The 143408-nt window shown below is 41.7% G+C and overlaps 9 protein-coding genes across 11 annotated transcripts; 5 read left to right on the top strand and 4 right to left on the bottom strand.

Annotated features, from left to right (window-relative positions):
- Positions 1-3609: 3609 nt before the first annotated feature.
- On the bottom strand, positions 3610-7191 carry dclre1b (DNA cross-link repair 1B). Of its 2 annotated transcripts, none has more exons than XM_085928145.1 (4): positions 6525-7191; positions 6084-6249; positions 5516-5698; positions 3610-5001 (listed from the first exon to the last, which is right to left on the bottom strand). In XM_085928145.1, the coding sequence occupies exons 1-4, from the start codon at positions 6717-6719 to the stop codon at positions 3863-3865; spliced, it is 1683 nt and encodes a 560-aa protein (XP_085784271.1). In that variant the 5' UTR covers positions 6720-7191; the 3' UTR covers positions 3610-3862. The 2 variants fall into 2 exon arrangements, with proteins under 2 accessions (XP_085784271.1, XP_085784277.1); XM_085928151.1 differs by having other exon boundaries at positions 6434-6567.
- Positions 7192-30081: 22890 nt separating this feature from the next.
- Positions 30082-33486, top strand: adora1b (adenosine A1 receptor b). The gene is made up of 2 exons (XM_085916920.1): positions 30082-30413; positions 32709-33486. The coding sequence occupies exons 1-2, from the start codon at positions 30082-30084 to the stop codon at positions 33484-33486; spliced, it is 1110 nt and encodes a 369-aa protein (XP_085773046.1).
- Positions 33487-48998: 15512 nt separating this feature from the next.
- Positions 48999-54257, top strand: mmp9 (matrix metallopeptidase 9). The gene is made up of 13 exons (XM_085915755.1): positions 48999-49213; positions 50443-50681; positions 50833-50981; positions 51187-51315; positions 51395-51568; positions 51668-51841; positions 51953-52126; positions 52286-52441; positions 52530-52710; positions 52779-52921; positions 53026-53176; positions 53250-53353; positions 53474-54257. The coding sequence occupies exons 1-13, from the start codon at positions 49073-49075 to the stop codon at positions 53581-53583; spliced, it is 2025 nt and encodes a 674-aa protein (XP_085771881.1). The 5' UTR covers positions 48999-49072; the 3' UTR covers positions 53584-54257.
- Positions 54258-56621: 2364 nt separating this feature from the next.
- On the top strand, positions 56622-66438 carry kcnc4 (potassium voltage-gated channel, Shaw-related subfamily, member 4). 2 transcript variants are annotated; one of them, XR_015067473.1, is made up of 5 exons: positions 56622-57619; positions 60788-61712; positions 61819-61995; positions 64182-64362; positions 66004-66438. XR_015067473.1 is itself a non-coding variant. In XM_085922905.1 (4 exons), exons 1-4 carry the CDS (start codon positions 56987-56989, stop codon positions 64247-64249), a joined length of 1803 nt encoding a protein of 600 aa, XP_085779031.1. In that variant the 5' UTR covers positions 56622-56986; the 3' UTR covers positions 64250-66438. The 2 variants fall into 2 exon arrangements, 1 of the variants encoding a protein (XP_085779031.1); XM_085922905.1 differs by having other exon boundaries at positions 64182-66438.
- Positions 66439-74413: 7975 nt separating this feature from the next.
- Positions 74414-87098, bottom strand: slc6a17 (solute carrier family 6 member 17). Its single transcript, XM_085905917.1, has 12 exons — positions 86997-87098; positions 82487-82867; positions 82181-82338; positions 80984-81110; positions 80722-80903; positions 80007-80117; positions 78723-78964; positions 78415-78607; positions 78120-78312; positions 77886-78045; positions 77389-77551; positions 74414-77139 (listed from the first exon to the last, which is right to left on the bottom strand). The coding sequence occupies exons 2-12, from the start codon at positions 82785-82787 to the stop codon at positions 76777-76779; spliced, it is 2193 nt and encodes a 730-aa protein (XP_085762043.1). The 5' UTR covers positions 82788-82867; positions 86997-87098; the 3' UTR covers positions 74414-76776.
- A 10675-nt stretch (positions 87099-97773) lies between these two features.
- Positions 97774-103263, top strand: alx3 (ALX homeobox 3). Its single transcript, XM_085919634.1, has 4 exons — positions 97774-98145; positions 101049-101326; positions 102312-102437; positions 102816-103263. Exons 1-4 carry the CDS (start codon positions 97827-97829, stop codon positions 103155-103157), a joined length of 1065 nt encoding a protein of 354 aa, XP_085775760.1. The 5' UTR covers positions 97774-97826; the 3' UTR covers positions 103158-103263.
- A 7329-nt stretch (positions 103264-110592) lies between these two features.
- rbm15 (RNA binding motif protein 15) lies at positions 110593-115351 on the top strand. The gene has a single exon (XM_085917475.1). It carries the CDS (start codon positions 110618-110620, stop codon positions 113366-113368), a length of 2751 nt encoding a protein of 916 aa, XP_085773601.1. The 5' UTR covers positions 110593-110617; the 3' UTR covers positions 113369-115351.
- A 3072-nt stretch (positions 115352-118423) lies between these two features.
- slc16a4 (solute carrier family 16 member 4) lies at positions 118424-139732 on the bottom strand. Its single transcript, XM_085917488.1, has 10 exons — positions 139682-139732; positions 138409-138494; positions 130557-130680; positions 130338-130470; positions 128338-128481; positions 127678-127839; positions 126536-127159; positions 121682-121893; positions 121468-121561; positions 118424-120754 (listed from the first exon to the last, which is right to left on the bottom strand). The coding sequence occupies exons 2-10, from the start codon at positions 138447-138449 to the stop codon at positions 120543-120545; spliced, it is 1746 nt and encodes a 581-aa protein (XP_085773614.1). The 5' UTR covers positions 138450-138494; positions 139682-139732; the 3' UTR covers positions 118424-120542.
- Positions 139733-140788: 1056 nt separating this feature from the next.
- Positions 140789-143039, bottom strand: lamtor5 (late endosomal/lysosomal adaptor, MAPK and MTOR activator 5). Its single transcript, XM_085917501.1, has 4 exons — positions 142901-143039; positions 142746-142807; positions 141837-141954; positions 140789-141012 (listed from the first exon to the last, which is right to left on the bottom strand). The coding sequence occupies exons 1-4, from the start codon at positions 142933-142935 to the stop codon at positions 140952-140954; spliced, it is 276 nt and encodes a 91-aa protein (XP_085773627.1). The 5' UTR covers positions 142936-143039; the 3' UTR covers positions 140789-140951.
- Positions 143040-143408: the final 369 nt, after the last annotated feature.

Raw genomic sequence — 143408 nt, 5'->3', positions numbered from 1 at the left:
GTCAAGGGGAGGGAAGTTGATATGAGCTTATAGAACCGCTGGGGCATGGTCATATAAAAAATCATAGCAAGACATTACTGGGGGATCACCATTTGTTCCAGGTCTGACAAAAACAGAGCAAAAACTTCCCACTGAGATCAATTACTGGGGAATAATTCCATATTTGCCAGCTTGTCAAGTCAACAGCTAGTGGGAGAAGCTAACTCAATCCAGTTTAATGGTATTAAGAGTTTGTTTCTAAGGAGAAACTACAAGATGTTAAACTGGGTTAAAAATGAAGTGCATGTTTCTTACTCCTGTTTTATTGCACAAAAGGGATCATCACCAAGGCTAAGGAGAAGGTGAGGTGGTTGTCAAGGCTTTGGCAGAGTGTCTTTTTGACAGAGCGTTTTCACAGGATTTCAATCTGTCAGGAAGACTGAAGGGATAACACATACGACACACGCACACACAATCCATTCAATCCAAGCAGGCTGTGAGGAAAAAGACACCTCGTGGAATGGAAATGGAAATCATTTTAAACAAGTCACTTTATGTTATGATTTACTCGCTCTGGTGGCTTCACAAGCCAAATCAATTCATGTCAAGCATGCAAAGCAATGACAGAATAACCACGTAATAAAACACAAAGTCAATCGATCAATGAATACAACCACTGCCAGGGATCCAAATATTAGATGTAAGCACACAGCAGGCTCCCTGTACCGTTCCTATGAACATTATTCCAAAGTGTGTGCTTATTTTGCAAGCTTCTACTTTCACCTTCGGGCCACAATAGCCGAGTCTCACTCACACTGTGGCTATGAATCATCATTAGGCGGCTGATAAAGTATGCGATTAAAAGAACCAGGGTGTTTTGCAGAGCTCTGTGGGCTGCAGTGGGAGGTTTCGCATTAAAGCGTACACGAGATAGCATGTCGGACGGGATAAGCGGCCACTCTGGAAATATAATAGTGATGAATGATCTTAATTGCTGTGTGTCACTCTCACTCGGAAGAAGCACAAACGGGTCGTCGCTTTGTTTATAGCTACCTGCTTGTGTTTACATTCTAATAAGAGCAAGAAGTGAATGGCAAATTTAGTGACATTCACCAAATGGCAAGCCATAATGGAGAAGTATCATGCTACCGAGTGGGCCCAATTTACTGTTGTTAGCTGCACGCTGGAATGGCTGGTGCCCTGTTAAATGCATTCTCATTAGAGACAAAAACAACCTTGAAATGGAAAATGTCAGGGATATTTTAGTGATTTTATTTTATTCTACTTGCCACGTGAGGGAGAAGATAATAAACCTTGCCTGAGGCGAATACACGGAATACAAAAGCAGTAATGAGCTGTAATTGTGTTACTTTTGTAAAATGGACTGTTTGCCATCCCCTCAACTCTTACATAATGTACGTTTTTTTTGGGGGGGGGGGAATGGATGGATGGATGGATGGATGGATGGATGGATGGATGAGTGGATCTTCAAAGAACCTGATGTTACTGTCATTTGCTTTTCTCTTTAAACGATGTAGAAAATGGATTAAAACCTACAACAACAGTTTCTCTTTTTTGAATGAAAAGTATCGGGAATTTTATTCGAAGGCCACGCCACCCAGTTGTAGCTGCTACCCCGGAGGAGTGTAACGCCGGTGACTAACGACGGGCGAGCGCATGAAAAGGGAGGAAGAGCTGCCAGGAGCACAGAGGAAAGGTTGCTTCTGCTTAGAGGCTAGAATGAATACGATTAGAGGCTGCAAGAGAGCCTGTGAAAGAGAGCATGAAGAGTACATTGTGAGAGAGGAGGGGAAGGTGGAGACCCCCGAAGGGAAGCACTCAAGTGTGTGTCATCAACCAGCAGCTGGAGCTTACCAAGTGAGCCACAGACCATAATAGCAACACAGAGAAAACGATCAATGACACCTCTTGGGCTGTTTCTTCCTTTTTTTTTTTTTTTTTTACAGTTGCACATAGGGCCGATGTTTCCTCTAACTTTCCATATATCTGAGCATTCACACCTTCAGGGACCCTTCAGGGCCAATCAGCTTTTTCTCAGTGATTCCGGCTGAAAACATGACTTTGGTACCTCTCGGTTGATGTTGAAGCTTTGTAGGGACGTGGTGGTCATGCAGTGACCATCCTTCTTCACCATCGAGGGTTGCATGGCACTCATCAGTGAACAATCCCTCTGCATCTTTCATGGACTGGGACTCATCCTCTGATCTCAAGGTTCATAACCTTTGGAGCATCCACAAGTAAAAATCTTGTTCATATCCAAACAAGGATATTAAGGTATCCTGCAAAAATTCAAGCAGAGAATACATATAAAAAAATAAAGTCCAAACGTTGTTATCAAATGAGATGTTTCTTTTATGATGTTTTAGGTTAAGATATCTTTTGATTTCAGCAAACACAAACTACTAATGTTGCAAAGTCAATAAGATGATTATTTTCAGTTTTTACAACCCGTCAAATGTGTATATTCATTTGGAACAATGCATTCTAACAAAAACTACATTTTTTATTTCTATAATACCATTTGAGAATACTCAAATTATTCTCGAACAGTTCATGACTTGAAAATTATGCTGAGCACTATTTGCATAAACTATTTATAAAATCAAATAAAAAACATCATTTGCATAATAACTGGGAATGCGGAAACCTGCATCCCACCACACTTCTTTTTGTAACTTAAATGACGATCACATCACATTTTTATGAATAATTCATGCAGCAAAAAATTCCAACACATTCTCCTACTCTGGCTTCATCTCCATATGCTTCCTTATCGCCCCCCTTCAACCTTGTTCTTCCATGCATGAAACATCCATGTCTACAAGTCTGTCACCTCAAACCTCCACAAACACAGTCAGAGGCCAACAAAAAAACAGCTGAGCTCTGTGAGCAGACGCGATAACAGCCAGTGCCGCCGTGTGGGTGCAGCAAAGCACTTGTCGGCACCGAAAGACAAGACCTCTGCTATCAGCTGGAGTGAGCCTTCAGTTGGTTCTCATCGCCCACGCACCTCTGTTGACAATGTCACACGTTGGCTTGGAAATGAAAGGAGCGGCGATGCACTTTCTCTGAGCTTTGACTTCAAAAGAAAATCTGTCGCCCTTCGCCTCTCGTTTAAACTCTTATTCGGCTGACGGGAGAGCGGAGGGTTGAGGACACACTCACAAAGCTGTCCATTTTATTCTCAAGGCTCGACAACTAAAAAGAACGGTGCTCTGGAAGCTGTCTGTGGTGCTGAATGGGAGCTGTCGGTGGTCCTGAAAGCCTTCGAAATCCTCATTTGGAGTTTTGAAACGGACTTAAGTATTTACTGCCTTAAAAGTTATAGTTTGCAACACTGACTGTGCTTCAGTAAAGTAATTCTCTCTGCAAGCCGTGATGATGTTTTGGGGAGCAGTCAACGTCGGCGATTACGTGCTATGAACAACCGAAATCACTCACGCACGCACACATGCTGCTTGGAATAGTTTCACAATACTGCCATCTGCAGGCAATATGGCCACATTGCAACCAGAACTGGTCAGTTTCTTTAACAGAACGTCAGAGAGCGTGTGGTTTCTTCAACCAAGTAAATATTAAGTTAAGGATAATATCACTAATTTCCATCGTTTTTATTTCAAATTAATTCTTTTGGTGGAACATAAAATTCAAACAAAGTCTGATTTTCATCAGTCAATATTCAGTACATTTATTATTCCATATTAGCTTTGTCAGTGTCAAGATATTTGCGTGATCATCATATAACATTTCTGCTTGATCGGGTACCATGTGAGATTTTTAACATTTAAAAGGACCTAGCTCAGTCAAGACGGAAAAAAGGTGCACTTATAAAGTTAAAAAGGTTAAAAAGCACAAACAACACTTATGGCACATTTTTCTTGTGTATGGGACAGAGGGAACGCATGCGACTGACACTCCTCAAAGGGCAGAAGAGCTTCAAGTCCTCCGGTGGAAAAACCACATGCTTCAAGATGTCGTTTTCAAGCTGTTCAGCGTGAGCATCGGAATACTGCAATGAACACGACAAAGCTACGAAATCATTAGGACTGGAGAGGGGCACAAAGTCACTGTCAGACACGTTCGTGTCGTCGTCATCGTCCGACCTCGGACGAGCGCCAGTCCGGTTAGAAGCGCTTGACGTCACCTCTTTGATGGCGCGTCGCCGCGGCGTTAGTAGCGCGCCGGTGTCCTGCAGCATTTTCAAGGAATCAAAGTTACTTTGGCTGAATTGACTGAAGGGCACGCGCTGCGCCATCAACATCTCTTCCGGGATGGTGCAAACCAAGTTGGGCTTTAACGTGTACCAGAGGTCTTGGCGCTTTTTAAAGGTGGGAATCGTCTCACTGGATTCTCTCAGGTTGCAATCAACACTGTCAGTATCCATCTCCTCCTCCTCCTTCTCCTCCTCCTCAGAAGAAGAATTCTGACCCAGACACTCCCAGGACCTTTTGCTTGAACTTTCAGGAGAGTCAAACACCACTCCTTTAGGCACAAGTGGTCGGGCATATTGGCGTCGAACGCTGGCTGATGATTTGTTCCAGTTTTCCGGCAGCCTTCTCATGTAGTGTTGCACCGACTCTGGAACCAGGATTTCGTGCTTTTTGCTGGGTAATAAGGTAGCGAGACTTCCCGGGATGGCGTTGCCAACAATGGGCAACAGGGAGGAAGGTTTGAGTCCACTGACAAAGTCCACCAGCTCTTGATAGGACGAGTGGTCCGAGTAGGGCACCACGTGGAGTTTGGGGTGGAAGAGGGTGAGGGGCCGGCTGGTAGGATAGATGGCCAGGGTGGGTTGTTCGCTGTTCCACTGGCACATCGCGGCAAAGGTGATCTCTCTCTGCTCCACAACGCGGATGCGGCCGGCGCCCGGTTCAGTGGTGAAGACGTCGGGCAACTCGAGTATCCTGAGGATCGCCATCCTGTCCAAACTCACCTCGATCCAGGTTTGAAACTCTCTGGCCAGGTCCACTAAAAGAGTCTCCTTACCGAGGGAGTAGAGACCTACGAGGCGGCAGAAGACGGCGACAAACTCTGTCAAGCTGTTTAGATCGTCAAGATTTGTTGGTGTTTAGAGCTGGAGCTTTTCAATATTTATCACTGAGTAGTAGTTAGAAAATTTGGAATGTTCCACAAGCTTCTAGAAAATTTACTGGACCTTTTTCACCAACCCATTGCAATCAAACTCAAGATAATTTGTTTTAGCGGCTTCCGTATTTCAAAAGACATTAACAACCTAACCATTTGGTCACAATATACGTACGTTCAACCACTCTTGCAACAATTTTTCAAAAAAGCAACTAACAACTTGCCTAAGAAAGAGAAAACAGGAGTGGAATCCTAGTGCTCTAAAAAGAAATTTAAAATAGTGTTTGTTTGGTATTTAGAGAAATAAGCCAAATGATAGAAGGGGGGGAAACAAAACTCAAAACCTGTTTTAGTTTAGTATCATTTGCTTTTCCTCAGAGAATTAAAATATATCAAATACAAAATTTCAACAAGCAGGGGGAAAAGTTACCTAAGACAACGTTGTGGTCTGGGTGGCTGCGGATGATTTCCTTGATTTGCTGTGTGGCTTGTTTTCTTGAGGGGATGCTACGGTTGGGGTCACAGTTGGTGTTATCCAAGTACAGCACATCGATTGTGGCTTTGGTCGCCAGGCACAACTCACGCAGCATCGACGGGGAATATCTAAAGTCGCCTGAAATTTAGAAGGCGCTAGCATTAAAACATTTACCACAAACTTTTGTGTGTCATTGTGTTGTACGGATGAACCTGTGAAATTTTCATGGCGCGATTATCACGACAGAAAACGAGCACGATTATCAGTATGACATTGTATCGACGACAACTACGCATTCCACACTGCTGTCGCACATGGAATGCGTGTTCCTCCTTTGTGGACCGAGGCTGGTGCTGAACTTTCTCACAGTCAGTCTGTCAGGGTGAGGACAAGTACATACGCAAATAAATAAAGGTTAGTAAATATCCGTTTCAGGTGGACCACCAGTTTTAACAAATACAACAATAAGGGTGAATAAGTTCAAAAAGTCACACTGCAAATTTGAACAGCAACAAGCACTCACCGGTGTATAAAATGGTGCCAAAGTAGCCCTCAAAGAGGAACATGACTGCGCCCGGACAGTGGTTGGCATCTATCAGTGTGACCGTCATGCTTTCTTTGCCAATGTCGTCCAGGGGCAGGAGGTACGAGTCACCCACCTCCAACGGGTGGATCCACTTCTCCTTCACCTGTACAAGAAAAAAAGCAGGATTAAGAACAGCAGTAATAATCATGAATATGCAGCAGTTATATGACTGGTTTCTGTGATTCCAAAAATTGAGACCAAGATACATAATTTCCACACTTTAACCATTATTGAGATTCATAATTTTAAAATAAGATCTGATGATGTGATTGCACAAGTGTACACACCCTCTTTTAGCTGCAAGGGTGAGGATGTAATTCCATTCAAACTCATGGAGGGGGGTGCATTAAATATATTATGGAAAACAACCCATCTCACCCGCAGCTTAACTTTGACCAGCGAAGCAGTAACAGGGGAACAGTAGATGGGTCGGTTAGCCCATGTGGACGTCAGGCCGACCGTGTGGTCGCTGTGCATGTGCGACAGGAAGAAGAGTCTGCTCTCTGGACATCTGCGAACATGCCAGAAGTCGACAGCCACAGGAGTGTTGGTGATGATCTTGCCATTGGACATCGTTCCATCCGACTTTGCAGACGCACCAGTCGATAAACGACTAAGGAACCTTTGTGATCTCTAGCTAACTCAACTCGTCTCGGGTCGTGCAATGGGTCGTTTGAGGCCTGATTGGCTGGATGATTCTAACTTCGCAGCGCCATGTTAAAGCGTTTTAAAAATGTTCCACTAAAGACCCATTAAGAAATATAAACGATAGATTTTGCACCCTTTTCCCGCGCTATTTATATTTTCAATATATCTTCCGTCATGGCACGCCCCTGCCCTACCACAACATTGTCGCCTATTGTTTACGTCACAACTACGTTTCACAGGCGACTGATCGAAGCTGCTTCCAAGTCTTGCTTACAGTAACAAATATCTGTACAAATGTCCAACAAAACGGCTAAAAAGGATGAATTCGCCCTTTTATTTCCTTTCCAACGAACCATAACACCGGCGCCTGTGAAATACGTATGTCTACGTCACAGGTTTGCCATTTTTAATGGTGCGTTTGAAAATAATCGTAACGCCCGTGCACGGTTCAGAGAATGTTTGTTCGGAGAGGCACTCATTTCTGAAAATAGTCAGCAATGGTGCAGCGTGTCTCAAGTCGGAGCGCCTTGTGCTGTTTTGCTGCTCTGTGAAGAACACAGTTTGAGGGAAACAATGCGCTCCGAGTGTTTTTCCTGAACGCGCCCTTATCCGCCGCTCACAGATGCAACACTGCCCTCTGCTGTCCACATTGTGTAAATGAATCAGAGAGCTTCTATTGCCTTCGTTTCAAGATTTATGGTTGCAGAAGGTCTGGCATTAAAAAAAAAAAAACGTTATTCAGTATGTCCCTTAATCACAATTCTTTTCCCTCAATATTACTGCCAGATTTATCCTGGCTGGAGATGCTGCATGGCTGTTTCTTTATTATTATTATTTTTAGATGTATGTCTCTAATATAAGACCCCGCTTTGGCAAAAAAAAATATTTCCTTAAAAGTCTACTGTTGGGTACGAGTTATCAAATAAAATGAATATGCAGGGAATCATTTTTATTTATTTATTTTTTTGCTATTTTTTCCTCACGATGGGCGGGGAGAAAGAAATATATGTAGGTCAATTGCATTTTTTATTTATGAATGTATTTATGTATTTATTTGTTCGTTTATTTATTTATTTGTATCGACAAAGTGTTCACGTAGCTGCTTTTGCTATTCAAGATCTTAGGCCTATTTTAATGTCGTTTTTTCCTTAGCACGGAGCCATGCGAAATAAACGTTGATCTTACTGATTTCATTTAATTGTCTGCTTCATGCATAAATGTGCAGAACGTATCCATTATTTTACACTCTAAAAAGAGTACGAGGAAAGGTAGTCCAATATATTTTGCAATTCGGTTCGTTGGGGGCAGGTTACAATCAAATGGGGGCGTTACTATGGTGACGGCACCCGACAGTAGTCCCCCCCCCCCCCCTCCCGTGCTTCCTTTTATAGTTACTTCCATAGTACCTCTCACTGAGGATTACACCTTCCAGTTTCTCTCTTACTGCAGTGTGTGTCCTTTGCGCTTGCCCCCGAAGCGCATGCATCACAGTCAGCTTTACTGCTAATGATTTGACTCACACAAGAGGAGAGAAGGGTGGGGGTAGAAGTTTGGGGGGAGTAGGAAGCTTGTTACCGCTCACATCTTACATTTGCTCAGAAGCCATACCAGTACAGGCGGCCGGCCGGTGCCATTTATATTAGTAGCACACTCTACGTGGGGCCTTCCACTGGAGTCAGCGAAGTGATGATGAACTAGATAATAGGCAGAGCAATGATGCGTAACAGCGCTCACTGTATTCTTCAATTGGTTGCGCATCATTTTCAACCATATGCCCCCTTATCAAAAAAAATAAATGAAGCAAATGATTGCAGGTAATTTTTCTATACATTGTTGTTGTGTTTGAGGGAGGTATAACATGATTGTTAGAAACTGTTATGCTTTATTAATGCAAAAAAAAGTTTGGTGCCTTAATTGAACAAAAGTTTGCCATTGATGCCCACATTGTTGTACATTCATGTGTTGGTCTGCCTTGTCAATGACATCAGGAGGTGAAAGAAACCATATACGTATAGTATATATACATTACAAGAAGGAAAAATCAGCATTTCGTTTGACCTATTGACTTAATCCATGGTGAGAGCACTGAGCACGTGCAGTCACTGCTTGTAAATGGTAAGATGCTGAGGTCAGCCTTGTCTCCTTGCTCTTGCATTTGCATGCAGAGCAGAAGATGCAGAAGCACTGTCCGACAGCAGCGATCACAGCAGAGCAGATGGCTCCCGCCACTATTCTTCATGCTGTCCTCTGCCGTCATCTTTTGTGTTAAAATTTCCTTTGACCCTTTTGTCAACATTTCTCTTTGAAGGAGAGACAAGCAATGGGGACCGCTGATTTGTCTGACTCTATTTTCCACGACATGTTCCTTTCAATTGAAGTTAGTTGATGAATTCATCATATTGATTAACTCGTAAAAAAAACCCGTCTGTAAAAAAAAGCCTTACAAAGATTTTTTTTTTTTTTAATTCACACACAATATGAATTAATTTGTAGACCACAGAACCGAGCTCTACTTTCAGTTGCTTGCTCTTAAATCATGGATCTCGGATGAATGACAAGCAGATTATACGTGCTAGCGCCATTCATCGGAGCCAACGCATTGACATGCTCAGAGGTGATGGCAGCTTTATTTCCCTTCAAGGATAATGCAGCGGCGCAGTCTGCACGCTCCTTGCCGAGATATTTATGGCCATGTGTGAGAAGCCCAAGATGTCCCTCGGGGGGTGAACAGCTCGTTGCTGGGTAGAACGAGCTGGTGCTAAATGCATTTTTCACTCATCTCTCTGTCATTCACTTATTTGAACCTTCAGCATCCTTCTGCTGACCGAACTCAATTCAAGCGGACCGCAAAATACTCAGCTCCACGTTTGATTCGATTAGACCCATTCCTTAGCCTGTGAGGGGTGAACTAAGTGGAAGGGGGTGCGTGATACATCACAGCGGCAAGGATGATTAAGTGATAACAGAGAGATGGATAATTGAGTAAGAAGGAACCGAGCTTGGCTTCTGCTTACCTTGAAGCCAACAATGTAACATTGCAGTTCCATACAAGATAGCCACAGACTGTAAAGAAAGTCACGTTTACATCATATGTCCGTTCCTGTAGCGTGTGTAAATAATTAGTTACAATCACGGCAAGGAGCGAAATTTCAATCCATCTTGGATATGGGCTGGAATGTTGAAGATTAATTTGAGGGATGTCATTGACAGAAGTGTACGTTGGTGCCAGTGGGTGCTCCGTACACTTAAATGAAATAAAATACAGGATGCATAATTGATCAGAAAGGCACTACAAAGTATTCTCCTGAAGGCCGCGATATGCTTCAGCATTTCCATGTGCATGACAAATGATTTGCATTATGTATGTATGGAACCGGAAAGGAAACGGCAGCATTTAGAGCACGGGAGCTAACAGCAGTGCTGGGCGCCCTTTTTGAGTGTCACGCTGGTCCTGAAATATTGCCCGCTCGGGATGCTTCTGGGTTAAGGTGTTGCTGCAGGGGTGGGGGAGGAGGTTCATTGCCTGGAAGCAACCTCCAAATGTGGTTTATGCTTTTACAGAAAACTTGAGGGCATGCATACATGCACTCAAGCACAACAGGCCCAGTCCAGATTCAATTAATCTTCCCGATATGTTTGTGTGTGTGTGTTTTTTTTATGGTGGATCTCAAATGTGTACATCATTGGGCAAATGCCGGGTGTTTATAAATAAATAAATAAATAAATAAATAAGATATGATATAATATATAATATAATAATTTTCCCTTTTTGGGGGGGTATGAGGACCATAAAGAAGGCAATGGCATATAAAAAGTAATGAAATACGAAATGTGGAATAGAAAGGATGCAGCACTCACTTAGACAGCAAATAGAATGAGCTACCACTCGTCTGTCGGTCGATTTGCAAATAAAGGAGGCGAGGGAGTGTGTTAGAGATTGAATGTTACGACAGTATGTGAGCGATAAATCGTGTCCTGTTGACACTGTATTGTTGCAGCTCTGTTTATGGCGAGATAGCTGGAAGCCATTTTAAATGAGTGATGACCCAAATAAAACAAATAAACTCAGATTGGACTTTTTTTTTCTTCACTAACCAACTTCTTGAGGCCGTATGTCATGAACACAAATGCGGATTCCCACCATGCAGTGATTGAAGCTTCTCCGTACTGCTCCAATTGGGCTGACATAAAAGACACTTCTGAGTCTTTGTTTCTCTCGGATGCTGCTACCCCCCAACTCTTCTGTTGTCATTTCCAAACCCTTTATTATCCGCCTTTGTGCATTTGCTGGCTTTAAAAGCACTAGATACTGTGAGCTGTCTGTGGGCTGAAAGCCTTGGTGGAATTTTTGTAAATGTTTTACAAGGTTTTCATCTTCCAATACTGAGACACTTCAAAGTCTGGCCTCACTGTGAAATGTCCTATTGTCCAGGGTGAGGCTTTCTAAAATGCTAGTGTTCTCCTTGACCACATCTGTTTCAGTCCATAAGGTGGTGAAATTGACAAACCTCAACACCTGACCGTCAGGATCTTCCTCACTGTGAAAGCCGGGCCGGTGACCATCGCTAATTGAGATGAGAGTGGGTTCGGCTGGAGGGCGGAGATCACAGGATGTCATGTGGAACGAGGGGTTAAGCCCCAATATGACCACAGTGGGCTTACTTTTTCAGTCTCAAAAGGTCCAATAAAGCAGGGGGTCTTACATGAGCCAATTTGAAGGAAAAGGTCACAGGATGAGAGCTAAACTCATTGCCCAGGGCGATATGAGGAGCAACGGAGGTCCGGCACAGAATCATTCTAGTCAGAGCAGCGAATTGTTTGAGGGAACGTCCTTGAAATCATCCCTGTCTGTAGATACAAAAATCAGGCGCACATAAAGATTCCAATTATTATTTACATTATTATTATTATCATCATTATCATCAAAGTCAGACCCTAAAGTTTGACGGTCCGTCCATCTACCTCATCCCAGTATTTTTTGTGTATCAGAACACATTAATGATAATAACTTGGATTTCTTTCTTTTAAAAGAACCCGAGGGCACTTAACGCCTAACACTGCAGCTCTGCTTACCTTTTGGTTTTGACATGACCGGACTTCTATGTTGTGTGAAAGTGGTGGATGGTCTCCCAGTCTGTCATGGGTGGAAAAACCGGGGAAGTGTCCATCCATCCATCCATCCATCCATCCATCCATCCATGCATCCATCCATGCATCCATCCATGCATCCATCCATGCATCCATCCATGCATCCATCCATGCATCCATCCATGCATCCATCCATCCATCCATCCATCCATCCATCCATCCATCCATCCGACAACAAAAGATTAACTTGGTGATTTAATTTCCCAATTGAAGGAGCAGCCACTCCCAAAACACAACTGTTTGTATCCAAGACTTTCAAAAGTCACTTACTGTATATTCTTTTTACCTTGTTAATTTCTCCTTCAGTGTCAAATTTAGTTCAATTAACACATAAGGCCAATCAAGATTTCTGTAGATGAGCCTTCAGAAACTGGACTTATATTAAGTTTCACGGCACTTGTGTTTCCATCCGTGGGAGTGGTGCCAAGGAAAAAGGCTCTTTATCTCCTCTCTCGGCCACTTTTCTGCACCCTAACGACATGCCAGCATGTAATACTAATGGACGCTCCGGGAGGGATCAATTTCCGTGTGTGGGAAGTGAGGGAGAAGAGGCGCTTGTGTGAAGACGCCACCGAGGCATCTCATCCTATACTTTTAAAGGTCGTATGCAGACAAAGGGAAGATGCGGAATCTGAGTCAGGACAAATGTAACATACTTAACCTCAGGATCTCAAATTTCACTATGGGACACACGCAACACCAGCGCTGGGAAAATTGTGGTACCATTTGATTTTGAAAAGGCACAGATGGGTGGGCCAACTCATTTGTAAATAAAGTGATGGGTAAAAAAATTGAAATATGTATGTATTGTATCATGTCGGGAAAAACTCCAAGTCATTTCAATTGATTCCACAGAGCAATGGTCTGAAACAGCTCAACCACAAAGCAAAGTGCTGCTTAGCGGCACACTGCCATGAGTGCTGCCGCTTTCTCCGAGCGCTAAACGCACACATCAGTGATTTCCGATAATGAGGATAACCAATAGGCCTTTGGCGTGGTGATTACTTGTCTGCTTTCACAGACGGCTGCCTTAGTTTGCCGCCTAGCCCAAGTCAAAAAGTTTTTAATATCAGAACAGAGAAAATCGAGATCATTCCAAATCCACACTTACAAAAATAACACGGTGTGTATACTACAATAGGTTCAAGAAAGTCTATTGAAATGACACTCCGATTTTGAGTTTTCTCAAGAATCATTCCTCGCACAGAAGAGCTCACTAAATGCATACATTTAAGAACGGTGAGCTGTTTGGAAAGGGTTAGTGTCTCCCAAGCCTTGACGTTCATCAATATGCTAAGACACACTGTTGAAAAATGGAGACTGTTGCTATTCTCCCTTGGAGTGTTTGTCTTGTAAAGATGACTAACAAGCGCAGCAGCGAACGCCTAATGAGGTGGAGAAGAATCCTAATGTCAGCTAAATACTTTTCCCACCCCAAACTGTGACTTTTCTGCCGTGTGTTTGGTAAAAACATGGAATATTCATGTTTGCATGAAAAATGTATCGTCTATTGTCGTGACTTCAATTAGGAGCTAAATCTAGGTCACGCCACAAATGTATTTACTGTTCTTTGAGACGTTATAGTGCTTTCATCATCTGAGTGAACAGCAGGCTCTTTGCTTTGCACAGGTGGCACGTATTTTCCCGTCTGCGTCGTCCGGGAATGAGATGATTGGTGTTGTTTACATTTATCCGTCCTCCAGCTGTTGTTTCTATCTAGTACTATTTTTGCTTTTGTGAATCTTGCACAAGGCTTAACGGAGAACCAAAAGAGGGTGTTTGTCAGATGTTCTTGGTAAGATAAAAATTGTGTGTTTTATCATTTTTGTTCCTTGAGTATTTTTGACAAAAGCCAAAGAAACCTGGGAACTGTCAAGGTCAATCGTGAAGCAAAAAAGCGCAAGGTCTCCTTTGATAATGTCAAGTCATTCACTGACGGATTATTGGTTTTTGTTGCCATGGCGGGTGAGGTGGAGGAGGGGCCACTGAAGCATACCTCACTTCATTTGAGGCACATTTAAGGGGGAGACCATCAAAGCAAGAGCCCTGGAATTTGCGGCTTCAAACCAACGCCGGTTGCAATTTCTAACATTTGTTATGATCGACATATTCGCCGTGCTCTGAATAAATTGGTGAAACTGCGTTTTTTTCCTCCCCGATTTCTAGAAAAGCCTGGAATGGCTAATCCAACACCTACGTCATGTTCTACCAACATTTCATAATGTTGAAAATTTGGCATCCGCCATCTGTCTAGAATGTATAGTAAAGCCTCGACATTAATAGAGAATTCAGATATTTTTGAATATTAGCGGAAACCCCTGCTTACTTATATTCACCTGCTTATTAAGTATCTTCCTTTCCATGACACTTGTAAAGTAGTGTCAATTATTTATTTATTTTTCTCGATTTATGGTTTCACTAGGTGTCTGACCTTCATGAATAGCAGGATTTTACTAGAACTGCATACAGATGCCACAAGATGGTGGAAAAGCACTTAAAATGGCTCGTAGAGCATCAACAACATACATGTAGCATTAAGACAATCGTGAACCCATGTTACATGAATGACGAGTTAATTTATTCAACGCAAAAAAAATCGCCTTCACTTATTAATGAGGCTATATGACCAAAGGTGAGTGTGGGAGTAAATTTTGTCTCCTCATTCGCCACTCACCGTCCATCACTGTGTCTTTATTTCAAACTGACCCATTCCGTCATTTGTCACTTTGTCATTCCATCATCATTATTTTAACCGCACTTCCGTCAACGCTCCGTCACTTCGTCATCTTATTTGGACGATGCTACCACAATATGGGACAAGGCCATTGCGGTGTGCTTGATTATCTTTCTGGAACAAAGCTAACGATCCAATGTGCAGCCTTCCAATTCAGAGGCCAATACGCAACCACATGAGCCGAGCGGGCTGTTCCCTGCTGATGCATTCTGGATACTACAAAAAAAATGGAACAATGTTCAGTCTTCCGTGCCTGAGCCAAGCTGTGTTCAAACAGCGCTTGTGCGTCCAAATTATTTATCCTGGGCCAACATTTACAGATTTCCACGGGTAATTAAAATCCCTGTTCCACTGCATGGACCTATTTGGCTCGCCACAGCTGCACTTAGCTCTGCTCGCCTCAGTAGTCAAAAGAAATGGCTCTGACGTCATTTACACATCAGCACGTCTGCCTCGATATTCAAATGCCCCAAATGTTGCATGATTTAGAAAACAAAGTTGACAAATTGAAATAATCATAAAACTGACACAATGCTCAATATTCATTCAAAGGCGTAGGCAAAAAAAAAAAAAAAATCCTGGCAATTTAGCATTGCCCATCTGTCTAGTGTACTTGCTTCAGATTGGGACTCATTTGGCTAATTCCCCAGTAGAAGTTGAAAGTATGATCAAAGTATGATTCCTGGAGTTCACCCAAGATGGCTGCTATAAAACAAAATGAAGGACTTGGTGTGCAATTTCAAGCAAGGGCCCCAGAGACTTTTGGGCATCCTGTTAAGATGGACACGTCCACCCAATTTCATGTTGATGGGTCAAACAATAGTCGAGAACCGAATTTCTTTATTTTTGAAAATGTCTGGAAATCTGCCCAAAATGGCTACTTCAAGCCCAAATTGCCAACTTCCTGTTTAGTTTCCGACATGGGTCTTCAAGACTTCCACTTAACATATTTCACAAGTGGAAGAAGATTTATTCTCTTAGTCTTTGACGTCAGGTCAAATTTAGTTAATCAATTTGATTACAAGAGAGTAGTTAAGGTGAACAAGGAAGCTAAAATCAAATGAACAGCACTTGGCAGGCTGCCGTCTTGAGGCCAACCAAGTAAGCGCCTCCACGGGATAAACCTGGTAAATAATGGATGGCCTGGACTGCTGGCTACAAAGAGGAAGTTGGCTTAATGGAGAAAAAAAATTGAACACAAAACCCAATAAAAGAGCGGGGAAAGAAAAACTAAATGAATCTCGGAGAAGAGAGCTTGGTTTTGAATTAATATTTTATTCCTCTCAATCCACTTTGCTGCTTTTCGCATCTGTCTTTTCCTAAACATATTTTTCTTTGCCAAGGTCTTCTGTTCCGGATAACTGATGTTTGCATTAAATCATATGTAGTGGCTGCCCCTATTTCTATTCATCTGTATTTTGAATTTACTCAATACCGATTTTCAGTTCTGATTCCTGTCCTTGCGATGAAGGACACTTGTGTTTTTCTGTTTTAATTTCAGGAAGCTCTCTCTCTTTTGCCCCGTTTGTTGCTGCTTCCAGTGCTGGAGATAAAAATACTGCGTAGCAGGGAAGTAAATAAGTAAACTGGATCAAAAGATGGAGGGATCAACAGAAAGTTTCCTTGCAAGGGGGAAACACAAAAAACAAAGCAGCTTACAAGCAGAGATAATCACATGGACAAGCGAGGCACCTAACACTTTTTTTTTTTTTTACTTTCAATCAATACTGTGTAGAGTTGTGAATTTTTCTTAATAGTGTATGGATTTTTGTCACTTTTCCTGTCATTTCTGTTTCTTACGGAAACATTTTTCCAAGGGTCAAGACAGGTCAGATAAAGTGGAAAAAAAGTCAGACTGTTCTGTAATATGTATATTAATAATAATGTAAATAATGTAATTATCCTATTTTCTTTACATGAACAATCTTTTAAAAAAAATATATATTTTTTTTTTACCAGAACATAAAAAAAATGTGGGGACAAAACCTTTCTAAAAAAAAAGTTTCTCAAATTAAAATAAGCCTCTTTTTCTCAAGATTTCTTCCTGTAATATCATGCCTTAAAAATTAAATATATATAATCATCCAGGGATGTCAATTTTATAGTGGATATAGGAAGTCTCCACCCCCCCCCCCCTTTCAAGTGCCAGGTTTTAATGATATAAAAAATGACAGCAAGATAAATCCTTTCCCCACCATTAATGTGTAGCAGCTCCTCGGGGAGCTTTTCTGACCTCAGCTCGGAAAGTACACCTGACTGACAAAATGGATGTGTGTGCATAACAGCAATGATGACCTAACATCACTCTCACTCTCACTTTTCCCCCGTGGGGCTCATCTTGATTCCAGCCACTGTGACCCCACTCCATTGTGTTTTGGATTTAATACAGACGTGAGCAAACATTTGTGCAAACGGGCCACATTTGATTGTTAAAGCAGACAGATGGGTCAGCTCAGTCATATTGAGTTCATTTGCTATGGAAATCACTAAAACATTGATGCATTGCTTTCGGTGTTCGAGCAGGAGCATTTGTTTTGAACACCTGTCCACCAGGCTTTCAAAGAGGTCCATATTTCAAATCAATGTCATGATACAGATGATGCAATTTTGGTCTTTTTCCCCCCCACAGAGAATAAATAATATATGCCTGTGAGTATTGTCTGTCAACACGTGTTGCTCCACTGTTTGTATTCAAATCGCCATTATTTTAAAGGATATGATGCTGGCACTCTCGATGCTAATCCTAAACCCGTCAATAGCGTTTTACGTGTGAATTCCGACCCACCAAGTACATTTAAATTACCCACAAAACATTTTCATTAATGGAACAAATCATGAGGACTGTTGATGGTGGTACGAACTAAAGAACTAATAGGGCTCCCATCAATCCATCAATTTCCTATCTTGCTTATCCTGTTAGACCAGATCAGGACACATCAAACTACACCTTGGGATGGTCATCGGTCGGTCACAGGCCACACATATAGTGACGGACAACCATCCCATTCACATAATCAATGACCCAAGTTTGCCCACCCCCGATCTAATACCTCAGTGGGATGATTGTTATTTGATTGTTATTTCTGGAAGCATGCATGCAAATGCAAGATCTCAGTGGAATGCACTTGGTGACATGAATGATTAATAAGCGCTCACGCTGTTCTCAAAATAGTCTGCTGTCGACATGGCGGCCGTGATATTGGCGATTGGATTGCATCTCATGTTGCTCAAATCAATACCTGAGAGATTATCATCCTTTAATGCAGGAAGCAGACACACCTAAATGAAATAATAATCAAATAAAGGTTACAGAGCAGGCAAATGTTGCATCTGAACTTTGCCAGGTGCAACAACAAGCATACAGATACAATGTAAAAGTGAATTGTTAATGTCTCACGTACAAATACATGTGTGCCTTGAGTGCTCGTCCACCAATCGAGTGTCTAAGTCTAACAACCGATTGAATATTTTGTTCCAGTTTAGGACTATTTTTAAAAATGTCTGAACTGTTCTCACGTTTGTCAAGTTGCTTTACATAATACCGCTCCAAGCTCTTTGAACCGTTTACAGATTGTGCAGATTTGGCTGCCAACATGTGGACTGTCCATCCATCTATCAATTTTCCTGGACCGCTTTGTCCTCACGAATGTCGCGAGCATGCATGAGCACATCCCAGCAATCTTCAGGCGGTGGATACCCTGAATTATTCACCAGCCAATCGCAGGGCACACAGAGACAAACAACCATCCACATTCGCACTTACAGGCAATTTCGAGCGCTCAATCGGCCTACCATGTATGTTTTTGAAAGGTGGGAGGAAAGCGGAGTACCCGGTAGAAACCTACGCAGGCACGGGGAGAACATGCAAACTCCACACAGGAAGGCCAGAGCCGGAATTAAACCCTGAACTGCCTACAGAAGCACATCAGGGAAAATTCAGATTCCAAATGTCAGCAGTTCTTCCTTGCAGGCTTGAATTTTCATGACCCAAATTGCATAAGCACTTTGCAGGCATTCAAATGGTTGGAGGCGTGAGGTGATTTGCTCCTCGCTTTATAGGAAGCAGCACTGAAAAAATGTGGCTGCCTAATTGTCTCAACAGGACAAAGTGAAGATGACATCCTGTGTACTCATAAACGGTCAAAGTGACTTTGTCTCTCTGCGGTGCTTTGAAATTCAACTTTGTGAACAGCTGAAAGAAAATCGAGCTGGAAACTGTCATTGGTGCTGCAGGAAAGGTCCTGAGACACGATTACGCTGAGATAAAAGGACAAAAAAATTGATCTGGGGCAAATTATTGAATCTTTTCCCCCACTCCTCCAGAGTTCCAAATGTATATCCAACTGGGCTTTGCTTTTAAAGATGCCAGTTGTCTGCTGACAACATGATCCATGCAGCAGAACCAACCCGGATGCCGAGCTTGCTCATTATGGGCCTGATTTAATAAGATCCCACATAGCGGGTGCTAAATTGCGTTTTGACTCACAAATGTGCGTGTTGATGGCAAAGCGTGTAAAAGTGGTGGAGCTCGTGTTATTTGAGAGGGTTTCGCAATCTGATGGAAAATGGAGAAGGAGCAAACAATTACTCAGATAATTTAGTGGAGGCTAGAAATGTTTTGGTTCATATTGCTTTGCGTTGTGTGGGCTTTCTTATGATTAGATTGAGTTTTGTTTCATGTTTGGTTTTTGTTTGCACCAGCTAGCCCAATCCCTCAAGGCACTTATTGTCTCAGTTCATTTTAATTTGACTTGTTTTGGGAGGATTTTGTTATTTTACTATTTTGAACTTTTCCAAAGTGACTTGTTTTCTGTCCCTCCCCTCCATCTGTTGGAAAAACAGCTTTGAGAAAGGCCAGCACCCGTTTTGGCAGCACTCTGAAATGAAATTTTGTCATCTGTGTTATGGTGGAACTCCTTCCTGTGATTTTAACTCAGACCTGAGAACATCCGTAAATTTCAAAATTCTTTCAATAATTTCAATTTTTTGGGGGTTTCTGGCATTTGAGAAACAGAAAAGATCCGCTAATATATATATTTATATGAATATTTATTTTGTGTCGTATCCAAAGCCACGGGGTTAAAACCTGCGTCCGCTGTGTTTTGTCCCAGCGGTATTGTTTGCAAAGGTTATCTACAGTTAGTCATCAGTATGCGTAGAAGCAAGATCATGACGTCTTGCCCTTGGTTAATAGCCAGGATGCTCCTGAGGCTCCTTTAAAGCAAATTGATAGAGAACCTTGACCTCGGCTTGCATTATTCATGAGTGTTTCAGGAACACAGGAACACTTTTCAACACACCAAAGGATTCGTGGAATAACATACAAAAGGGACAATGATCGTGTAATTGTGATCGGAAAAAGAAACAAACATGAAGATGGATCGAAGCCATTAATGGATTCAAATGCTTGCTTATTGTTTATAAGTGTATGAAGTGCTGACTTGATGAGTGAAAATGCTTGCAGTGTTTTCACGGGCACTCACATGCTGGAGTGTGCTCCCACTCATTATGGCAACAAAAGCAATACTCGCTATTAGTCCAGCGGGAAAGTGACCGTGGTGACCATTCGCTCATTTTCACGACTCACGGGAGGCTTAGAAAAAAAAAAAGTGCTGTAAGCCACAGAGATGTTATTAAGACTCCTGGAAAGTCTTTCATCGTGAACAGTTCCATTTGCTTCAAAGTTGCATTGCTATGCCGTGTTGCATCTCTTCTATGCTTTGTCATAGTTAAAATGGAACTTCACAACAATTTCTCTCTTCAAAAGTGAATGATTTGCTTTTTATGCTGTGTATTTATTTTCCTTTTTGGTAAGAAAACCTGATTTGCACTCCTGCCCCGACTATGCAGACAGCCACAGCATTTGTCAAAACGTGCACATTATAATACCGTGCAATTCAAATTTTTACTTTTCATAACTGAGAGCGCCATGTGAATGTAAATGGCGATATTAAATATTCATCTCAAAACGTCATTGTATGGGAAATGCTCACTCTTGTAGAACACGCTGCACTGAATCACTAGCACTGTATCAAAAGGCTCCCTTGGGATTACATTTGCCAACATTTGTTACCTGACCTGGTAGGGAAAGTGACTCTAGAGCTGATGTTTCATTCGTGCGACGTGGAAATTGTGTTCTCAACGCCGATTGGCTCTCGCCGACGAGGGACAGACTGGGCCCACGTGAGTCAGGGACCGATGATGTCCACCAATGATTTCCATTGAAATATATCTCAAGCGAAACAGTCTGTGGCACAACAAAAAAGGTTGGCGACTGCTGTAGGCTAGTAGTCTGCTGAAAATAAATCCAATAACCTCATCGATTAACTGACTTTGACCCTACTTTTATCACATTGTAGTCGATAACAAAAAATCTTTAGTCGTTATCGTGAAGTTCACACTGCAGGTCTTGATGCTCAAAGCCGATTTTTGTGGGTGAAATGCAATCGTTTTAGTGTAATCATTGCTTTTTAAATGGGGGCAGTTTCAATGATTTGAGTAGTGAGTGTGAAAAGGCAAAACCCGAAACGAAAGTTTTTTTAAAGACAACTTCCGATATTGCGCTTTTGTATTTTACTTTTTTTTTTGCCAGCGTCTGGGTGACAGTTTGCGATATCTAAAATGTCTTTCAGCCTTTCCTAAGTCTCTCCATGCTGCCTGGAACTAAATTGTTTGGAGGCAATTTCAACATTGCCATTCTTATTTGACCAGTCCCAATTATTTTCTAAGATTTAATGAAATATCTATATACTGTAAGTGTATGTGTAAAATTGACTTAATGGGTTGTATCCCACTATTTGTGTCAGGGCTGCTTGCCCACGTGTGAAGTTACTTAACTAAGTCAATATTTAGTTAGCTGCTTAATTCTATTTGGGTGCCTGTGAAATAATTCATGTACATAATTGTTACAGGAACAGTATGAGTATTCTGCCTTACACGGCTGCTTGACTTCTTCTCTAACTACCGCACTGACACACTTTGGAAGAAAAATTTCCTGGAGTCATTTTCTGTTTGTAAAGCTGATGTGAAATGATTTATGACTTGGTAGCAAAAAGTCAGGTGCAACCGCTCCGTTGTGTCGGACGTTATCATTTCCTCCGCACAAATATGCAAATGGAGCTGAAAGCCGCCACTGGCTGTTTCTTATAGTACCACGTCAGCTTTAAGAACATCGCGCCTGTCACTGTCAGCAACGTTGACAATGATTGGCACTGAGGCCAAGCGTGGCCTGCCTGGGTGTCTTGTACGCCGTGGCCCATCTTTTACTGGGAGGGAGACTGACAAGGCCCTGAATGGGAAATGAGGGATGAATAACACGACCACTGAAAAACTGAAAATGAAGCTTATGTTGTCCTTTACAAAATTATTTCTGAACCTCTCATTCGTCATTGGCTCGATTCAGTCAGAGTGCTTCGTTCTGATTTAGTCACAATAGTGTTACCCTCTTTAAAACAATTTATATATTTTAAAGTGCTCAATGTGATGTCACCACGTTTACATGCAGCCTAAAATTGGGACAACTTGGAGGTAAAAAATAAATTTGCGTCATTGCGTAAATATACAAATTCATTCATTCTCATTCTCTATAATATACAATTCTAAATTCTAGAAAATAAACAAATGTATCTCTTGAAAATGTACAATTTTAGAAACAAGTACATGAATCGTAAACATCACAATTCAGCACTCGGTGTGAATTGAGCACAGCTGATGAAATTGTTTACGTGCTCATGTTTTCACCACCGGGAAAAACATTTGGAGCATATTAGTTCCCACATTGATGTCAGTTGCCATAGAAACATATATTCCCACATGTCATCTGGTGGATGATGAAGATGGAGAAATACATAGGAAAACATTTCTTCAAGACTTCCAACCAAGCTGACACTGAGGCTCAGGGTACAATCTGAATACATTGCTCATAAACATGCAAAGCCATGAAGCAATCTGCATAGTAAATCAGCATGTACCTAATATTGTGGGGAGTGCATACTACATGTGTCCACATTTTGTCAATTTGAATTTTAATGACGTGCTGTCATGCCAGATTGGGGGTGGCTTGGCGTTTCCTGTTGTAGAGTTCATTTAAAATGCTTTCTATTCTGGCGCCGAAAAGCAACATCAAAGTCTCTGTCAGTCAGGATGGGACGCAGAGATTCTCTTCTTCTTTTTCGACCCACTTTACCTTAATGACGGCAATACTTTGACGTGTGCTACAAATGATGCTGTCGAATAATTTGTACTGATGATTGTCACTGATTAGCAATAGTCACTGAAATTGCTAATCAGTGAATCGTTACAGTCTCTCTCTCTTTCCTGTCTCTTTTTCTCTCCCTTGTTCTCTCACTCTCTCAATCGCTGGCTCTTTCTCCCTCCCTCTTTTTGTCCCTGTCGCCCCTTCCTCTATTGTCCTTCTCTTCTCTCCTCTCCTCTCTCCTCCCCTCTTCTTCCTCCTTTTCCTTTTTTGCCTTTTTTTATTGCTCTCTTTCACGTTCTTCCACTTGCTCTCGTCTCTACTGCCCCTCATCTTTGTCTCTCCATCTCTGTCTGTCTCTCTCACTCTATTAGCTCCTAATTTCTTTGCTGCCCTGTCTTTCTCTCTCCACCTACACGCTCTCACTTGTGGCCGACGGCATCCCCACTCTCAGAGGTTTCTTCCTCGGAGGGTTTTTCTGTTTGGGTTCAGTTGGTCTCTTCAAGTATGAGGAAAGTGTTTCTCGACCGTCTCCTTGAAACAACCTTTGTTGAAAATGAACACGATATAAATCAAAGTGAATCACATGACCTTTACTCACCTGCTTAATAAAGTAAAACATCAGCAAACATGTCATATTTAGTGTACTCGTGGTATAAAACGGCCCAAGACACGGCCTCTTTCATAAGATTTATTCCACAACTCTTCCTGTATTCTCTTTCATGAGTGTTGTTTGAGCCTTCTTAACAAAGAGCCATATTTCATAGGAATGTGCTGACTATGGAAATTTAGAAGCTCTCTGGATGCTTTAATTATCCTACCTTCTTCACTGAAAACAGTCTAAGGCATGTTCATGCAATAATAAGCAGAGAATATTGTCATATGCAGTCCCAGCACATTTGCAGTTACTGTCACTTTCAGCAGTAGGCAAGTTGGGCAAGTGTTGGGCAAGTTACACTTGGGTATCATTTGAATTTGGACAATTCGGGGTCCGGTTCCTCATTTTTATTATAGTTCCCAAGGATTCTGGATTCCAATTTTAATAAAACTAAATAATAAAATGAAAGGAGCCTCAGTTGAAATAAGGAAAAAAAGTCTGTTTTAAATTCAGCCAAATTTGATGAGAAATCATTTTGTTCGGATCATTAAAATTATTTCCGTCCATGTTCAAATGACAAAATATCACCAGTGTTTATTTATTTATTCATTTATTTATTTATTTCATGGTCATTTGAAAGCCAGGCCCCTCTGTGAACTTTATTGGCAGAGGATATCCGGGCCAGACGGCAGCCACATTTATTAGATCTGACACAGACTTCCCTCTCCTTTAGAGAAACAGTTTAGCCATCTTGAACAAGAGCGGTCACTGTCGAGAAGAAGAATTGCGCCGTTATCGCCAGGGACACTTGGCAAACAGAGACAACATGAGATGAATAGCTTCATCGCTTATCGCGCGGTGGACAGAGATGTCCTATAGGCCACAGAAGTCGTTTACTGGGTGACGAGTGTGGACATTTGAAAAAAAAATGGTGGGCATTGTGGTATTTGGCCATGGAAGAAGAGGCGTTGAGATGACCAGTCTTCCCAGTATATTTTGTTGCAAACAAATGAAGACGCAAAATTGGAGTACCACAGTGATGAAGTGGTTAGCACATCTGTCTCATGGTCAATTTGAATCTCAGCTTGGTGATTGCGTCAATATAATAATATAATGAGGTGATTATTCTTTTGTGTGATTTTCACAGTCATATTGGTCGTCTGAGGGGAAACCATAACTACGTCGTGAGCCGCAATGAAAATTTATTTGACACTCCTGACTTAGCACATGACTGAAAGTCAAAGTTAAGCAGGATGTTCATATGCTGACTTGAATGCTTGGCCAAAGTCATGGATTGTTTAGTTCAAAATGGCAACACATAGAGTTGTGGTTTGCATTGCCAGATGCTACAAGACTTGCCTGATTGTGACGCACACACACACACACACACACACACACACACACACACACACACACCTACACACAGTCAGCCATGTAGCACATCCATCTTCTCAGCAAAGGGTTCTCCCAAAAGCACTTCTTATAATAACAAATGCAACCGCAGCTGATAAGCTTTCTTATTAAAGACCCTGTGAAGTGAATTCAGTGATTTGTTTTTCAGTTGGTTATTTATGTTTGAAGATAGATTTACACAGAGAGCCTGGTTGTCGTCTAGCCTCGACGCCTCGCGCGAGTTTGAAGAAATGGGGCATTCCTCGTTTAAGTACAGAAAATCAAAACACAGTTTTTGTTTCCTAAAGAACAATGAATGACATAGAAATGGCAGCTGCTTTATTCTTGTTATCCCTTCCTTGTGAATTTTGCAGCCCTCTCGATATGAATGACTGCTATTTAAATACAGCACGACTGGGGTATTGAGCTTGGCATTTTTGCAGGTTATTTTGTAGACTGTTTAGCTCTCTGTGCTAACAATGCACAAGGTCCCTTTTAAAATAACAAGGGCGGAGGAAAAAGGACAAAGTGACAATGACAGAAGGGTGCCCAGGTGGTGGACGAAGGACGAATGTCGGACCAGCGCACTTAAGAAAATTGCCCACCTCTGTAATTTTTACCAGGTCATAAAAGTGATATTTGATTGTCAGTTTAGCATGGTGTGGTTTCAGCGCATTCAATGTCCCAAGTTTACAAGACACATACAAATCAGCGCAGTGAATAAATGTGTAAAATAATCTTACTATTTTAAAATATTATTTACAATAAAGCAAATGACCAATGAATGAAATAGATACACAAATAAAAAATACAATTTTAAATTCGGCCAGGTTCTTAAACCTTTGGGTTTCAATTGTAGATAAAGTATGTATGAATGCAAACAAGAAATGGAGCCAAGTGACAATGTAGGCAATTTTTGAAGGGTGTTTTTTTTAAGAGGTGATTCCCCACAGTGGCTTTTGGCGTCGTCTACAGTGGGATAGTCAAACCGCAGACTCCGTCATGCAACAACTCCCACGTCATCTCATACCAGCACCGAATGAGATGACTTTGCAGAAAACGCAGAGCCTCTAAAATGTTCCCCCAACAAAGCATCCATAAAAATACAAATAAAAATGACAGCAGTACGAGTGCTAATCACGTATGTAATTCACGCGACCCACCGAGGAGGAAACAGCCTGCACACATCTGCGATTAGGCCCACATGCGGAAAATATGTCACTAAACACGTGAAATCCACACACCAAAGGTGGGTGGGGATTGGGCTATTTTTGACTACCTCTGATGCTAAATGTGTGCCAACCATACAGGAAAGATTTACATTGTAGATGAGTGGCGAGCACATCTGCCTCACAGTTCCGAGGTTCATTTTTCGACTCTCAGCTCTGGCTTTTGTATCTCCGAGTTCTAGAATGGGTTTGGCTTTTTTAAAATGGTTGATTAATTGAGTTCTTGAGGGGTACTCACCCCTGAATCAACTTTTTTTTCCCTCCAAACAACAAACTACACGTCCTGGTCATGATTGTGCCATTTTAGTGCATGTTTGTTGAAATCTTGGAGTTGGGGCAAAAAAAAAATGGCACAATCTTGAGATTAAACACTGCAGTGTTTGTGTATTATATGTGTTCCTATTATGAATAAGATGATTCATATTTTTAAGGCATTGGATTAATAACTGTATTTTGAAAGATTAGCTTGATTTAGGCCTATGTATTCAAATCATATTCATTCATGTCATATAGTATAGCCATCCATAAACACAAGGACTTCTAAACGCTGCTTTTTACTTCGGTTTGTTCCTGCTTGTATTTTGAATGTGTTTTACATTTGATATCATGAAACATGACTTTGGATGACCTGAAAAACAATGACTTGTCAGCCATGTTATGTATGTCTTGACTATGATGTGAAAGGAATAAAGAGACATTCTTGAGAATACAAAGGACCAAGCGAAATGACAAACAAGAAAAATAAATTCAATGAGCTACTTTTAAGAGTGACAAATGACAAATTCTGCTTGATTAAAGAGTGACTTCCTCTTCATGTCTCTTTTTCCTTATATTTCATTTTGTTATTGGCCTCAGTAACTGGAATAATATGACCAAAATATAATCATAGTTAAACATGATACAACTCCATTACCACTAAATACGTTACTTTTGTCACGCCCAATATTAACATTTGCTTTAAAGTGGTTTCTTAGGCAAGTGAACTGGTGTCAAGGCACTGGTGTGAGGACCATATGGCTGCTTCTTTCCTTCAGTAGAGCACATTGACTTGAACTCCAGGGCTCATGCGGAGCACTCGCGTGTCCACCCAGATGGGGCGTGTCTTCAGACTGCATACTGTACTGTCACAGCAATATGTCTATAATTCCTGAGCGGAAGGTTTAAGGCAATTTAGTCAATCGATTGCTGTATGCTGACCATTTTGCTGTTGTTGTTTTTCCCCCTTCCAGCAAAATTTTGTCGTGCCTTGTATCGATCCAAAGTGGCAAAAGTGCTCCAGGTTCTTGTGTTAAAGAAAAGCTCAGGTAAAATGAGACTTTTTTTTTTGCTTAAGTCAAACAGTACAGATTGTACAAAAGTCCAAATGATATGTAGTAACATATCAACGTCAGTACAAGTACAAACGTCAATTACATACAATTTGCGTTTTGATAACTTTACACATTGGCACTGAGGCAAAATTCAATCTGTGTTACTGTCCCTCAGCTAAATAGATGGACTGGTGAGATGTTGTCAGGGGGATGCTTTAATTTATTCACATCTTGGCTCGGCACCATCAGACACAGAATGCAGTCATTTAACCGGCGATGTGGGACTCGCCATATTGATGTGGCAGGCCCCCTTTTAACTAATGCACGTCAACTTGATTCTAACACAAAACGCTTTAGAATAAAATTGACATGCAAAAAGAACATTTACATCCGTAACCAGAGTATGAAATTAATGTATGCAAACTCACGTCTTGGTTTTATTTCTATTTTATGATTTATTTGATTTATTTACATGATTTATTTTATTTTCCACATTTTATGAATAAAGTTCAGTCATATCAACATATTTTTTTGTCATTCTAATATATGTTGTGACTGAGCAAAAGTTTATGACTTAAGACTTGCTTGAACTTGAAGGTTATGACTTGAGACATTCTGGTTGCTTGTACATATTGTATGTGACAAGTCCAAATGAACACAATTAGGTCTGAGATGAGTCAAATACAATGACACATACATGCAAATTTCTTTTTATAAGTGCAAAGAAAAGTCCGTCCATTCCCGACACTGTTTCTTCTGTTCAGCGCCGCTAGGAGTACCAGAGCCTGACATCGGGCGAAAGGCAGACGACACCGCCAACTGTGTATGAAAATAGATTTACATCAAACCTATCAACATCAAATTGTACCTTTGGTTCTATTATTAAATCCACAAACCACTGATATTGTGCCTCAACCGTTTAGGCACAATATCAAACCTTTATAGTCGTGATTGTGTTCTTAGTTCTGGGACTGAGATCAAATATTTCTTAGTGTTTGGCCGAAAGTTGACAAGGCGCTTTTGCTTTCACTTTCACTCATGTGGAATGCAGCCTCCCTGCACGTCACTGCTCCATAATACATAAGTGAGGGCCACTCGGGACTCCCTCGAACATACTCGGCGGTCACGCCTGCCTTGAAGAAGTAATGGCAACCCTGTCACGGTTGCAGCTGCCGCCCTCGGGTACAATTGAACTTTGAACCTTACCATATCAACGTCAATGCCACGCGTGTGTGTACCTGAGACAAAGGTTCAGTGTGTTCGTCTAGATATGACACAATGGATTAGGTGAGAGTGAGTGTCATTGTGTTTCCTGATGGTCAAAGTTAGAAGCATAAAAAAAACGTCTCCTCCATAATTCGCAATACTTTTTGTTTTATTTCAGTACATGTGTTGTTGAGACTTTTTTGTGTGCCTTATGATAGACATTTCCACCCAATTTTCTTTGGGGGTGTTACTGGCTTTCAGGTGATAGTGTTGGGGACCCCTAAACTACAAAAACATTCATCAGCATTGTATTCATCAGCATACTTGAAGGAAAGATATTGCATTTATGATACAGCTTGTATGTTGGATATCATTAGGTTATGCAAGTGTGACTATCTGTCATTTTTTGTCCTCCCCTTTTATCAACACCGTTGGCAACAGTTCGAAGTTCAAATTTCCACGCACACTTCTGTTTAAGGCGGTCCCGTCTCAAGAAGAACGCCACTTGGCACGGACCACACTGGCAAATAATGTAACCGTGACTTTCTACCTTTTGTTCACCAGAAATACAATGACTTGCATTTGGGGTAAGCACATTCAAATCTATATCTATATCTATATCTATTTATTTATTTATTTATTTATTTTTATTTTGTTTTTTTTACTGAAATGGTACCTTGACACAGTTTAATTCGTTCCATGATGAACCACAGAACTTGTACAGAGAGTATTACAGATCAATTTATATATTGAATATAAGTATAGGGATATATCCCTACTCTCTATTTTGTCTGAAGAAATATCAAATATTTTTTATCCGTTCATTAATGCCAGACAGTTTCGTGTTAACGTCTTTAGGTAAAAAAATAAGTATATAGACAATTGTTTTCCTTGGCTCGGGCCAACATTGAAGACGTGTGATTTGAAAGTGAACCGTGAGTAGGAGAAGGGAGAAACTCAAACAGTTTACCATCTGTGAAATGTGCGAGACGACCTACATCTTTAGTTCAAGGGAATTCCTAGGACTCACTGTGTACCCAGAAAAATATAAGATACTTGTTATGATACTATATGGAAGCAACGGCACGAAGACTGAGGGGCTCAAAGGAAAAGGAGAAGGGGGGTGTCCTGCGTGTTGGCGCACATGCACGCGCGTAATTGGACGGGTTCTCGATATTGCTTCAAGCTCTTTTGTTCGGTCGTGGAGACCCCCCCACCCCCCACCCATCACCCACCTCCTCTTGCCCCGCGCGCATGCACGGAGAAAAGGAGCATCCTTTCCATTTCTGCTCTTTCCTCCTCCTGTAGGCGATGCAGCCAAGTGGAAGTAGCGCGCATCGGCGCCGCGGACGCACGAACCTCCGCACCTGCCCTTGGACACACTAAACCCAAATTACGCGTGTGTCAAACTCAAGAGGGGGTTTTTCGTCTTCTTTCTGTGCTTGTTTCCTCCCCCGACGTGATCCTTCGTCAAGGATGCCCGGAGCACTGCTGTCCCTCTACATCGGCATGGAGGTGGCGATCGCGGTGGCGTCCGTGGTGGGCAACGTGATGGTGGTGTGGGCGGTGAGGATTAACAAATCCCTGCGGGACACCACCTTCTGTTTTATCGTGTCGCTGGCGCTGGCTGACATCGCAGTCGGGGCGCTGGTCATCCCACTGGCCATCACTATCAGCATCGGGCTGCAGACGCACTTCTACAGTTGCCTGCTGGTCGCCTGCATGGTTCTGGTTCTCACGCAAAGTTCCATCCTGGCGCTGCTCGCCATCGCCATTGACCGTTACCTGAGGGTCAAGATCCCTACCAGGTAACATCACATGATCAGTATTTACCCCGAGCTTACTGATTAATAAAGTGGTGCGTTATTATCATGGCAAAATATACATATATGTTAAATCAGCGATGCAGCGCAAACTTTGGTGGTCAAGCCAGGTCAGGTTATTCTGAAATTGAAATTTTATGTTTTCAAGAAACACAGGTGCTAAACCACAATTGCAATTTGATTCATTTAGGAATGACCCCATTATCTTAATGCCAACAAAAAAGAGAAAATTCAAATATCGGGCTAACAAAACTAGCATCAATGTGCTCTGAAGTGTTTGAACACCAATGGTGGTGCAACACATATAGACAGATAATGCCACAACACTCACTGTATATTCTATACTCATGACCAATATTGTTACCGTTTACTGAGTCATTGAGATGAGAATTGTGGTGACTCATCATTTGTGTCTGTATGACTGTATTGCACAGCACCAGAAGAAGCAGCACATTGAATTGTATTGAACAAACTATTTCATTTTTAACATGGTATTTAATACTGATATTGCTTTTTATTTTTGAAGTGCAATATTATGGAGTGCTATTTTTCTTAAACACATAAGAAACACAAAATGCTAAAAACATATCAGGCAAGACATGCTTTGTTAGGTATTCGGGACCTAAATAATTTCGGGATTTACATACTGGTAGCAGAAATTTGAAAGTCTGTTTACAGCCAGTGTTAAAGTATTAAGGACTGGAGTAAGGTTTTCAGATCTCTGTGTGTTTTTTTCAGAACCCAAGCTGCAGGGTTTTGAATCTACTGCAGCTGTTTTGGGCTCTTTTGGGGTAATCTCGTCAGATGACCATTACAATAATCAAGTCTACTCGAGATAAAAGCATGGGAAAGCTTCTCCTTTTCTCCTTGTAGGATGCAACCCTTTTGAATGGTTATTATTATGATTATTATTAGTAGTAGTAGTAGTAGTAGTCGTCGTATTATTATTATTATAATATATTTTTTAAAGCAGGTAACATCACATGATCACAGATGATGATGGGGATTATAATCCATTCAATTGATGATTTTGGATTGTCACATGGTGGTGTTGTATTTATGATTGAAATAATCCAATATGACATCATCCAGCACTCCCGGCGGAGCGCCAATTTGTCTGTCTGTGCCTTGGTTAAGTTCAAGTTGACCTGCTTTTTTTTTGGTCTGGAATTTAATTTCTTGTTTTCTGAAAATTTGCGGAGGGAGGGAAGAACGGACGGACACATTGATGGGCGGTGTACAGGTGGGTGCTAATGTTGGTGGTTGGAGGGGCCACAAGCGCGCACTGGCAGCCCCAGGGCAGCTGTGGCTACCGATGTAGTTTACCACCACCGGAGTATAAATGTGTGAGTCCATGAATAATGTATGCACTGGAAAGCGTCTTTGAGTGTCCAGAAAATTGCTATATAAATCTGATGCATTTTTATTATTACTATTAAGAGGGGGGGTCATTTTAGGGGGTGCTCAAGAGATATTAGGTGTGCAAAATCATTTTTAGCAATCATGTTAACTACAGCTACATTTATACATTTTGTCTCAGGACAATTATTTACACATCACATGCATGGATGATTTAAACTCCTCCAGCGCAGAACCCAAATGGATTGATGGCTCACCTCATACAAGATGAAGCATATAAAACACTGAAAATGTGCATGTAAAATATGTCAACATTTTATCATAGTAATAAAATAATCCCTTCAATTTTTATACATGTTTTTATAAGAACTAATTAACCATTTCTAAAATAAAAGGCAAAGCGTGTGAATTACTGACATTTTGCTTGATTTAGAGATGTGGCTGTCCCAACACATACATTCTTGATCAATACTAATCCAACGCATAAAAGCTGAGCCTAATTGGAGCATTTCCTTTTGCTTCAGGCGAGATGTGCACAAATGTCAGAGGGCTGGATTTACACCATAGTGGCTTAGTGCGTGCTTCTCATTTAATGCCCTGATAGTATTTTTTGTGACTAGCTTTTACATGTTCATATAGAGCGATACATATCCCATATGATTGTGGTCTCATTCACATGAAACATTCAGCACGTGAAACAAGCGACATCTGGGTCAATATTACAAAACCTTTGGTGATCTCATCAGGTTCATCATGAAAATGTAGCAGATTAGAGAAACTCTGAGGTCTTATTAAACAAACATTTGCACACATGTACAAAGTACTTCTCTATTTTACTTCGATCATATTTAATGTTACACTATACACTAACATTATGCTATCAGTGCTAAATTGACACTTCCCCGCTATTGCCCCCTTCAGGTACAAGCAGGTGGTGACGCCCCGGCGAGCGGGCGCGGCCGTGGTGGTATGCTGGACGGTGGCTTTTGTGGTGGGCCTAACCCCCATGCTGGGCTGGAACAACCTCAAGCGTCTGCAGCAAAACGGCTCCATCGACTCCGACCTGGTGGTCACCTGCCAGTTTGAGAACGTCATCAGCATGGACTACATGGTCTACTTCAACTTTTTCGGTTGGGTGCTGCCGCCGCTCCTGCTCATGCTGCTGATCTACGCTGAGATCTTCTACATGATCCACAAGCAGCTTAACAGCAAGAAGCTGACCGGCAGCCACACCGACCCAAACAAGTACTACGATAAGGAGCTCAACTTGGCCAAATCCTTGGCGCTAGTCCTCTTTCTCTTTGCAGTCAGTTGGCTCCCCTTACACATCATCAACTGCATGACGCTCTTCTGCCCCGAGTGCCAGACACCCATCCTCCTCCTCTACATCGCCATCCTGCTCACCCACGGCAACTCTGCCGTCAACCCCATCATCTACGCCTTCCGCATCAACAAGTTCCGCACGGCCTTCCGTAAGATCTGGCATCAGTATTTCTGCTGCAAGGACACACCCACTCTGGAGATGCAGCCCAGTGACAGGAGGTGGCAAAGCGTCAATCCCGACCCAGGTCGAATGTCGCCCCCGAGGCCCCCGCATGATGGCGGCCGTGCGCCCGACGCCCTGCAGCCTCAGAACCAGAGCAGTGAACCTCTCCAATTGAAAGAACACCCACCCCTATTGGAGCAGAATGCCATTTAGCGCAAGGAATGCCGCTTTTTGAGGATTAACCTTCAAAGATCAAGAATATTCTGGCATGTGTTCATGAGGTGACTGAGACAATCCTTGCAAACCACGGCAACAGGATTGCTCTTTACTCAGGAGGAGCGTGCTGACATGGACCTTTTTGACCATGACGTATTTCTATGTGGCTAAAGCTCAAGTCATCACTTGTAAACAAACGCGTCACTTGACTAAAGCAGAGCGATTGAGGAAACAGGGTCATTGGCTTAAATCATGATTTTAGCCTTCCTTTTCTTAACCAGTGTAGCTTAAATGTGAGTCATGAAGATGATGTTACGTGAGATGAATTGCTTTAAAGGCAGACGCAGTGGTGAAAGGACTTTACTATTAAATGGGAAGTTGTTTCAAAAAAAGACATGGTGGAAACTTCAACACTGTGGTGATGATCCTCAAAGGACTGGCTAATCAATTGACTTGTGCTGCTCAGATTCTTGGCACAAGCGTGCTCTTTAGACAGGGAAATGGATCACACTGTAGCGCTGACGTGAGTTAGGAAGCTAGCCATGATGTTTTGCTAGATTAAGCAAGGACAACCCAATCAAACATTTGCAGTCCACAAACTCGATGACGAGGTTTGATTCCTAGTCCATCCCTTTAGACATGGCAACAAATACACCATGAAGAATTAAGAATTAAGATGTAAATTTGATTTATCCTACTCACAATTTGTTTTGAAGAACTCTGAAAATATTTCTTTTTAGGGTTTTTCAAAATCGGGATCACCTTTATTGTCATTGTATATAATGCAATGAAATTTGCAAACAAAACACAATAGTTAGTACCCCGGCGTCTATGTTTACAAACATTATAAGAAGGTCTATAAATTTGCAATAATTTCCTAACACTATGAGAGTGACCTGACGTCAGTCGTCGTGTGTCAAGGCATGGGGTCCTCAATTTTTTGGGGTCTAGTTGGATCCTTACAGAGGATTCATCATAATCCTCGCTTTAACTAAACATAAGTTTTAGCAATAAAAAGAAATGCTTATTTACACCGCAGGGGGAAGTCTTGATGGCACTATAAATTAATATTGATGATATTTCACAAGTATATTAGATCTTTTAATTAGCCCAAAGCTAAGGTAATGAGAAGTTATTGGATTTTTATTTTATTTTTTTTGGCATGTCACCCACCGCATTTGAATGATATAACATGATAATTTATTGCAAATTATTTTTCAGACTCCCTTGTGGACCCCAGTTTGCGAACAACTGTCGCCCTTAGAGAAATTAAGCTTGAAGTTGTTTACTTCATTTTTCTGCATTGTTTAGTGCAGAATGTGGAAATCGATGTGAATGACAAAATACAAAATCAAGAGGGAAAGTTCTTCTCTGTCAGACTGGGTATATACTGCGTCAATTATATGGAACAATTCAGCTTTGCATCAAGGTAGAAAAAAAAATGAAAATCTCCTCAGGGTTGAAGAGACATTTACATGCACTTAATACCCAAAACAGGAGCATAGCACCCATGGGGCACGCTGGCGTTTCAGCACTCACACACGTGAGGAATGTGAGTGTTGCTGTGAGTCAGACCAGGTGTAATTATTTTTGAGGTCGTTGCTAATTTGGAGACCCTTTAACGTGAACTGAGAGATTTTCTTTCTGAATACATGCCTGATGATAATTGCTGAAAACGTGCAAAGACTCAGAATTAGATCAATTGTGTCGCGTTAAATTGTCACCAATTCAGATCTCCTGATTTTTGAGTCTCCCCTCCCGCATAATATGAAAACCTTCCTGCCCATTATCATGCATTACCAGGCACAATAGGTAGCACATACCCGAAAAGACACCTTTTTTTTTTCTTTTTAAGTCCAACTTGGCAATCAGCATGTGGCCCGAGGCTTCAGGATAGCCTGATTGCTTTTGAGAGCCTCTTCGTTGCAACATAAAAGGAAGTCACATAACAATCCATTGGGATAAACTTTAGTCCAGCCACCAGAGGCTTCAAGGGATAAACAATATTTTTATGCCATCAACATTTGATGTTCGTTTGGAGGATTGGGAAAAGGAGGGGTGTTTCTCTTGCAGCTTTTATTGTTCACTTCCATGCCTCATATTGAGTTGTGAAAAGTTTTGTTATTTTATGTTCATGACTTGAAACCGCACTGCAGTGTAAATCCAGCCTGTTTGATACACGTATGAATGTAATATTAATGTAAATACCATACGAGCGCAGCTTGGCTCGCGACGTCTTCAGGGTCTTCATGGCACAACATCGCATAGTAAGGATGATATTTTGCACAAAGGAGTGTATGTGCGAATGCAACTTGTCATCCCCTGTCAGTACTTCCCACACCTGATAAAAGAAAACCACCCATACAAACTATAATGGCATTATATAGTTTAGTGTGTCCCCGTCTTCAGTCTTCTTTGGAATTCAAACATAAAACGAAGGCCCATGTGAAGATACGTCGTGTGATGTCGTAGAAAAAGACTGGCAGTTGTCATTCATTTGTTGTTTTTTGAAGGAGTATTTATTCAGAACACGGTGTTTCGACTAGTGGGAGAGAAGAGAACGTACGTACTATAAAGAAAATGTTGGGGTTGACTTCCCCTTTAAAGCCAGAGTCCTTTTGGAAGCGGTGGACGTTTCTAACAGATAACATAGCTTAGTGTATAGTGGTCGCTCGAGATCTTAATTCCCTTTCTTCTTAATACAAGTAGTCAAGTAGTCGTTTAGTACAATTTTTGCCTTGAATTGAGAAAAAGAATGTGAGCAGTTTTCCAAATTAAAGTTTACAATCATCCTAATCATAAAGAGTATCACATAACGTTTTTAAGAAAAATGCAGCTTTGTCTGAAATCTGCTGAACTTAATGTTAACAAGCACACCAAAATGTCATTCATAGACGAGGCTTGGGGAGGGAGCGAGGGGTTCACTGTATTATATTGAAAAGCCAAAACACCCAATGACACCTTAACATACATATGATGTGACTCACTGGTGGCACCTGGTGGTCATTTTATGTTCCATCCCCACCCAAGAAAATACCTCGAATCCAGTCAAGTTGTGATGGAAAATACCTCCAGTCAGTTTGTGGTGCTCTTTTGATCAGATTGCAGCACACCTCTATGGACCCACTGAGGACAGCAAACATCTTTCTCCCCCAATAAGACTGAATTATACATTCATCCGAAAGGACATGCAGAAATATTAAGTCAACTCGTAAGTTAATGGAGGAGGTGAAGCTCAATGTCTTTTGTCTTCATCGTGTCACCAGATGATTGTGTGAGTGTCTTTACTATGCTGTAATATTAATATGTGGCATCATGATGCATTAAATTATGTTCAGTACCACTGGCAAAAAAAAATAAAAAATCACCACTGTCATTTATCTGGATGGGCCTTGGGGGCCATTTTTGGGGGGGGCTCTGAACACTTAATTAGCTATTCACCATAAATGAGACTTTGGATGAGCAGTCTTGCCTTGTGGTTAGTTTAATATGGTTCAATATATGCATAAACACCCTGTTGTCATGGTAACAAAAGCATAACTTGTATCGGAGAGAACCAGTGTTCCGAGAGGGTGTTAAGTAGACTGTAATTTTTCATCCTTTGTAGATTTTGATCAGTGAATGTCAGAGTTTTTTATTTAGACCTGCAGAGATAAAAAAAAAAATCTCCTTTAATGTTTCTGAGTAAACAGCATACAGTTTGGCTGTTTCTCTTGTTTACCGCAAGGAGGACCATTAAAGTCCATCCATGTATTTCTTTTAAAGCGATTTTGTTGCTTTTCTGGGATTTGTTTGCACAGCACGTCCTTGCTTGCTGAGGTATGATTACCTTTTCAACTTTTCCTAGGAAATTCCTGCACTGCTGTCACACTTATCATTAGCAGCTTTGGAGGCCCAGTTTCGCTTCCTATTATTTTATGAATGCTAAACATTCATGTTTGAAGCAATTCCAAGCACACAAAAAATACATTGGAGGAATAATAATACAAAAACTATCCAGCTCATTTTCTTACCTACAAAATTGCTGTTTTGTGAGTGAATTATCAAATTAATGGCTAACTGTTAAACAAATGTATCATTTAAATCAAGGTTTATAAAAAGAAAAGAAACTGCAAACTGTATTCCAGTCTCAACATTACTATATAGATAAATTTCAATAAATCGGAATAAAATAATGAGTGTTCCTATTTTCAATATGTTTACTCGTGCATCATATTTCAAGCAGTGGCGTTATTTTTATTATCCCGCACAGACGCAGAGGCTAGACATTAAATTCACATACAAAAGTAAATAATTTAAAGGAGGAACTTTGTGTTTTTAACCTTACCCTGCAGCAGTCCATTGTTCTTTGGGCTCATGTGGGTGTGGCCAAGTAACATCATGTATGTAAAGTATGTAAAAACCTGTAATTTGGGGCACTTGTAAAGCAAGGTAGCACATAAATATAGATCCATATTTGTTTCCCCGTGACTTACCGTCAAGCGTCCTTGAGTCCCTGGAAAGGCACGATATAAATTGATCCATCCATGGTTCAGAACACAATGGCGGTCTTTTAGTTGTTTAGCTTAATACAACCACACTGACATGATGAAATGCTCTTTTTATATTGCCAAGGTGAATCTATATTTCCTTTGCGTTTAGCCAATACTGCGACATTTCACACAAAGTGGCTTCCCACATTGACAAATGGACGAGCTGTTTGATCCACCAGGAGCCGCTTATCAGGTGTGATGAATATGTAAGAGTGTTGTGTTCGGGCTCCACTACGTAGCGGAACTTCTACATCGCTCTAATGGATGTCATGGCAGAAAAGCCTGGGTGATGATTCCTGTTTACAAATTTCTATCATCTATAATCCTCACTAATCCATTTCAGTGTCCAAAAAGTGGGCAAGCGATTCAGTGGGGTGAGTGAGTGAGTGAGTGAGTGAGTGAGTGAGTGAGTGAGTGAGTGAGTGAGTGAGTGAGTGAGTGAGTGAGTGAGTGAGTGAGTGAGTGAGTGAGTGAGTGAGTCAGTCAGTCAGTCAGTCAGTCAGTCTGTCAGTCAGTCAGTCTGTCAGTCAGTCAGTCAGTCAGTCAGTCAGTCAGTCAGTCAGTCAGTGAATCAGTGAGTGAGTGGGCGGACAGAACAATGATATGGCAATGCCAGTATTTTGAGGATAATAAATTGCAAAAAAGGAACTACTTAATTTTTAGAATGATGAATTTAGTTCAAAATTTTGAATCATGAATTGACCTGGTTCATTCTCAAATTTGTGAAAAGTTTTATGTTTGAAAACCTAACGAGCTGTTTGAAACCGTACTACAACACTTAACCCTTATCCTAACATAACCCCTAACCCTTTTCTTGAATCCTTACCCTAACCCCTGACCCCTACCCCTTACCCTCGGTAAGGTTGAAAAGCTGACTTTAGTTTGAAATCTTTAACCCCTCAGCCCTAACCCCAAAACCTTCCAACCCTAATCCCTCACCGATAGACCCTATCCCAAGGTTGAAAAATTGACTTTAGTTTTCTAACCGTACTAAGACACCAAACCTATAAACCGAACCCTAATCCCTTTGTTCTATGATCATGTTCATACCTCAAATCATGTCTTCTCATTGAAATTTAATGGAAATGAAATCGGTCTGTTCCAGCCTCAGCAAAATTTCCTGTTTCAATGGCTTTTTTTTTTTCATTAAACAAATTGCACTTAATCGTTTTTATTGTATAAATATCGCTTATTTGCCATCTTTTATGGTGGATTATTATTCCAAAAAAGCTCTCTATAGGAAATGTCTGTAAAGCAGTCCGGTGTCAGCGTTGAGGCAGTTAATCCCGGACTGGCATACTTTTTGCATGTCATCCCACTGAGAAGCAATCAATGATTAAAAAAAAAATGAGGCCACCGAGGCTGACAGCCCCTTTGTTGCAGCTCGTTTTATTTGGAATGTGAAAAACTGGGATTGACACTAATGATTCCACTTTATTAGCATAAAAACAAGTGAGTCACATTTGCATGAGCTAGTAAATGTTGACACGGTGGAGTTGACTTACAAAGATCGAATGTTACGTATCATAATTGCATTTAATGAACACTTGAACTCACTGGAATTTTTTTTTGTTTTTTTAAATCGCTGGAAATGTTCTGCATCCAGGTAGCTTTCTCTGGCTTCCTCCAAAAGCATTTTGGAGTTCTTCTTTGAGGCCTCAATTTGAAATAATGTTCTGTTTTTTAAATAAAGGGATGGAAATTAAAAAAAAGTTTTTTTTCCATCAATTAATCGGCAAAAGAAGCAACAAACTAATTGAGCATTAAAATAATTGTTCGTTGCAGGCTGCAGCCTGAGATAATTGTATATCTCATCTTATTTATTTTTCCAACACAATTATAATGGCCATCAATTATAATTGCTATTCGCAAGCCGTCCACCATGAATAGCAAAGGTCCACCGGACATTAAATGACGACCAATCCAGTGGTGACCATTGTTTTTTTGAAGTGTGCTCTTCATTGATTGCCGACCACTCTACTCTATGACCTGACATTAACTAGCAAACAATCCAGTGGCATTTATCAAAAATACGCTCCAAAATGCGTAATCAGTTGAAACGAGATCAACCAAATTAAAGATGTTCTTCGAACATCGGGTTAGAAAATGACCTGCTATTTTCAATCTGAGTGGTTCACCCATGAGGAAATCTTATTAAAATTCATATTTGCACACCATTTGGTAATTTAACGAGGAGCCTCCTGAATAAGTAAGCCATTAAGATCTCTCTAAACGGCAGGGGAACACTCTTTATGCTAAATATTGTGTCAAATCATTGCTGATGAAATTTTATCAGTCATTTTTACCAGATTAAAAAAAACAACTTTTCTTGCACTGTACATTTCTTTTGTAATTTTCATAACCTATCTTTTATTTCCTCATTTCGTTTAAAAAAAAAAAAAAAATTTTGCTTTTAAATGCTTTAAATGTCTTAATGTGCCCTGCCATTGATTGATGACCAGTCCTGTATGTACTCCACTTGTCATGCACGGTCAGCTGGAATGGTTAAAATTGATAAATGGGAGCTATACAAAATGCACAATACTTATTTGAAAAAAAAAAAAAAAAGATGTACACAATAGCGTGTGTCAGTCTTTACCTGTCTTTACCTGGTTTGGCTCTTCTATTTGCACAGGTGGTTGGGAGGCGGTGCCACCTACTGGTCAAGTACATCAAACAAAAAACAACATTGCATGGTTTATTGGAGACGCTTGATATACGTATTTCAATGTTGAAGACTATCAAGTATCAAAGAAAAAAATTGCCTTTTTTCTTATAGATATTATAAATCAAACGTAAATCTAAATAATCTGATCATGAATAAACAGTACATTATTCATACACTTTTGCATTCAAGCCTTTTTAACAATAACTATAAAAACATTGTAAAGTCAAATAATTGTTATCATCATACACTACAGTAAATATTGTTTATATTTTACATCTTTGCAAGTTGAGTTAAGTTGTGAGGTACACCATGCTTCTTGTTTTATTTTAAGACTCTGACATGCCTTGGGGCAATGTGACCCGAAACATTATTGCAGTTAAAATATGTTAATATGTATCATAGTAGGGAGTTGATCAAAGCACTCAAATCGCAATAAAAAAGTAGATAGTATTTAGTAATATATCCAAAAATTATATAGATATGTACATTTTATAAAATAATATTTTATGATTTAATTTAAGCACCCACAGGCATTAACATGCCTCCAACAAGAAGCACAGTGGCTTTTTATTTTTACTTGTAACATTTTTGACTGTACACCGGCAAGTTTGAAAGATACCTTCCGTGCTAAATGGAGGTCGAAACATTCAAAAAACACTTTTACATCAATGTCCCTTTGAGAGTTCAGCAAATAGACAGTCGCCTTGCTTCTGCAACGTACGCATCACTTTTCAGTGACAAGCAGAAGGAGTCATGACGGATGCATGACCGCAAAAACACTAATGTCAGGGTTCAAGCAAGAAAATGACTCCCTGTGTGTACACAGCTACTTCTTTGCCCGCCAGCGAAACATTGCATTTATCTTGGATTCGAAACCCCCAGCAAGGCCTGCATATTTCCAACTGAGTGGTCAAACAGACACAAGCGGGAGGCATACAGTAAGTGCCTGCCTCAACAAGTGCTGCTACTGACTCACTTCCCCTCTGCTATCAGCTGGTTGCCCTTGATCAACACGGGGGAAATTCCCAAGCCTTATTCCTATTTTGTGAAGGCGTCGGTAAAAGCCTGCTGAATTGACTCATTACGTTCAAGGTCACTAGCTGTTCCTCTCTGCTCAATGTAGGCGAGATGCTTTCAGATGGGTGATTCACATTGATTTGTCCCATCACACACTTTTTGCATTCAATAAATAGCATGAAAACTGTCTACAAATAAATACAATAGCTGTTCCGAGACTGTAATTTCAGAGAACTGGATTTTTATATACACAAAGAACAATTCCCTTAGACGCAAAGAAAATGAACCAGTTTGGCTGAGAAACTTGAAATTTAGTGGTCATGTTCATCATAACACCAAAAGGCTTCAAAGACCCATGCTCATAATTGAACCGGAAGTTTCACAAAATTAGCCTCTGAGACCAGTTTCACAGATCAACATAAAATTTGGTGGACAAGTCTATCATGAGATGACGCACCAAAATGTCTCAGGACCCATAATCAAAATCGGTGGAAGAAAACTCAGCTATGTGGATTTATTACGGCCAGATTTAGCCAATTCTGACAGGAGTGCCTCTGAAAAGTTTCACAGACAGATATAAAATTGTCTATCACTAAGAACCCATGAAAACATCTCAAGGACCCAGGCCAAACATTTAAATAGGAAGTTGCTTATTTTAGTTTGAACTCTGAGTGAATTCTGAGGCGTGTACTTTGACAAACACATGCTAGGAAATATGTCCAAACAGGCCCGATTGAAAAGAGATTTATTATACAGATGAGTGGCACCACTAATGTGAAGCACTCACATGTTGTCAAATTTTGAACGTTATTGTGGGGGTTGACCGTGACAAAGCTTATAATAGAAGATGTTTGGGTTGACTTGGAAATGTCCTTCTTTATTCCAATGAATATACAGCATACACAGTACATTGTTAAAAGAGTTAAAAACAACACTTAACAAAAAAAATACAGACATGAAGACTATTGCCTGTATACAACAGTGCTTTTATGGAAAACTGGAAATTGTTTGGGCGACCCCAAACTTTTATGAATTTGTGAATGTTATTCCTTTGGCTCATTGTGGTGGAGAGAAAATTGGCAAATAAAAACAGGCAGAAGAGTTGTTCTTTTTCAAACACAATAAAATGATTGAGTGCAAGGAACGTCGCCTTAGTGGACCAGTCACTGCTTGCGGTTGTCCTTTGGATGTGTGTGTGTGTGTGGGGGGGGGTGACGCACCCGTAAAGGCTACCCCTCATGACTCGTAGTAATTGGCTCCTAAGCGTGGCCGTCAAACAACTGGCCATCCGGAAAGTCAACACGCCTGCCTGCACTTGATGTGAACGGCGGCCCTCACCACAGCAGACGTACTTGGCGCGTGTGGCTCTGCTACCCACTGCTATTTATAGCTGCATGTACATTTTGTAAACAGAGTCAAATACTGCATAAATGAGGACTTAACAACCTGCTGACTAGGCAGTAGAGCCTCAGTGGATGTTTTCAAGCTAAAGTCAATCCTGTTCAGTTTTTGGTATCTTATTATTATTTGTATGTTAACATGTCAGCATGTTAGACTAAGTAAAGACTCTAAATTTATGTGAGTATGATTTATTGTGTGTCTAGGGTCTGTTGCTTGTCTACATGTGTCCTGACAATAATTTCTGTTGTTTGTCAACAGCATACGTGCCCACCATTGACTGGCGAATAAGTCCAGTTTCTTGTTTGGCTCTATGTGCCCTGCCATTGGCTGACGACCAGTGCATTGTTTGTCTGTGTTTGTGTACTGTATAGGTGGCTTCTAATTGGCAGCCGACTGGTCCCAGGTTTGATTTAAAGTGGCCGATCGCATCACACCAATGAAGCACACTTTGCAATTCCTGGGCTCAATCCAGGCATAGCAAAGCAAGCCAAGCCTCCGGGGTTTGGCACGCTGCGTTGAGTAAATGCACACCCATGCGCTAACCTTTCAGTCGAGTTCCAACGACTGCGTATGTAATGTTGCCCATGATGTTTTGCCTGTGTGTGTGTGAAATGAGGAATTTCCCCAACTTTCTTGAAATATAGTCTTAACTCAAAATAGGGCCACACTCTCTTCCATGATCACACTCGTAGTAAATCTGGTCCACTTTCAAAACTAAATTTCTTAATGAGATTGTATTTGAAAGAATTCATTCCTTACTCCAAACTTTCACCATCACAAAAGCAAAACATACTGTACAGGTACATTATTAGTTGTCTACATAAAGGGTGATTGAAAAGTAGCTCTCTATTAAAGAATACTTGTAGAAATACTTCTCCATAAATATTCAATCATCGTAATTTTTCTTCTAGATTTGGTGTTTTTATATATTTTTGTCCAATGTTTGTCAATTGTCCAATGAGAGGGAATGCGTTTAATATCAAGTTTCATTTAAAATTCGATACAGCCACTAGAATTCGCTTCCATCTGCTCAAGATGCGCAGGAATCCTGTAACTCTTGGGATTGATGACGTTTCATTTCCCAATCCCAGTAAAGTACTTTGGCAGGAGCTGAGCAAGTCCCCATGTTTAATATGGGCATGAAAAATAAGGCCTGATGCAAAATCACAAGTCTCATATTCATAGCATCATTTGATTGGAAAGCAATATTGCGCGTTTCAGTTTTGATCACCCGTATTTTACAAACATGAGTCACGATTATGCTGCCCCAATGACAACTGCCTCCCTCCCGAATTTATTCTTGTCACACTAGAGGATTTATGACTCATGACACAACGTCGGCCGTACTAGCGATACTAAAAAGCAGGGTGCGGTTTTTGCCTAATTTACGGACGCTTACCCTCGGCCAAAAAAATGTCCTGTTTTCTTTGCGGTTTGTCTGTGAGTGGGATTATACATGGAATACCTTACCAGAGTAAACAACAACAACAAAAAACGTCATGTTTTGATTCGGATCGGGACAAGTTATGGACTGTGGTAATGCTTTACGTGGATTTTGGCCGTGTGTGTTTCAGGTCTATGTAAACAGTGACATTGCCCTCTAGAAAATCCATACACTTTTAAAGGCAGGCAGTGTTCACTTCAATTCAAAGCCTTTTTATTTCTGGAGTGCCATTTCACAAAAAATTAAAAGATCCTTTACAAAAATGCACACGTTGACTAACAGGTTAAAAGTGTTGGGTTAAAAATTGGATTAACCCAGAAAATTGGGTCAATTTAATCCGATTTATTGGGTTGTTTTGTGAGTTGGTCCAATTTTTAATACAAACTGGTTTGTTGTTAACCCAGCATTTTTAAGGACAAACAAAACAAAATCATCACAGCAGACAAAGACAGTGTAGCGGGAAATGTTTTCCAGAACATAAAGTCAGCATGTAAAATACCGAATTGGCTAATATTGGCTCCACATCAAACACAGTCATCCTGGTATACATGAGTGTGTGTTTGTCCCCATGTCCATCAGCATTGCTGAGGAAGGATGTTAGCGGACAGGAAGTGACTTTGGCCTTTTTCAGTGCCCAATGGAAAGAGAGCAGGACAATTTTCTACCAATGGAGCAAATCACACTTACTTAACAGCTAAGTGTAAACACAGTGGTTCAGACAAATAAAATTAGCATTAGAATATTGGCATATTAGCATTTGTATATTTGCGTGGTGAAAATGGTGAAAGTAAATAATTTGGTGCAGTGGTCTCTGTGTTCTTTATTGGCCACCTTTGTTGTTTCACAGTTGTGCTGGGTAATTAATCTCAGTCAATGTTGACAATTTAACAATTTCTGCCTCCTCTAGAGAACTGAACTAGAAAGCATATAAAGTTTTTAATTCCCACTTTGAAACAGACAACATGAGCAGAATCCTTGACTTAACCAAGTTCTGGAGTTTGGTTCATTTTATTTGATTAAATTGGTCAACATTCAAAATAACAATTTACAAGTACATGTTTTGAATGATAGCTTTGTTGTTTTGTGTAAATGAACAACAAATATATGTTTTATTTTAAGACTATCATATCAGCCCTATTTCACTATGTAATTTAATGGCATGGATTGTGCAAACAAGCGTTTTGAGGAACTGACTCCTCCACTATGACACTCTCCAGCTCTGTTATGACGTCGCCGGCCGCCTACTGCTATGTGCATGCGATTGTTATGACTGAGGCCAATTTTAGAAAGAATTCCCCAGGAGAAAAAAAAAATGTCTTTTTTAAACTTGTGTTCCAGACTTATTTTGGGGAGCTAAAAAGCCAAAATCCAGATGACTTTGTTTTAAAGGAGTCGTATTCATTAGGACTTGGACGCCGCGTCAAATTAGAGGCAGATGGGGTTTTTTTGTTTTGTTTTTTGTTTTACCAGGGCCAGGGCGGAGCCACATATAAGCTCAAATTGTGCCTGCGAAATCAGAACAAGTATGATGAATTAGAAAGAGCTCATGCAGGAACCAAAAAGTGTCAAAGAATAAAATTCTTTACATACACGTCAGGCTGTTATGATTCAAGCCTTGATGCAATTTGAATTCAAGTAAAATATTTTATTACTGGAAGTGACCCAAGACCATGCTCTCCCTCCCTTTCAACACACCCAGTTTTAATATGTTCTCACATTCCAAAAACAATTTTAAGGCCCTATTGCTCAGTCTCAACAGGGGTGCCACTAGGGGGTATGTACTGGCCACCCAACAGCCACAGGCCAGAATCAAATGTATTAACATCAACTAATGTATTAGTGTCAGAAATGTTTCCTGTTTTGGGGTATATTTGACTTTATATGGTGAGAACTGCAACGTCCTGTGGTTGGATGAGTGTGCTATCCTTCCTTATATTTCAATTTCCTGATGTGGGTGATGCATCACTTATTTTGACACGTTGGGTGTCATTGAGCCGGTGCTAAAAGATTGTTTGCACATCTGAGAAATGTCATCATCTTCACTTGTTCAGTACTTCTCCACCTTGATTTTGCATGACTGGAAATGTCACAAGTATCCAAGCTATAACTTGATGGGTATTTTCTTTGTTTTTTTTCTTTAGTTTGAAAATGATTTGGATGTGACAAATTTGAGAAAACTCCAGAATATATTATAGCACACCAATTTACAAGGGACATTCTTAATAGGTTTGCAAGTGAACTGGAGTCTATCCCAGTTGAATTTGAGTGTGAAGCAGGGTATACGCTAAACTGGTTCCAGGTAGCCTTGATCCGAAACATAGCATTGCAGACAGCGGACGCCTCAAGCCGACATAATCAAAAAAACAAATCAAAAACCAGTAGAATACTATTAGAAAAACATAAGAAAATAATATACTTTGGTTTGTTTTATTTCATGTTATTAATGATATCATTGCACAAACTACAGTCCATCAGACACACAGCAAATAAAAGCATCAAATAAAATACTGGCCCAGGAAGGAATCAGCTCTGCAGTGAACTGTACACTAAATGCAAGCGAATCTCAACAAAAGATTTCATTATCAATGTTGTTTTTCTTGTGCAAAATTAAGGTGGAGAAGTATTGAACAAGTGAAGATGATGACATTTCTCAGGTGTGCCAACAAGCATTTAACACAGGCTCAATGACATGTGTGTCAAAATAAATAATGCATCACCTACATCAGGAAATTGAAATATAAGGAAGGATAGCACACTCATCCAACCACAGAACATTGCAGGTGCATCTGTCCTTACCATATAAGGTCAAATATGACCCAAAGTACCTGAACACAAGGAAGGGTGAAACAACGTGCCATCGCACTTTCTGAAATTAGATTCCTATTTTACTATATGTTAGCATACCACCCATTAGCTTTTTAATGTTTTTCATTTGAACTAGGACTTGAATACAGGCTAAGATGTAAAATCATTATCAATTGGCAGGAGTGCCTTTGTTGCTTGGATTGTTATTGTGTGATATGTTCATTTGCTAGCATTTTAGATTTTTTGAAATTTCCTCTGGTTTACATAATGATGTAAAATCATTATCTATTGGCCGGAGTAATTTTGTTGCTTTGGATGCTACCGTTCATGGTATATTTCACCATATAAACAATCTTCAAGTTAATATTTTGCAGCAGCACCGCTGAACGACGGCTCAATGGAGAGATCAAAGATGTCAGCATGGAGAATTTCATCTGCACATTTGGTGAGTCATACTTTTGTACACACACTAAAACATGAAGACAACACCAATTTGACTGTTGTGCATGGACCAGCCGCCAGTCAATGCCAGGGCAACGCTAAACAACTGACTGGCCTGACATTTCTTTGAGTCCCAGTTTGAACACAGAATCTCTTAACTGCGATGCAGACGCGCTAACTGGGAGCTCACCATTCTCATTGTGCAGAAAGAGTGTAGAAATATTCCGAAAAATCTTCTCAATCTTTTTGACCAAATGAGGTAAGTGTATTGTGTCATTTTGGTGATGAAGTCAGGGGACATGTTGCATAAAAATAATGATGAAGCTCATCATTACAGATGTATTACAGTAAAACAGGAAGGAATATTACATGACATATTCTTGAAACTTAAGAAAAGCAGAACATTAGCTCATGTAAACAAACCAACCAAAGATGTTGTTTTGGAATATTTGCCAATGCATTTTTATTCATCTTCATTTTAGCATTCTTCTTCTCCAAATCCTATTTTAGTTGACCAGGAAATAGATTTCTATTTATGGAAAAAAATGAAGTAGAAAAAAAAAAAAATTAAAGACTCTACACATGTGGCATGATGTAAGCCTTAAAACAAACACACGCACACACACACCATATTGTCAAAATTGCTTCACTCATTGTAAATATGATATTTGTTAAAAGTATGAATTAATTGTCTCAAGATAATGCCAGTCTACGTTACTACTGTCAAGTCAGCAAGCGACACATTCATGATATAATGTAACACGAACCTTACCAAGGTGTTTTTTTTGGGGGGGGGGGGGGGGGCGCAGAGTAGCCACGGACAAATTTGAAGGGGCACGATGATGTCCCCTGAGAACGCTACTGGAGAGGAGCTGAAAATTGTCAGATTAACACATTTTGGTTATGTGCAACTAGAATGGATGTTCAAATGAAGTGAATTCAAATAAGCTATTTTCAGTGTAGTTTTCCACAAGGGTGCATTTACTACTCAAAACATTGCCCATCCTTTTGTTGTTGTTGCAAAGTCAAATGTGAATTATTTTGGAAATTCCCTCTGGAGTCAATTAAACCGATAGCATGTGTTGAGCATCAGAGTGGGAGGGTTGAGGTTGCTAGAGGGTGGAGAATGAGGTGAAGTGACTAAGAAGCAAAGTTGCATAAAAAGACCTGCAAATCTAAACAAGGACACAAGAGCGGCGAGACGCCAAGAGGAAGACACTCGACGGATTGTGCATTTCATTTTGACTTTTTTTATCCACACAGTGGGGCTCCGCCATGAGATCCTGCGCTTTGCTTGTGTGCCTGCTCTGGGGCTTCAGCACCGTGAGGGAAGGATGGAGCCTTCCCCTCAAGTCTATCCATGTCACGTTTCCAGGAGACATCATCAAAAACATGACAGATATGGAGTTGGCACAAGTGAGTAACAGATGGTGCATGTTGTCTTGATAAGAGAGCTTTCACAAAGCACTCAAGCTGTGCAGAGACCTGGAATGCAAACAAATTCTTGGCGCTAAGACTTTTACAAAAATCTGATTTACAATTTTCAACAGTTACACCTTACAGAAAAACTAGATGACAAAGGCGTTATACAAAACCATTTTTGCTCTTGCTTTTTTTTCCCCACAAAAACACAAAAATTTATATTTTAGACTCGCAATATATATTTTTTTAAATGAGCCATCAAACTGCTTGGCTCGGTTGGACCTCGTGTAAACGTAAGGACGCAGCTGTCTCGTACCTTTTTCTAATGGAGGTTGTACAGGTGAAGTAAAATAAAATATTTGCTGCTGAGGGCAGGGCAAGTTCATTTGTATAGTGCCAAGGTAAATTTAGGATGTTTTAAAGAGGCAAATAAATAAATAACCATCAAAAACAAAACACACACATGGAAATAACCACATAACTTTGCCTTAAAGTTCATTATCATGATGCGAATCCATACCAAGAAACGCTATTGACAGGCTAACGAATAGCATTGATATTCACAATTCTATAACCCTTTATGCAACGGAGATTTTAATTCAATGTTGGACAACCCATGTAAAAAAAACATGTAAACGGATAATGCAAAAATACTCACAGTTATACGACTGTATGTTCTTTATCCTCTGCAAAGAACAACTAAATAACACTGTGGGTTACTGAGGAGCGTCTATTGCCGCATGTTTGTGTTATGCTGCCCCCAGATGGCCAAGGATATGGAGCTGGCACACCAGGAACAAAAGCATTGAGTTGAGGAAAAATACAAATCAGGCAAAACATTGAGTTTTTGGTTTTCATAAAGTACTATATACTGAACTGAATACAATTTTTTCTTTTCTTGACAAAATAAAAACTATTTACTTTGGGAAGAAACAGATTGACATGTCTGTTCATTTCAGTAGTGCAAGAATGACAGAATTAAATAGAATAAAATGACAAAAATTGAACTTTTTGATATAACAGTCCAAAAAAACTGTAAAATACTAATGTATACTTTACTTTTTTGTATAAGTTGTTTGATTGGTACAAGGAAGTTGTCCTAACAAAGAATCTAGAATTGAATTGCTAAAATGGATGAATGATGCAACCCAGCCCATCCTTAGTCAAAAGTTGCCTTATCAGCTGCACTGTGTGTTTTCTCACCACTTGGACTCATTCCACAGAGTTACCTGACCAGGTTTGGCTACATGGAGCAGCTGCAACGCAGCGGCTTCCAGTCCATGGTATCCACCACGAATGCCCTGAAGAAGATGCAGCAGCATCTGGGTCTAGAAGAAACGGGTCAGCTGGACTCAGCCACCGTGGAGGCCATGAAGCAGCCGCGCTGTGGCCTTCCCGACGTGGCCAACTACAAAACCTTTGAGGGAGATCTTAAATGGGACCACAATGACGTCACATACAGGTGAGTTGAGGGACTGCGCTTGATCAACAAAAGACTTCCATGCTGTTTTTTTTTTGTTTATGTTGGTCATGATGATACCACTATTAATCAATATTTGTTGAAAAAAGATTGAGAGAAATGGAGACATTTAGTGCCGTATCCTCCCCGACAGGATCTTGAACTACTCTCCAGACTTGGACAGCGAACTGACTGACGACGCATTTGCCAGAGCTTTCAAGGTGTGGAGTGACGTCACACCGTTGACGTTCACTCGCCTCTATGACGGAACAGCGGACATCATGGTGTCCTTTGGAAAAGGCGGTACGTGAATCAGCCATGCCACTGGCTTCATCTTTGGGAGCATGACTAATAAAATGTTGGTTAGATCTTACAGTGGTGTGCAAACTCTGACCAGCGGGCTACTTTCGGCCAACTGCGTTCTTTACTCGGCCCACTGAGCATTCTCATTATCAAGAGGCCGAGAATACATCCAGTAAAAATACTGTTTTGTATTGGCATCTTCCAGACCATGGAGACCCTTATCCCTTTGATGGCAAGGATGGCCTTCTGGCACACGCGTACCCCCCCGGCAAGGGGGTCCAAGGAGACGCCCACTTCGATGACGATGAAAACTGGACGCTGGGAAAAGGACCAGGTAGTTGACACCTTTTTTTTTATTGGCCTGACTCCTTGGCTCTCTCTTATAAATCGCACTTTCTCTTGACCCCCAAAAGTGGTGAAGACTCGCTATGGGAACGCCGAGGGTGCATTGTGCCAATTCCCCTTCACTTTTGAGGGCAAATCCTACACGACGTGTACCACCGACGGCCGTGCGGACAACCTCCCGTGGTGCTCCACGACTGCTGATTTTGGCCGAGACAAAAAATACGGCTTCTGCCCCAGTGAACGTGAGTCTGACAATCTGATGAATGGAGAATCAAAACCAATAGTCAATGGATTTCAAGATGACGTAACACACATGCACATTGTTCCTCCCATACCGACAGTTTTGTATACTATTGGAGGGAATGCGGACGCCGCCCCCTGCGTCTTCCCATTCACCTTCGAAGGGAAGGAGTACAACGGATGCACCACAGAAGGACGCAGCGACGGCTACCGCTGGTGTGCCACCACAGCCGATTTTGACCAGGACAAGAAATATGGATTCTGTCCCAGTAGAGGTGTGTGTGGGGGGTTTTAGCCATATTGCTTAGCATTGGAAATGGAATTTTCTTCAGAGTCACCAAAGCTTACATCACCTTTTACTGATGTTTGTGTCTCTACATGAACAGACACCGCCGTGTCCGGTGGGAACTCCGAAGGAGAGCCGTGCCACTTCCCGTTCACCTTCCTGGGCCAGAGTTACGACGCATGCACCAGCGAGGGCCGCGGTGACGGAAAGCTGTGGTGCGCCACCACCGCCAGCTATGATGACGACAAGAAATGGGGCTTCTGTCGTGATAAAGGTGAGGAATTTAAAAAAATTGTTGGTTTTTTTTCACAAATCGAGTCATTTGATTGAGTCAGTTCAGAAACGCAAACCCCTGTAAAAACCAGATAAAATCATCACTTGGATGTATCATAACTCTTTGTACACAACACATGACAAAGTCTCTTTTATGCAGGTTATAGCCTGTTCCTGGTGGCCGCCCACGAGTTTGGACATGCGCTTGGTCTGGATCACTCCAACATTCGACAGGCCCTCATGTACCCCATGTACACCTACGTTGAGGATTTCTCCCTGCACAGAGACGACATCGCCGGCATTCAGTATCTCTACGGTACGACAAGCGGCACCACGACTGAAGAATGTTTATCATTCAAAATGTTGTATTGTGCCTTAATTGAAATACGTGTGATTGTTTTCAGGCCGCAGGGAAGGCCCAGTTCCCACACCACCTCGGCCTACCACCACTACCACCCCATTTGTCCCAATGACAACCACCACCACCCCAAAAACCGTGGACCCAAAAACCAAAGACGTTTGCAAAGTCGACAAATTTAACACCATCACCGTCATTAAAAAAGATTTATATTTCTTCAGTGATGGGTAAGAAAAACAACCTGGTGTCACATTTGAGTCCCCCGACAGTCGAACATGCATTTTTTGTTCATTAGATATTACTGGAAGAAATCCGGTAGAGGAAATAATGGTGAGCTCAAAGGTCCATTTCGAGTTTCTGAGCGTTGGCAAGCACTTCCGACAGTCATCGATGCTGCCTTTGAGGACCTTCTCACCGGGAATCTATACTTCTTCTCTGGTATGTGAGCTTCATGCATTGCACATGGCCAAAAGACAAGTACTACTTTCCCAATCAGAACACTTGCATTTTATGTGTATGTGTCCCCTTTGTGATCTTTTTAGGAAGCCAGTTCTGGGTGTACACAGGACAGAGCTATGTGGGCCCACGTAACATCGAGAAGCTCGGCCTCCCTGCCAGCGTGAAGATGGTAGAGGGAGCACTGCAGAGGGGAAAATCCAAAGTTCTTCTTTTCAGTGGGGAGGAATACTGGAGGTGAGTTCCAATTTATCAAAACACACATCAAATTGATCAAATTTAATATGATGTTGATGATGTGTCAATACAGGATGGATGTAAAGACGAATAAGGTTGAGAAGGGCTACCCACGATACACACAGAATACCTTTGGCGGCGTGCCCAGTCAGCCTCACGATGCCTTCCAGTTCAACGGTAAGTGACGGGGAGGCAGCATATTAGAATTGTTTCTGTATTCTGGCTCGAATATATTTCTGCATCTGATTTTCTTCCCGTTTAATGGTAAATGTATGTCCCACAACATGTCTGCTTTAGGTTACACCTACTTCTACTGGGACCGCTTCTACTGGCGCATTACTTCAACCAAGCTGGTGGACCGCGTGGGCTACGTCAAATATGACCTGTTGCCTTGCTCCGAATCTTGAAGCGCTCGCTTGGGATGGGATGGGAACACGTTTGGAATCAGGGAGCGCGTAAATGAGCGTTTACGTGCAGGGCCTGATGACTTTGTGAGTTATTTGTAGGCCGGTCGATGCTGGTGTGCCACAACATTGCATTGGGCCTTAAACGCATGTAAACAAGGATAGCCCTTGAAGTGATCATTTGTGAAATTACACCATAGTAATGGCCATTATTGGCGGCCAATCATTCAAGATGAGACCAATTTCAGGTTGTTGGAATAATTTATACAGCAAGTGTCTGACTGGTGCAGACTTTGAACAGTATTTGATCGTATTGCCATTTGTAGTATTACCATATTATGTATGTGTTTGTAAGAGTTGTCTTTCTTAACGGCTTTGACGCCAGAACTTGCACTGAATTACAATGCATGGCTCTTTCACTTTAAATTATTTTTGTGTTTTCTTAACTTTCAATGCCATAAACATTCATTTTTTTTTTTTTTACTGCATTTCCAAAATAAAAAGCCTCATCAATTTATCAAAATGTCTAGAATGCATGTTTTTAAAATGATTCAATAACTTTTTGTCATTTTGAACATTAGCAAATAATATCCTCAAAGTGCTTTACAAGATTCACTTGAATTTGATGCCATAACTAATACACTGGTCTTAGTCTACTATCTTGACATACTTTCAAAGTAGTTTTAATGTAGCCTAATTTTAAACTAGTTTTGAGCTACTTTGAACAGCTCTTTGTTTTGAATCTAAAAAGAAATAAACGTTTCATTTGACCAAATAGGATTCAATAACGTCTTTTATTTATTTATTCATTCATTTAAATTTTAGCTCTTGTGTTCATTGCCCTCTTGTGGCATTAACTCCTCCTGCAGTTCAACTCCAATCTATTTTCACAAAACATCTAATACAGCAATAAATGCTTTGGTTCGATATTTGACCTGCTTAGAGTAAACAAAAACATTTGTATTCACTGTAGAAGACAAACAGAAAGCGCTCACACACCCTTTTTGACATACTGTCGAAAAGGGAAACAGGTTGAAGCAATTCTGCTTATCTAGTCCCGTCCCAATTTCAACCAAGGATTTACATTACCAAGACACACTGATTACATTTCCAGGGTGTTACTTATAATATCTCCGCACCCAAGAAGAGGAAGAAAGAAAGAAAGAAAAACAGAGGTATAACATTAGACTGTCCATTTCAATTCATTCTATGCATTTCCCATTTTTTTATAATGCTTTGAAAGAGAGAATCAGCATTGGCCAAGGTGGAGATCATTTTCCATCAATCATCTATTTATGGCGAGATTCGAAGAGCGCCGTGGACACTAGAGTGCGCCAAATATTGGATGAAAAATTCCCTTGCTGTATGTTTCTAAATGTATTGTGGTGGTAGTTCCACTTCAAATGGTATATGAAAATAAAACGATTCAATGATTGAGGGACATTTTTCAATCTTTGTTTTGATTTCATTTAATTTGATTACGCCTAAAACACGTTACCAAAACGCCCGCTGAGTGGCAGTATAGTATCGGAGTGTGGATGCGTTGGTAAATACCATCTGAGGGCGCGCTGGTTCTTTTCCAACCATTCGGAAACTCAGATCGTTGTTTCAATTTATTCAGCGTCTCAGCCGGGGACAAAATGCGTCCAGTACATAAGACAGTCCAGATGGAAACAGTTCAAGCATGGGAAGGGAATATGCGCTCTCTCCGAATACGCATACACATGCGCTTTGCGTATGAGTAATTTCCGAATGCACGCTGTCGCTATGTGAAGTCTTTTTTAAGCGCACTTAAACGCCTCACAAGTTGTTGCGCCCCGTAGTTAAAGTTCCCGGAAATGGCAATAAAATACATCCTGCGTCTATCGCCATATCAATAAGTCACACTTCATATTATTTCGCACCTCTTATAGAAGATAAGAGCAAATGACGGGTGAGTACACTTTGGGTGCACGTGTACATGTGTGCGCGCGTTCGTGTGCGCGTGTAGTTTTCAGTAGTACACGGATGCATTTAAATTGAGTGGCATAGAAGGCAAGTGGACACTGGGTTTCTCCCGCACATATTTTTTTCTTTCTTATTTCTTTTTTTTTTATCGCATCCACCGCTAGTGGTTTGAAAGACAAAACAAAATGAAACATATTTTGGGGAACCCAACCTATTATTTTCAGGGAATAAAAAACGATTTCCTGTTTTCTTGCTCAGACCAAACCAGCAAAATGATTGACACTTTGTCACGGATCGGAATGGAGCAAGGCGACCAAATGCAGTTTGGACCAGTTTTTTTTTTTTTTTTTTTTTTTTAAGGGAAAAGGTAGTTGAAAGGGAGGATAAGGGGAACAAGTCAACAGAACCGGTAAACTAACATAACTTAACGGCCTAACAAATATGAACGGCACTGACCGACAGGGCTGGCAAACAAACACAGAACCGACAGAGACCCGAGACAAGAAACAATCCGAAAAGGGTGTGACGCGCAAACAGGATTTAAATACGCGACAGGTAACGAGAGGCAGATGACTGTGATTAGTATATTGATTGTGAGTAGACACAGGAAGGGAGGGGCGAGTACACAGACACGGACAGAAATAATGACAACCTACACATAATAAAACAATTGTGTCCGAGTTTGCTTTCAAACTATCCTGAAGTGAATTGAGGCTTGTTATTTAGATCAAATGAGTGATTTCCCACCATTTTGGTTTCAATGTTGCAATGAGTTGAGGAGTTTTGTTCCCACTAAAGAATGGCGCTTTGCTGCCATGTTTCAGCCTCTGTTGGCATTCTGGAACATTTGATATATATCCCATTAAATAGCAAGTAAATACTGTCAAAAAAAAATGTAACAATAACATTTAACATTGAACATTTATAGCCGAGTGCTGAAACGGAATTGGGTCTAATTTTAAAGCTTGTTGCATGCATGAAAATGTACGTTGATTTTCAAATGTTATTAATATACATATTCATATTATTTCGTCCATTATGACATGTGACATTATGGGGAGGGAGTGGTTGCGTGACGAGCCAGCAGTGAAAGCGTTAAAGTGGAGCTTGTTGACGAGCTGCGCGGTGTCGCGTCGCTGGGAGCGGCAGAGACGCATCGCATCAACAGAGAATCCCCGCTGGGAAACTGGCGCACATCTGATCCAACTGTTGAATGTCTTCCTTGGATTGGTCGGGTGCGGGGAAAGTTGCGCAATCCGAAGAAAAAAAAAGCGCACGACGTGAGAGGTTTTGCAAGGAGCGCCGAAACAGCTGCGATCCGCGCGCCGGACTATAAAGTGAGCTACATCCGCGCTTGGTTGGCAAACAGGTGGTTTTGCTGAGCTTCGGAGCTGCGATGAGGGCGCGCTTGATGTTTTGACACAAGGAGCTAATCATCATCCAGCGCGCCGATTTGACAATGATCAGCTCCGTGTGCGTTTCGTCTTACCGAGGACGCAAATCCGGCAACAAACCTCCGTCCAAATCATGCTTGAAGGAGGACATGTCCAGAGGTGAAGACTCGGATAAGATCATCATCAACGTGGGCGGAACCCGCCACGAGACCTACAAAAGCACCCTGCGCACCTTGCCGGGCACCCGCCTGGCGTGGTTGGCCCACCCAGAGCCGCAGGTGGGCTCCGATGAGTCGTGCAACTCGCCGCCGCCCAGCAGCAGCGCCGGTGGGGAGTTGTTCTTCGACCGCCACCCGGGCATCTTTGCCTACGTGCTCAACTACTACCGTACCGGGAAGCTGCACTGCCCGGCCGACGTGTGCGGGCCGCTCTTCGAGGAGGAGTTGGCCTTCTGGGGCATCGATGAAACGGACGTGGAGCCGTGCTGCTGGATGAATTACCGGCAGCACCGCGATGCCGAGGAAGCACTGGAGACTTTCGAGCCGCCCGAGCCGGATGACAACGCCGATGACGACGGCGATACGCCGCGCCGCTTTGGCATTGAGGAGTGTCCGGGCAGGTCAAGGGGATGTTGCGAAGTTTGGCAGCCCAAGATCTGGGCCCTGTTTGACGACCCCTACTCGTCCAAAGCGGCCAGGGTGAGTTTGGGGGAGGGACACGTGTTGCTGAACAACAGGTAGTATTTGTTTCTCAAAATCAGCAATAAGCTCCCAGGGTCGATTTTGACCATCATTTTGTCACTATTGGCACGAGGAAAACACTTTTCAAGAGTTTCCTGCTTTTTTCAAAATACCTGTCTCCACCACCACCACTTTTAATTGGTTGCTTTGATTTTGAGAAGTAAATGCAACCATGTAGTTTAATTAGAATTGTAATTATTGTTACGACCTCTTCTTTGGGGGAAAGTACCTGTTGCTCAAACAACAGCTTTAGTTTCGGAGAAGCAACAATGTCTCATGGTCAATTTGACCCAAGGGATGTACAATTATCCAAAAGTTACAAACACCACAAAGTAAAATCCTGATAACATAGCTCATTATTAATCCAACTACAAGATGTTCAATGCCAGAAAATCACTTTTAAGATCATGATTGGCTTTGCTTCACTTTTATATTTGAGATTAAATGTGTTAGTCACTGTGCACAGGTGCATGGGAGATATGCACACTTACATCCACTGGCGAGTCCATTGTTAGCATATATGCTTCTCGCCATTGACTGGTAACTAGTTCAGAGTGGACCCCACTTCTCACCAAAAATCCGCAGTTCAACCATGACCCTAATGATAATAACCACGCACTGTAGAAAATGGATGGATGGGAAAAATAAAACGACTATTATTCTTGATCCTTGTGGTAGTGATGTAAAACATTTTTCATAGACACATTAGAACCTTTTTAATGCACAATATGTCTCCTTTACCGGCATCTGCTTGAGCTGAGCTTCAGATGTCATCATTTTATTAGTAGGATCAGCAAAAAGGAAACAGCGTTTTTTGTGGAGAGAAAAGGCTTCTTGTTCTTGTAGCACTTTTATGGTGGATACACTCATCTGAAAGTAGCATTTAATGTACACGCTAATGGCAGAAGAGCTGAGCGAGCTTTTAGTGGACTTCTTCTTTGTCAGCAACCTTGAACTTGATCACATTTCAGACATCACCTTTTGGCTCAATGATACATTTGAATACAGTTACACAAAAGATGTCAGGTGAAATGAAAAACTTGACTTTTTAAACACAAGTGATGTCAGCTAGGGAGAAGCAAATTTACCATTCTACATGTTCTAAGTATTTCACATTGTGACTGGTGTGTACTTTTGATGTTTGACAAGGACAAGCATTGAGAACACACGCAGACTGCTAAATTAGCTTCTCAGGCTAGCTGCCAAATATTTGTCACTTGTGCTGAAAAGGTGCAGTGTTGTGATTACGGTGCATTAGAGGTGCATGGACCATTCAATACAATGTAAACATGTTAAGTTGGAGGGTACACAAACTATTAAATATGATGTAAACATGCTCGGGTGTACAGTGTCTGACCATTACATATTATTATCATTCTTTTGGATGGCTTGACTGTGTGTGCATGCATGCGCGTGCTTGTGCGAGTGCCACATGGTTATCCTGATAAATCTCTTCAACTTGTTTAAAGTTTCCACTGGCCAAGTGTGATCACTGGCTCTCTTTCCTCAGCACTCAGATTCACCTTCATGCCTTCATGAAAAGAGATCAGACAACATAATGAAGAATTCTACCCGTCCAAAAGACTTTTTAACTTACTCATTTGTTGAATAGCAGGAGTTTCAAATATTGTAGCACTACTATAAAATTGTTTCAAACATGAACATAGTATTCCAGCACAGACCTACAATTTAATTCTGTGTCGCTTTTTAAATCATTAAGAAATTGCAGTTCTTAACTGTCTCTAAATCGCTGGCAATTGGCCAAATGTGGACAAAACACACCCTTCCTAACTTGACCCGAAAGCAGTGGTTGAGTTTCATCCTAAATGGGAGATGAGTAGCTTCGCAATGTATAAACACATTCATGGAATACACACACACACACACACACATATATACACACGCACACACACACACACACACACACAGCGATAGCAGAATTATTTATCCAGCTGCGGGATTATTTATTTAGCGAGGGCGATACAATTTGTTCAGGCTTTTAGTAAACCATCAACGCGTTCATTAAATCTTCTGACGGCGTGCCATATTGTTCATTGATAAAGGGACGGTATGACTCTTTGTTTCTCATTATTTGCACCATGTTATACATGAATCATTAATCAATATGATGACTGTATGACCACAACGCACATTGTGTACGGTTCAAATGTGCAGCTCTAACATAACATGTTGACTTTATATTTAATGGTCCATCCTACTCAAATGTACCTAGATAGACCTTTTCACCGTGTTCCATCCGTGCATTGTCCAAACCACTTTCTTCTCACTCGGGTTGCAAGTCACACGTATTTCACCAGCAGTAAACAAACCCTTCTGTCACTAAGCCAAGGCAGAGTGGTTGAGAAAACAGGCTAAATGGCTCGAGTGATGATTTTTAGCCTTCTTCTCCACCGCTGTAGTTGGAATGTCTGTAGCATCAGTTCAAAATACCATTTGTAATTTACAGTTTAACAACTAAGGTGATATGAAAAGAGAAATGGTGGGAATTCAGATATAGCATGATCATTCAGGGACTGGCTAATAATAGTCTTTTCTGTCACGTGGATTAATGGCGTCCATTTTTCTGAGGCTGAAATGTATGGCTGATGTTAGCAAGCAGGCTAGCCAGTGCGTTTTGCCAAGTAATCTTCCCACAAGATTCTCAGTCCTTTGGACTTCAACTGTACAAACTTTAGTCTGGAATCAGGACTTGTGCTCAACTATAATTTGGGTTTCCAATTAAAAGACAATCTTAAACTGAAAAATAAACACTTTTCATGTCTTTTCCTTGCCCCTCTGGGTGGTATCTCCTTCAAGTATCTCTTGCTTAAGGGCTTTGCGCAGCATCATGAAAAAAAATGAAATAAAGCTGTTGTTTTTATCCCAAATTGAGCCTTTGCAATTGTAAAATTGGGTTGTACTACATTGCAATGTCAATTTGAATTGGATTAATTGCTCAGCCCTACTTTGCAGTGTCCAAAGGAATTCCCATTTTTCTAATTATTTATTTAGTTTAAATGTACTGCAATTGTACCTCAACAAATACAGGTCAAGAATCTCTGCCTATTGTTCACGAACATTCTGAGAAGGTTTACGATGAAATATCGTCTGGTGTTTTTTCACCAGGGAGTGGCACTGGCGTCCCTTTTCTTCATCCTGGTGTCCATCACCACCTTCTGCCTGGAGACCCACGAAGCCTTCAACGAGCTGCAGAACCGTACGGAGCTGGTGCTGGTGGGCAACGAGACGCGAACGGAGGAGCGCTTGGAGATGGTGACCAAGCCCGTCCTCACCTTAGTGGAGGGGGTGTGCGTGCTGTGGTTCACTTTTGAGTTCCTGGTGCGGATTGCGTGCTGCCCGGACAAGGTGCTCTTTATCAAGAACTCGCTGAACATCATCGACTTTGTGGCCATCCTGCCCTTCTATTTGGAGATGGGTCTGAGCGGCCTGTCATCCAAGGCGGCCAACGATGTCCTGGGTTTCCTCCGGGTGGTCCGCTTTGTGCGCATCCTTCGAATCTTCAAGCTTACCCGACACTTTGTGGGTCTGCGTGTGCTCGGGCACACGCTAAGGGCGAGCGTCAACGAATTCCTGCTGCTCATCATCTTCTTGGCGTTGGGAGTACTCATCTTCGCCACCATGATTTACTACGCCGAGCGAATCGGAGCTAGCCCGCATGATCCCACGGGCGCTAACCACACACACTTCAAGAACATCCCCATCAGCTTCTGGTGGGCCGTGGTCACCATGACCACGCTAGGCTACGGAGACATGTACCCGCAGACGTGGCTGGGCATGATGGTGGGGGCCTTGTGCGCTCTGGCCGGGGTGCTGACCATCGCCATGCCTGTGCCGGTCATAGTCAACAACTTTGGAATGTACTACTCGCTGGCCATGGCCAAGCAGAAGCTGCCCAAGAAAAAGAATAAGCACAACCCCAATCCCGAGGCTCAGACCAACTCGGTATCCTTCGAGAAGTCGGAAACCAACTCGTGCAGGGAAAGCACTCAGAGCGACACGTGTCCGCTGGCGGCCGACGACAGCCGAACAGGTCAGACAGCCGCTGACCTCAAAGTAGAAGTGCACGGCGTAGACATAATACGGGGGCAGTGGCTGCAAGCGTTGGCATTCATCTGACTTTTTTTTTTTTTTTCCAGACTCCAAACAGAACGGCGACGCAAATGTGACCATTTCTGAGGAGGAAGGCTGCAGCCTGACCCAGCCACTGTCCCCCAGTGAAAAATGGTCACTGCGCTGCCCCCGGGGAAGAGATCGGACCAAGAAAGAAGCTACCTGCTTCCTGCTCACCCCTGGAGAGCCCAGCGTCCACTATGGTGACTTAATACACAAAACAGTACATATCCTACAAATTGATACAAGAATCACCTTCATATTTCACATCAGATTGTGACAAAAAAAAATATCATGCAGGGTTTGCTGTTCACATATTTATGAATGAAATACATGACATCTATCATTGCCTAAAATGTGGAGGTGCAAAGATTATTAAATAATGCTTAATTATGAGTGTTGCACAGAAAACTAGCCAATAAACATTTGGTACTCAATAGTGCTTTCCACACCCCCACCCCCTCAAATAAAGCTCGTGTGAAGAAGCTCTATATTGGGCAACCAATTCAGACTTTCCAAGCTCAAGTTCAACAGCTCGACATCCACTTAGTCATTTGGCTGGAAAACTGCACTTTGTCCTCACAAAAGCCATTAGGACGTCAAGGAAAAACAACAACACAGAAATGAGCCACTGTAGCCTGGCTTCGGTGAGACTACTTATACATGTTTTGATTTAGTTATGAATTAATTTTTCAAGCCTTATTGTCACGGCCGTTACAGAAATGAAAATGAGGTGTCTTTGTGGACATGTCAGACATATTTTTCAAAAAAGGCTCACAAGAAAAAGCCATAGAAAGCAGAGCAACAACAGCACAACATCCCAAAACTCAATCTTAGAGTGAACGAGGAGGGGGTAATTCAATTCTGCGCCATGTGCACGCTGTCCATGATCCCCATTACACTCACTTTTGAGCGTAACGCGCTACAAAAGTAACACAATTATGCCATTACTGTACGATCCATCCAGCCATTTTCTTGTCCTCATTCAATGCAGAATAAATAATCCTGCCACTAAAATGCCAAATAAATATGTAATTCTTATTATTATTTTTATAATGAATTTAATCTGAATGACTAATTCACCAATTATTCAAACAAAGAAAAATTACATTGAATTCACATGTAGATTAGTCTATTTTATTATATTTTTATGATGAGTTAATTGACTGATAATACAGCAACGATTATATTAAAAATGATTCACAAATACAAAATACACAAATATTTTGAACTTTTAATATAATAATTAAAAATACATATTATTTTGCATTCTTTTGTATTTACAACTTAGTTAAACAAATATTTTGTACTTTTAATAAATTAATCCAAAATACATATTTATTTTGAAATCTTTTTGTATTTACAACTCAGTTAACCAATTACTTCATGCTAAAATTGATAAATAAATCCATCGAACCATTTTCAACACCACTCATCCTGTTCAGAGTCGCGGGGATGCTGCAACCTATCCCAGCTGATATCGGTCAAAAGGCAGATGACACCCCGAACTGGTCACCAGACAGTTGCAGGGCACATAGCGAGATGAACAACCAGCCTCACCCACATGCACACCGCCACTGAGCGGGAATTGATGCCACGCTACCCGCACAGAAGTCAGCAACTCTCACAAATATTGAAACTGAAAATGGGAAAATGACAAATAAATGCCCCAAAAAATTAGTACTCGATAACATGAATGCCCAGAGGACTGGAAAGCAAAGTGGGGAGCAAAGTTGTGAGCTGTGTGCCCTAGCTTGCCTACACCTGCTCGAAATCCTTCCAGGAATTGTAAAATTGTGTTAAACGCACACAAATGCAAAACCGTCGCTGGCTGAAAGAAACGCTTTTTATTTGTGTGAAAGGACAACCTGGTTGTTTTCTAACAAAGAACATCAGGGTCAGCCGAGCTCTCGAGTGTTGCTAAGAGCCACGTGAACGTCAACGATTTTCCATATCCTCAAGCGACTGCGCTGGCATGATTGCCATTAAAAGCTCTCCATCAACAAAACAGAGTGGAAACACTACCTTTTACATTCATTCCCATCATTTATACACTGCTAATGACTAAAGGGTCAAATGAAAAATCCTTATGGTGTTTATATTGTCTTTTTGGTCCTATAGTTGAACATATTTGCATACATTTATTTTGAGCATTATAGCATTTTATCAAGAAACAACAACAGGTTTCTATCCTGCGATATATTAGCATAGCAATTGTTAGCAACTTAGCATTATGTCAAACTTTCTTTGAAACCCTGTATTACACTGACTACATGGTACGATACTGACCAAAATCCTTAACAATTTACATTAGGAGTTTTTTTTTCCTTCTGTTAACCCACCATTTGTGAGTTGTCTTGCTTTAAAATATCTTTTTCTGCTCTAACAGAGACTTGTAAAGACAAGATGGCGACCCCTGCAAACTACACGAAGCCGGATGTCACCTCACTGAGCTAATGCTGATTGATTAAGATCAGGGAGGGAAAAAGCATAAACTATTTTCCGCTCTTCTTCCTGAAGGATTCTTGACTCAATTCTTCAGGTTTATGTTCCCCTGTATAAATACTAAGGTGAATATGAGTTGCATCTTTTACCATGTAAATAGCACACGTTCTAAAAGCATGTATTGCGTGATAAAGTGTTGTACGAGCCGGTCATGATTTGAGTAATGTAGCATCATTTCAATTTAATTTGACATGCTATCTTTATGTTTGCCTACCTCTGCTTTAACATTCATTTTTTTAACTATGCAGCGACATATTTCCCCCATTTGGATTAATTGACCTTTAGCTATGACTGCAACTACAACAACACAAAATACAAACAATAAATCAAATGCAATACTCTCCTGAACTCAACGTAGTGACGCCGCTCAGTGCTGTGCTGTGATTGGCCAGTGGGCGTTTTTGTATAGCGTGACAGTAACTGTGAACTAGGTTTAGATGAAAGATTGTTTTCTTTTTAGGGTTTAAGGTTAGGATTAGAGAATTCTGTCGTCATCACGCACAATGCAGAATTTGTGAAATCATCCCCTTTGTACTCTTTGTTTTGATTCGAGTACAAAATTCATGTGGTGCAATATTGTCTGCCTGTGGCATTAAATGTACCAACGCTGGTTGAGTCAGGACCAAATGTGCACTCACGCGGTAAAAAACAGCAACCTCAAGGCTGGATTCACACTGCATGCTTCAAGATTGAGTAACAATGCCATGTTTTGGCAGCAGAAAAAGAGAAAAAAAATGAATCGTAATCGGGCGTTTTCAGGTTGGCTAATCCAAATAAACATTCAAATATAAATATGAATTACAATAAACGCATGGATAATAAAATATGGTCCAAATCCAGAAGGTAAATCATTTCAAAAACCTTTTCACCGTTAATGTGACCTATAACCTATACAACTCTACGATTATTTTGTTTTACAAATAAACCTCCCAAACAATTGAGAAAAGGTGTCATGGTTGAATAAAACCCAAGTTGATCTTTTTGACCATAATTCCAAAAGTTATGTTTGCCGCAAACACATCACCGCTCATCAGCACAAAAATACCATATCGTAAAGTTTGGTGCTTTGAGGCTGTTTCTCTTCAGCTGGAAATGGGGCATTAGTCACAGTGGGAGCAAACAAAAACAGTTCAAAATAGCCGACAGTCTTTGCAAATAATAGAAAGTAAAAAAACAATGTCAGTAAAAGCGCAACTTTATCTGGGGTTAATCAGAGGCACTTACATCATGGCAGGTCTGTGCTGTTCTCCTATTTAACAAATATGAAGGTCAATTCTGATGACTGCCACATCTCCTGTGTGGTGTCACTTTCTTTAACATCACAAAAACCTTTTTATATCCACTGTATGATTTACAGTAAATATGCTACATTCAAGCTGTATACACATGCCGGTAAATACGATGTAGAGGTGTAAATAGATTAAATGTGATATAAATAGGCCACACTACAAGAACATAAACATTACCATTAGTTCATTAGTGGTGCACAGAACATGAACTGGGGAAAATAAACTGCCAAACAAATCAAAGTCATTCCTTCCTTGTTGTAACTGCCCGATTTTAGACTTTAATGGTTTAAGTGCAATTTGTGTGTTGTTCCATCACAGTAGAAAGATACATGCGACATGGGAAATATTATTTTTTTATAATAGGCAAAATATGCCTTGAAGCAGTGTGTAAATTCAGCCTTTGTGTCTTTTCATGAGCTGGCACCATTGAGGCCTCTGGTTGACAGAGTAATGCAACTGGATTCTGTCCTGTAAGGTAACCGGATTACCTTCGGTGATGAAACCTGCTGTCGTTGACAATTGCATTCCACATCGTATACACGAGTCATCCTCACAGTCTACCATAGTGGCCTTATGTTTATTAAAAGTTCATTCAAATCCATGTGTAGACATTGTTTATAATGAGCACAGTTGTACCGTTTGTACAGTATGTAGCATAGTCCTATATTCTTTATCTTTTTTGTTTTTGTAACTTCTCTGTATATAAATACATAAATATATATGACACATGTATGTACCATGAATGAAGAATGTATTATTTTGATAATGACAAAGAAGCACATCAGTCGTTGTATGCCGCGTGTGTGCGTATAATGTAGTCTCGTGTCACTATGCACATATGAATTGAATAGACTCCCCTTTAAGCGCAGTGTCGCATTGAAAAATAAAAAAAGAATGTTTTCTTCCTGAATGGAATCAAAGGCTTGTTGTTGTCTTTTCAGTCGATACAAATACTGCAGTGGTGCTATGTTGACAATACATACTTGTATCTTAAGTCATCTTTGCCCATTGAAATGTATTAACGTGCAATTAATATATTAAAATTTTCTTTTCGCAAGAGGATTTACACCTAACAGCACGGTACTGTAGAAAAACACAGTAATATAAAAGTCGCTTTCGACGTAACCCGGAAATGAGGAAAACGCAAGCACAAAACACAAATGTACCAAACGTGTTGACCTTCCTTGCTTGCTTATTTTTAATTGACGGTTTTCAAACTAGCTTAATGGCGCAAAACAGCCACCAAATGCAATTGACAGTGGCCTCATGTTGTGAGGTTTGCTACTGCCCCTCTTGTGGTGGGAGTCTGAAGTGCACTCTTATGTCAAAGCCAGAAGTCATATCTCAAGGCAGACTGTGTTTGGCCAATGCTAAAATCACTGTACAGTACAGCAATTATACGAAAATGAAACATTGGAAGAGAATCAGTGAACCCAGGCTTAACAATGTTGATAAACGTTTAGAAAATTAATAGCAACTCGTGCATTGTTTGTTTGTGTGTCCTAATATTGATTGGTTATATTGATATCCAATGCTGATGTATCAGTACTGGATTGTGAGACATGCAGTTCTGATGTTCAGAACCTGTGCATGCGGGATTGTGCCGTGAAGGTGTAGAAAATGTACAGAGGATATCGCCATGGAGATTTGAAATGGCAGGGAACAATAATTGCCACTCACACACACGTGAAAAGAAGCTTGGTCTCATTTCAAACCTGAAGCCACAAAGCAGCGATAAATACGTTTCCTTTCCTCAATTAATTTGATAATGTCACTAAATGAATTTAAAGGACGGCTAATCTGTTTTCTTACAGACATGTGGCGGTATAATTAATGCAAGTGTGTGTGTGTGTGTGTGTGTGTGTGTGTGTGTGTGTGTGTGTGTGTGTGTGTGTGTGTGTGTGTGTGTGTGTGTGTGTCACGTCAATACAATACAAAACAATGACTACAATAGAGATGAATGGCATTAGGCATCTGGAGAGCACACTTTTGTGTTGTGGTGCTTCATGAGCTTTGAATAGAAGCCATTATGGCGTTATGTGGCACACAGTGTAATCATTTTTGTTTTTTTTACTTCTAGTTTTTTTTACTTGTTTATTATACTTCTAAAATGTTCACTGTTTAATTGATTAAATCCATTATATTTTGATCTCTCTGGCATCATCCATCCATGCTTCCATCCACCTACCTATTAGGGCTGCAAAATATTTCAGAAAAGTATCGCTACCACAATAATGGCCCGTACAATATGCATAATGCAAAGACATGTATTAGGTTTCTGATGGAATTGTGTGTTTTTATCTGAATTTGAACAGTCGGATGCAAATTTAAATGCCGTCCAATTGTTGAGTATCCATTATGTGTCATTGTTAACATCTGTAATGTGATTGGTCCATCAGGACTTCATTACTTGAATGAAATACATAGCGTGACGAGGATATTAGTATAGCTACTGCATCTAAATAGTAATCGAACGCAACTGCTCCCAGAGGTACCAGAACGTTTTGTACCCAGATGACAGAGGATTCTGAAAATCAGAGCTGTTCAGGAAGACAAGAAGGAACGTGAAAGGAAGAGAATGTGCCAGGGCTCGAAAAGTCAACCTTAATTCCGTGCATTTATTGTTTTCCCCCCTTTTCAGGGCTTTGTGCTCTTCTTCCCAGTTGACGGTTGTCATGACGATAGGGAACACAGTTTCCATGGTGAGGGGCTCAATGTGATGCTGCATGTGAAAAAAGGACCTTGTTGACTTCCTGTGGAATCTTTTTTTTTTTTACCCTTTGTGGCTATACGAGAGGAGAATTCTTCAGTTTTTTAAAGCAGTTCTCAAGCTGTAATATCTTCCATCTGTTCATTTTTTTTGTGCGTATCAGGAGAAACAATGGACTGGTGACCAGTAAATGTCAGGGCACATATACGTAGAGGAACAAAAGACTGATCAAACAAATAGGAGAGTAGGAGCATTCTCCAAGTGCCCATTTCACAGCCCAGATGTTTTGGAGCTCTATGCATCCATGTCAAAAACTGAATATCTGCACCATGTTCAGACTGGCAGTGACAACTGGACTGCCACATTTAAGAAGAATAAAAGGAGTCACCTGTGATCACTCCCACAGCGGCGCAGTCCACACTTAGGTGCGCCGGCCTATGCTCATATGCAAAATAATCATCAAATCTAACTCACCTCCTCTTGGAATTGCCATTCAGTGGTGGGGCAATCTGGACAAAGTGCCGATTGCCAATTTGTGTCACAATAACAAAAGATGAACGACGTGTTTTTTTATCCATATGTACTGTCATTCAAAAGTGAGCTTTAAACACACACAGTATTTCTAAGAGAGAAGGTCTCCTTATATCCAACTTAATGGCCTCAATCACGATTTACTTCAACTCGTGGTTTGTCAAAGATGCAACTTAATAATAACCTCCTTCCAAAAAAAAATACTACTCCACTTCCACTGTAATCAAACACTTGTTTAATACCAGTGGGGCACACAATATCAACATAGCGCACAACAGGCTGCGAGCATCCTGCCACATGAGCTAAAAAGCCCATTGACCATAATAACATCTGCAGCCAAAAGTCAAAAGAAAAAAAAAAAGAAATCAATCGGCCTCTGTGAGTGGTAATGGAGATGTAACGATCTGTGAAGAGCACAAGAATTATTCCTCACTGGACATTTAACCTAAGGCTGCCTCCCCCCACCAATACCACCACAAAAGCATCAGATGCTCTGTGGAAAGCTAATGGATGCCACTCTGTGTGTGTGCGTGTGTGTGTGTGTGTGTGTGTGTGTGTGTGTGTGTGTGTGTGTGTGTGTGTGTGTGTGTGTGTGTGTGTGTGTGTGTGTGTGTGTGTGTGTGTGTGTGTGTGTGTGTGTCACTTCTTGTGCAACCTGGTGCTCATCCTATTACAGGGGCATTTAGTGTCTATCTGTCTGTAGACTACGTAGTATTGGTTTTTGTTTTGCAGAAGAAAAAGGAAAAGAGATGACAAGATTCTCTTTCGGGAATCATTCGGAAAGTATGCACATCTGGATAATGGGATGTGGAATTTTGCCTGACGTGCTTGCATTTTTCCAAAAGCCCATTACAAATGATAAGAGTGGAAAATTCCAGACCTGAAATGAAAGAAGTACTTAGAATAGCAGAGTCAAATGGATACAAATATTTGCCATTCTCAATATGATGCTTCAACGACTTTTATGGATTTATTTGTATTTATTTGAATGCACATTTTTTCCCCGTTTTCGAAACCATATCAACAAATGCCAATGCTAACGAGGCTCGCACCAGTAAGGTGCATTCCAGGTTGGCTGTGATTTAACAATATTATAGTTTCTTCTAGAAATGAAAAAAAATCAAAATTGCACAACTCCTATAACTAACGTGGAAAGTTGCAAAAGCTTTTAAGTGAGCCTTGACTACCTGAAAGCCTCTGCTGAGCTCTGGCCACCGTTTAGCAAAGTCTTATTAGCGAGCGCCGAGAGAGAGGCCTTGGCCATTACGAGTCATCTGGCATATAAACCGACCATTAGCACGTACATTTTCCTCTGCCTCTTAAGTCCCTGAAATAGTGCCTCGTCCATTTGGAATGCTCGCTTCCTGACACGTTGAAAGGAATCAATTAGAAATGGATTATAGAAATGAACAGCTCATGAATATTAATCACCTTCTTTTGTCTTTTCCTCAAACTCATGATGGCCAGAAAACTGTCAGGGTTGCGTGATAGGGACACAAGGAAAACAAACTCAAGTCTCAATTAAAAAGATATTAATGCTAATACAGAATGCAAAAGGCCATAGGTCAGCGGTCCCCAAACGTTTTAGCATTAAGAAACCGTTTTTGTCAGATAATATTTTCACAGGCCTGTATTTGATGACGCCATTACACAACTAATGCATTAATAATGAGACTCCGCCCACACTCACCCACGGGCTATTTTCAAACAGGTGGGTGGGAAAGCAGCCAGGCGCCAAGCCAATGATGTTCATCAAGGAATGACTACCTTCAACTGCGCTATACTGACCACGCTCTTGTTAAATATTTAACATGACATCCGAAATGTAGCGCATTCCACTAACCACTGTGATCCCATCCCTTGTGCCTTTAGTAGTTGGACTTGAAAGGTGTTTTGGTATTAATAATTAAAGGACAATATAATTTTATAGTATGTTTGTACTACAATAATATTACAAGAGTAGTAGTCCCACAACTTAGAGGGTGTCAAGTCAGGGAGTGTTTCATTCAATAAAATGCATACATAACAACCTGCTCACTATACAAATCGTAACAGAGCTACTGTGAGTAAAAAGCGAAGTTTTTCATTTATAATAGAAGGACTTTTTCTTTTTTTTTGGTGCTATCAGGTCTCTTGCACTGATTTGTGAGCTAACAGCAATAGTGGATGAAAGTCAAGATGTGGGGGTCCAGTGGGGTGGTCATGCCCACCATTGGCCAGCATGTAGCACCGCCTCTGCAGGAGCATTTGTTATCATACTTTATTGAATGATTTTGATCAATCAGTACATAAGTACTGATTTGTCATACTGATTATTTTTTGTCAAACAGTAATGAGTTGTCCCGTCCTGTCCTGTGCGTACTGTCTGTCGGGTCGCAGGACCATCTGCGGAGGGAGGCTGACGGCAGCTGAGAGAGAGCCACGGTACTGCTGTCTCTCCGCCCCCGCTCTGCTTCTGCCAGGAAAATGACGCTGGACGTGTGAAAAATATACACTGGTCTTTTCCTGGATCAGAGGGCTGAGTTTTAGAAAAATGGGAAGCTTGGACATGCCAAAAAAAAAAAAAAAGAGATTGTGTAGAATTGTAGGTTTATCCTGATCATTACAAATAAAATTATTGCTCAATGATTAAAAAAAAGGACGTTTTAGTTTTTTGGATGTCACAAATGCTCATGTTCTTTTTCTTGGATATAACCCGGAGATCTCGGTTGTACGTCATCCAATATCAATTAAAGCAGTTTTCCAGTTTATTAATCTGAGGACAGCCTAATCCACCGCTCAGCAGACGTAAGTGCTAAAGGCGTTTCCCTGATAATGTGGCAGCATTTTAGTTCAGTGTTGTGAGTGCTGACCTTGTGTAAATAAACATACACCCTCGCCGATTGCCCAACTGTCGACAGGCCCTGATAAATCCATAACTCCTTTTTTGAAAGTCAAATTGACCCAGTAAAATAAAAATGTACAATTCAATTTACAGTATGTAATAAGTAGATGTATTAATAAGTAGACTCAACATAGTTGATAATGGAGTTAATGAGATGAAAACAATATTTATTGGGGCTGTGTCTGGGTTGAATAATAAAACAGACCCTGAAAATGACATCACAGTTGCCAGGTCTCACTCAGGTCACAACCAGTCATGAAAACTGGTGAGCCCGTGATTGGTATTGTTTGTAAAATAACTAAGAAACCCAACATAGGTGTGGCATTGTTCATTTGTTTGCCTGAAAGACAAATCTTCTCCTCAATTTAGCCAAATAACAGCTTGTAAATCTCTTATCATGGTCACCCTAAACGTTGTTTTGAAACATAAACATCCCAAAACAGAGGAACCACAAAAATGACTTTTTAATCAAAGTGATTCTTTTATTTTTCATCTTCACTTGTACAGTTTGATCCCCTCCCCAAAAAAGAGAGAAAACCTAAACCTTCTGATAGTTCACTTATAGTTTCTTATTGTATCTAGTGTGACGCAAACCCATTGATGGCTTACACACCACAAGTGTACGTCCCATGAACACACTACCACTTCAACACCACAAAAACCTACACAGATTTGACACGCTGTACTTCGCACGCACACACACAAACACACGTACACACACTCACAAATGCACGCACGCACACACTGACAGGCAACGAAGCGACAGAAAATGACTTATTGTACATCAAAAAATAGTTGAAAATATACATATATATATATATTATTTACAGCTCAAGTATAGACTGATACACATTGCAAATTGATCGAAATGTACATCAAGATTTACAGTTTAAATACAATAAATAGAAGAACTATGCATTGTTCACATCAAGACTGAACCAGTTAACTGTCCAGTCGATTCATTTTCACTTTCGCTAAGACCCCCGCCACACTTACAGAGAACCCCCCCCCTCTTCGTTGGGATTAGGGACAGAAGCCTGCCGTCAATAACGAAAAGAATGATAATAATTCAAAAATAATTGAACTTTTTTCAACATTACTCTTAAAAATAAATGGCTTTCAGATTATTTGATTTTGTGGACAAAAAGGCAATGGAAGTGTAAGGATGCTGGATCTACCAATTACGACTTTCAAGCAAAATCTTTTAGGATCTTGACTAAAATCTTTCATTACGTCCTTGTTTGGGGTCAGCCGATGACCACTGTGAGCTATTCCTTCAGAAGAAGAATTTTGATGGAATTTCAGGAAAAACAAAAACTATATGAGAAAAGGTTAGTTGGTGAATGTCAAGGGGTTCCCTGTACTGACTTACGGATGCTTTACAGATAAGGCCTATAGACAACATTGCAACCACGAGCCTGTAGCTAGCTTTGTTAGCGTAGTGTCATAGATAGCCGCCATGAGTCCTCCTCACTTTAGATGCCTAACATTAGCATTGTTAAAAAGCTGACAAACAGCAATGGGTTACTTTAAAATAAGTTCTTTGTTCACATTAGGGAAGAAAAATGTTGTGCTTGTTGATTTTTGAGGGATTACATTGGCAATGTTAGCTTTAGCTAAAGACTCGATTCATTTTAGAAAAAAAACAAATGTGCTGGGCCAGGATTGGCCAATCAGCCTTTCGGGAGTGTGATTTAGCGAAATCTTAATTCAAGCTATACATAGGCTATGGCTCAAAACGCGATATATCTATATATTCATTACAATTAACACAACAGACAAGAAGAACAGACCCAAGAGTTGGAACTGTACGAATAAGCATTGATAAAAGTATTGAGACAGGTCCATACTCAACCAATCGGTCATTCAAGGGTTGGCACTTTGTGCCATGCTGTAAATGGCCAGAAGTGGAAATTGTGCAGAATCATGGTAAAATATTCATACATGGTGGATAAAAGAAGTTATGCATTTGAAGAGCAAACAGGTCAAGAACAAGGTTTTCATATATCCATTGTGATTTTTTTTCCCAGCAATACAAAAGTCAAAATATGATTATTTACTTTTTTAATCTGACACCAAGAAATGACTCAGTTGAAAAAGGACAGTGAAAAGCATATCTTCGCTTTCAAGTTGACTCCTATAACGCTTCAAACAAAATATTCTAATCAAATTCAATTCATTGTACTTTTGATCAGAAGAACTTTTTTTATTTTCCAATGGCTATTATATTGGAAAGAACTAATAATGGGCAAATTATTGGGCCGAGCAAACCAATGAATGTATTTTAGTGCTTTCAGTGTGCTTTCAGCCTTGTCCCTCCGGCCAAGATGACATGATCTATACGTTTCTTATAGTAATTCATTGTGACTGGCTGACGGGCTGGCTGGTCGGCCGATTAGTCGGTCATATTTTTAGCTCACCGGCTGCTGCAGCTCATCGCTCTGGCAGCAAGACCCAGCTGCTGCTTTGTGCTCACGCAAATGTGCTTTTGCTGAAATGTACCTGGGCTCGAGCCATAAAGAAGACAAGATGACATCATAAAACCTCGCACCGATGATTCTCAAAGTTTGCTTAGTGGTGCTTTGCAAAATCATAGCCTAATTTCAGTTCAGTTGTATTTCACTTTTAAGTGCAATACATTTGTAAACCGTACGATCCGTTTGTGTTCAAACGTTGATTTACGTAAAATTTGATGGGCAATTTCATGTGCGACACAATTTAATTTAAAGAAAACATTTTTGGGGCATTTGACTTGGCAGCAAGACCAAAATTGAAAGATTTGGGCTGTGTGCTATTACTTTCCTGAACAGCGCAACATTTATGCAATTTCCATTTCTATTGTGCAAGGTGGCTGTTATCACGAGGCAACTAACTACAGAATCGTTATCAGATAAAAGTTGAATAAAACAGACAAGTGCGTGGAGACGTTCACATTGTTGGAGACGTAGACGGAAGCCAATAATGAATATCAGCATGATCATCATCAATAAAGTACGAGAGCATAAACGCAACGAAATACCTGATCACTCTCCAACTTTGGACACTCAGAAAGGGCCACAGGAAGGCAACTTTGCTAACCAGCAGAGACATCTAGTGGTTGCAACTGTGTATTCTAAAAGCAAGCAGAACATGCGTCAGTGTTCAAAACTCCAAAACGTGGGATATAAGGTTTTTGCATGAAATTTAAAAATGGTCCTACAAAGCACTTAAAGTTTTACTGATGAACTTTTGAATGAGCACGTCCAGCTATTTAATCTTTCCATACTTATCATAACTTAGGTTATCTTTGCGAGTCGAGCGTAATCTAAATTGCTAAAGCGCTGCCTTAACTTACTGAATCTGTCAACCCTTAACCACTTCTGTCTGGTCAGAACAAATGCACTGACGTCTTGTACAAGATTCCTAGCAAGAGCTTGCAAAGAACATCATCACCCTCAGCCTCACGCAAATTCATAGGCTTCCCCCCTAAAAGGCCAGGGACTGTTCAAAATCCTCCTAATTACAGTTCCTATCGAATCGCAGGTTCAAGTGGTGATCAAGTCGCTTCTTGTAGCGGGCTACAGGACTGCGAACGTGGACATTAAGGTTCTACAGGTTTAGATGGTGGACAGGAAGTCCGAGTGGTGATCACAAAAATTCTGAATGTGACTTTGAGAGGTACTAAAAGTCTGGATGTTCTACAGAAGGTTCAAGGTTATCAGGGAGGTGCTGGTTGTCCCCTACAAGTTTCTGAAAGTGGCTATTAACAAGGTTCTACAGGTTTTACAAGACTAGTGAAGGTTGTGATGAAGGTTCTGGTTCAATGCTTCAACTAAACAGTAAAGCAGTAAAGGTGCACAGGCGACAGCAGCACACTCCTGATGTTCATGGTGTCTAAGGCTCGTTGCCAAAGCGGCACCCTGGGCGACACCATTTCTATTTTTACACACCGAGGGTTCACTGGGGTCTCTCTCACACAAAAGACAAAAGTCACACCTCTACTTCCCCCACCGAGCCATTCAAACACAATCCCCCGCGCTTCATTAAACAGTTAGGGAGGGAAAAAAGCTGCAAGAAAAGTGAGATTCTGTTTTAAAAAAGGACACGTTATGGACAATTGAATTTGGAAGGTTGTTTTATACAAATATTTGTGTGTTGCGAGTATCTGCCTTCAATCTATTTTCATCCCTTACCTTAAGCCCTTAAAATTGATCGGTTGAAAATAGGACTGATCCGGACTTTGGGTTGTTTTGAAAGAAAAAAAACATGTATTCTGATATTTGTTTTTAAATCTCCGATTGATCGCACCTCACCTGACTGCTTTGAGCTGCTCCTTGCCTACCCTCTCGGTTGGTGCTGGAAAGTCTGGAATGACCTCCCTTTTTATGTTTTTAAATTATGTCGTGTTCACTTGTCTTACGTTTTATGCTTAATTTTTTTATTTATGTACAGCTCATTGTAGCTGTGGTTGTCTTTAAAATGGGTCTTGAAAATTGAGTTGAGATTCAAATGATCCAAAGCTTACGTTCATTTTGAGATAAGAGACCAAAATTTGGAAAAAAAAAAGTAAATTAAATCACTCAAAGTTCAAGTGTCGGATGTCTGTTTTGTGCTATGCTGTGATTGGCCAGTCTGTGTTCCTGGCAGTGTGGCTCAGTGAAAGGTCATATATGGATTGGGCTCTTTTCCATATTAGCCCATTTCAGGGTCCTCCACACAATCCCCCCAAACTAACCTGTCAATCATGACAGGATGCAGCAAAAAGTCTCAAGGACTCATACCTGGAATTGAACAGGAAGGTGGCCATTTTGGTTTGAAGCCACCTTTTTGAGCGAATTCCAAGGCTTACTTTAACAAACTTCTCTCTTCTCAAAAGCTCCGATGGAAGCAAATATTAGTGACACAAAATTGTGAGCATTTTTTACCTAAGCCATCTAATGCGGGTGTGGTCAAAGTCTGTTGATCATTTGGAAGATTGGCCATGACAAAGTGGGTTCAGAGCTAATGAGCACTGGACATACCTGAACCTGATGCACCCGATGAGTAAAAGTGGGATGAAAACCAAAAACAAAATGAGCTTGACACATTATAGCTCAGATTCGGGTGAGCCGATGTTCTGGTAGCCCGTCTTGGTGCCGGTTCCGTAGTTGGTGTTAGTCATCTCTTGCGTTCCGCCGGGCCCCAGGTAGGGGCGTTGGGATGGCACAGGGGAGGGCGCCTGGCGAGGGTTCTTGCTGAGGATGAAGCGTTGCTCGTCCTGCTCCTCCAGGTTGGACATTTCCTTCATCATGCCTTTGCGGTAGGACACGGACAGCTTGTTGGAACCATCGGACAGCAGGTTGAAACGACGGGCTACGAAGACCACGGGCAAGGGCAACATGGCCACCACGATGAGGGAGTAGGCCATGGCTGAAGCCCAGGGAGGGTAGTTGTGGAAACGCTCAGAGCCCTGAACAGAGAAAATAGATGTAGTGCTGAGATACCACATCACATCTTTCAAGGTAAAGCACCTAAAAACATCAATTTTACATTTTGCATTCATTCTTATGGAAAAAATTGCTCCGACTTGTGAACATTTCTACTACAAACGCGATCACAGGATGAATTAAGTTCATAAATTAAGTTCACTGCACTTGTATTTGTGTGGGCAATTGTTTTAGAATCAAAGGGATGTTTTGTTTAAAATTCAAACGCATACCTCCGACTCCACCCAAGCATTGTAGCCCGCGGGGCTGACGACCATCTCGATGATGGTAGCCGTGATGAGCAGCACCAGAATGGCCGGTGACACGTATCTCCACATGTAGTAATAGAAAGAGTACGGCCGGAAGCCCAGCATGTCCTCCAGGTCCTGCATGAACCTACAAGGAGAAGCAGTCCATGGTAAAGTAGTTGACAGACCGAGCTAGCCGATGATGGCAAGGGTTAGACACGGCAACAAAGTTTCTGCTGGGAAGTAGGACACGGAGAATAATTGAATTAATACATTTGATTCATATTGTTTCATTTGAATCATTTGCATTGAAAATCTAAAACTCAATTGTTAAAATTATGAAACGTGCTTTTGTTTCTCTAAAATTATATTTGATCTTCATTGAAAATTCAATTTGTGTGAAGAGCAATCGATTTCAGTAGACAGATCTCTAATCAGCACCAAACCGGTCGTCTTTTTTTTCAGTGTTAGCTATCGGGCACCTTTTGGTTCCATATATCCAGGCCACAGAGATGTTCTCCAGGATCACCACCACCGTGAGCGGCAAGCCCGCCGAGTAGTCGTCAAACATGGTGACAAAGTAGTTCCCTGAGCGCTGTACAAACAGCAGACCCAACAGGAAGGCAATGATACAGCAAACCACTGAGGGACACAAACATGCTGTCAGAATTTTGACCCACTTCAAGTTGTTGAAGGCATACAAAGAAAAAGCTCACCGCACAGAATCTCTTTGCGTATCTTGAAGGCATCGAGGATGGGCGTGGTGATGCCCGTCATGGTCCCGATCATGCTTCCCAGACCCAAATTAATGAGCATGAAGAAGAACATGACCGACCAGAAGGGACTGGCCGGGAAATGCGTCATGGCTTCTGTGAAGGCGATGAAGGCCAGACCGGTTCCTTGCACCGCCTGCAGGGTGAGGATGATGATAATGATGTCTCATGCGACTCAAATGAATACTCGAAAAAAATGCATGAATGGGATGTCACCTTTCAAGAAAGCGTCACTCACCTTGTTGAGTTCGTCCTCCAGCACACACGAGTCGAGGCCCAGTTGGTCAAAGTTTTCATCCTTGACCGTCTTAATGACCCCATACATTTCCGCATAGTCTTGCGTGGTCAGGTGTGAGAAGTTGATGTGAGATGGGATGAGCTCTTTGCTCAACACGCTGGTGTTGAGATACACCAAGATCTTCTCTGCATTCCTGCACATTTACATGAGTTACAAATTCAAGCAGTTTCTAAACATATGCTGCACACAAGTGTATGTCAAAATAAAAGCTTAACTTAACAAAATTGCCCATTTCGAAACATACTCACTCTACGACACACTTCTCATTCATGATGTTCGCCTTGAAGCCCAGGACGGCAAACACCACCAGCGTGGCCAGGATGGATGTGACAAAGTTGATGACGGAGACAAGGGCGGCGTCAAAGTGGCAATTGTTGTCTCGCTTGTTGTAGCTGGAGAAAGCGATGACGCCTCCAAAGCCGAGGCCCAGTGCGAAGAATACCTGCGTGGCCGCCTCTCGCCACACCTGCGGTTCCAGCATCTTCTCCAGCTGACAATCACATGCCATATTTGTCACATCTTTACTGCCGCAGGGTACGCAATAAGCAGTTTGGAAAATAAATGAATGGAATGCTACATTAACAAGCAACTACCATATTAAACATTTACATTATTCTTCTGTTTTAATTATTCTTAGTAAGTCACAGTGACTGGTGAGTTATTTTTAGAACAGCACCATGGCCTACTCGTGTTGTCCTCGGGACTAATTAGTAGCCTCTGGCACCATGCTAATCAACGTGGCAAAAAAAGGAATCTTTGTAAGTACGCCGGAGTTAGCGCAGTTGCTAGCTGTTTCTTTATTGCCGTTCTTGTAAGTTCTGGCGTGATGGTGTGAAAATGTTTCTCAGTCGCCGCCCAAGTATTGTTTTCACTGAAAGTAAGATGCATAGAATACCCAAATGGACCCAAAGGATGCATCGGTACTTTGATTGAGTGAAACCTTGACTTTTTAAATCCACAATAAACTATCAAACTGGTCATTAGCCCATGCCCAATGTAAAAACACACATGAACAAAAAATAGGCCGGCCACCAAATAATTATTAACGTTCACAATTTCATGGTTTGGAGTCTTCAGTGAAACACATATACGTATGAGTAAGGAAGCCTTCAGGCAAACTTCGCCTCAGAATTGTAAGGCAAGAAGCATCAATCAGTCAAACGCCGTGCTGCCTAAAGGTTTGATATGTATTATGTAAAATTGACTTTTCAATGGATAGAATATCTGATTCTTTCTGCAAATGTGGCTGTGAGAATTTCCCAAACCTTGTGGCTAATTAGGATGAAAAGCACCACCAAATGGAAACAGAGCTTCAGCGTTAGTTAACATTAGAGCTCAATTCAAATTGTTACCAGTATTAGAATCATTTTTAGATACGTTTTGGACATGGTTGTGGGGGATGGTGCACTGCATGAAACAGATTCACCCCTAAAAGGAGCCAATTTTCCAGGCAAGAATTGTGCTGACTGGTTTTCAAATTTGACTGACTTGCCTCCTGCACTGCCTTTTCATCACTTTTATTGACGCCTCACCTTTGGTGTGAACATGTGTGCGATTCCATCCACTGCGCCCTTCAGCAGCAAACCTCTCACCAGGAAGCAGAAGAGCACCACATAAGGGAAGAGAGAGCTGAAGTACATCACCTGAAGGAGACATGGAGGTCATATTGCACAGTGTTGCCATGGATACACTAGTCCACAAGAAAATGCACACAGATACACACTTCTCATGAATCTGGGGTTGGGAATGCAAATGGTCCACTTAATCCGGCCCAACAACTATTTACATTGCCATGTCATGCATTTTTCAATTTTAAATAGAATTGAATTGTATGAATGTGAAAAAATGTCACTGGAACAGGCAGTGTAAACAGTTATTATTTTTTCAATGTACCACTAGAGGGGGCAACTATTTCATATTTTTCAGATATCCTGATGTAAAACAATTTACGACAATTTTTAATCTTAGTTTTTTTCTATAAATTATAACATAAAATTTGTGCATGATATAATTTTATCAAAATTACCTTTTAACCAACATACGTTTTTGAAGAATATATTACTTTACTAAATACTTTTCTCACAAATTATAATCAAATGCCTGATAAATGGTAATTTTAGAAAAAAGCAGAAAATATTATTTAACTGCGACAATAAAACTGTGTTACATATTTTACATGCATATTTTTATTTTGAAACTCTAGAACCATCTCTGGAAAAGCCCAATAAACGGTGACTTGTACCACACCTTCCCAGACGACTGGATGCCTTTAATGACAGCCAAGCACACCAAGATCCAAGCCACAAGAAGAGAAAGAGTCATCTTCCAATTCAGGCCGCCCGTGTCGTCGATACTGCTGGTGATGTTGAGCGTCTGACGGTACCAAAAGTAAGTCGTGGCTGAGCTCTTTTCACACTCTGGCTCCACGACTGCAAGGACCAAACAAGCGTGGCTGTGAGTTGCGTCTACACACATCCAAACTGAAGCTTTTATTTTTTGCTGCACTTACTGGCTTGGGTTCCGTTGATGTGGACCGGGCATTCAGCCCAAGGGAGCGGGTACTGGAAGGACTGGAAGAAGTAGAAGATGCTCCATCCGATGATGACGTTGTAGTAGAGGCCGACAAAGCCGCAAACCTGCCACGAAACGACAGAGCACCCGAGAGAGGGACTTCAGTTCTTTATTCATGGATTAGAATACAAGAAAACAAGATCAATATGAACAAATACAAACAAACACATATTAAGCCTAAGTGATCAGAAATCACTCTCACGTTGGACAAAATCCTGAAATCAATTTGAATGATTTTTCCAAACATCATGCACATCATAAAACCTCCTAAAAAACTCTCACATTCACCCAAAAATGTATCTCACGGTTTTTACAATAGTGGTAAAAGAATGAATACAGGAAATCCAGGCACATTTGTGTGAGTGAAAAGGTGTGTGAGGTTTATTCAGTTAGCTTCGCCAAACATGTCGGATTAAATCTCCTGGGGCAGGAGATGCTGAGTCTACGTCAGATTAACTCTGAGTGCCAATGAATTATTGAGCTGCTTGCTCTCAGCAGTCCTGGGTGAGGCGCTATTTATAGCTGCCCAACATTACATTTTGCATGTGAGACAATTTGTGTGCGTGTGTGTTTTCTTGGAATAATACACATTAACCAAGTTTGCTGACTAAATGAACTATTGACTATTGATTGAAAAGAAGAATGTTAATACTAGAAGAGGAGCAAATTGAAGAATGGAGCTGTGAGGAAGCTACCAGACGTGTTAATGCTGCAGGCTGCAACTTGGTCTTCTCACCAAGGCAACAGACAGCGTTCATTAGATTCTCGTGATTGTCCGACAACAGCGAGCCCAGCGCTGAGAGGAGGAGGACAATTATTTCCTCTCTTATTCACTACCCAATGTGGGAGGTTACACTCTAAAAACTCTCAAAACTATGTCTGAATTTCCACCACATCTATTTATGAATCAACTTGTTGACCTCAATATTGATTTTCTCTCCTTGCCTACACCCACTAGAAACATAAAGCGAGATACTCCACAGCTAAAATCTAGAAGTGAAGAAGCATTTTGCATTGAATGTGACATTTATTCCACAACCAAAAAGAGTCCAGTTGCCTCTCACATGGTGCTTTGTATTAAGACACGATAATGGTGCCACTACCATCCATCCAAAGAAGAAGGTCATACGCTTACCATCAGGCTGGAAACCCCGATGCCTCCCAACAGGGGGTAGACGTAGTTCCACACGCCAATGCTGCCACGTCGGATCCTCTGACCCACCGCCAGCTCCAGAAAGAACAGCGGGATGCCGATGAGGAGGAGGAGGATGAAGTACGGAATCAGGTAGGCACCTATGACACAAGGGAGAAGAGTGTATGGCGGTGGACTTTGTTTGACTCAATACAAAAAAACGAACGGGCGGACATTATTATTTCAGAGGGGAACATTTTGTTTTGAAAGTCGACCAAATGGGAGTGTGACTGCAATACATTCACCTACCTCCACCGTTCTTTTGGCACAGGTATGGAAACCTCCAGACGTTCCCAAGCCCAACTGAGAAGCCCACCTGCGCCAGGATGTACTCCATCTTATTGTTCCAGGCCGGCCTCCCGTCCTCAGCGTCGGGGTCCGGGGAGGGCAGAAGGGCTCTTACTGGGGCAGTGGAGCCCGGACTGAGCCCCATGCTCATCTGACTGCTCTTGTAGTCCATGGTGTGCTCCAGAGACAGCAGGTCGGCCACGGACTCGGTGACCGGCTCGCTGCTGTGCTCCAACTGGGTTACTCGAGTGTTGTTCGGCATGGCTGCGCACACGTGTGGGAGCTCGAGCCAAGGAGGGTTGAAGCAAAAGGTCGGGAGATGTCTGATTGGAAGATGTGCGTCTGAAAAAAACAAAATGGTTGGAAAGTCAGGTTGTGTACTGCCCATCATTTTGCAACAACAAACCCAAAAGGTTTCTCTTGAATATTTAATCGTGAGATTTTGCATACAGCGAAAACCTTGAGGTTTGCAAATTTGTCTCTTCACGGATCGTTTTTTTGGAATCTATTCTCCTTCATATGCAAATTGATTTTTTTCATGATCTAGCAATAAAACATCTTTTGGTAACATTTTGTGGCATCCTTATGTTTTTGAGACATTTATTTCATTGTTGGTATTTTTTCATCTTTGTTTGAGTTTTTTTTTTAAGTACTTAAACACCTCATGCATAGAAAATCCATTTTCTTCTCTCCTGACACAGCTACTATCAGCGCATGTGCTTGTATTCCCTAACATTTATTATATTATGTAAATGGCAAAAGGTGAGTTTAATGACACAACTATTAGTGAACAGTGTCATTTTTACGTATTTTGCTTCTTTAAATAGGATGTAAGTGTTGGCCAGTCATGCAAAGCACAACAGTAGTACTGCAGCTCAGAGTGAAGAAATGCACTAATCCACTTCATTACAGCAGCCAGTTCCCTCTTAGTGGAAGTTATTATACTCTAAAGTTGAGTCATGTGACAATCATGGGCAGCGGGACAGCTTTTATTTGTGTGATGACCCGTCCAAGGAAACTGTTGTGATTTAAAAACAGGATGAGACTAAATCTAGGAGCTGTTAGGCAAAAATCAACACTCGAAAGTCTTTATTGACTGTACAGTCAAGCAAGCATAAACAGAAGTCAACCAGTCCAATACTAATTCATTACAAACAGTAAAAACAATTTAAAAAAGATTTATTTAGCTTCTAATAACCCTTCAAAACGAACACCAGCACCTCATTGGTCACACAAGTATGAAATTAATTAACCACTATAGTCATGTTAATGTATTTTTGTGAAAAAGTATCAGACTGAAGTTATGCAGTCGATAGCTAGCGTGAGAGTCGTTATGCTCAAACAGCGCTCCTGCTTGTCCGTCATAAACAGATGACTCAAATGCACCACCAAAGCAAAGTTCACAAAAAGCTACTCCACAGGCCTACCAACTCTGTCTCGTCAAGGCAAGTACAATAGAACAATGTAAAAAAAATAATATAAATATGAAATCTTTTGTGATTTCATCATAGGTGACAAGGTAGCCAATCTGCAGCTAGCATAAACGTATGGAAAAAAAAAACAAATTGGAAACTTTACATGAGAATTATGGGATACGTGACAAAATTGAAGGTCGTTTTAGGAAAAAATCACTTCCTAGCAAAAATGTAGGAATTTTGTTTGGACATTCATGCAAATAGATCTCCCTGACCACATGACATTACCATATGACATAACCCTAACCCTTTCTTTGCTTCTCTGTACTTGCATGAAGTCTGGTTGCTTCAGTGAAGAACATACTCAAATATATTTCCCTTAACTACATTCAACTTCCCTATTACAATCCTCGGTTTCTTAACTTCCTGGCTTTCTTCTCTTAGTAGAAAAAAAAGTGACACAAAAAGCCACAGAAAGCTAGAGCAAACCATAAATATACTTTGATGTTGGCTGAAATATCATCCAGTGATACAAAGTGGAAATGATGAAACAAAACATTATTGAGCTGGTGCGTCCTCATCGCTGCCACCTAAAAGATGTCATGAAAGGATTTGACTCAGCATGGCTGCAATGATTGTGTTGCTTAAACATGACATGAAAACATTGTGAGACAATGAGGCTACTGTGCAAAAAGCCTCAGATCACAGTCACAATGCATAACGCAGCTTGATTGAGGGCGGCTGCTCGCAGACAGACAGACAAACTAAAGTAGCTACATTGAAGCTCCAAGAAGTCAATTCAAATCATTTCATTCGAAAAACACGTTGACAAAAAACACAGTTGCCGGTATTTTCAATCGCTTTGTTGAACATATTAAAAAAAAAAAACATGTGAAAACTGAAAATGATGGTAGCAATACAAGCCGGAGGGTAGTTTTAGTCAATTTCAAGAGAATTATTATCAACATAAATCTGGTGCAAACCAAGCAGACGGGAAGCCCACCCGAGTCGCCCCCACCGGTATCATGCACATGGCATTCCTTAAGGACGGCGATAAAACCCTGCAGTCACGACACCAAGCGGCAGTCGTGACCTTATTACAAAATATAGCGTGGCTTTACTGCTGTGGGAGCTTTTGTGAAATAAAGAATAAAATATACTACACATTATACAATATACATATCAGTTAGAATTTGACTTTCCTAAGACATATAGTTGCTGAGCAATTCAAAGTCAAAGTCAAAGTTTATAGTTCAAGTGAGGTCAAATTTTGAGGAGTGTTTTGTTACTTGAGAAAAAGTGATGAATTCTGCTGAATTTGATGTAAACAATCAATCTACTCTTAACACCTTCACATGCTTTGTAAGAATTGTTTCTTTTTACTTTTTTTTATTCATTCTCAACAGCTGAAAAAAAAAATCAATAATGTTTGTGCTTCTTGGGATTCATCAGGTGTAAGAAGTAAAAGGTTTTAGAATGTCAATCTCCACACTTAAACAGTATTCAGCTTGTATCAAACATTCCAAAAGAGGCTGTGTAGGAAATGAATTGTAAAAAAAAAAAAATGCATACGCAGTGTAGGAAATAATTAAGATAGTGCTTGGTCACTCACTGAGGTACTATATTGAGCACAATACAGACGGATTGATCCGAATATCAATGAGTGTGTTGTATTGACGTTTGTGTTTCGACTTTCAACATTGAATTTGAGGCTTCGGTGGATTGTTTAGTCATTTGTTTACTTTTGTATCATTTTTGTCACATGGTCAAAAACATGTGACAACAGCACTCTTGGTTTTCTCTCACACGGTCATAAATTATGAGCCAGCAGCTCTACTACCGATGTAGCTTAACATGCAGCATAAAAATGACGTTCTTTAGTCAAACCAAAGCATGACAGCACGGTTTCTCTCACGGTCCATATCTGTCGGGACATTTTTTTTTTTTTAATCGGGTTGCTAGGCAATGGCTCATCCTACAAAATGAAGATGCAGCCTCGCTGACCGCTTGTTTCTTCTCTCGCCATGGCAAACAGACAAGACATCCACTTGAGGGGATGGCTGCAAATCTGGCTGGGGGGAGGGTGGGGTACGCGCCATGGCAGAGGCGGAGGTGATTGTTGTGCTGCCTGTCGGGATGACACTAAAGCCAAGCGGCCAGCAAAGGCAAAGTGACACATTTTCTCGGGTCACATTTTAAGGGATTCTTCTTTGCTGGCAAATGAAGTCAAATGGCTTGTTGCAAATTCACCTACTCTCAAATCCAGCTCAAAAGCCCTGCTAAGGTGCCACATATTAGAGCAACATATTCTATATAATAATATATGTTATTTCTGTCTCATATTTTGTGTACTTCATCTTTAAATCTGAAACCCTGTCTTCAGTATTGGAGACAAAGGAAGTGACTTTGCCGTTCCAATACTTTTGGAAGGGAATGATTGTTTGTCCCTTGTGTGTGTTTGAACATGCTTGACTAATAAAGATGATTGTGATTCCGATTGTGATTAAAATCATGTAGCTTGAAAAAAAAGGTGTGTCGAGGGCAGCGGAATTCATTTATTCATCCATACAGTATTGATTGATTGATTGATTGATTGATTGATTGATTGATTGATTGATTGATTGATTGATTGATTGATTGATTGATATGAGTTCAGAGCTTGGTTGTGGAATGATTGTGGATGCATAGTCGCCCGAGCGCACGCGTGCACACACAGACACACACCCGCACACACACACACAGACACACACACACACACACACACACACACACACACGCATGCAAAGACACACGCATGCACCAATAATGCAGTGTCCAACCAGGCACAACCTCAATCTCAACACGCTATATGACCTTTACCAACGTGTCAAGGTCACATGCATGCGTTGTCTCCATCTTTCCTGGCGAAGGGGGGCATTGAAACAAATCCCTGACTACGTTTCGCGACGCGCGCCAAGTGTGAGAGAAAAAAATGGAAGCGTTTTCTGGAGTGTGCGGGGGTGCGCCACACGACGACGACATGCACATGATATGGAAGGTAAGGGTGTCGCACATACCTCGGGTGGATTTTAGGGGTGTTAGGACGCGACGCGCAAGCTCTTCATGGGTGACGGGCGGCGGCGTCCATGTGCAGCATCCTTGCCACGCTCATGGGTGGGCGCGCGACACGCGAAAAGTGCGCGTGGATCGCAAGAACATCGAAGAGGAGGAGCTGCGCCGCGCTGACTACTGAGTTCTTTGCTTTCCACGTGGTTGGGATGGTGCGCAGCGCAAAGCCTCCGGACAGGATGGACGCAGAAGAAGAAAAACATTACTAGAGCAAGTCACGACCATGTATGACGCAGGTTTGAGTCATCCGCCAATGTGCTTGCGTCAGCGGACGAGGTGAACAACAAAAACACAGGTTGGGGAAAAAAGCAGAACACGCACGTTATCATGGAAGGTGCTCTTTATTCTTTATTCTATTCATTTTATACAAGTTTGGGGGAGAAAATGATTTGATTTTGGTTGTTTGAATAAAATGAACCTGTCTGTTTTGTTACTACCGAGAACATCGCTCCCAAATACAAATACAGTTATTTGTAGAAAATGAAAAAAAAGATGTAGCGACAGGAAATCCACAGTAACATCCACAATCCAAACGAAATGGCCGCCTTCCACTTCAATTTCACTCGTGGGTCATTCACATCTATGTTAATTTATGCAACTTTTTAACAAGCGTTTCATGTTTGGAACTCCTAAAATCTCTTTTCACCAGGCTACATAGACGTGAAAAAAAGCTCAAGTTTTCAAACATATAACCCCCGTCTTTCTCAATAATAATAAACATCATGATTCTAAAGATGTCCTCCATACATCCATTTTCTTAAACACATCATGGCACCTTTATTACCTGTACTGGTAATGTTTTAAGTGACATCAGTTGCCATACATGTAAAAGTTAAACAATCTCATATCAAACGCTTCAAAACGACAAAAGACTTTTAATTGCAATAAAGACATCTATCAACGCTTCTCACTCAGTGTTGCTCCATGGTCAATCCTTCCTTGAAATGAGACTTATTACTCCAGTCGTTATAGTAGTGAAAGTTTGAATGTGCAATTATTTGCATTAATGGCGAAATTTGAGCATTTAAAGATGCGAATTTCCTGCTTGTCACACATGACATCTATCTAAATCTTGGCAGTTCCTATGTGATTTATTTGGATTTCTTTTGGTTTTCAGAGTGATTTCATCAGATTCTGTCGAACAAATGGCAAGGACATTGCAGTGTATTTGCTTTTACATGCTCACACACACACACACACACACACACACACACACACACACACACACACACACACACACACACACACACACACACAAACGTACTGCGTCATCCTACAACAAGTATGCACAGTGTGTTTCCTGTCTCCTTCAATCCACTCATGTGACTCACTTTCAGAGGGCTGACTTGCTGGGATCAGTTTCCATGGCAACTACAGATCATATGATGGTTATTCATTCTGTGTATGTGCATGCACTTCTTTTTGTTCAATCCCCCTCTTCTCTCACACTCACACCTTTCGGCTCAGAATGGGTCATTGTTTTATATTTTAAAAAATATTCTTGTTTCAATTGATGCAATTTACCAATAAAGCAGCCACACATAAGATGGTGGTGTAAATGTTATGGCCAATCAAAAACCTCCCACAAATGTAATTTTAAAAATCAGGACTATTGACCACAAGTCTTGCAGGAGCAAAACAATAAAACATTTAAATAATGCAAAATTAGCTAATTAAATCCCCAATTGAAATAATACACATTGTAAGTTTTTTTTTTCTTCAGATTAGACATAGAATTTTTGAATCTCTTTAGCAAGCCGATAGAATAACTGAGTTCTTGGGCTCCGCTGCGTCATCGTCAATAATGGTTCATGTTCCTCCATGTCGCTTCATGTGTACTAGAAAGTACAGATCTCTGTTTTCAATGTAAACAAAATCATCAGAAAATACAAATGATCTATGCACAGATACCTGCAAAATGATTCTTGTACTTAAGAGCTGCATTACTGTGAGAGTGCTGTGTATTCTCTACACCCCTGACGCCGTCTAGTCTCCCTCGGCAAAGGCGGGTTGCCAGGTGACAAATTAAACAAGCTGACGAGCACCGCCGGGCTAAAACCCGATCCACTTCCCGAGGGGTGTCTGTGCGCAGCTGAGCTCCAGCGGCCCTCGTCTTCTCATTATGATTACAGAAAAAACCTTGATCGCATTTCAAACTCATCTTAACGCATTACCCTTACAAATGGATTACAGATGATTTGATTTTTAAAAATTCACCAGAAATGAGCGCATACATGCATGTCGAACACTCCATGACTTCAATTCACACAAAAAAAAAAAAAATTACTGCTTTCCCAGTGATGTTATTGAATTTTTAACTGAGTGATACAGAAATATTTTAAAATGTATTTATCACTAACAACTCTATCTACTCAATATCGTTGATGTTAAGTCAATAGCAGTTAAGGTGTTAATTACCAATACTTCCAATAGTAATACAGACCTTTCTTTGCATCATCTTGAAAGGTTCACCACCGTGCTTTCTCCAACCAGCCTCGCTGTCTGCTCCGCTAACTTGTCTTAGGAGGCCGTATTTTGGTGACATCTTGTGGCATTCTAGGGAATTACAGAAAGTACACAAAATTATGTGGATCGGGCCAAGTTGGTGAGTTTATCAGAAAGTAGCCAAGGGTCAACTTCCACAGAAAGAACGTGTTCATTGCATACGACTGTATGTGAGTTCATGAGGAGTCTGGGGAGGCGGCTCTAAATAGATTAGACAATATGTCTTGTCGGTGGGAATCAGATTATTATCACCTCACTTGTTAGCTGTCAGCTGCTGTGATGCAAGCGTCGATCGCGGTGATGCTTTTCGTGCGTGTTGTTACAGCACCTGCACCTGAAATCGCCATTTCTTCACATGCACGTTTCTGCCGTTGATAAGAGAGTGATTCCTTTTTTTGAACATCCAGATAAATACTATAGGATAAAATACGTGGATGATGCGGATGAGCCCTTAGAGGGCAGTAAATCGTTCGTGGTGTGGGAGTGAGAAGAGTGTTTGGTGTTTGTAGCCCACCATATGCGATGGTCCTGAGTGTTTGAAATATAAGATGGAGGGGAGGGAATGAAAGGGCGGGTGAGTCTGGGGATGTAGCAGTGTCTCCCAGGACACCTAATACTTTGCATGCTCCAGGGCCGGCCAGAAGAAAAAGAGCAGAATTAGATTAGCCATCCAAATAGGCCGGGTATTTGTTTTAATCAGTCTGGTGACACAGGGAGAGATTCATAGTATAGTTTCCACAAGAAGGCCCGCGGAGAGAGAGAGAGGAGAACCCACATGAGATGCTCCGAGGAGGCAGACTGTGAAAGACAAGGAGGAAAGGAAAAGCAGAGATGGCGAGGGCAAGCGGGGTGATTGGTCCCCGGGCTATGGCTGCATAATGGTGGCTGTCTATGAGTGGGGGCGGGGGCAGTTCGCCTTCAAGAGTTCACTGTCAGGTCTTCAAATTAAGGGCACTTCCACCCAACAAAGCAGCATTGATAATTACCTTACCTTTATAAGATGAATGATCAATACCAGGGCAGAAAGCTTGGATTTGAAAATGGATTTGTGCATCTACTGTATCTCTGGTAGCTTCATCCCTGTACGTACTGAACCTGAACCATTAAATCAATTGACAGAAAAACGAATTACCTTTGTTTCTTAGCAGACGTCGTCTGGTGAATGAATTACTGCCCGCTAGTGGATTGTCTGCATACTGCATGGATGTCTTAGTATGTGCAGTAAGTAATGTCACTTTTCAAAATAACAATCACATTCATAATGCTGGGCCTGAAAGTGTACATTTGGCATTATATCAAGGACCTTCCCGAGTTATCGTAGCAACAATTAAAATCTGAGTGAGGGAATACTATCTTCTCCCAGTTCAAGCCATCTAATCCTGCATTTTTTTTCTCTCATTTTTGGTCATTAAGAATGATGATGTACTTTCTAGAACGGGTTGCCAGCATTGTGCTCGTGGACAATTAGGATGCCTGCAAGGACCACGAAAGTAGCCCGTTTTCTAAAATAGCTCATCGTGATGGGACATTATGATTTATCAGGAATGTTGGAGAAGGGATTTCTTTTAAACATTCATAGAGATTTATAGAAATTGTTACATATTGATTTTTATCTGTTTCCTATCATGTAAAATTATTTTTATGAAATTTGAGAAATAATTAACATAATCATACTTTATTAAAAATAATTTACAATTAAAGGTAATTTGAGCAAATTTGGTATTTCAGATCTGTGTATTAAGATGGTAGCTCTTTGCATTTTCTTTTCAGTTTCAAAAAGATTGACAACAGTTCTAGTTAAAGTGGCTGTTTGCTATGAAGGGCAATCATGGATTACCTCTCACAAAATGCAACATTTCACTACATCAAATGCGAGCATTTATAATATGATTATTGCACACAACATGACATATCTTCTACCACATCTTTTGTTCAAACAACATACCTGTTGGAATGTAAATGACATTCTGTCTCTAAAACCCGAGCAAACAGAGTACATGAAAACTCCACCCAAGAAGGACGGCGGCAAAAAGTCGACCGGTATACCTCGAAACTGCCAGACTCTCTAAAATGTTCGAGGCACTGTATATGACTGATATGTTCGAAAGACGTTGTGGAAACTAACAATACATTCGCATTTCTGCAGCTGCTTTCTATTGCGCAATATGCAGAGTCTCCCCAAACAGTTTATTTTCTCTCCATCCACTTTAGCCCCAAGGTCGTTTGCTTTTTCCTCTTTATAAACAGCAGCGATTCTCGCGTGTTCATTCTTGATGGAATTGCACTCCGTCTAGTTTGTTATGCTGCTCTGTTATTCCCCGACGGAGACATATGCCACAGATGTGTAAAAGAGTTAGGAGACCGCTTTCACGTGTGTGGAAGTAACTTGTAGTGACAGCGGATAAAACAAATATGTCATCTGTCCGACATATGAACTGGAAAAGATCCAGTCTGTGTCATTCACTCTCACTGTGGTTGAAGGACAACATGATGACCAAAGTCTGGGTGGCTGTTGGAAGGCGAGTTGGGGGTCACGCTCTGCATGCCCGGCCCCTCGGGGCACCCACCAGTAGCAGGATGAGCTTGAGCATCCGCTGGGAGGATGACCCCAGATATCTACCTCCCATGGGGTTTGCTGGAGCAGCTGTATCACATTGGAGCATGACAAAGCTCTGCACTGGATGTAGGGAAGCGACCAAATTACCTTCAGTAGGTACTTAGCTAATTAAATAAGCGGTTTGTTGTATACATTCACCCGTAAAAGGTGAAGTCAACCCAAAATTTTCTTTACCAAGTTACAGAATATGTATCATTCGCGAAACATGACAAACGGTCATTTCTATCTACCATACGAAGGGGGCGGCCATTTTGCTACATGCTGTTGACTAAACATGACATCACAGTTGCCAGCTTTCAGCTCACAACCAATCATGGCTCAGCTTCAGAAAACTGGAAGGCTGTGATTGGTTGCGATTGGTTACAATGTCCGAAATTAGCTTGGAGACCACTCCAGACCACATTCAGTTTGATGTGGTCTGAATATGTTTTTAATTCAGTTCAATTCTGATTTCTTGTCATTACAAGTGCAATGAAAAGTCAAGTCCAGACCATTCAGTGCAAACAGAGGAAGATTGTTTGTTTTGAACTCCGGCGCAGGCCCGCTTCTTATCTTCCTTCATGATATACTGAGATGTTTTTGTAGACCTTCATGTTTGCAAAGCCCCGGTGCGCTTCAGGAATAAGGCTGACCTGCATTTAGGGCCCAAGAAGAGCAACTGCGACTGGGATCAACTTCACTCATCCGGACGATGTAGCGAGTTCAAATCTCGCTCACTTACCCGGTGTTGACATCTCTCGTTTTGAGTAGAAGCCCCTGAAATGATGTCCAACAAAATTAATTTAAAACAGCCTCTTATTTGAGCACACGTATTGTTGTTTAAACATGTGAATATGCTTCAGCTTATTTTCATTATTAATTTCTGTTCAGTGATTTCACAGATTAATTTGCAAGGAAATATAACTTAAAGGGTTGAAATTGAATAAGAAAGATTTAGGGCAGATGTGTAAAATTATGGCCCACAGAACTTTTACATTAGCAAGAGTAGTGCAGTATATGCTCATTTTACTAAATTGGTTCCCATGTATTCAGTCATTATGACTTATCTTTTTATTTTTTCTTCAATAAATGTCAGTTATTTGATTTTTTTGTAATTAATCTAACAAAAATATTTTAATAATTCATTTGTATTAATTGAATATAATTTAATTTGAAGTACTGCAGTATATTAAAAGGATAGTTAAATAATTTGTCCACCCCAGATCTAGACAGTATTTCCACATGCTGAATCAGCTACAGCAAACTATTTCACAAAAAAAAGTTAATTTTGTCATATTTAGTGTGAATATTTTTACACATAGCAAGTCAATTTTGTATGAAGGTCAAACATTAATTTATTTGTATGAGGAAAAACATGAAAATGACATTTTGGTCCAATTCTAAGTGAGTCTGACTTTGCCTCAACGCAGGTCCCTTGGACCCGCCTCCCTTGCGACACTCCACGCAAGCGAGGTGACACAGAGGACAGCGGTCGGTCCTGCCCCCCCCCCCTCCGATCGACTAACCCCGGGGTCGGCAGCTGTCAATCAGCGCCTCGGCTGCCTGTGCGGCTTCTGGAAACGGCGTAGAAGATGTGAGGATGGCCTCTTGAGAGAATCCCCCGGCTCTGCGTATGGGATCATCTCTGTGCATTCATGGCGGGTAATTCAATTAGACATCCTTCTCCTATTCTAATGCAAACCTCAGGTTGAATCGCCAGCCTGTATACGTGAAAGGAAAGGCCCCGAGCCACGATGGCCGGACAAACACGGGTCAGCTCGTACCAAGTATAGAGATGTTGTTCATTCAGTCTTACAGCTGCATTTATCCGGCAGGTGGTACTCATCGTTGCTCGTGGTGGGAGTCGGAGAGGAACTCATGGGAGAAAATATGTAGGAGCTATCGGGGCGTTCCATATCACAGTCTCTTAGTGTACAAAATTATTTTGCATCATTATTATATTTTGTGTAAATAATATTATTTCTATTAAATTCAAATCAACATTATTGTAGTTGATTTGAAATTGCAAAGGTTCAAATTCCAAATTTGTTTTGGTCGGTCATTGGACTTTATTTTCTCGAATGATTATGTAAATATATGTCTACTTATGTAGTGTCAAGATAGGTTCAGTGCAATTCCAATGTTTACATATTGTTTCAGTAACTGTTTAAAGTTGATGTTATAAAACCACATATTTATTTGCGTTCCAATCCTACTTGGGACTGATTGATTAATATTCACGCCACATTTGTTTGGTAGAATTTTGTGAAACTGTTGTAGTGACCACTTACAAGACTGCAAACAAATGAGTTTGAATTCTGAGTTTAATTTGGTGGTACTCAAAACACTCATTCCGAAAAACATTCATCCTGATTGAAATGAATAGACATGCTATTATTATTATAATTATTATGCTGTTCCAAAAAAAAAAAAAAAACGTTTTTGTAACTTACAGTATTCCACAGGGATAACGCAATTAAATAAAATATACACCCTCAAAACTCTTGGGTCAAAAATTGGACCGACCCAGTAAATTAGGTCAAATTAACTCACTTAACTTCCTGGGTCTGTCTTTTTTTTTTTCACCCAATTTAGTTGGTTTTAATCCAGCATTTTTAAGGCTGTGAAGAATCAAACAATTTAGATCGAGTATATGCATATATAATTTTCGATGTAAATTAATTCATGTGAAATCGTATGTGGCGACTGGATAGCACGTGGAATTTCTTAGGGTAGATTTCCACGAAAAATATCAGTTGATTTGCTTTCATGGGCCACATAAAATGTGTTTGGCCGGATGTGACCCCAGGGCCGCGCCTGAGTTTGGCACCTGTAAGACAGCGATATGATAAAACATTGCGGGTATTTTGTCTTACACGTACGTAGTTGTTACAATAAGGGTAAACAAATCCTCGATTCTGAAGAGAGGATGTCCCCTGGACGGACAAACGATCTTGTAAAGGATGTAGTCCAAAAGGCCCCGCATATGAGGTGCTGCAGGGTCACCTTTAGCCACGCCACTGGTGCCCGGAGCGTGGGGGGGGGGGGGGGGGGTCCACACTGGGACGTTCAACAGGCTGAACTGATTTCCTGTGCGGGGGTCACGCTTTGGACATGCTTGGAAGATGATGATGGGAAAATCATTTTGATGATTTATTCATGTTGATGATTCTTTTTTGTTTGCACGACGTACATACTTGAAAGTGTATCCCTGCTAATGTACAGTTGCAATTTTATTTGAACATGTTCACTCACATTTATTATGCACAATCTATAAAAAAAAAAAAGAAATATTTATCGCTACTATTTCAGTGCTATTTGATGTCAGCTAACACTGGCGCAGGATGAAATAGAGCAATTCCCAGAATGGAAGACAAAAACAAAGCAAAACTGCTTTTGAATAATGTCCCAAAAATGATTGATTTTATTTTAAAGCCGTACATTAGTTTTGTAACAAAGAAGTCCGACATTAAGGTTCTGATTTGAAGCCGGCATTCATTAACCTCACATCACTTTGTTGCCCTTTTGCCTGCAGATCTTTGTCATGGACACCAATGGATTCCCAAATTGACTGAAATGGGGCTTACCAGGCTTCTCAGCCCAAATGGACCTCCTGTTTACACACTTGTCCATCAGCTGAGTGGCGGCATACGGCCTCACGTATCCGGTGAGATGTCGAGACGTCTCCGAGAGCAACTGTGCCGAGGTCTTGGTAAGTGCGCCGTGTTTGGACAAACTTTGTCCAGATTACAGATATGATATTTGGAAATCAACTTGATTTTTATGTGGGGAGCATGGTGAACATCTTGCAAAGATGCAAAGTTAAAATGGAATACATTTGCTTTTTTTTTTTAGTAATCGTTATTTTTATGAGGGTCTACAATTAAAACGTGCCTTTTTAAACATTTGATGAAAGTTTTGAATGTGAACACGAGTTTTGGGACCAAAAAACATCAATCAGTAGCAGGAATAGTTTAAGGAAAATATAAACAGTTGTAAAATGTTTCTTTTGTTTGTTTTGTTTTGCTGATCATCTTTTCAAAATGTCATTTCTTTAGGTAATTAAAACTCATGTGATTTATAATTATTTTTACTGTTTTTATTCTTACTATTATTCAACATAATTTAAACTGGTTATTTAAGTTGGAGTGTTTAACCACTCATCGTCTTAATTAAATGTCCAAAGGTTTTATTTTGAAGCACATTTTCAGAATTTTGTTGTAAAGTATGAATTTGTTTTCAGGAAAGTTTTATCTCAACGGTGTGGGGGAAAGTATGTGGCTCCTCAAGCATGCCGATCTGATGTAGGTGATAATAATAATAATAATAGGAGAAGGTAAATATTTTGAATATTTCTGAATTTGAGTATTTTATTGTGGAAATGTGGTTTTGTAAATGTGATTAAAATGTGTGTTCCCTGGGCATGTTGTAATGTATGAAGGATTGAAAATTGTGGGAAGAGGAGGGAGGTCAGTGTGTAAAATGTCTGCATTGATTTGGGATTGTTGACATGCAGAATGTGGAATAGTGGTTTGGAATTTCATCACGGAAATTTGGGAATTTGGGATGTGATTTTTTTTTCTTTGTATAAGTGCAGCCGCTGTTTAATTGCTCTTCATTTCCACTCGCAGTTTGATTGCCTCTCATCCGATTCACAAAGAATTCTGCGCTGATATACCAACGCAAAGACGCCCATAAATATTGACAGCCGAGTGCCGTTTGCGCCTGTTTATTCACCCCGATTGCACACGTGGCAAAGTATCAATTCAGACTTTGCACCACGGAAGAGACTCTTTCACTCAATTCAAATCACAACTCAAAACGCACTTCTTTAAAACTACCTACTCAACTTGTCATTGTGAGCTACCCCTTGCTGATTTTATTGTAATGTATTTCTCATTCCAATACTCATTGTTCATTTAATAAATTAATGTGATATTGTACGGTTTTGTTATGGGCCAAAATCCGTTTTTTTTTTGGCACAAAATGATCAGGTCCGACAGAAGTAGGGTGGGACGACATACATGCACTCGCGCGCAGAAGCGGATCGGATGATTGATGGACAGATGAATGGAAGGATGTCTTGTAAATGTAGCAACTTTATTTGCGCCCTCAAAATTTGTGCCTATTAGCGCCGGTCTTAGTAAATTAGACGTTGTCTGTCAATGAGGCTCATTTGCATAGAGGTGCGCAACTTCTCCGGCAACTACTTCATTAAAATACGCGCAAATACCACCGGCGTAACGAGATGCGTGCTTTGTGAATTAGATGCTGTGTTTTTTTTTTTTTTTTTTTTTTTTTTACCGGTTACTGGACCTGTGTTTTAACAGACGCCCTTGCGGTCAAACATGTTCAGTCATCTCATTTTGGAGACAACGTGCCCGTGCATAACGTCATTTGAAGTGGGAATTAAATGCTAAATTGGAGGGACAGAACGCACGCGTGATTGAATATTTGGTGAATTGCATCATACACTCACACACTCGCGCGCGCGCACACACACACGCACACACACACACACAGTTTTACGGCTTTTAGTGTGTGATCAGTTAAATCCCACCCACTTACTCACTCACTCACTGAAAGTTTTGGTGGAAGAAAAAAAAAAAAAAAACAGAGGACGAACTCGCTGTGGCGTCCTCGCCCTGCATACGAGCGAGCAGTTGTTGGATGCAAGATGGAGACAGAGCCTTGTTTGTCTTTCAGGCGCACACCGCCAACTTCGACGGCGCCGAGCGCTAGCAACTCCCCGTCGCCGGGCTCCTTCCTGGCGTGCGCCGAGCTGCGCCAAGTCGGAGCTGCGCACAGCCTCGGTTCTGCGATGCGCGGCGTGGGGGACGCGTACGCCGCAACCGCCGCACTGCACCGCAACTTTGGGAACTTCTCGTCGAATCCCCCCGCCTCGCCGCCGGAGAAACGTAACAAGTTTTTGGAGGGTTCGAACCAGGAGCACAAGCCCGGACTTATAAGCGGCAAGGCCCCTTTCTACGACCAAAGTAAGGTGGCATTATTCTGTCATATTCGTTTTCCCCTCCAGTTTTAGCGTTATAACTTTGATCTGTTTTTTTAACCAGGTAAAATATCATTAAAATGTATGACTTTAAAAAAAAAAAAGTGACCTGGCCAAAAAAACTGCAGGAATTTCATACACAACTTTGCAATTCTGAAGCAATAGTCTAGTTCAAAATTATAATAATAAATTATAAAGAAAAAAACAAAAGCAGTTTATACATTAGGAACGGGACAACTTGCATGCTGGAAAATCAATAAATATTACAAAAGTTGACAACAACAACAAAATAACACTAAATGACACCCTTCTGTGTCTTTCCCCATCAGCCACACACTGATGACAAACTTGCATGCATAAAAGAGAAAGCAATTCAATAAGGCCACAAGATGGACATTTTTCTTGTATGTTTCAGTTGCGCACAAACTGAGAATGAACTGGACAACTTTTAAAAAAGTCAACGCAATTAAGTCATCTAAAATGGTAACAGGACAAAATGAGACATTTTGATTGTGTCTCCATTGGACACAAACTAAGGTTGGATAGGAGAACAGACATTTCTCAATTTGAAGTTGAACAGGACACACACATTTGTTAAACAACTTAAAGAATGCCAAAATGATTTCACCTCTATAGTCCACTGAGCAAATATGCTCAGGAAGAGGGCACGTGTCGGAAATTAGAAACGATTTGTTCATGCATTTTTTATCCCCTTTAATCCGTAATTGACAAAAACACACATTTCATCTCATGTATCGTGAAAAGAAACAATACAAATATATTTTAAGAGGAAAATTGTGCAGCAAAATAAAATATGCAAATTAATTTTTTGATTTACAGTTCGGAAATTTTGCAATTTCATTCGCCTTTGTTTACTCATTAAATGTCAAGTTGAATCTTTTGAGAGGGCATTTTAAACTATTGCCCATCATTTCCCCCAAATTAATTTCTATTTATACACATCATATTAAGACTTGATACTTTCCCCCTGAATGCTATACAGTCCTAAAATGTAAATTTTAAAAATAAACAATCCCTTCTCAAACCCATTAAAAAGAAACAAAAAAAAAAGATAAATATTCTCTTTAAAAATATAAAAATTTCTCTCATGATAGTATTGTTTATTTCTCAAAATCAGTCATGAATAACCATATTCGATGGTGGTGCATTGATACTGAATCACAATGATACAAAGTATTTTGGCCCACACCTATCCCCAATACGAAAAAGTTTCTAGGTTCATGAAAATGCAGCTATCATTTCATAACATTTGATGTGTGTGTTTGTGTGTACTGGGGAAATGATACTCTTGCTGTTGCTGTTTGTACTGATAAGGTCGCAATAATATACAACGGTGTCATTCAATTCCCAGAAGAAAGGTCATGAATCCCCCCCACCCCACATTAAGTTAAAATAACTGTCTCCACCATCACAATGTTTTAAAATAAGACATTGTCTATTTGTCCATTTATACATTCAGACGTATAATTGACGCTGCTACTTTCAAGACCTTACGATGTGAACAACTCTCTGTTTTGGTTACCGTTAAGTTTATTATCTTTACCCGAAATAAAAACGTTCTTTTATATTCTCAATTATTTTTTGAAATCGTTTTCCCAAAAGCAGCGTAAGATAATAATTAAGCAGAAAAATAGATGTGACAAAAAGTTTAAATTTGAATTACCATCGATCCTTCAGGGGTAATGTTTTACTAGTACATGTATGTCGCTGTCACTTGGCTGCTTCGTAAAGAAAAGTGTAAATCTATTTCTTTTCAGAAGCATCTCAAGTTTAATGCAGCAGCCAAAACGGACCTTTTTCACCATAGTTCTTTTGTACTTTACCTCTATTTGACATAACTGTCCAATGATAAATGATGCAGTGAAAGGAGTAGGGGGGGGGGATATACTTTGTCAAGAAAAAAAAACTTGGTCAGCTTCCAAATAAATCAATTCAATTGTCAAAAAAAAAAATGCACATTTCATGATGATCTTAGAAGTTTAGTAAAGATTTATCCAATTATTGTTCTTACTCTTACCTCGCTAAATGATTCAGGGAAAACACATAGCTCCAAGTTACCCAACAGAAAGCGGATTTTTTTTGTTGTGAAGCGCAACACGAGGTTGGAAATGAAGGCTGCCACCAAATTGAATTAAGAGCTTGAGTCGAGGACCGCCTGCAGTTAAATGCGAGGGGTTTTGTTTTGCAGCTCTAGGAAATTCATTTGGACAACAGTTTCATGTCGTGGGTCATCAGGAAATAATACAACACAAAACTGACAAAATTGCCATATCGCAGGATGAGATTGCCAAATATGACCTTTAAAAAAGCCAGCCTGGAAAGGCCATGATAACGTACATTGCCCCGTCCGACGATACTGTGGTGTGTACAGCTAATTTTTAATTTAGACGCCCATGATTCATCGACGGGCCGTGATCATACCCGTGCGGTGCAGGGATTGCGATATACTGTTGATCGGCATCTCAAACTCGCAGCCCGGGGGCCAGTTGAACACTGCGGGGTAATATTTGGCAGCCCTGAAATCGTCAAGTTATATGTTGTTGCTGACCCACTTTTTTGAGTGAGGGGTGAAAGCCCTATTTCATATGCAATAATTGGTTTTCATTTTATTTCTAGTATTGTGAAACAAGTTACAGTGAAAATGAATGGATGTGTCTGTGCATTGATGTACGAAATTATCCAGTTTGTTGACATCTGTGTGAAAACTATTATTTATCAATTACAATTGTTCATTTATTTATGCCGGTGATATTTACCAAAGCGCCGGGCAGAAAAATTCATTGCTGTTTCCCGAGTTGACCGATGTTACAATAACCTATGGATAGTGCACCTGTTGCCATTGGTCATTTTTTTTCTTGCACACCTCAGACCACGAGAAAGGCGCCCTTAAATGCCTGGGATACTCCAGCATGGGCGTCGACTGCTTCGGCAAACCTAAGGAGGCGGGTGACGGCTCGCCGTGCGGCAACTCCATCGCCGACTCCATTGACCTGTCGGGAAAGAACAAGAAGCGGCGCAATCGCACCACATTCAGCACATTCCAGCTGGAGGAACTAGAGAAGGTCTTCCAGAAGACGCACTACCCGGACGTTTACGCTCGAGAACAGCTGGCTCTGAGGACTGAGCTCACAGAGGCCCGAGTACAGGTGTGTGCTTTTTTTGGAGGGGAACTAAACTAATCTGTTTTCTATAGCCAACAAAGCCTGGGCCTTTTTTTTTTTTTTTCTCAGATTTGATGCAATGATTTTTTTTTTCCAGAATTCAACTTTATTTGTTACAGAAAATGTCTGGATAAGCATTTTTTTTCAAGAAGTATTTTTAGGCAGAACGTGTGCAAACACAATCCTTAAGAAATGACCATTTTCCATTGGCAACAATCTTAAATTGGCTGGCTGGGCCCGATTAATGTTTGTTGTCCGCAAGCTTCTCTCCAGCTTTCTCACCATCTTCTCTTTGCCAAGGGAGCCAGTACCCACCCCAGGTCCAAATTTTCCAACATGGATAAAGGACTCCTTTGCAACATATAAATGCCCATCTTGTCTTTGGTGGTGATTTGCCTCCACAGGGATTCTTTCTTGGCGTGCAGAGAACATGTGGGACATGTGGAATGTGGAATTCATGTTGATGGTTCTTAGCAGGAATGAATGGTCACATTTTTGAAATTAGTTATCGTGGTGGGAAAAGTTGCTGATTTGTCAGCGCCGATTGAGATTTTGTCAGCTTGCTCCCTTCTGTTCGTAGCCGTATTGTTTGTGTCAGAACTGCAAGTCAGCAGAGACACGCTTTGAACCACTCTAAAAAGAAAATCATCCTGATAAATGCAATAATTGAATAATTGCTTCAAAATGGTAATTGGCCATCCCAAGCACACAGGAAATAGGCAAACCACATGCAACATTGACATGCACAAAGTAATGGAACATTGTTTGGTCTGTTCTTTTCACACAGTCCCCCATTTGGCTTAAATTTGATTTTAGATCTCTGTTGGGTTTGGTCACGGCTGGTAACTGGTACAAGTGGAGTAGTAAAATGGATCACTTGCATATGTGTTGTATACATTCAAGACTTGTATTGCAGCTGTCCTGTGTACTAGATGTGTGCTAATATGCATCATACTGATTGTTCATCTAGGTTTGGTTTCAAAACCGTAGAGCCAAGTGGAGGAAGCGGGAACGCTACGGGAAAATCCAGGAAGTCCGCAACCACTTTACCACTAGCTACGATATTTCCCTCCTCCCCCGCCACGACGCCTACCAGGTACGGCTCGAATCTTCTGTTTAATGTTTGTTGAATTGTACAATCATTTTACAATAATGCTGCCAATGCCATAATGACATTTTATGCAATACACACGCACATCTATTCAAACACCCACAATGTCAAACTGTAGCGAAAGTTTAAACTAAAATTTTGATATAGCTCCACTCTATGGGACTTTTTATTCATGCTGCTTACTCTGAAGTGAGTTGAGTTGGCTGCATCTATAAAGCACTCCTACCTTAAGTTTGCGCTCGCAAGTCAAAGCAAAAAATATTTGCCGAATTGGCTGCTATCTTAAGATGCCGTTGCACTTCAAATATTTCAAAAAGACAAAAAGAGATGAGAATTGCATGTAATTGTGTGTGCGATACCCAGATGCAGGGCAATCTATGGCCAGGTGCTTCAGGAGTTGTCGGCGGCGCATCGGCGAGCAGCTGTGTCCTCGGACCCGAATCCTTACCCTCCTCCTGCATGAGTGCTTACACTCACCCTCACAGCAACCTGCAGGGCTTAATGGGTATCTCCTCGTCCCCCAGCCACACCCACCACCATCACCTCCACCACCACCCGTCACACCATCCGGCCATCAACGGACTGTACTCCCTCCACAGCTTCCCCGGCGTGGAGGCTCCGGAGAGCGACTACAAACCGACGGGCCTGATGGCGTTGAGAATGAAAACCAAAGAGCCCGGCGGCATTCTCTCGTGGCCGACATGACAACCATACTTGCCTGACAACTTCCCCCCCCACCCACGCGTGTCTGAAAAAAATCATCAGAAGTCCTGCCTACTCTCTGATTAGCTTTTGAATTACATTCTGTGAGACAGAGTGATTCTTTGTGTACCGCCACAGAAAGCTTGCATACCATGCACAAGTGGCACCGCATGTTTTACACAAAGACACGCTAATGGACGTTTTCAGCGAATCGATGTCAGTCAGGTTCAAAGGGAAAAAAATGAAAGGAGGTCAATTTGTGCACTACAAATAGGCTACCTCCACTTCAATGGAGGACACACCCCTCTTTACGTTTCACTTAGACAGCTTGGAGACATCTCAATTGAAAAGTTATGAAGCCAAAACCATAGCATGGGCTGGGCTTAAACCAAAAAAAAAGGATGAAATAATACATTCTTCTAATTCTTTGCCGATATCACATTGAGACCAAAGGACACTGTAGCGAAACTTTTAATTATGATTGTTGTGTTTGTTGTTTGATGTCTGAGGTGTATTTTAGCATGACCTAAAATAAAAGCTTGGTCTGTGTACATCAGCTGTCTTGTATTGAACTGATGGAACAAAAATAACAAAAGCTTTTTTTTTTTTTCTACATGTCCAGTACAGTTGCTCTAGTGTGGCTTATTCATTATTTAATTTGAACTATTTTAATTAAAATCTCATATCAGCAGTCTTCACACATAAAAAGACTCAATAAAGCACATGAAATCAAAAACTTGATTTTGATCGTGCGTACCACTCCGTTCTGAAGTCCCGTTGTCCGAATCAAACCTTTTAACTCCGGAGTTGGTCTTCCTTTACTGATGACCTCCTGCTTCGACTGAAAATCCATCGTTGAAAATCGTTTGGATATGTAATCCTCCATTGTAAAACGAAATGTAAAAACGGAAGAAAAAAAAAAACGAATGTAAAACGAAACAAATGGACGACTTCTCCTTAGTTGTTCACTGTAAATTTGAACTGGAGATCTCTTCTTCTACAGGTAGGCGCATGATGCATCCTGGGATAACAGGCACCCCCTGCCATAAGGTTGGAAAACCTTTTTTCGTAGCCTCCGTAAGATCTCTTTTCAAAGCCGTTTTGTTCGTCTAAAGAAACACGTTACAGACGGATGACAAAAAACACAAGATATTGTATACACCAGCTTAACTACAGAAATTAATTAATATAGCCACAGTGTTTGAACACTTAAACTGGGACATAAAGACAGAGAGCAGTTCAGTCTAACTGCATAGCCTGTCAACATAGGCAGCCGTATGATTACGCAATCCTCAGAGGAGGCTCCTCCGAGCAAATTGTCTTCATTTTTAAAAAAAACTATAAATGACACAAAATTATTGAAATTAAAAGGAAAATTACTTTATAATAAAAACAACTGAATTTGTTTTCCCCTTTTCATAACAGCAGGGAAGGCGGAGCCTCCCTTGCCTCCTCTGACGGCACATCCCTGCCGCATACTTACCCCCCGAGTCGCCTTGACCCTTCGTTAACACCGCTAGGTATCCAGGTCAAGCCACTCAGGGCAGAAGAGCTGGGGATCAATCCACCCCGATCAGAGTGAGAACCAGCCGCGGTGAACCGCTGCCTTTCTCCTCCGATCAGGGTCCAAGAGCACTGGAGCCAGCCCTGACTAAGCAGTGCCTCCCCAGTGCTCTCCTCCCGGTTGTACCTACAAAAAAAAAAGCTTCTTTCTTCTTGAGCAATCTTCTTTGTCCCATGTCAATGCACGACCTAAGGAGATGCTGTATCCACTCCTCCAACTTTGCTGTGCTTAGTACATCGTGAGGCTCCAGGGAAGTCCAACCTGCCAACCAAGTACCTAAAGGGAACTCACCTGTATTGCAGTAATTGTTGAGGGAATGGCTGAAAAAGAAAAGCTACTCTACATCGCCTAGGTCCCGGTGCATCCTCGGCCTAGTCACCTAAGCTGGACTAGGGGATGTGAATATTAGGGGTAAGAATTTTGAGACTCTTCCAATTCGCCATTTAGAGTCCAATATTAACGTATGTGGTGCAATGTGCTGTCGCGTGAGCGAGGCTAACCCTCATAGAAGACTGAGCCTCGATTAAGGTCCTTCCGCTCCGGACCACCACACCCTGCGTGCTTTGTTCCTAGAGTCGGAACCCAGGGGGGCCGCATACTTACCCCCCGAGTCGCCTTGACCCTTCGTTAACACCGCTAGGTATCCAGGTCAAGCCACTCAGGGCAGAAGAGCTGGGGATCAATCCACCCCGATCAGAGTGAGAACCAGCCGCGGTGAACCGCTGCCTTTCTCCTCCGATCAGGGTCCAAGAGCACTGGAGCCAGCCCTGACTAAGCAGTGCCTCCCCAGTGCTCTCCTCCCGGTTGTACCTACAAAAAAAAGCTTCTTTCTTCTTGAGCAATCTTCTTTGTCCCATGTCAATGCACGACCTAAGGAGATGCTGTATCCACTCCTCCAACTTTGCTGTGCTTAGTACATCGTGAGGCTCCAGGGAAGTCCAACCTGCCAACCAAGTACCTAAAGGGAACTCACCTGTATTGCAGTAATTGTTGAGGGAATGGCTGAAAAAGAAAAGCTACTCTACATCGCCTAGGTCCCGGTGCATCCTCGGCCTAGTCACCTAAGCTGGACTAGGGGATGTGAATATTAGGGGTAAGAATTTCGAGACTCTTCCAATTCGCCATTTAGAGTCCAATATTAACGTATGTGGTGCAATGTGCTGTTGCGTGAGCGAGGCTAACCCTCATAGAAGACTGAGCCTCGATTAAGGTCCTTCCGCTCCGGACCACCACACCCTGCGTGCTTTGTTCCTAGAGTCGGAACCCAGGGGGGCCGCATACGTACCCCCTGAGTCGCATTGACCCTTCGTTAACACCGCTAGGTATCCAGGTCAAGCCACTCAGGGCAGAAGAGCTGGGGATCAATCCACCCCGATCAGAGTGAGAACCAGCCGCGGTGAACCGCTGCCTTTCTCCTCCGATCAGGGTCCAAGAGCACTGGAGCCAGCCCTGACTAAGCAGTGCCTCCCCAGTGCTCTCCTCCCGGTTGTACCTACAAAAAAAAAGCTTCTTTCTTCTTGAGCAATCTTCTTTGTCCCATGTCAATGCACGACCTAAGGAGATGCTGTATCCACTCCTTCAACTTTGCTGTGCTTAGTACATCGTGAGGCTCCAGGGAAGTCCAACCTGCCAACCAAGTACCTAAAGGGAACTCACCTGTATTGCAGTAATTGTTGAGGGAATAGCTGAAAAAGAAAAGCTACTCTACATCGCCTAGGTCCCGGTGCATCCTCGGCCTAGTCACCTAAGCTGGACTAGGGGATGTGAATATTAGGGGTAAGAATTTCGAGACTCTTCCAATTCGCCATTTAGAGTCCAATATTAACGTATGTGGTGCAATGTGCTGTTGCGTGAGCGAGGCTAACCCTCATAGAAGACTGAGCCTCGATTAAGGTCCTTCCGCTCCGGACCACCACACCCTGCGTGCTTTGTTCCTAGAGTCGGAACCCAGGGGGGCCGCATACGTACCCCCTGAGTCGCATTGACCCTTCGTTAACACCGCTAGGTATCCAGGTCAAGCCACTCAGGGCAGAAGAGCTGGGGATCAATCCACCCCGATCAGAGTGAGAACCAGCCGCGGTGAACCGCTGCCTTTCTCCTCCGATCAGGGTCCAAGAGCACTGGAGCCAGCCCTGACTAAGCAGTGCCTCCCCAGTGCTCTCCTCCCGGTTGTACCTACAAAAACAAAAGCTTCTTTCTTCTTGAGCAATCTTCTTTGTCCCATGTCAATGCACGACCTAAGGAGATGCTGTATCCACTCCTCCAACTTTGCTGTGCTTAGTACATCGTGAGGCTCCAGGGAAGTCCAACCTGCCAACCAAGTACCTAAAGGGAACTCACCTGTATTGCAGTAATTGTTGAGGGAATGGCTGAAAAAGAAAAGCTACTCTACATCGCCTAGGTCCCGGTGCATCCTCGGCCTAGTCACCTAAGCTGGACTAGGGGATGTGAATATTAGGGGTAAGAATTTTGAGACTCTTCCAATTCGCCATTTAGAGTCCAATATTAACGTATGTGGTGCAATGTGCTGTTGCGTGAGCGAGGCTAACCCTCATAGAAGACTGAGCCTCGATTAAGGTCCTTCCGCTCCGGACCACCACACCCTGCGTGCTTTGTTCCTAGAGTCGGAACCCAGGGGGGCCGCATACTTACCCCCTGAATCGCATTGACCCTTCGTTAACACCGCTAGGTATCCAGGTCAAGCCACTCAGGGCAGAAGAGCTGGGGATCAATCCACCCCGATCAGAGTGAGAACCAGCCGCGGTGAACCGCTGCCTTTCTCTTCCGATCAGGGTCCAAGAGCACTGGAGCTCCTGAGCACTTACATCCTGAGTCACCTTGACCCTTCGTTAACACCGCTAGGTATCCAGGTCAAGCCACTCAATGCAGAAGAGCTCAGGATCAATCCACCCTGATCAGATTGAGAACCAACCTACAAAAGTATCCTTTCTTTTTGAGCAATCTCCTTTGTCCCACTACAATGCACGACCTAAGGAGATGCTGGATTTAATTCCTTCCACTTCCCTGTGCTTCATACACCGCAAGGCCCCAGGGAAGGCAAACCTGTTTTTGTTGTTATTGCCAGAGGGTCACTATTTCAGAAAGTTCCTCCACTCACGGTTCACATTCATTCAGGTTCCTGGTGGCTCCCTCTGGTGGGTGTCTTGTGTCCTACCTTTCATTCTCTGGCAGTTAGTCCAGGTAATTTGGATATACTTTCAAGCGGCCCTTTATTGGATTTAGGTTTGCTGGTTTATTTAGATTTTTTTAGGTAGTTTTTGGGGGGATATAATTCTGCTTCTCTTTTTTTTTTTTTTTAAGATTAGGGCTAACCAAAATTAAATTCAAACCGGTCATCCCTTATTTCGAATATCATTGTAATAATTGTACATTCACAATATAAGAATACAAGTGACGTGCGGTTCATGACTGGGGAGGCACTGACGCCCCCCCCCGGTAAAATTTGCCCGGCAACAAACTGTGTCACAAAAATGTTGGGGAACGCTGCTCTAATGTGGCTTATTCATTATCTAACTTGAACTATTTTAATTAAAATCTCATGTCAGCAGTATTCACATATAAAATCACTCAATAAAGCACATGGAATCAAAAACTTCGATTGTGCGTACCACTCCCTTCCGAAGTCCCGCTGTCCGAATCAAACCTTTTAACTCCGGAGTTACTCTTCCTTTACTGATGACCTCCTGCTTCGACCGAAAATCCATAGTTGAAAATCGTCTGGATATGTAATCCTCCATTGTAAAACGAAATGAAAAAACGGGGGAGAAAATCCCGAATGTAAAGCAAATTAATGGACGACTGCTCCTCAGCTGCGCACTGTCAGTGTGAATTGGAGATCTCTTATTCTACAGGTAGGCGCATGAAGCATCACAGGAACACTAGCGCCCCCTGCCATAAGGCTGGAGAACCTGTTTTCGTAGCCTCCGTAAAGTCTCTTTTCAAAGCCGTTTTGTTCATCTTAAGAAACGCGACGTTACAGACAGATGAGAAAAAACACAAGATATTCAATCTTAACTATGGAAATTTGTTAATATAGCCATAGTGTTTGAACACTTAAACAGCGACATAAAGACAGAGAGCAGTTCTGTATAACTGCATAGCCTGTCAACATAAGCAGCCGTGTGATTACACAATCCTCAGAGGAGGCTAGGCAGAAAGTTGGCTACTCCGAGCGAATCATCTTCGGTTTTAAAATGACTATAAAAATTCTGCGATTTGGAATTTGGTTTTCTCCTTTTCATGATGGCAGGGGAAGCGAAGCCTCCCTTGCCTCCTCTGACCACACGTCTGTCTTCCACATACACACCGCTTCAAATTGCAGCCAGTGCGCTTAAATGCAGTTATCCCCCACGGTCCCTCAGCCCCTTCTGATTAAGTCCCAGATTGAGTGGAGGAGATAAGAAGACTTGTCAGTGGGGATAAGGGATTGAGAAGATGTCCATTTGAAGAAAAGCTGAAGAAACAGCAAATGGTGGCCAGAGTCAGATTTATTTTTCCATGGAATTCTCAGACAATACAACTTGACAGGTGTCCTTAAATAATAATAAATTATAAGAATAATTTCCACTTATGCTAAGTTACTCATTGGCAACATATGTAATGTTGTGTCATGTTTTTAAATTTTGCATGATTGAAAAAAATGGTCTATAAATGTTAATTTCTTTGTTCTTTTGGCAGTGCTGCAATAGATAGTATGCAATTTTAAATAAAACCATGAGGCATACCATACCATATCAATTAGCTTGTGATTTTTCAGGAGATGCTACTGAGTGACTTTGGAACTATATTGTACATCGTGTATCGTTTGCATTTAAAGAGGGAGTCAGTTCAAAAAAATTCTTTATGATCATATATTCTATGCACCCCCACTCATCTATACATGGTTTTCTGACTGATATTGCATTTGTGGTCAAGGCGCCTATGGCCTTTTTAAATTGCCACCCACTAAATTGGATACATTCAATTCTCTGCAGCGTTGTCATGTTCTGTTTCTATGGTGAAAATGCCGCAACGTTTATGGCATTTACAGTCGACCAGACCCACTGTTTAAAAATGCAATACCAGAGAATGGAGAGCACGACTGACTGATGACACTGCCATCATGTGGTAAGCAACACTGCAGGGCTGTATAAATAGTACAGTTAGACTTATGGACTAATTCTTTTCAGATAAGCGTTTAATATACGCGCCACTTAAAAGGCGAATAAAGTAATGACCAAATGCAACCCTAACCATTTATTTATGAAAGCATTTACAGATATGTTATTGTTATTCCGCTCACTTTTTTTTTATCTTGGCAAGAGCTCACGTGATAAGGGTTAATGGTTTGAATCCCCCTACAACCGTGCATTATTTATTATGGCCATAGAAGATGCTCCGAGTTTCATCACGTTTAAGTAGCATATTTCAGTTCAACTTCTTTTTCCATCTAACACCATTCATTCATTCACTCATCCATCCGTCCATCCATCCATCCATCCATCCATCCATCCATCCATCCATCCATCCATCCATCCATCCATCCATCCATCCATCCATCCATTCATTCATTTATATCACCACGAGAGGTGCGGGCGGACTGGGGGCTATCCCAGCAGTCTTTGGGCGGTAGGCCTGGGTACACCCAGAACTCGTTGCCAGCCAATCGTAGGGCATAATCCAATACATTTGCACATAATAAATGATGTGTTCCTATACTCTTTTTTTTCCGAGTCAGTCAATTTATTTTCAATTTTCATTCCACTTGCGTACAATCTTTCGCATTTCGGCATTCACACGCAATTTCTGCAGAAATAACACCTTTTCTAGTTAGATTAGACAGGCAACTTTTTGGGGGATTGACGTGCGCGTTCACGTCTTCCGCCCACCTTTCTAACCAATGGCGTGTCAGGGGGCGGGACAGGAATCAACTCGACAAAATGGCGACCGTTGTTGTTTTGCCGCAGGGTCAGTGAACAACACCAATTTGTTTCGCCAAAATTCTGCGGTTGCACGCAGAATTGTCGCCACCAAAAGCCCCAGGCGCCACAGGGTCGACCGCGTGCGGACCGAAATGAAAGGTAAAGAGCGGTCGCCGCTGAAAAAACGCTCCCGGGCCTTGGACGACATTCGCGATCGGGGAGGATGCCACCCGAGCAGCAAGAAAATGGGCGCGCTGTCCCTGTCCAGCGGTAGTAATAATAATGGCAACAGCTCGGCCAAAAGTGACGGCGGCTCGACGAGAAGGAGCCTGCTCGGCGATAAACGGGACCGGGACTTTGACGGCCACGGTCGGCTCGGTAACAACCACAGCTGTCCACCCAGCGTCATCGGCTCCGTGAGTAAGAACCACGGCAGCCTGAGCCTCTCGTTGGATTTGGCCGCGGCGAGGAGCACGTCGCGCGGGGACCAGCGGCTGCCTGCTCTCAGCGCCGAGGGTGAGTACAAAACCCTGAAAATCAGCGACCTGGGCAGCCAGCTAAGCGACGAGGACGTCGAGGACGGGCTTTTTCACGAGTTCAAAAAATTCGGTGACGTGAGCGTCAAGCTGAGCCGCAGCAACGACGAGCGGATCGCTTTCGTCAACTTTCGGAAGCCGGAGGACGCCCGGGCGGCCAAGCACGCCAGGGGCAGGCTGGTGCTTTACGACAGGCCGCTGAAAATCGAGGCGGTGTACATTAACCGCAGGAGGAGCCGCTCGCCGATCGAGAGAGACCTCTATGGCGCTGTGCCGAGCCACAGACACTTGCAGAGGCCCCTGTCGCCCACAGGCCTGGGATACAGAGACTATCGTCTGCAGCAGCTGGCCTTGGGTCGGCTGGCCCCGCCACCGCCGCCACCCCTTCCCCGCGAGTTGGAGCGGGACCGGGAGTTTGCCCTGTTCGAGGCCCGGGCCCGGCCGGCTTTCATCGCCGAGCGGGCCGCCTTCCGCGAGGAGGATTTTATATCGCCAGAGGATGACCAAAGAGCCAATCGTACCTTGTTTCTGGGCAATCTGGACACTGAGATTACCGAAGCTGACTTGAGAAGAGCTTTTGACAGGTTTGGCGTCATCACTGAGGTGGACATTAAGAGGCCCATGCGGGACCAGACCAGCACGTATGGCTTTTTGAAATTTGAGAACCTGGACATGGCTCACCGTGCTAAGCTCAGCATGTCTGGCAAAATAGTGGGGTGCAACCCCATCAAGATAGGCTATGGAAAAGCCACACCCACCACACGTCTGTGGGTGGGGGGCCTTGGACACTGGGTGCCCTTGGCCGCTCTCGCCAGAGAATTTGATCGCTTTGGCACCATCAGGACTATAGACTACAGAAAGGGGGACACCTGGGCCTATATTCAGTACGAAAGTCTGGACGCGGCGCAGGCGGCCTGCACGCACATGCGGGGCTTCCCTCTTGGGGGCCCCGAGAGGAGACTCCGAGTGGACTTCGCTGACACGGAGCATCGTTACCAGCAGCAGTTCTTGCAACCTCTCCCGATCGCACCCTTTGACATGGTGGCCGAGTCGTTTGTCCACCGTGGTGCGCCAGAGCCTCTGAGGGTTCGAGAACGGACTCCCCCGCCACTTCATTTCAGAGACAGGGAGCTCTTCTCTGGCGCCGAGTGGCCTAATCCTTCGGCTCTCCGCGAGCGGGTGCGGGCCGCCCCCTTTGAGCCCCTCGAGCACTTGCAACGTGAGCGGAGGGCCCGTGAGCCTTGGTCTTTGGAGCGGGAGCTGCAGGGGCGAGAGCTGCATGTGCGAGAACTACACGGGCGAGAGCCTGCACGCAAGCGGCGCCTAATGGAAGACGGGCGCCACCTCGACCGCTCGCCCGACAGCTCTGACAGGACACTAAGGCGCCGACGCCCCTCTCCGGACGGCAGCCCAGGAGGCAGCAGCAGAGACGGGGGACGATTCAGCGATTCAGAGCGCCCCTCGCGGGCCGACAGACTCTCTCCCGCAAGAGAGCGCCACGGCAGCCTGGAGCGAGGCGGAACTGAGCGGAGACTCAAAGGCCTGTCTGACAAGGGTCTGTCAAGCTGTGCCATTTCATTGGTTGGAGAGCGTAAACGTAAATCCGGCGACGGCAGTAAAGGGCCGGCAAAGAGAGAACGCTCCGAGGGATCCTCCAGAAGCGCCTCCAAATTGGACGGCACCAAGCTGACTCTTGCCTGGCAGGGAATGCTTCTGCTGAAAAACAGCAACTTCCCGGCCAACATGCACCTGCTGCAGGGAGACCACAGCGTCGCCAGCGAGCTGCTCGCCGACGGGACCACTGGCAAGCAGGTCTGCGAGCTCAAGATCACCCAACGCCTCCGCCTGGACCAGCCCAAGCTCGACGAGGTCTCCCGGCGCATCAAGGCGGCCGGCCCCGGGGGCTACGCCGTACTCCTGGCCGTTCCAGGGGCTGCAGAGGATTCGTCGTCCGACCCGGCTGTCTCTACCCAGCGGCCGCTCCGCAACCTGGTGTCCTACCTCAACCAAAAGCAGGCGGCGGGCGTCATTGGGCTGCCTGTGGGCGGGAGCCGTGATAAGGACACCACGGGGGTCCTCCATGCTTTCCCTCCCTGTGATTTCTCCCAGCAGTTTCTGGATTCCTCTGCCAAATCTCTGGCCAAAAGTGAGGAGGACTATCTGGTCATGATTGTGGTGCGAGGTGCATCTTAAAACAAACAGCTAATGAGTCAAAAAGTGTTTAAAAAAAAAAACAACAACAAGTTCTGTATACCAGTAACCTTTGCATGCCGTGTTTTGCATTTTGGGCTACACTAGTATGGTTCTTGGATGTTGTATGTTGCCATGTTATCCACTAAAACCACAGGTGGGTCCTTTCCCCGTTGCAAACAAAAGGGGCGTTTGTTTTGGGGAAATTTGCAGAAGTTACATATTCCTAGACAACCATTTGGATTACTTTAAAAACAATCATTACACTTTATGTTTCTGAGGAGGAGAAGCAAAACAAATGGAGCCATATAGGAAGTGGACACAATAACATCTCTATAAGAAGTGTCATATGTAGTAGAAAACGAGGTAAACCATTCCCAATGAACCAAGTGTTAAGCGGACACATGTTTAAGTGTTCCTGACCTGCACATGTTATTGTGTCTGCTGCTCCACATGCAAAGGGGACATTTTAGTGTAGCGATGAAGGATGGCTGAATGTAAAAGTATGCACAGAAAGACAGAAATTTGCTCAAATAATACAAGTCATTCATGTCATGTTGCTTTCCCCTCCAGTGCCATCCCCCTCTTTCGTTTTTTTTTTTATTTTTTTTTAATCCAAGCATTATCAAATTGTGTAATGACACACAGAGGATGGCTGGTGGCAACACTGGGGCGAGTTGTGACATGTTTGACCTTCCGGTGCTTTTGGGTCAACTTTTTTCATATTCAATGATTGACAAACATTCTTTTGTGTGCACTCTCGATGTTAGACCACAGCCAGGCCAAGGAGGCCACAAGCCCTTTGAGCACTTGTTTATGGAAGTCTGCTTTTACCAAGATGATGACACGAGTTCTCGGTTTTATAACAGACAAGGAGTGGAGTTACTCTATACTTGACAGATTTTCTTTCTGTTTGTACATGTTTAAGTAAAAATATGTTTGGGTCTGTTTTAGTATTTCTAGATACTAATATCTTAAGTTGCAAATTCCAAATACAAATATTGTTAATCAGAGTATCTATTTGAAGAAAATGAAAAATAGTTCCAAAAGGGGAGCATTTTTTTCTGTCTCTTTCCCAAAGCTCGATATAGAAATATTGTGATTTGAATACTGAGCCCTCCAAATATTTATATTCAGTGAAAGGTTAACATCAGTCTATCTTCTTTAATCCTCCTGGTACATGAGATGTTCAGGAACTGCTCTACTATTCCTGGCTTAACTTGACCTGGGTGACTTCAAAAGCAAGCACTTATCATTATTTTTATTGTCTTGGTAAAGGCAGACAAGCTCTTGTGAGAGCTGTGATTGGTCTTATGTGTGCTCTCACAATAACAAATAATAACTTGTTTTTACTCCATGCTTTAGTTTGTCATTTATGTTTTGTTTATTAGAACTGGCTGTGATAATTCAAGGGGCAAGGGAGTAGAGGTTAAAAAAAAAAAGTGTTTTGTGTTAACATTTAGACTGAAACAACAAAAAGGTCCTTAAAACAATTACTAAGTTCAGTAAGTAGGGCCGTGTCAGTATTGATAGAAATCCATAACGTGACACTGATGCCTCCTACATACTGAACCGGTTTGTACAGTGAATTACAAAAGTCTACACACCCGTGTTCAAATGCCAGGTTTTGTCTTGTAGCAAACAGGACAAAAATTCATCTTTAAAAAAAAAAATTTGCACACACATACACACCCTCGTTACACATGCATTTAAACAGGGGTGTGTAGACTTTTCCTTCTCTACCCACTGTATGTGTGGAATCATCACTACTCTGAAATGTAATGACGCACGAGGACTCCACGACGACGACCACCACAACGCCGCATTCAGAGTGGTCTCACCCTCCCACAGCTCTGCTCCGTGTGATGACTTCAGTGTAACGTTTGTACGTGCCCATGTCACGGGGGGGGAAGAAGGAGAGCGAGCTGTTGACGTGGCCGCCCCCCCAAAAAAGTGCATCAATAAATTGTTCATTTGAAGGAGAAAGCTTCCAAGTTTCTTGGATGGAAGTGCATTGAAGAAAACCAGGAAATTGTTGTGTTTCCCAGGAAGTGAAATATTTGGAGAGAGGGGCAGAGAGAGCGAGAGAAAAAAGGGAGGCCACTCGCTGTTTTGCATAGAGTTTGCACAAAGTAAATTACTTCCAGTAAACACAGAGGAGCCGCAAAGCCGCCGGGCAGGAGTCCACTCCAAGCACTCCTCTCAGGTGACGCCTGTCGGGTTGTCATAGCGACCCCCGAGGCCTGACCGCTCAGGGGTGCTATGTCTGCTTTTGCTTGGGGAGGAGGATGTTCCGCCGTGGAAATATTGTTTGCAACAAGCTGCATCCTCTTGCTTGTCTTCATCATCTGATCCCCCCCGCCCCCATTCCGATGGGAAGGAATCCACACTGAGGAGCCCTTCAAACGCACCCCCTGACTTCACCCAATCCATTTTAGCCTTATTAGCATGTAGAGAAGAAGGAGTCAAGATGGGGCCCATCTGGAGGAGCTTAATGTCGCCCATGCCTCCCTCGGCTGCCGGGGTGAGTACGAAGGAGGACGACGACGCTGCCCTGCTAGCTCTGTATCACTAGCTAAGGCAGTAGCGGTAAGTAATGAAGTGGAGTGGTTGTCATGGTAACACATCCCACCCCACAATCTCAGGAGTTCCAATAATCACATCTAGAAATACAAAGAAACACTCACCTTTGCTTGATGCCTTCAAATGCTTATTTTCACTCGTATTCGGAGACTATTTTTTTTACAATCTATCACGCCAAGGAACAAATAAACATTCAACAATCAGCTCTACCTGCACACACGACAGACACAGAGATAAAACTAAAACCAATGAGTACAAATAGACTGAAAAGTATCCCAAAAGACTTTTAGCAGATAAATGAGTACAATACATTTCTTATTGACCGACACGTTCCAGAAAATCTGTATAGGCTACTTAGTATAATATTGTTTAACCACAATCGTGCCATATATGGAGTGAATTGGGCTCTGAACAAAGACAACTTTACATCATGTGTTCACATGCATGAACGTTGCTTGAGCACACAACATGCCAAAATATCACTTCACAAAATGTTGCAAAAAGCACACCCACCTATACTAAAATGCCAAGTGTGAAACGTGGGTCAGTTTTTGTCAGAAATAACAACAGAGACTATGACAAAGTAGCCATAGAATGACAGCAAAACAAGAACAAAAAGTAACAAAATAGACAAATAAAAGAAGATATCAGTCATGTCCCTTCATAATGTTTAAAATAGTAGCACTGGATCCCGAGAACAAACTGACAGATGATGCAACTATGAAGTTGTGGAGTGTCATAAGACAAAAAGTAAATTCAACATTTAATTTCAACCTGTATACTACTAACAACATAACTCGCAAATTATATAATATATTGTCATTTAGAGTAGTTTATCAAGTGGTAGAATTTTTTTTTTTTTTTTAACATGTTCCACAGCTCAACACTGTAAGATGGCTAAACTCTTGACTCATTTCTTGCACATACTACTTTAAAGCACTGACCCGCCGGCTCAGTGCAAATTGAAGCTAAAAGCGTGACATCATCGCAATCCCCACGCGCCACAGGGAAGGACTCAACCAAGGCAATTGGAGTCGAAGCGAGTTCCACGCAACTGTTGCTAATTCAAGAAGTGCAGGGGCAGCGCATGCCACCCATATTTAGGCTCAGGTCAACAGCATTGGTTGGCAGCCACATTTCAAATCCAAATGACAAGTTTTGTCCTTTCAAGTATTTGCCCTGTGGTGTCTGGCACACTTTGCCCGCATTCACTGATGCACACGCCATTTCAATGCAACCATCTTGATGTTGGTCAAGTCATCGAAACTTGATGATCCCCATTAGTTTCAGAGAAAGAAAGAAAAAAAAAAAAAGACACTTATCCTGGGTAGGGAGTTTGCTCTTGGACCTCTTTTTATCTCATCTCCAAATGAGCTGGCCCTTGAAACATAACATTTTGATCAACTACAGGCAACACCATTAACTTGAATACAAATCGCTTTTGAAAACATGCTTATGTGTCTTGTTAGAGTAATTCTAGAGTCTCACGATGTTATAACGCAAATTATTTCCATTTTAATTCTCCAGCACTTCTAGCAGCAAGGACAGCTGTGAAATAAAGTGCTGTATATAAAAGATCAAAGAAAATGATTCATGAATAATACAAAAGAAAAAAATAGCCACTTTCAGAATCAAAAATATCTTCTCGTTTTCCTCATTAAATAACAGACCCGTACTGAGAAACAAAAATTCTCCGGGGGATGTTATCAAATCAATATGCTTTGCCAACACTGATGTTATAAAAATACAAAAATAGCTCAATGGTGACATCTGAAAAAATAGGCTCTATTTTCAAGATGGAGAATTTGCTGAGGGCTTTTAAAACTAGAACAAGACAACACATTCGCCACACATAAATCATTCTTGTAGCCAAAGAAAATACAGATATCTGTTTTCAAAAGTATCAGGTTAAGGTCATCTGAAAATTAATTGCTGAAGTATAGATACCTGAAAAATCTGTAATGAAGTATTCATATTATCACAGAAGCAATAAGTATTAAGATTATCATCCTTGGGGAAAGGCATACAATCAGTTGACAAGAGTTCATACATTTACAAACAACCATCCATCAAAAGTGAGCCGGCTAAACTTTCAGACCACAACCAATGTACAGGGGGAAAAAATAACATACATGTTTGTGTTTTCTTTGCCAGGCTCATGAAAGAAGGCTGCTTTGTCCACAGGCCACTGAACACACCACCATTGCTTGTGTGCTGTAAGTAACCTCATTTCACTCTTATTAAAGGTACGCAAGGTAAGTTTTTTTTTTTTTTTCATTGTGTACAAAAGTGATTTACTCACAACTACTTCCAGGTGGCAAACAGCCATTTTAGCCGTTTTTGTCATTATTTACAGTTTAGGTTAGCACTGGTGAATATCTTTTTGCCCATCTGGAAGCACCATTTTGCCTCTTGTGTTAAAAAATGAAATGCTCTATAGCTCTGCTTGTATTTTTCAAATCTTTCTGTCTGCAACAATTTCAATAAAATCAAAAAATAAAGAGTTCAATTCAACTTTGTCCTGATTCATTTCTTTCCCAAGAAATCACACAAAAACAGTCACGTGTCAGTTTTATTTCAGCCGGCGTGTGCGCATTTAAAAATGAAACAACAAAAACCTTTGATTAGTTAAAAGCACAGTTTTCTACACTCTCAATCAGTTAGCCAGAAAAAAAAACCACTCATCCGCAAAGCAAAAGAAAATGCTATCGACATAATAGGAAACAGGTAATAATAATCTCAAATCAAAAGCATCATAAAACGTTATACAAAACGTGGCTTGGCCCTTGAATGCAACTTGTGTGTGAGGTGGGGGGGGGGGGGGGGGGTTGTGCATTGTGACTGCTGCAGTGATTGCAACATCTTGACAAACAAAAAGGTTTTAGGGCTCAGTGCAGCATTGTGCAAGTGACTTGAGGGGGAAGAACAAGTACTCATTGAGCTGACATTCTTGTAGTAGGAGCCCTCGTCTGCCACTAGATGGCAGTATATCAATACCTATCTCCTTGGGACCAATATTAAGCCTCTCACATGACTTTGGCTGACATCACAGGAAGTAGTGCTGGAGCGTCCCCGCTAAGGCAAACAGTGGTGGAAAAGGAAAGTACAAAAACATAATCCCAAGCTTTGCCATTCGATGACACCTCACCCACCTCGCCTTCAGATAACTCATAGTCATTGCGGGAATAAAGCTCAATAAAGTTGAGCCTGCTTGCATTGACCTACTGGAGCAAAATGTGTGAGTGCGAGGTAGGCCGAGTTTCAATAATGCTGCAAAATGGCGTCTTTATAAAGATCAATACTTAATTTTGTCAAAAATACATCAGAACCTTATGCAACCTCAAATAAAAGGATAAAAATGACTGAATAAGTCAACCCTCGCCTATTCAGTCATTGTTTTCTGCAGAAACATCAACTATTGGATGAAAAAGGCACCCTCCTATTTTTTTAGCTCTTTATCTGCCCTGCTTTAAAAAAAAAAAAAACTCTGACGTTCCAGGACAAGGTACAGCTTCCTGGACATGCTGAAAGGAGGTAGAGGTGACACTAAAGTAAATAATGAAGAACTACATCTTTTCATCGCGCTTAACAAGACTTTATCTTATCTGTTTTTAGGCAAGACAGCCTGAACTTGTCTATTGTGAACTTGGAGAAGACATTTTGACCATGTCTCTCAGGGACCTCTCTGGAGTATGGTGTACTGTTACGGACTGCTGGGTCCCTGTACGACCAATGACAGAATTTGGTCCACATTGCCAACAGTGACATCCAGAAAGTGATGGGGTGAGACCCACTGGTTTTCTGGGCTCTCCCTCAGAAATAGCGTGAGAAGCTCAGTCAACCTGAAGGGACTCATAGTCGAGCTCCTCCGCATCGAGAGATGCTCGATGAGGCTGCTTGGGCATCAATTTAAGATGCCTCACTGGTGAGACATTATGAGAACACCCCACCTGGAAGACCCAGAACCCCTGTAGAGCCTGTGTAACTTCTTGGGATCCCCCTAGAATAGCTGGACGAAGTGGCTAGGGAGAGAGGAACCTAAAAAAAAAAAAGGCTCAAACTGAGGCAGAAAAAAAAAATAGGATCAAACAAGCTGTTTTTTACACCCAACGTTACAATATACGCATCCAACGGCCCCTACTTCTTTGCATAGCCGGCTTGGCATCTACTTGTAGGTAATGAGACACATGTTGGTGTATGTAAAACCTATGTATACACCATTGCAGCCTTGAGCCCATTGTGTTTGTCCACGTTGTGCTAAGTCATGGAGCTTGTTCCAATTTGGCCCCAAAGTGCTTCATTGCGAGCGTAACGGCTTTTTAAAAGGCATGTGCTTGTGGTGAAAAGCAGTTAAGTTTTTTTTTTTTGCATAGCTTATTTTCAACAAGGCAAAAGTTGGCTATATTGTGCATTGCTACTCTCCAAAATGTGCTGGATGCCACGTGCCTCTGATACAAACAGGATTATATGTATATATAATATACTGTATTACACTTTGGGCTTTTCGACATTCCGTCTACCAGTTTCATGCATCCTTAGGTGATGCTTGAAGGCGAGAAGGGCGACGCGGCGTCGCGACCATGCTGGTTGGCTCTTACACGACGCCATTGTGCGGGCGCTCTGGGGCGAAGCAACCGTTGGTCCTGCAGCCGCTCTGCGCCGTCTTGGTCTGGCGCAATTTGTTCTGTCGGGCTTTCCAGCGTTGGGCCAGCGGCTCCATGAAGAGCGACAAGGACGAGAGTAGGTAGCAGAGCCCCGCCAGGTAGAAAGAGCAGTCGTAGGTTTGCGTGTAGTCGTACAGGAAACCTGTCCGCCAAAAGAAAATCAATACTATTCTTTTGTCAGCATTTTTATGCTAGCGAGAAAACTTTCAACCAGTAAAGCCATTGAGCACAAAGTTTGCCCAACCTAACGTTCAAGAGACAATGCAGATTCAACAGCGCGGTGTGCAAACAAAAATCCGCTTCAGGCTCGTCTGTCAACTGCTAGGGTCGTTTTCCCGACGAGATGTGCGCTATTTATGAACTGCCCCCGAAGTTGTGTTTCAACCCTGAAATACTCCAGCTGGCCTGACTAGCCAGGCTGACACTGCATATTTCCAGGTGGCTGTGTATGTGTGTGTGTGTGTGTGTGTGTGGGGGGGGGGTATTACAAAATTGCAAAATTACCCAACATACAATTACATAATCCCTTAACAGCAGGCAAAAAAATTGAGTGAACCCCTAAGTGAAAAAGTCCAAGTTGGTTAGCTTAGTGTCAAGATTTTATGAGACCTAAGCCGAGCGGGTTGCATGACAATTGGTAGGGAAACTGGCTAATTGGATTCAATTTTCACTGAGGGTTACACTCACTTGTGTTGCCGGTAGTTTTGTGTTGAGTTGTACGCAGTTATACAAGCTGTAGACTGGACGTCTGCATACTTGCGATTTGGCTACTGCGGATTCAGCTGTTTGCGGATTTTTTTTTTTTCAGCGTGAGTGGCACCAGTATAGAAAAAAATTTCAATGGGAATGACTTACCTGCCAAAGGAGGACCCGTGAGGCAGCCCAGCCCTACAAAGAACATAGAGAAGCCCATGGAGTTGTTGAGTTTATCTGCCCCCACCAAATCCACCTGCAGGCGAAGGAAAAGCAAAAAAAGAAATGTGACTTCACCTCAGGGAGCAGCAATTGTTGCAGTTGAAAGCACGAAAAATGTCTATCTGACATTTGGGTTAGACTTTTTCAGTCTCACCAGAACAGGTAGAAGCAGAGCCATGTAGCCGCCACAGAAGATGGCAAAAAAAATGGCATAGACCATGAGCAGGATGTAGGAGGTGGCCAACGGGGAGAGCAGGTTAACCAGGCCACAGAGGATCAGGTAAGCCTTGTGGTAGTGGTACTTGTGGAACAGGTTCCGGTCGGTCACCCAGCCCGAGGCCAGTTGGGCGATGGTCTCTGTGATGCCTTGCGCGAGACAGAAAGCAACGTATGACTACACAAATGTCAAGATTCAAGCGATATGCTGCACGACTTCTTGACTCTGTGCTAAGAAAATCTTCAAATATAAATAATATGTATAAAAAAAATAAAACACAAATATTATATAGGCATAACAATACAAAATACAATGAAAATCCATATGTATATATGTTTGTGTGGGATGTTGATGAATGTTCAGATAGCGTCAAAACAAATGGAATAGGCTACATGTGCATTGTGTGTTCAATTGTTCCTGCAGCAGATTTAAGAAACTCTGTTCAGTGTCTAAAAAGTGCAGCGTAAATTTGATATTATTATCATCATCATCATCAGATATGATAAAGCAGACTCGCTAAACTAGGTTGACAGCAGGATGTCTGTGATTGAGCTTGATATACAACACAGGAAGGACTGCCCCAGTAAACCGACCCCCCCCCTTCCTCCGTGTTGATTTATTTTTAATATTAATATTGGAAACATCTCATAAAGCATTTATAAACAAACAGTGATGTCACTGGCGCTCTTTATCCGACCATCACTGGGAGCCACTGGCCGCGTGCTAGCGTGGAAGAGTGATCAAGTGGCATTTGATGACTCAGCAGATATGTAGCCGCAGTGCACAAGCTGCAGGCAGTGGTATCGGGCTGTTGCGGGGATAGCTTCAAGCTCAATGGATCAATGAAGGCGACACAGCAGCTGCATCGGAGAGACACAATAACAAATGCAAAAACCAGCGCTGTGCAGTTAGGTGCTCAAAAGCCACGTTTCAATAAATCCGTTTCTTTCGTGTGATTTTTTAAAAAATGAATTCATAGAGATGGATTGTTTGTCAAAATGTGCCCTGACATGACCAGTTTGTTGTTTGTCTTGGATCGTGCTCCAGCTCGGTTCGGCTTTTAAGGTGTAAAAACAGCGATGGCTGTTCTTACATAACGGACGTCTGCGGCGAGGTCACCGAGGATTGGCCAGGCAGCTGTGCCGTGTTTACATGTTTGCACGTTGCCGTGTCCCGACCCGAGATGCTGTTGCGGAGCATCTCTCGCTTGCACCCGCATGCTTGTTTGTATGCTTTGGCCGCAACGGGTTGGCGCACGCCTGCAGCTCTTCCTCTTCAAACTGGGATGAAATATACTCGAGTTGAAACTGATCGTAATGGTGACAGGTAGGAGTGTCCGCGGAACTCTGGGAACAATGGGAGTGTTGGCGGAGGTTCATGTCAAGGTGAAAAGTTAAAAGTATGGCGTGAGGAAATAAAAGGTTTAGAATGTGATGCGAGGTGAAGCATGAAAAAGTTAGAGCGGGGGTCCTGCCGGTTTTGTAAGTTTTTAAATTTCAATTAAGTTATGGACTTCATCAAGTACAACTTAAACACTGATGCAAGTGCAGCGTTTGATGCAGTTGATCATAAAATACTGGAGCAGGCTGGAAACTTGGGTGGAACTAAATGGAACAGTCCTAAAATGGTTCCCAGGCAGTGTTTGCGGCATCCCATCAATGCTGATTAAATATTGTTTAAACCCAGTCGGGCTCTGACGTCTGCGGGCACTGGTCAATTAGTGGAGGCCAGTTTTCAAAGCAAATGCAGCAGCATTCAGCTTTTATGCTGCACGCAAATCGAATAAGCTGCCAATAGAAGTGAAGTCAAAAGTGTAAATGCTTTTCAATCCAGGTTTAAAAAAAAAAAACAAAAACGTCTGCATACCTTTGATTGAAAAGCATTTCAAATCAGTTTGACTGGTCACAATATTTCCTCACTTTGCTTTTAAATGCCTTTAAATCCTTTGTTTGTATTATTTGAACGATTCCAAGTCAGCTACTTTTGTTTTCTTTGAATATCTTTCGCTGTTTTGTTTGTAAATGCTGCTAAGTGTATGAAATGTGTGTCACGTCAATGAAGTTGCCTTGTCTTGCCTGTGAAGTGGAATGTTAAAAGGTTCAAGCGGAAGCCACCAAAAAGCTTGAAGGTTAGGGTGCGCTGCATTAAAACATTGTAAAGATTTACGGCAAGATATCAAAAGGTTCATGTTAGGGTGCGAGGCATCAGAAGGTGTGCTTCCCGTCGCTCCCCTCCCTTCCCTGATGGACACGCAGTCACGAGATGAAAGCCGAAGATAATAGGGGCCGCTGTTGGTTTTTCCCAGCTTGGCCGAGGCACTTGGCTGCATCCTCGGTTCGGCTCGGCCGGCCAGCCTCCTTTGTGTACGCTGCCGCCTCAGTGCTTTTCAGCAAAGTGTCTGCCGCTTGGCCTCGCACGGAGCGGAGCGAGGGAGGCCCGCTCGTTACCGGCAACTATCCTCAGCCTGCCGTTGCTTAGCGACGAGCAGCTAGCTCAAAAGGGATTGAGGAACAGGCCGAACCGGACTTTCCTTCCATTGAGCCAATGGACCTCTATGACAACCGTCGGGGGGGGGGGAAAAGGCCCAGCGGGATGCTGGGACGACGCTTTTGTGGTACGGGTGGCACTCCGTCACTCTCATTACCAGCGCACATGAGCACCAAATGTGACAGGACAAACGTGCCGCAATCAAAATTTCGGGAAGTCGCGCACTTCAGTGATTCTCAACCTCTGTGCCGTGAGAATTCATTAGGTGTGCCCATTCAATTTCAAAATTCATGTTCCTTGATTACAAATTCGGGCTTCATCTCAGCTGCTCTGTCGGCAATGATGGACAGATGACAGATGGATGTGTCCCCCTTGCTTCTAACTATAATGAAAATAAAGAATATTTGTGCAAACTACTTGGTGTGATTAATAATGACAAATTGTTGCCAAGCAGGAGTACAGTTGACAAAAGACAATGGAATGAACTATTCCAATTTCAATTCTTATAGTCATGGGAAAGTGTCGGTTCGGACCAAATGGAAGTTGGAGCGAACCAATCGCGGTTGCAGTGCTACAGCAGCAGTAATGAGTTGCTGGTACATGTCATGCGTTCAGTTTATTGATTTTCTGCCTGCAGCTTAAGAGGGTTATGATTTCATGTTTAAGTGCTTTGCTCAAAAAGTGTACACGAGTTTGCCTTAGAAAAACCACATGTGAGGATTTAAGTCAGTGGTATGCACCAGTACCTCATTTGACCATTGATTTTTTTTAATTTTTTTTTTTAAACAGACAAAAGTTAAAATGTAATTTTAGAATTCATTCTCATTTTCAATGCTATTGTTTATTAACCATTGACTTAATGATTGTTGAAGAAAACAAGAAAAAAAAAAATCCAGCTCAATTGACCAATTTAGGGAGGTAAGGGATAAATGAATGCATCAAATAAAAAAAATCGTGATCATGCAAATGGTCAGTCGACTGGGTGGATTCAGTGAATGTTTATCGCTGCAGTAGCTCCTTAAGATACAAGTTGAGTTTGCTCCGTGACCACACTCATAGCTTAAAACACTCATATCAAAACATCATTAAATCAGTAATGATGTATTAAAATAGACTGTAAAGAATTTTGTTTTTTTCCGTTTTATTTTTTATTTTTTTTGGTTTGTGTGGATATTTTTGGTCAAGGACATTGTGCCGCTCCTTCTGGTGTACATGCTTTGGCCACCCGGGGGCAGTATAATAGGCATATGGCGATATTGTTCATGGAGCCAGTCAGCTCCCCAGTAAACAAAAGTCATTCTTCACACAGGATAAAGAATATATGCCTGTGATTATTGTCATATGAACTGTCTACATGTGTTGCTCAGCCGTTTGTGTTCAGATATCTGTCGCTAACGAAGATAGAACACCGACACAGATGCTATTAGTTAGCTCGTCGGGAGCGTTTTCAGAGTTTATGGACTTTATTAAGACTCCAGCTCAACCACGATTCCAATGAGGGAAAGCACTATAGATGGATGGATGGATGGATCCAATGAATAACTGCCAGATACAAACATGCCGTGGATGATCATGCATCTTCATTGAATAATTTACGAGCATGTTTAGGAGGCGCGGGTGCATGAGTGCAACTGGTCCCAATGCACGTGTTGTTTTCACAATATAGTGTGAGCGTGAATCCACACACCCGCCATGGCCACTGGACCAAAGTTCACCTTTTATGTAAGCGCATTCGTTGCATAATACCGCAGCGTCTGAGCAGCTCACGAATAATTCATGGCCACCAAGTTGATGGAGGACTTGATGAAGCCACTCTTGTAACATTCAGGCGCACCTCCTTCCAGCTCATAAATGTCACAATTAGCACTTGCGTGGACATTTCAAATCGATACATCATGTTTTCAATGCTGGTCTTTTCTTTTTCAAATACTTCCATTGAGTCCTCAAGCTCATTACCTTCAGCAATACATGCGCAAGTCCCGTTTTCTCCCATTGTTGTAAGATAGGTGATTTAGTCACACATTTTGCTGTTTAAAATGTCTGAACAATTCTTCGAAAATGAGAGCAAGTTTTTGTTTCCAACCACTCCCAGTTGAAGTTTACAGTAAAACTAGACGTAAAATTCTGCTAACGTAATGCTAACACACAATGGAAAATGCCACAGAGGGGCTAATGAAAACTTACACACAAAAAAAAAAAATCAAATAAAATCAGATTTCACCAAACAAACTGAGCTTCAAGAGCTGCAGTTTGAATCTAGCTTCAGTTTGCGGTGAAGAAGAGTATGTTCAGTGCGGGCCTTACCTGCCACAGAGATGATGAAGGAAGCATCCATGGGGTCAATGCCCAGGGTTCTGGCTCGGGCAGACAGGTGGAAGTAGGGGATGAAGTAGGCCAGCTGGCTGAAGACTAAAGACCAAGTATAGATGCAAAAGAACGGGTCCTTGAGCAAGGAAAAATCTAGTACTTTGGTTTTTGAGAGGCTCTCCTCGCTTGGCGTGCCGGCGTGGACGGCGGGAACCCCAACTGAGGTGGACCCATTCGAGGTGCCGTTGAGCTCCACGGAGCCATCGGCAGTGGGCTTACACAAACCCACGTCTTGGTGGGTCTCGTGGCCATTGAGAACCAGTCTGTTCAGTTCAGGGTTCTCCAACTGCTCCTTGCTTTCCTGAGTGCAAACCAGCTCCTCAAGAGGAGAAAGAGGAGGGGATGGAAGTGAGTCTGATTTGGAGATGCCGTTGGATAAATGTGAGGAGCCATTAAGGAAGCTTTTGGCGTTGTCCTTCTCAGAGGAGCTCTTGAGAGACACGGTTGGGCTCTTCTGGACGGGGGAAGAGCAGCTCGATGCGGGTTTCACTTGAATGGGCCGCAGGAGCATCCCGGTGGCCACCATGTTGAGCATCAGACCCCCGAGGATCAACAATGCGCCTGCCAGGGAGACGCAGAAGAGCCAAAGTGGCGTGTCACATGTGGTATACATTAATAAAATATGATATCAATTTATTTCCAAAAGTCTCTTGTCTTCATTCAATATCGTGTGTCTAGGCAGCAGAGCTTAAAGTTGTTTGTGTGTTATTGTTATAATTATATTTTGGGGGCCAATTAGATTTCAGCTTCTATTATGTGTTGCTATAGCAACGTAAGCTTCCCAAGGCATTCGGGTGCAGGATTGCAGGCCCTAAAAGAATTACGTTTTTTTGTTGTTGTTTTTTTATGCAAATCTGAACCAAATTTCATATTGAGTATATGAGGGCCTATTAGAAATCAATCGGATGGGTCAGCACTTTCCCATGCTCTGGTTCAGAGAAACACGTGTGGCATGAGGCCGGGAGTGGACGACTGTACATGAGTGAAAATTCAAAGATCTACATCCGAAAGGCGTGGCCCACCACTAAAAAAAATATATGTGAATGTCCGTATTTGTTTATTTATAGTGATGCACCTACCTTGCCAAGCATACTGGTCCAGAAGCAGCTGAGTGAACGGAGCCAGGGCAAATGTCAAACCCATCCCAGAGCGTCCGATGGCATAGGCCGTTGCCAACTTCTTTCGAAAGTAGAGTGCCGTGACCACGGAGAAGGATTGGTACAGAAGTGCAAAACCCATTCCTGCATGGAGGAAAGTCAACCCAAAACATTTCTTTGTCATACGTTCTGTGCAGCCAAAGTAGTCAAAATATAGTTTTCTGATTGTTTCGTTTGTGGAATATGAATCAAACAGGTCAAATCCACCTGTTTTTATCCATCCCAATTTTCTGAAGCTGAGCTGTATTTGTTTGTGACCTGAGACCTGGCAACTGTGATGTCATTTTCAGTCGACGGGAAGTGGCAAAATGGCCGCTGTTGATTTTGCCTGTTTAACTCATAATCCACAAACGCAATATTTTTCAGAATGCCGTGTTTAGATTAGTGGGGGCACATGTAACATTATTATCAGAAAAAAAAAAAACTTCACCTTTAAAGCAGTGGTTCTCAAACTGAGATCTGCAACCAATAATTACGTCGTCTCATTTGAGAAGGGAAAAAAAATGCTAGTTATGTTGAATTTTTAAGAAGGGGGGTTCTGGAGTCATTACATGGAACCACAAGAGGACATTTCCTTCTCACCTACGATGACTCCCATGCTGATGTAGAGGAACACCACGCTGTTGGCGAAAATACTGATGAGGAAGCCCCCACTGACCAGCACGGCCCCGGTGATGGACGTCACCCTGGTTCCTATCTTGGCACAGGCCACCGAGGCGATGGGAGCTGATGGGTGACAGAAAAGGGAGGAAACTTGAAGAAACAGGCACATCCCCAAAATGCCTGATAAACCAATTATAGCAATGGACAGAGGATTCTGTAACATCTTTTCAAATGTCATGAGCTTTCATCTGTTGAGATGGTTAGTAACGTGGCCTTCTGTCACGGATCGGAATGGAGCAGGGCGACCAAATGCGGCTTGGACCAGGGTTTATTGAGGAAAAGGTAGTTGGAAGGGAGGATGAGGGGACAAAGCAACAAAACCAGCCAACTAACATAACTTCCTAACAAAACCAACAACAGGACTGACCGACATACTGGATAACAGAAACGGAACTGACCGACAAAGACGTGAGACAAAAGACGTCGACGATCCGGACTTAAATACGAAACAGGTAATGAGAGGCGGGTGGACTGTGATTATACTGAATGGGCAGACACAGGAGGGGAGGGGCGAGTACACAGAGACGCGGACAGAAACTATGACAACTTACACACAATGAAATAATCAGAGACGAGTCGTGACACCTTCAGGTGCAGGATGACATGACTCAAGACTAAAGTAATCTCAAATGGCAACATTCTGGCTTTAAGAAACACTAAAGAAAATCAAAAAAAAAATGCATTACATTTTTAGAACAAGTAAAATGGGATAACAATTCTGTGGAAAAAAAAAAGAAATCACCCTGTAAATTTCCATTGGCAAAACTATCACCTGCATCAAATCAGATCTCCTCATTAGTGTTCAGTTAAACAGCAGGAATCAAACCTAAGAGCCGTTGCACCAAGTGGGCTGAGATGAATCAGCTTAAATTGAAACAAAGGAAAGGAATTGTAGGTTGTCCAGTGGGCTGTACAAATAGCATGAGAAGCAAGCACAGCAGGGGTGTTAATGAAAGCATCAAGACAGAAAGCAATACGTCTTGAAAACAAAAAATGCAGCGCAAAACAAATGGGAGGAAAGTGGAGTCAGCATCTGTGACCAAACTGTAAAACAGCTTACGGAAAAGCTCAACAAAAGCCATCGTTAAGACTTAAGCAGGAATAAACAAGGTTACATCGGGAAAGCTATCATGGGCCGTGGACGACTGGAGGAAGGCCATCAGTACAGATGTACGAGATGATGATGATGATGATGGAATTTTTGTCCGCTGCCGTTCCAATAAGATTCATGAAGAAAATATGCTGACATTACATTTTCAATAAATGCACAAGTTGACATTTTGGACATTTTTCTCATCTATCAACTCGGGGATAATGAAATTGATTTTCAAGATGATAATGCCTCTAGTCATAGAGCAGAAAGTGTGATAACATTCCTTGAAGAAGGGCACGTAAGGTCAATGCCGCAAATAATCCGGATCTTAATCCGATTTGAAAATCTTTCAAGAAAATGGTCCATGAAGATGCTCCAATCTCCAAAGATGATTTGGCAAATCAATCAAGGAAAGTTGGAGCTACATTGATGAAGAGGACTTTTTATTACTCATTAAGTCCATGACGCTTTTTTTTTTTTGCTCCTCAGAAGTGAGTGAGTCCAGATTTTTTTCCTTCTGCTTAGTCCAAAGTACTGACTACCACATTTGTTTTTTTGTGTTTCTTGAAGCCATAAGGTTTCCTTTAAAAATGTTGTCATGTCTACGATCTGTTCTTTTTTGACAACTTCAAACAATTGAATGAACATCATCCGAGACTGGTGATTCTATCATTTTTGACACTTAAATGGATATTTATTATAAACGCAGACAGACAGGTTGAGTTTTGAGAAGATAGAGATGGAGAGAAAAGGCTGAGGAAAAATGAACAAGACTGGAGCAGCACCCTGTGAGGAAGCGATACAGGAAAAGATGGTGTTGTCAAACCTCCAGAGAGACGCAAACTGGACATGATGGAACCGATCCAGCTGATGCTTTCTGCCGAGCCCCCAAACTCATCTTGGAATGCCAAAAAGAAGATCCCGAAGGTCTTCAGCGTTCCCATCACGAGGACGTTAACCTAAAAAAAAAAAAGATCACAGTATGTTGCGCCAATGTTTAGTTTCCAGATATAAAAGCAGTAAGCATGATTTGTCTCCATGTTACCAGGAAACAATGCAGCACCACCATCCAGCCCCAGCCGCCATCTGGTGGCTCCTCATACTGGATCTCATTATCCTTGTCCTTCTTTGTGGAGATATCATCCTTCCTGAAGAGCTTCATGGCTGCACTGTAAATCCGAGTAAACAAAATAAGAGGACAATCAATATGTGCTGTGTAAAATGAAGGCTTGATGTGCAGCTAAGTTCACACCGTCGGAAAATTAATGTTTGATGTAGCTTTAGTTAGACTTATGTATTTTGACAGATGATGATGATGACGAACGTGTGCATCCATGCATATACGATACGAGGTCCAAAATAGCAAATAGCAACTTGTGATGAGCAAACGTGGTCAGAAAGTGACATTCTCCCGAGTCATCATCCTTAAAGTTCCCTGAATGCATTTTTTTTCCTGCTAAGGAGATTTCAAGTCGAGGCATAAAGTCCAAAGTTGCAAATCAATAATACCTGTCGTGGGACCTCTCACACAACCGATAAAGTGCCCGCAGCAGTCGCCGCCAGAGGAATTCTGCAGATCAGCAGTAGATGATCCCAGCAACTTGTTAACGGGTAAGCTATACATCAACGCAATGCTGTCGACAGCGAGTCAGACATTTGCTTCAAATCCAAAGATCGCGGCGCCTCTGCACATAAGATGGGCCAAGAATGAACAACCAGGTCTGCGCAACAGACGATCTGGCGTCACAGCATCGTCTTCCCCACAATAAACGTCCCACGTGGACTGTCTGCTGGCTTTTTTTTTTTTTGCCTTGTTTTGCAGCTTGCTGAGTCCCACCCATTACGCCGTGGGCCTGTCTTGCTTACACCCTACATCTGCCTTTCATCAGTCCTGTCCTTCAGCAGCTGCTTTTAGCTACATTGCGCAACAATGGCCTTTCAAAAAAATAATTAAAAAAAACAGGCCCTCAATTATGCAGCTTTTACTTGACGGTCATGGCACGTTGCCGCCTCAGTGAGGGAATTTTTCTCTGAACACGTTTGACGTGTAACACAATAGTGCTGGAAGCCACAATGAGCTGCGATGGTGCGAGCAAAAACCTCACAATGACCTTGGGATTGCATCTTTCACTCTGCAAAGACGTGTAACTAGAGTATCCCCTCGTACTGTAATATGAAACAGGATTTCAACAAGAAATTCCTGCTCCTCACATCCACTCTGCTGCTCTCAAGACTGCTAAATAATACAGATGATAAACTTAAGTCAACCACCCCGCCCTCCTAAAAAAAACAAAAAAAAACACATTTTGTCTGTCTTTTATGTCAAGTGTTGGAATGACCTGACGGCAATACGTTAGTAAAATGACGTGAAAAAAAAAAAAATCAACCCTTTCTGAACACTTTGCCAGAGGAAAAACAAATGACAAGGTGTCAATCATGCATATGCATTACCAGGCACATTCATGGTGAACCCCCCCGCCCCGAAGCAGTTAGATTGAACTCCAAGAGCTTTTGCTTGAACTGTGGCGGAATATTAATCCGAGTCATCTCTCATTTGCCAGCAACTGGGCAGCAGTTAGTTACACAGACAGAAGTGGAGAGAAGGGATATGGAAAGTGGCATTGAATTTACAACTTTTCTGCTCAACGGTTTTTTTTTTTAATTTATTTTATTTTATGTGCCATTTTGGAGGTTACTACATTTTAACTGAAAGAGACAATCGCCTGTAAGCAGGCACACTTGGGCTCTAAGGTGAAACGTTTGTTTTCATCAGTGTAAAAAAAAAAAACATTTAAATTATTATGTAATATGTTTAACATTGTTAAATTTATTTGTCAAAAAATGAGTTGATTAATTATAACTAAACAAATTATAAAAATAGTATTATTATTATTATTATTATATCATATTTTTGCATGGTTTGCATATGTTTTTTACCTATCATATTTGTCAGTTTTAAAAATCAAATGTAGCCTTTGAGCACAAACACTTTGTAAACTTGTTGGGAATGAATGACTCCAAATCTCATTGATCTCAATGGACAAATGGTCAAAAGTCATGGAATGCATTGTGTTGGAACTTGAAGGCAGCACTGTATCTTGTTTGGAGTTAGGGACTTGAATCAATAAGTGACTTGTATAAGAAAGCAAGACGTCTTTAGGCAGCAAACTCAGAGCGGATTAAAAGAGGAATGAATTGGAGCAGTGTACCGCCGGGGAAATATTTGCCTCCCATGTGCTTTTCATAAGTTGTTCACCGAGCATGCCTGAGTGCATGTTTGAAAATGTGCCGAGGGTCCGCGGGATCGGGCAATGGGGGTTTGCAATCGGCATCTCGCGGCGAGGGTTTAACAGCCTCGTGTTTGGGCACGTTTCCATCAGGACGTACAAAACGCCCACACGTCTCATTACGTGATTGACAATCACTGGCCACAATATTAGGTACACAAACTTTGGCAACAAGACCCTTAACACTCATAAAGATCCAACAGGATGTCATGGTTACAGCATAGATGAGCATTTGAATGGCGTTTTACTCATTCGATGTTTCAAGATTCCCCCATGAGCCTTCAAAGTAAGTGTTATTGTGGAAAATGTGACGGAAACACAGTTCTCGGTACTGTTTCAAACTCCCTGTAAATATCCTCCCCACTGTCCAATAAAAATGCACATTTACATGAATTGGACTGTTGTTAATGTTTTGGGATTTCCCCAGCAGCCTTCAAAGATCAGCTAGTGTCTGTTTCTGCAGGAATCTGTCAAATATGATGGAAATGCAAACACTTGTCAGAAATCTTTGAAGCTCCCACACATTTATGGGATGGATAGTTGCACACTTTTTGGTATTAGCCCGACCACCATTTTCTTACATCTTGTGGTGAAAATGTGCTTTACTTTCATTCAAAAACACAAAACACAAACTTTTCTTGAACATGACATGACGTCTGATGTTAGAGTAACAATTTGTCATCATTGACAAATAAGCCTGCATGTTTTTTTTGTTTTTTTCCTGCAATGTAACCTGGAAAAAAAGGTGTTCGTTATGCGGTGTCTTAGTCTTGAAGTTAGATGTCAGACTGCTAAAGTATCAGTTTGTAAGTATCGGAGCTTTTTTTCCCTCGCAGTCCAAGTACAATATTAGTATAAACTAATTAGTATATTACAGTTGCTGTCTTCTTTTAGGGTGTGCTTAAGAGATTCCATTCACTCTGGTTATTATAACCTTGCCTACAAACTGAATTCTCATGATATTTTTGATTTCATCAAAAAAATATATATATATATTCAACTCAAATCAATTTCTTTCTGAGCCGAGCCACTGGTGGCTGGACCAATCACAAAGCAACAATGTGCTTGGGGGCGGGACATGTGGCTGCAACGAAAGCGAGAAGCGCTGAGACCGGGTGAAAGCAACACTAGTGGACAAATGCATGGGCGTTGCATCTAATTCTGTTCTCACAGAGTTTCCTTTTGGAAGAGGTGCACCGAAAGGCGCTTTCAACCGGAAACGAGGTCTGTGATTCTTTCATTTCTTGATTTGCATTTTCATTGATGTAATTGGTCAAAACAAAAGTTTGGTAAGGCTGCACAAGTTACCATATCGCCCAATCATCTTGAAGTATTGTACTCAAATGTCCCTCCTTTCCTAAGCAGGTCACAGTGAAGCAGTCCCACATTGAAACTGTGAAGAAGTCCGTTGAGTGATTTATGTATCAATCTGGTTCTTGCCTGGTTATGCTTAAAAAAAGGTTTTAAAAAGTTCCCCTCTAAAGCACCAGCATTGCAAGCATGTGTACTGAAAAAGTCGTGCAACAAAAAAGAAGAAGAAAAGGCCTATTATGTCATTTTTAACTTGTTAGTTTGTCATTGTTGTCTTGTTAAAGGCCGGCCCATCAATGAAATGTCATACTTCACATTTCGGAAAACGCGTGGGAGGTTTGGACTAATTTAACCCAAAGCACGGCTCACATTACAGGGTGACGCTCTCTTAAATGTGATCTAGATATGATTTCCAAAAGCGGACGATACCATTTCTTAAGCCAGGCGTCTCGCCGGCCTGAAACGTTAACCGTAGCCTCAAATTGGAAGTGGACACACTGCCTCAGTATTAAACTTGCTCAGCTGTTTTCCCAACCCTTCTCATCGACGCTTTACCATGAGGTCATGACCCACTTTTTGGGCTACTCAAACCAAGCCAGCATGTCTTATTTTTAGAGACAAATAAAGAGACTGTTCAAATAGGGCATTTCAAAGCCCGTTGGCAAACATCCGATTGGGTTTTGTTTTTTCTTACCGGCAATACTAAAGAGTCAATGTGACTCACTCTTTGTTTAAATGTTTAAAAGAGAAAAAAATATATTAATTGCATGTAGATGTTTTACTGACATAAAAATTGGACAAGCTCCCACACATTGTTTCAACTAATTTTGAATCTCCACAGACTGGGTACTGGTTAACAAAAATGTTTTACATTTCCAGGAGACAGGGTGGACATGTTTAACTTGACAATGTCCAACCACACGTAAAAAAAGACATTTATGAAAAATGTGTAAATTTGACGAAAGACAAAAACGCTGCTAGTAATGTCGGTGAAGACATTGTTAGATATCTTTAAGCTACTCAAAAATCAATTTCAAGTGCAAAATGCTGAATGAAAATAGCAAATCCATCATCAAAATGATTTGATTTTAACAAATAACTTTTTTTTACATAATCATGTCATTTATTTTATTTCAGTCAAACGGTGTGTGTGACATCAGCACATGTACATTAATTTTCTTGAAACAGTAGAAAATTAAGGGAACATATTTTAAGGAACTCATTGTTTTAAGAGTGAACATTTTGTTATTCCGCAACATTTTTATGATGAATGAATAATATTGATGAGGACAACAAAGGCACTTTGAATCATTTTGACCAATACAGTCTCATTTTCTTTACTGGTACAAACGTTACATTCCGTTTTTGTCACCCTGGAGGAAAGAGGAAAAAGCTCCCATCGTTTCATTAGAAGTTGAACTCTAACCCAAACTGTCTTTTTGCTTGAACCCATATACCCTGTCTTGCGTTAGCATACACAAACCAATCTGTTTTTTGTTATTCCAGCTGTAAGCAGGGGTTATGACAAAGCAAACAATAATGGGCCGATTTGCATGGACCATTATGAGCTAAGAAAAAAGGCTCCAATCAAAATCTAGAAACAAAGAAACTAGCAGAAATTAATGGGATGGGATGTTCAATTTCATAAATGATACACTTTTTAGTTTTATGCTAGATATGTCCTCCCAAATTTCCCATTTATTTCTGTTAGCTTCCAGTACTGTATCTAGTTTCACTCGACTACGAGACAACTACACAACAAAAGGAGTTCCTGGGCTGTTTGGTCTGAAAGAGGCTATTGTGGGGAATGTGATGCAACACTCACTCCCTCCCTCCTGCTGCACTGGCGCAAACAGGTGGGCTCCACCCAAACGGCTAATATTGGTCTACATCAACGACCGTATTCCAAAAACGCCATTGCAATGAAACGTGGGTCATCGTGGAGCCTCCAACTAGCGGGTGTCGAAAACTACATCAATGGAAAACTTAGTGATCAGGACACACAAAAAAAAACATTACTGGCTAAAATTAAACAGCACGCAAGCAGATGAGCCAAACAGTTGTTTTGTCTCATCTGTTTGTTTATGTTCCATTATTAGCCACGCTGCAAGATGACACTTTCTCCTCTCAGCACAATGTTGCATTTGCTATCAAATGCTAAAATTGATACCAATCTCAATTTTGCCGTCAGCTTGCTCTGTCCAAACTGGTATTCATTTGTGATATCATAAACATGTATTCCGTATATCTCCTGGAATTTTCTGATAAGAGTTTAAATGTTACATTCCAAGACTACTACTACTATATGACACTACACAAGTGCTGCACTGAAAAACGCTGACACATTGCTACTACACAACAGCAATACTGCAACAACTAGGATGAAGCAATAAATACCACACCGCTCACCGTCATGCTTGCTGAATGGAAAAAAAAAAAAAAAAAAGTCACCTCAAATGCATCAGTGGGGGAAATCGGCGGATAAATGTGACCCATTTGAATCTTTGTGGTGAAAGAGTGGAAACAAATGATGCTATGAAAAGGCTTCATTTCACATATTGGCAACATTTTTCAAAGTAATAAATCTTATTTATTGATGATTTGTGAAACGTGCATTGCAATAACTATTGATTGTACTGGGAAGCAATGGGTTTATGAATGAGAGACAAACAATATTTATTAAGTGTACCCTGGGTGACCAAAGAAACTGCTGTTCTGAGCCCAAACTTCAGCTTCTTCATTCAATTTGTTGTGCATTTGATTGGCCTCAAACCTTCTGTAAAATAGTCCCTGCTCCTTTCCAATCACTTTCAGTCTGACTCACAATGATAAAAAAATCAATCAACCCCGGTGGGACAACAACAGGAAGTAGAAACCTGTCAAATTCTACTGCTACTGTCGTTCTTTCAGAATGAGTATGCTGGCTAAGATCAAGTCAAAGGTTGGGGACCGATGGCCTTGCTAAGTGATTTGACATGTTTACTGACCAACTTCCAAATTTTGAGAAAGTTACAAAAAAGGACCTAAATCACTAAAACAAAAAAAATTTATAAAAACCAAACAAGAGTGCTTATAAAAACAAGCTGAAAATCTATTTTACATTCATAAAACTATTTTTAAAGCATAGGTGTCTAAAACTAAAATAATATTAAATTTAATAAAAACTCAACTAAAATGTAGCATTTTCTAAAACAAATAAAAAGTAATAAAAGATAACAACCCCACTCTAAAAATCCAAAACTAGATTTTTTTTATAAAAATATAAATAAAAATAAAAATAAAGAATCCAAAGATAATCCTGGCACTTTTCGGCTTTTTTTGACAGCAACACATTAAGCTTGTTTCACACTACTGCAGATTGTATGCTATTTTTTTTACCCACTGTAAAAGAGCCAATGTCATAAATTGATGCTTTTTTTGGGGATCTCTCAGGTCTGCACCTCAAAAAAGAAAACACACTCCAATGTTGGCACTATACTCAACTACAACACATTATGATGCAACTACACTATTCACACTACAAACAGTAGCAGCCCACATTACTCCACTATGACTCAATTAAAGTACACCGCAATACAACAATACTTCACACCAACGCTACTACACTCCATCACTACAATACTACTAAACATTATAGCACAATCACAATATGGCACCAAGAAACACTATGACACTTTTACACTACAACAGTACTGCAGTATTACACAATAGTACTACACTACAAGAACATGACATCATACCACCACTACACTATAAATTGAACACACACTTACGTACCCTGCCGACAAAAATAGGGCCCCGCCACTCCCACAGTACACTACAGGTACCAGTACGCTATGAAAATACAACACAAGTACGCGGCACTTTGACACGACCGGGAGTTTTTACCAATATATTTACTTGGAAGGAAACAAAACTAGTATGAGAAACAGGTCGCTATTGTTTGACAAGGAAGAGGTTGAATTCTTCTCATATGCCCTCACAATTCTTTCCATGGGTACTCCCACCATGGGCTGCCTCACACATGTATCATTGCATCCCTTTCCTCACTACTTTCCCACTCCAACCCGTAAATAAAATCCAAATCTTACTTGATAGGAAGTTTAAATACTGTCCCCATTTGTCTCTTTGCAGGACTGTTCAATAAATAAATATTTTGTCTGAAACCCTAGCAACTGAGAGAAAATGTCAAACCCCCTGCGGCACAGCGAAACTGCTCCGGTATGAAAAGACATCACCAACGAAACAAACAGGACCGTTTTCCTCAAATGACAAATAAACACAAATATTTGGATTCACCTGTTTTGTTGGTCTGCTTTGGAACGAAGGTCACAAGTCATCGTCTCCGCGTAACATTCTCAGCTCGAGCGCTTCAAACTTGACACCTGCAACAAGACGATGAAGCGTGTTTGACGTAACCGAATTGGTCAAAACATTACTGTTCGATTGGTGAGCCTTTATAGAGTAAATCGCAACGGAGGCAGGTGCTATATCACATCTGGCCTAGGCTGCGGCTCTGTGAACAAACGTGATGCAAAGCTGTGAACGTCTGCACATGAAAAGACGGACAAGTTGCTGAAAATAAGGAAAGTGGTGAAAAAAACCAACATATTTTTTTTAAATGAAGATTAACTTCAGTAAAAGGAAAAACAGTTGAGATTTTTACATTCAGTCAGTCAGCACAGACGGGAGGACTGACTGATTTTGGTTTCACTGGCAGACTGACAAATGCCAGAAACACTGATGGAATAAGCGATGTTCATCCATCATCAATACTAATGAGGAGTAATCATTTTTAAATCACTCAAACTGTATCTGATTTATTTTTGACAGTCTGAACAGCTCAATCCCATTTTTTTTTTCCAAATTTGACCGAGGTCACTTTGACACCTAGATCAGATATATTTTGTGATGTGGCCTCGGTCTGAATGGCCACGTCACATATTGTTGACCTCATCCAAAGTCCAAAATGCGTTCCGTGCGGAGAGGAGGCTCCTGGGGAGCTGGTAAATCAAATCAGCAAAATCACTTTGAGTTGAAATGTATTCCCAGTTGAAGCACAACAACAATTTGACTTAAAGCATGTTTAACACCCCCAAATCTTAATGGCTTCAATTTTCTTACTACGTGTGTCAAATAAACCAAAGATAGTAGGTCAAATTGACCTGATGCATGTTCATCGCTAAAACATATGTTAATGGGTCAATCTGACCCGCTGCCAAAACATTTTAATAGTTACCTTTTACCCATTGCATGTTAAAAACAGAAATGTTAATGAGTCAGTTTTACTTGCGACATGCGTAAAAATAATAAAAACTAGTGGTGGGGTTGGGGCGGGGGGCTTTTGAAAGACATTTCAATGGAGAAAGTTGTTTTGAGGTAGTCCTCGAGTGATTTCAGTGATGGGCTCGGCACAAAATAAATTCGTTAGGCACCACTCGTTGCACGTTTCTGCAGCTTTGCATTGCAATTCAAAGCAGACATGAATGTGCTGAAGAATGGAAGGGAGAGTCAAGGCTGAATTTGAGCGCTTTCCACAAGACTTCTTGTCGCATGTTTAAGGGGGTCTTACCTCATGTAGTTGCTGCCAGTTATCTCTGGAGCGCAGCCGGATTGCATGGCGGTGGCGTCGGTGCGGTGCCCCCCTACTCACAGCCAGCCGTCCTCTTCCTCACAACAGCAGACGCAGAGTGACACTTAAACGGCGCGTGTCATCGTCATCTGCAGGCCACCTGTGAGGAGAACCAACGTGGTTGAGAAAGGGGAGAGAGAGGGACACACTTTAAAAGCCATAAATAACTTATTTTTAGCAATGCCCCAGACCAAGACCACTTGATTGCTGCGCAAACTTTGACAGAAAGGTTGCACAAACCTGCAAGGCGCGTCATTGGAGGATCTTCTTCTCCTTCAGCCATAACTTTGCACTTAGGAGAGGGGGGTGGGGGGACGTGGGGAGGAAGGGTTGGGGGCTCCGACTCTGCCCGGGATCTTGCTTGCACCTCTACACGCGGCTGCTGCGTCCCTTCTGCATCCTCTCACTTTCTGTTCCAAGGCGTCTGCGAGCTCGCAAGTCAACCAGAGGGGATAGGAGGAGGGCGGGGGCGCTTTAGCTGCGCTGGGTCACGTGGTGGAGATGCCAGGACATCAGAATGGGACTCACGGTCGCATTTTAAACCATAAAACTGTCCATAATCATTATTAATACTATTGGGGTTCATGGAAAAAGAAATGAATAAAATATACTTTGTAGTACAGTCATTTGTATTTAGTAAAAAAATGATTTTGGGTGGCGTCTGACCTCAACTGCATAGACCTTGAGACCACCGACAGGTCGCTCGGGGAATAGCAGGCGGCCAACAGAAGGACGGTGGCCAAGCAGCATTTTTAATCAAATAAAATGCACAATAATTTCATCCCCCAAAAGTTTTGGAAGGCACTGGCCTAAAGCCTCTTTGAAAGGATTGTTCATTTTCTGACAAACTGCTTCTCGCAGGACATGAAGTTCCAAACAACAGCCGTATGTGAAAATCTCAAATGACTTAATATATGTATATTCATACATACACACACACAAAAGATATTCACAATACACTTATATATTGTGTATATCTTTTTAACTATAAGCAGACACAAACTGCACTTTCAGTATGCCTAAGTTCCTAAAATGATTCAAAAGATGACACACATCATGAAGTTTATTTTGAAAGCATATGCATCTTTGTTCATGGATGCAGCTTTTGTACAATATCCTGAAACAATTGCAGACTGACACACTTGGTCAAAGACAAACATGATTGGGACATACAAACATTGCAGTATTTTCTGTACATCTCAAATAGCTTTCAGGAGGAAATCTTGTGAACGGCAACTGTGACACTCCCGTGACTCCTCACCAAAATGTTGCTGAAAATCATAGAGGGAGAAACCACAATGCTTTACTTTATTTATTTATTTATTTTAATTGTCCTGGTAACACAGCAATGTAAAATAAAGAATGTGGACATTAAAGATTTAATCTAAATGTGTTATTTCCTAAAGGACCCCCAAAGGAATGAAACAAAATCAAAATGGAAACACTGATCAAAATTCTGCTTTTGGAGCAACACATATGTTATTGATTTATTATTCATTCATTCATTCATTTTCTGAACCGCTTAGTCCCCACGGGGGTCGCGGGCGTGCTGGAGCCTATCCCAGCCGTCATCGGGCAGTAGGCGGGGGACACCCTGAACTGGTTGCCAACCAATCGCAGGGCACACAGAGACGAACAACCATTCGCACTCGCACTCACACCTAGGGACAATTTGGAGTGCTCAATCGGCCTATCAAGCATGTTTTTTGGGATGTGGGAGGAAACCGGAGTGCCCGGAGAAAACCCACGCGGACACGGGGAGAACATGCAAACTCCACACAGGGAGGGCCGGAGGTGGAATCGAACCCGCACCCTCCTAACTGTGAGGCGGACGTGCTACCCACTGCGCCACCGAGCCGCCTGATTTATTATTATATTTAAAAAAAAAAAAAAAAAAAAAGAAGCCGACTTTCCAAAATAGCAAACGTCACTGGAAGTTTAGGAAGCTTCCCGCTAGGTGGCAGCATAGCCACACAAACTATATTCAAATCAATATTGACGTTGTTATTCCGCCACATCCTGTAAAATGTAATGTTCAATCTTTTGTGTAAATCATTTCAGACAGATTAACAAAATTGGTGTCAGCGGCACTCACCCAGAGTCAGACTCCAGGCACACGGTGGGCGTGTCCGTCGGGTCTCTTGTGAGAGCAGCGGCCTGTTTGGCCAAAACGGACACCACGCCCCCGTGCTCATCTGACAGCGATCCGCGGCCTGTTTGGAGGTCAAGGAAGAACGACAAATGTCAGCAACACACATCAGACAGCAATAAAGCTTACACATATCACAAAAATGCCCTCATACTTAGTAAAGGATGTTTTCCCTTCACATAAATTATCCTGAAACAACTTTCACATACTTTCAACCTTCATATTAATTGAAATGCTAACACACTAATAGATTGTTCTCAAACTAGTCAATTTAGTTCACTCTCTGCGCCTCACAGTTAGGAGGGTGCCGGTTCGATTCTACCTCCGACTCTCCCTGTGTGAAGTTTGCATGTTCTGCCCGAGCCCGCGAGGGTTCCCTTCGGGCACTCCAGTTTCCTCCCACATCCCAAAAACATGCATAGTGGGCTGATTGAGCACTCCAAATTGCCCCTAGGTGTGAGTGCGAGTGCAGATGGCTGTTGGTCTCTGTGTACCCTGCGATTGGCTGGCAACCGGTTCAGGGTGTCCCCCGCCTACTGCCCGATGACCGCTGGGATAGGCTCCAGCACGCCAGCAAGCAGTACAGAATATGGATGGATGGACTCTCATACACAATTAAAACACTCGCACACACACACACTCCTGATTTCCCCCCCTTGCAGGAATTAAAAAGTTGCCAATTTTCGAGAGTAATAATGTTTATTATGTGTGCGGTAGAGAATTTTAATTTTGCTGGCAATTTAGCGAGGGTGCGTGGACAAATGGAGAGCTGGAGCTGAGAAAAAATCGGGAAGATCTGAAACCAATTTTTGAACTGAACCAAGAAAGGTTATCTAAACATGTAAGTTGACTTACATGCCAGGTTGTGTCCTTGCTCGTCCGTACAAAGAACCCCGACCACTGCTGGATTCTTCATGCTGCGAACCAAGCGACAAAAGAGGAAACAAATCGAGATATTCCTGCGTAAACACTAAACATACAAAGTCAAACAATGACTATTAATCTCTTACGTATCATCAAGGTGTTGTTCCAATGTCGACTCCATCCACAATAAGTATATTAAAAGGAATATTGACCAGAATGAGAACACTTGTTGGTGTTGTGATGCTTTTCCGGTTATGAATCAGCTGATTCTACACGTGATCACAGCTACGGCTCGCTACAAGGGCCCAAAATAAGAAACGCGTTTTGGCAAACAGCGGGAAAAAAAATAATCTCATGATTTTGCCAGTGTAAGGTTATTCTTTAAAATACAAGTCATACATTTTCAAAGTATGAGAGTGGCAAGAGTACTTACACTCGACACTAAAGTATAAGTACATAAATAAATGGTAAAAGCACACGTATTGATTTGACTCAAAGGTGAAAAGGTACAAATATTTCCCTACAAAAGTAGAAAGTATCAAAATAAATACTCTCATTTGTCACCAATCTCTTCATTCGTGGTATTTGGGCTTCCTCTAGTGATGTGCAAAAGAATCACTTCATTAAAAAACGTAATTTAAATTATGAATACAG

This window comes from Syngnathus leptorhynchus, chromosome 1, assembly GCF_054491065.1.
Source record: "Syngnathus leptorhynchus isolate UIUO chromosome 1, UIUO_Slep, whole genome shotgun sequence".
NCBI classification, from domain to species: domain Eukaryota; kingdom Metazoa; phylum Chordata; class Actinopteri; order Syngnathiformes; family Syngnathidae; genus Syngnathus; species Syngnathus leptorhynchus.
The sequence above is the reverse complement of the archived record's forward strand: the minus strand, read 5'-3'. Positions and strand labels throughout refer to the sequence as shown.

What these genes read in the sequence shown, in the direction of transcription:
- lamtor5 (XM_085917501.1), bottom strand. Translation starts at nt 142,935, where the DNA reads ATGGAGTCGACATTGGAACAACACCTTGATGATAC. An exon ending in GCAAGGACACAACCTGGCAT is followed by an intron (nt 141,955 to 142,745) that starts GTAAGTCAACTT and finishes ACCTCCAAACAG; the next exon opens with GCCGCGGATCGCTGTCAGAT. An exon ending in TGCCTGGAGTCTGACTCTGG is followed by an intron (nt 141,013 to 141,836) that starts GTGAGTGCCGCT and finishes TATGATTTTCAG; the next exon opens with CAACATTTTGGTGAGGAGTC.
- slc6a17 (XM_085905917.1), bottom strand. Translation starts at nt 82,787, where the DNA reads ATGCCGAACAACACTCGAGTAACCCAGTTGGAGCACAGCAGCGAGCCG. An exon ending in CATCAACGGAACCCAAGCCA is followed by an intron (nt 80,904 to 80,983) that starts GTAAGTGCAGCA and finishes TGGTCCTTGCAG; the next exon opens with TCGTGGAGCCAGAGTGTGAA. An exon ending in CACACATGTTCACACCAAAG is followed by an intron (nt 78,965 to 80,006) that starts GTGAGGCGTCAA and finishes TGTGATTGTCAG; the next exon opens with CTGGAGAAGATGCTGGAACC.
- adora1b (XM_085916920.1), top strand. Translation starts at nt 30,082, where the DNA reads ATGCCCGGAGCACTGCTGTCCCTCTACATCGGCATGGAGGTGGCGATC. An exon ending in AGGGTCAAGATCCCTACCAG is followed by an intron (nt 30,414 to 32,708) that starts GTAACATCACAT and finishes TGCCCCCTTCAG; the next exon opens with GTACAAGCAGGTGGTGACGC.
- dclre1b (XM_085928145.1), bottom strand. Translation starts at nt 6,719, where the DNA reads ATGTCCAATGGCAAGATCATCACCAACACTCCTGTGGCTGTCGACTTC. An exon ending in TGGCACCATTTTATACACCG is followed by an intron (nt 5,699 to 6,083) that starts GTGAGTGCTTGT and finishes TCTAAATTTCAG; the next exon opens with GCGACTTTAGATATTCCCCG. An exon ending in AGACCACAACGTTGTCTTAG is followed by an intron (nt 5,002 to 5,515) that starts GTAACTTTTCCC and finishes GCCGCCTCGTAG; the next exon opens with GTCTCTACTCCCTCGGTAAG.
- alx3 (XM_085919634.1), top strand. Translation starts at nt 97,827, where the DNA reads ATGGAGACAGAGCCTTGTTTGTCTTTCAGGCGCACACCGCCAACTTCG. An exon ending in TCACAGAGGCCCGAGTACAG is followed by an intron (nt 101,327 to 102,311) that starts GTGTGTGCTTTT and finishes TTGTTCATCTAG; the next exon opens with GTTTGGTTTCAAAACCGTAG. An exon ending in CCCGCCACGACGCCTACCAG is followed by an intron (nt 102,438 to 102,815) that starts GTACGGCTCGAA and finishes TGCGATACCCAG; the next exon opens with ATGCAGGGCAATCTATGGCC.
- rbm15 (XM_085917475.1), top strand. Translation starts at nt 110,618, where the DNA reads ATGGCGTGTCAGGGGGCGGGACAGGAATCAACTCGACAAAATGGCGAC.
- slc16a4 (XM_085917488.1), bottom strand. Translation starts at nt 138,449, where the DNA reads ATGACTTGTGACCTTCGTTCCAAAGCAGACCAACAAAACAG. An exon ending in CAGTTTGCGTCTCTCTGGAG is followed by an intron (nt 128,482 to 130,337) that starts GTTTGACAACAC and finishes GTCACCCATCAG; the next exon opens with CTCCCATCGCCTCGGTGGCC. An exon ending in GGACCAGTATGCTTGGCAAG is followed by an intron (nt 127,160 to 127,677) that starts GTAGGTGCATCA and finishes TCTCCCTGGCAG; the next exon opens with GCGCATTGTTGATCCTCGGG.
- kcnc4 (XM_085922905.1), top strand. Translation starts at nt 56,987, where the DNA reads ATGATCAGCTCCGTGTGCGTTTCGTCTTACCGAGGACGCAAATCCGGC. An exon ending in ACTCGTCCAAAGCGGCCAGG is followed by an intron (nt 57,620 to 60,787) that starts GTGAGTTTGGGG and finishes TTTTTTCACCAG; the next exon opens with GGAGTGGCACTGGCGTCCCT. An exon ending in GGCCGACGACAGCCGAACAG is followed by an intron (nt 61,713 to 61,818) that starts GTCAGACAGCCG and finishes TTTTTTTTCCAG; the next exon opens with ACTCCAAACAGAACGGCGAC.
- mmp9 (XM_085915755.1), top strand. Translation starts at nt 49,073, where the DNA reads ATGAGATCCTGCGCTTTGCTTGTGTGCCTGCTCTGGGGCTTCAGCACC. An exon ending in TGGATTCTGTCCCAGTAGAG is followed by an intron (nt 51,842 to 51,952) that starts GTGTGTGTGGGG and finishes CTACATGAACAG; the next exon opens with ACACCGCCGTGTCCGGTGGG. An exon ending in CGATGCCTTCCAGTTCAACG is followed by an intron (nt 53,354 to 53,473) that starts GTAAGTGACGGG and finishes TGTCTGCTTTAG; the next exon opens with GTTACACCTACTTCTACTGG.